General features: G+C 55.6%; 6 protein-coding genes and 1 long non-coding RNA gene across 13 annotated transcripts; 3 read left to right on the top strand and 4 right to left on the bottom strand.

Annotated features, from left to right (window-relative positions):
* Window positions 1–39747: 39747 nt before the first annotated feature.
* LOC129197435 (uncharacterized) lies at window positions 39748–41050 on the bottom strand. 2 transcript variants are annotated; one of them, XR_008574325.1, is made up of 3 exons: window positions 40931–41050; window positions 40034–40152; window positions 39748–39891 (listed from the first exon to the last, which is right to left on the bottom strand). It is a non-coding gene; the product is annotated as an uncharacterized LOC129197435 (long non-coding RNA). The 2 variants fall into 2 exon arrangements; XR_008574324.1 differs by lacking the exon at window positions 40931–41050 and adding an exon at window positions 40311–40719.
* Window positions 41051–41574: 524 nt separating this feature from the next.
* Window positions 41575–45054, bottom strand: EBI3 (Epstein-Barr virus induced 3). Its single transcript, XM_054805967.1, has 8 exons — window positions 45023–45054; window positions 44464–44630; window positions 43683–43805; window positions 42918–43142; window positions 42697–42814; window positions 42437–42609; window positions 41989–42149; window positions 41575–41872 (listed from the first exon to the last, which is right to left on the bottom strand). The coding sequence occupies exons 1-8, from the start codon at window positions 45052–45054 to the stop codon at window positions 41720–41722; spliced, it is 1152 nt and encodes a 383-aa protein (XP_054661942.1). The 3' UTR covers window positions 41575–41719.
* Window positions 44874–54774, bottom strand: ANKRD24 (ankyrin repeat domain 24). Of its 5 annotated transcripts, XM_054805179.1 has the most exons (20): window positions 54693–54774; window positions 53907–53970; window positions 51298–51428; window positions 51121–51209; window positions 50734–50798; window positions 50449–50506; window positions 50298–50368; window positions 49948–50054; window positions 49685–49872; window positions 49084–49112; window positions 48864–48956; window positions 48262–48366; window positions 48100–48144; window positions 47882–47980; window positions 47732–47804; window positions 47490–47611; window positions 46154–47413; window positions 45541–45678; window positions 45378–45443; window positions 44874–45170 (listed from the first exon to the last, which is right to left on the bottom strand). In XM_054805179.1, exons 2-20 carry the CDS (start codon window positions 53940–53942, stop codon window positions 45093–45095), a joined length of 2853 nt encoding a protein of 950 aa, XP_054661154.1. In that variant the 5' UTR covers window positions 53943–53970; window positions 54693–54774; the 3' UTR covers window positions 44874–45092. The 5 variants fall into 5 exon arrangements, with proteins under 5 accessions (XP_054661154.1, XP_054661156.1, XP_054661155.1 ...); XM_054805181.1 differs by lacking the exon at window positions 54693–54774 and having other exon boundaries at window positions 53907–54382; XM_054805180.1 differs by lacking the exons at window positions 53907–53970; window positions 54693–54774 and adding an exon at window positions 52514–52691.
* On the top strand, window positions 54727–61940 carry SIRT6 (sirtuin 6). Its single transcript, XM_054805191.1, has 8 exons — window positions 54727–54863; window positions 55877–56004; window positions 56373–56555; window positions 58660–58719; window positions 59022–59117; window positions 59958–60038; window positions 60397–60520; window positions 61239–61940. The coding sequence occupies exons 1-8, from the start codon at window positions 54798–54800 to the stop codon at window positions 61572–61574; spliced, it is 1074 nt and encodes a 357-aa protein (XP_054661166.1). The 5' UTR covers window positions 54727–54797; the 3' UTR covers window positions 61575–61940.
* A 120-nt stretch (window positions 61941–62060) lies between these two features.
* CREB3L3 (cAMP responsive element binding protein 3 like 3) lies at window positions 62061–67403 on the bottom strand. The gene is made up of 11 exons (XM_054805966.1): window positions 67386–67403; window positions 66728–66845; window positions 65280–65404; window positions 64857–65103; window positions 64235–64350; window positions 63865–63996; window positions 63682–63788; window positions 63459–63527; window positions 63260–63344; window positions 62859–62955; window positions 62061–62786 (listed from the first exon to the last, which is right to left on the bottom strand). The coding sequence occupies exons 1-11, from the start codon at window positions 67401–67403 to the stop codon at window positions 62443–62445; spliced, it is 1458 nt and encodes a 485-aa protein (XP_054661941.1). The 3' UTR covers window positions 62061–62442.
* Window positions 67404–68161: 758 nt separating this feature from the next.
* On the top strand, window positions 68162–80404 carry MAP2K2 (mitogen-activated protein kinase kinase 2). Its single transcript, XM_054805190.1, has 11 exons — window positions 68162–68320; window positions 69341–69551; window positions 71036–71182; window positions 71861–71938; window positions 72387–72438; window positions 72534–72658; window positions 74060–74273; window positions 75151–75215; window positions 76053–76114; window positions 76810–76855; window positions 78290–80404. The coding sequence occupies exons 1-11, from the start codon at window positions 68235–68237 to the stop codon at window positions 78398–78400; spliced, it is 1197 nt and encodes a 398-aa protein (XP_054661165.1). The 5' UTR covers window positions 68162–68234; the 3' UTR covers window positions 78401–80404.
* A 2267-nt stretch (window positions 80405–82671) lies between these two features.
* On the top strand, window positions 82672–104105 carry ZBTB7A (zinc finger and BTB domain containing 7A). 2 transcript variants are annotated; one of them, XM_054805186.1, is made up of 3 exons: window positions 82672–82837; window positions 97562–98766; window positions 102484–104105. In XM_054805186.1, the coding sequence occupies exons 2-3, from the start codon at window positions 97577–97579 to the stop codon at window positions 102935–102937; spliced, it is 1644 nt and encodes a 547-aa protein (XP_054661161.1). In that variant the 5' UTR covers window positions 82672–82837; window positions 97562–97576; the 3' UTR covers window positions 102938–104105. The 2 variants fall into 2 exon arrangements, with proteins under 2 accessions (XP_054661161.1, XP_054661160.1); XM_054805185.1 differs by lacking the exon at window positions 82672–82837 and adding an exon at window positions 84166–84782.
* The last annotated feature ends 2016 nt before the right edge of the window (window positions 104106–106121 follow it).

Genomic DNA, 106121 nt, shown 5'->3' with positions numbered 1-106121 from the left:
CTTGAGGGCATGCATTTTTCAGGCTCTAATATTTCAAATGCAGTGAATGAGAAAGACAGAGTGGGAAGGAAAAAGGCAGGGCTGGGAGCAGAGGCAGAGACAAAGAAACTGCCCTTCCTGAGAGCTCTGCTACTTCGCTACACGCCTGTCTGCTGAAGGCTGGGGTACGATTATCCGCAGCGAGACAAAAGGGAGAGCGTTTCCTCTGCTCCCAGAGCTCCCGAGGTAGAGCACAGATGGAAAAAGAAGTCGTAAAGAAAAGGGGAGGGAAAAAAAAAAGAAAGCATAAAGTTTTGCACTTCAGGAGATTTCCAGCCTTCGTGCAGAAATTTAAGCTGAAGAAAGTTGAGATGCATCCATTTCCTCGCGGAGAAATTAGAAGCGTGACAAATGATCGATACACAGGCACGTACTCTGAGAGCGTTCACACAAGACTTAGTAAGAGTATGGAAAAGTCATTTACACCATCAAAAGAGGGTTTGGGTTTTTTTTAAAAAAAAAAAGACTTAAAAATTATTTTCAGCTCTGAGAAATTCCATGAAACCCCACTTGTAAGAAATACACTGACAAAGCAAAGAGAGAATCAATCACTAAATCAGATTTTAAACTGATCTGCAAGTTTGGAGGGAATCAGGAAAGAAGTTTCAAAAACCATGCCTTGGAGTGTGCAAATTAAAATCAATCCCCCAAAAATGTGCAAAACACAATAAAATACAATTAGTCAGACAAACAATTAGGCAGATAAAGAGAAAGAAATCAGCTCTTAGCTATGCAGCTCTGGATTTAGTCCGAAACTGTTTAAATACCTTTACGTCCTGGAACTGGTGATGTGCCCAGAGCTCCTTTGTTTAGTGGAGATCTGGGCAGAAAAGAAGGGAATAAACCCCTCAACTCTTGAAGGAGAGAAGAAAAGGTACAGCCTCATCCAAATTGGACAGGGGGAGGGCCTTGCGGCGGAGAAAGGGGTGCAGGAGGAGTGGGAGTAGCGAGAGGACAACCCTACCGCATTCTTCAGCCAAAAGTTTTTAACTTCAAGGAGGGGCTGGGGGAGAGGTTGGGTTTAGCAGGAGACGTCTGAATGCAGACATGATTATCACCTAGCCATTCCTTCTGAACCGAGGACTCGTTTTGGTTCAGTTAATTAGGGAACGTTTTCGGTTCAGCTGGATGCGGTGAGTGCTTGTCCCAAATTTAGGCTGGAGCTGCGGGAGGCAGGAGGGCATTAGTAACAGTGACTTCACATCAAAAGAGTTGGTGAAAAATAATTCGGTTTCAATTTGGGACTTATTCTTCATTTCTTTTTTTGAAAAATGTTGGTGTGTTAACAGTAGCAAAAAAAAAAGATTTCAAGTAAAAGACACTTTTCTTGCTGATCACTTTCCTGTACTTAGTGCAACTAATGTGAAACAATTAAGGAAAGACAGACGGCTTGAAGGATAGGTGACCCAGCCCAAGACCTTCACACTCAAAAGTTACCTTGGCTCCAGAGAAGACAAAAAAAAAAACCTCTGAAGTTAAAAGCATGTTCTCAAATTAAATAATTTTTTATTTTTAAAAACAACTATGTTGGTGGTATTAAGTCTTTCTTCCAAGGAAGAACTTTGAGTGTCAGCTCTAATTCCACTCTTTTGCTCTGTACAAAAAAAATCTTCCCTCTGTCTCTTGCTTTAGGAATCATTACTGATGGCTTTTCTTTAAATATATAACATGCACGTGGCCCTCCTCCTCTCTGAGCTCCCTCTGCTCCGTGCCACTGCAAACCCACGACTTTTCCAGGAGGTGGAAGTCCCCCAGCGTGGATGGAAGGCATGCCAGAAGTCTCCCCGGAAAGCCCAAATCAAGCTGCTTGTCAGGTCAGAGAGGTTCAGAGAAGTTTCTGCACCAAACGGAACCCAAACGGCCGTGCACAACGCACCCGGTGAGGCGAACGCCTCCTCGTTATCCCACCATCTGGCTTGGAGCTCAGTTACCTCTTTACACCCAGCGGATGAGGGTTCAAATGCAGCTATCGCATCAGTTCACAGAGGTGCAGAAATTCCAGGGCAAACCCCAAGCTGACGGGGAGACTGTCATCTCTTCTCCTTCTGCCTCTTTGAAATGTCCTTGCTGCCTTCTTTGTTCTTTTCCCTCTTCCTCATCAACCCCCTACCAGCTTTATAGAAGTCAGAATGATGCTCAGCCTAATTAACAGCAAACTTGCTGAGACTAACAGGGAAAAGGCAGAGCTGGTTTTCGCAGGCAGCCAATAATGGAGCATTGCAAGGAATGCAGCTCTGTCAACACGTCTGCGGCGCTCCGTAGAGCTCCACGAGATACAAAAAGTATTTCCTGGGCCCAATCCTGCAATACCTATTGCAGTTTAAAATAAATGTGGACTTTACCTGGTTGAGAATGGCAGGACTGGGGCATTGCCCAGAGCAGAACAGCAAGGAAAACACAAGAATCTACATTTTTCTCCCTCTCAAGGGCACAGCAAGTTGGTGACAACTGCCGAGGCAAAAAAAAATAGCTTTCTAGTGTACTTTAATCCTTGCTAGCTCCTAGATTGTGATCACCATGTTGTTTACGTGGCACTGGATAGTTAAAGGTATTCTGACACCTAAAAATGCAGGCAGGGGCTTTGTTGTATTTGCAGAAGCTCCCAGAAATCTATCCGTGACTTTTGACCACCAAATATCTTAAGAAGTAGACTTTCAAGTGTCCAAAGCAGGTGATAATATATAATTTCTTTTTTTTTTTCTTTTCCAGGTGTAAAATCAACCACAGATCCTTCCTTTTGGAAAGCATTTGTAATGCCAGTTAGATTTTATTCAGTTCTACAGTCTGGGGTATCCGGGCTAGCAAAGACCGTTCTTTGTGCTTAGAAGAGATGCTGTCCCTTGCCTCACCTCTGGCATGATCTGCTCAATCCACTTCCTCTGTTAACGCACACGTAAGCGGCCTCAGAGACCGCTTTTAATTAACATTTCCTGGGTACGTTTGCTCTCCTCCGAGGGCTGCAGCGGGACACAGCCCTCCAAACAACTGGCACGCGTGGGAAATATATTCTTTTTCTCCGCATTCCACTTTGGAGGGATTAAAACGCTTCTTAACCCCTCCAACATACGCAAACCTTGACGAGCGCGATGCTTTTTGCTCCCTCCCTGATTTTCTAGAGCAGGGCTTTTCAGCCCAGCTGCGCAGGATTAGGGCACAGCAAGCCCCAGGATGCAGACATCCCAGCAAGATCTCCTTCAAAACCTCATTCAAGCCTCCAACCAGTTCTTTATTTCCCTGCCCTCAAATGCTTGTTGCTGGCCACAGGGAGTTACAAACACTCGTATACATTCGTCTAGCTCCCCATCTGTTTTCTCCCTGGGTGTTTTGGCATTGCTTTTGTGCACAAGAATATATTCACCCCGGCCATTCCTGGGTCCACCTGGTCCCAAGCAGTCCGGAGAAGGCAACTGAATACCACGCATAACCTACCTCTGCTGTTTGCATCCGATATATCTTCATGGCAAACCTCGAGTTAGGGTGGGAGAGGGAGTTGGAGGGAAAAAAAAAAAAAAATCTTCTTTCTTTTAGGCAATACCAGTGTGCACATCAGCCCCCAAAGAGCAAGAAGTGGTAGAACAGTTGCTGTTTCACACCTAGATTGTCTCATGGCCCAGAAAAGCTTGCAAGGGAAAAAACTTGGAAGGAAGAGGAGCAGGATGGCTTAAATACACTCCCAACCAGCCCACGTAAAATTACCCTAAATAAAAAGCAGCTGTGCTTCTGCAATTTAAATTTAAGAGTCAAATGGAGAGCCCCTGTTTGTAGGAATAAAGGCAGATAAGTATCAATCACGTGGCAGATCCAGCTGGAGCAGTTTGCTATGGGACAGGAACAGTGACCGCTATTTTAACGAAGGCTGCCTATCTGACCACCTCAATTTAGATAAATTTTCTTAGCTTGTAGCTTCCAAATCGTACCCAAAGAAAACTCTGAGGGCCCAGACTTTTGCATAAGTGTGTGAACTGCTGTAAAATTAATATCATAGGAAAAAAAAAAAATCAGTTGCCAGCCTCTCAAAATTAGCAAATATTTTTTCATGCTAACTGCACTGCATTTAAGATCCCTGCCTGTAAAACAGGATAACGCCTCGCCTTAGTTCACAGGGCTGTCATGAAGATAAACTACTTGTGAAGTGTTTCAGTTTTAATAGGTGGTGAAGCACAGTGGAAAAATGCTTGTCATTAATTATTATTATTAATTATGTGCTTAGAATAGAGCTGTACAAGTAATTGAATTTTTTTTGCTGCACTGGACAAACTGAAAAATAAAGGAAGAGTCATTTCGGGGTGATTTGATGAACATTTTAGCTTGACATGAACATATAATTTGACTTTAAACAGCGCACTTTTGGTTTTGGAGGAGTTTTTAATTTATTTTAAACTATTATATTTATTCAAGCTCCTAAAATGTTGTTTTGAAAAAGTACAACATACAATTATTTGCAAATAATTAATTATCTGTCAAAACTCTTTGACAAACTCAGTAGAGATTTGTAAGTTTTTTCATAGCATCGGTCCAGGAATTTTTGCCATGTCTCTTGTGCGCTTAGACGGAACTGCAGGCAAGAAATGACACATATGACAAGGTAGAGGAAAAGATCACATCTCTTCATTTTGGTGAGCTCCAGGTATCGCGTGACGTTCCTACGGAAAACCAGCAGGAGCTCCTCATTAATTAATGTCATTATAATCATGAAAATGCACAGGGGACGATGTTCAAAGTTACCCAGACAGTTGTTAATTTTGATATTTTCTTTTTAGTGCTGGACTTGGCTATCTCGTGGCTCTTTCTCTGGGCAATACATGATATCGGGATCTTAGGAACGTAAGTATAATGAGAGATGGGAATTTGGCTTTTTCTGTCTCTCGCACTAGTGTCGGTTCCAATGTTACACCTCTGTCCTATATTTCTGCACAAAAGTGTAGCCGATGTCTTCAGTCATATCAGTGACTCAAAAACGTACAACAGAGCTGAGTTAAAGTAGCTTTAACTTCTCCATTCCTGACTTCATTGAGTGTAATCTAAAAAAATGCATTCGCTAAAATTAGTACATGTTGCTTCTTGCAAGATGACACAATTGCTGTCAGGACAGCAACAGTTCGTAATCGTGATGTCATTTTTTTAAAAAAAAAAAAAATCAAGGTCAGGCTCTTGGGTTCAGATTCTCGCTGAGAACTGAGGTCAGGGCACGTGGGATTTACGCTGCCGCTCCGAGTTCCCTGCAAGGCTGTGTCCTGGCAAGCACACAGCAGCTCGCTCTGGCTTTGAAACTACGAAATCGAGAGATTTTATTTAAAGGGAATGGTGTAAAATGGTCTGAGGGGGACACGGTGAGGTGGCCGTGGCTGATAAACCTGCGCTACCCGAGAGCTTTGCGGTGCCAGGGCGTGGGATGCAGCCAGCAGGCAGAGCTGTGATCACTAGGACCAGCTACTCAGATGATGGCGATGGAGAAGGCCAGGAGAAGGATCCTAAGAAGCCAGACAGCCACAACGGTGCAAAGGAGACCATGGGCTCCACTCCTCCTTGGTAAGGAGCCAAAGTTGCTCTGTCCTGGATGGAGCTGCGGCCCCTGGACTCCTCCTGAAAGACAGGTGGATGTTCCTTGGGCCCAGAACCACCTGCAGAGCATCCCTTCCTCCTGCAGCTGCTCCAGGGTGGCAGAGAGTGACCAGAGTCCTGTCCCTCTAAGAACAGGACTTGTCCAGAGATAGGCCAGGCTCAGATGAGCTGGGTAATGGCATGGGAAGACGCATCCCCTGAATCTGCTTCACTGCAAGCTAACAGAGCTCTGGGGTTGTCTTCCAGGCTGGGTTTGCTGCAGTACGAACCGGTAACCCTGTAATTCAGGCTCTGGCATGCCAGGAGCCGTGCAGCCGTGTGTGCTGGGACCCATGTCCAAGGAAACCTGGCAAGGTAGCAGAATGTCTGATAGTCCGGGCAGATGGCCTGTGGGCAGTCTGCAAGGCAGACACACAGCAAGGGACGTCTGCTTTTCCTGTAGCAAAAGGCTTCTTGGCATACCCCAAGAGCATGAGTGCCACGTACTATTACCTGGACGATATGCTTTTGGTGCTGTTTCTGGGTGTTCTACAACATAAGTGATTTTTGTGAGATCAAGAAAGGGCCCAAGAGACAAGTTCCATCTTTCTTCAGGTCTGCTGAGGGACAACCATGACATCTCCCTGTGCTTCAGCTTCCACACCCCCAGACGGGGGCATGATGCCACCTTCCTTTGAAACGAGCGTCTGCAGTGAACAGGAGTCAAAAACAGATGCAGGGAATTTCCAGAAGCTTCTCGTCAAATTTCATAACTTATTTAAGATCAAAAGTGGAAGCCAGCAGCACCACATGAAGCATTTAAAGACAGTCAGGAATAAATTCAGACAAAGGTTTCCTCGGGGAAATTGTTCTACAACGTTAACTGTTTCACTTGCTTTCCAGTTTAGCTTACGGTCTAGCACGATCAACAGGTTTTTAACATCAAACCAGACTGTTTTATCACCTTATCTGACATTCGAAATACCGCAGCCGAGATCATTTTGCTGCCTCACCTTCTGCTGACTCCAGTGACGTTTGTTTGCCTAAACCCTATCGTAAAAAAAGGTCCTGTGCGGATATCAAGGCGCTAGGATTAATGATATGAGCTCTCTACTCAGGTAGCCAGTGGAAGGGAATGGATGAGCCCAGGGTGATTCCCATCGCAGGTTTAAAACAGCTGGACGAGCTGTGCACAGTTAATGCCAGAGCAGCGTCGCCTGGCAGGGGAAGGGTTAAGTGATGTTCCAGTACCTTGCCTTTGTCATGAAAATGTGACTCTCTCTGATCTCTGCAGCAATGAATCTACTGCCACCCCCAGAAATTATCTCCCTCATTAATCACCCTCTGATCTGGTGGACAGTTAATAGGAGGCAGCCATCTGCCTGGGTCGGAGACAGCTGATACCCCAAAAAGGGTGCAAGTTAGCCCATCTACTGACAACGGGAAATAGCAGTGGCTTTCACCTCCCAGAATACTGCATATCTCCTGCCCATTGTCTAGATGCCCTTTAAAATTCACCAAAAAACCCCCCAAACCCCAAAGCATCCCGAGGGATCACCCTATGGCTGGTACCTAAAATAACCCAAGCGCATTGCACCCTGGCATGAAACAGCATTGCAAAGTCTCCAAATGCAACCGTCGCTGCCCGGGGTGAGCCCTGGAGGAGCTGCCCTCACAAAAGCCAGTTTGGGGTATTTTTTGGGGGGAAAAAAAAAAAAAATAATGCTCTTCAATAAGGTCCTCTCCCAGTAAGGTAAGAGGGTCTATAGCAGGATTTATGGGAGGAGGGAAATCTGTTATTGCAAATGTCCCCACTGGGCATGCTTTACATTAATAATTGTAATTCTAAAAAGCCAAAGTTTGCTTGGTGTGCTGCAAGGGAAGCCCCAGGCATGAGGACGGGCGTTTGACACAGCGAGTGACACGGGAAGGGACGCGCAGCCACCTCCTGGTGCGCTGAGCAACCCAGTCACTTGGGGCATCGGCGGGGGGTGTTCGTGCAGGTGCTGGAGCAGGGGGAGAAGGTGGGGAGAGGAGTCAAAGCTGGGGAGAAAGGACGGGGCACCAGTGGGAGAGACGCAGGACTGTAATGTGTTAACAACAGCTCACAGCCATCGGCCTTGCTGTTGCTCACAGTTCCCAGACTGGGATGTGAAGAGTCCTGCTGCTGCTCGTGCAAAAAAACAAGAGCATTTTAGTAGTTTAAGTGGTCTTTTGTTTCATAGCTTTCCAAAAGCAGAAAGGCCTGATAAAAGCAGTTGCTGAAATGCCAAACATAGAGCAGTGGATGGCACTTACTTATTTTCTTTGTCCTTTGGATCACGTTGTCCAGATTTCATGCTCATCACGACGGACAGAAAAGAGTGAGGTCGGGCAGAAAAGGGCGGCTGTCTTCTGGACATCCAGACCAGGAACAATCCTCTGGTCTCCGTTCACGCCGTCAGCCCTCAGTCCCAAGCTGGCAGAGGAACCACCACGATTTCGGATGGCCCACAGAGTAGCCTTGCCCTTGCGGCACGGCTGGTCTTGCTCAGGTCCTGCCGGAGTCCTTCCAGAGCAATGAGAAGAGTCCTCATTTCCCTCTGCAACAGGACAGGATCCCACCCGGGGAGCGTGTGCTGGATGCCTGGGCAGATGACGCTTGCCAGCTACTTACCCAGGCATCCAAGCCACTGCCCGAGCACCAGCGAGATGCATTCTTGGCTCTATCAGCTTTGCCTGAGTTCAGTGTGGATTAACTTGGATGAGAGTCTGTACGCCATCCTCAGAGTCTGGGTTTCAAACAGGGGCGTTTAGACAGGATGGGGTTAGATCCAGATCCTTACGGCTTTGCCACTGCAAGTCATGGGAAGCTCTGAGTTGACCTCAGGGATGGGGGCAAGGGGCCAACGGAGGCGATCAGATCCTCATTGCTTTCTGCCTTTCCCAGGGCTGTAGAAATATCCCCTAATTTTGCACACACGTGTGAGGCATTATGTTCCCGTGGGAGCTGGGATGTGTACTGAACCCAAAAGACCCGTCTGCTTCGCTGGAGCCAACGGCAAGGATCAAACCCAAGGTACCCACTCATGATAAGCTGCTATCAGTGTCCTGCTCAAGCCAAGGCTCCTGTCTGTGTGTAAGATTTGCAGTCTTAGAGCTTGTGACCACAGTTGCAACATTCCTTTTGTTTTCTAGGAATTTGACTCCACCAAGGAGGGAAACCACAGGGAAATTGTTTCAGTGTGCGCTCTGGATTGGGAGAGAAGGGATGGGGCTGAGGCATGATGTATAACACACAACTCAACAGCCAAGATGTTTAAAAAAACACACTTTTATTCAAACCTAAGGAAAGTAACTTTTTTTTCCTCTTTAGCTTGGCAGGCAGCAGCAGCCGTGCTGAGCCCAGGCAAGTGTAGATCAAAGCCAGGCAAGTCTGCTGCGAAAAATCAAGCACTGGACATTTATTAAGATTTTATTCATAAAAAGCCATGCAGTGAGTGCAGTGGGATTTCACTGTGGAACTTTTGACATGGGAGCTGCCTTATTTAGAATGAAAATTGCCTCTTTCTCCTGCCAGGAGTAAGGCGATCCCTCCATTTCCTGTGAAATTCAAATCAGGGATACAAACACCTTTCTTGTTGCCCTCAGGTGGGCTGGAGTCTGCATCCAGCCCTTGCTCATGGGGCTGGGGAGTCCCACAGCCGTGGAGTGGTCATCTCCAGGCAGATGTGAAGTCTCCCCACCACAGCTGTCTGCTCCAGCCCCAAAGAGGCCCACGTTATTCTCTTTTCCCTCGACTGAATTCAAAAAGTCCCCCATTTTCAAACCCTTTTTTTCATTTGTAGCTCTTTTCTCCCCTTTGTGCAATCTGTAGCACAGAAGTTTAACTTGGCAACGGTGCTGGAACAGATGGAGAACACTGGACCAGCTCCCCAGATCCCAGGAACTTCTGCTCAATGCCGTATGCAGGATTTCCAGCCACTTACTGCTTGGAGCTGCCAAGGCAAAGTCTAAAAGCAATTTTCAGATAGAGAAGCTGGAATTTTCTTTAGGACATCAGCAATCCACAAGTCACCACATGAGCGTACTTCCCCAGTGGAAGGTCCAAAGTCTGCAAATTCCATGTGAACTAATTTCAAGTGAAAACAAGAGGATAATTTTAGGGAACGCTGTAATATCCCTTCCTACAACTCACTTCATAGAAGGAATGGTGTGGTGAAATCCACAGCTAGCTTATCTTCAAGACGAAGATCAGGCAGAGCTCTGTGCCTGCCTTTCAAGCACATCCACGCGCTTCTGAGCCCAGCTCCAACACAGGTTGGAGTCATTCCTCGGGGGAGAGGGCGTCCTTTTTTCTTTGACTGCAGGTAAATGAGTAAAAAAACATGTTCATGCTCATGAACAATCCAAGCCCAGAGTAGTCAATTGGCACAAGGAGACAGAGCAAAGGAATGAACCCACAGGGACTAGAGAGGTTCAGGAGGGGAGCAGAGGGCAAGAGCTCCCTCTTTTCAGTTGTAAGGTGATTACTTGGACTTTTTACTACATGCAAAAAAAGGACAGATTAGTTAAAATTACAATAAGCACAACTTTATAGTTCATAAACAGATCTGAAGTGGTGATGGGTAGACTTTTCCTGTGGAAAGCGAATTTTCTGAAAAATATATTGTTTGAAGTTCTAGAGACATATGCAAATTCTTTCAGTCAAAACAAAGGCAGACATACATATTTTGGAAAGTGAGAACTTCAAGTTTCGGTACTTATTAGACTTTTAATCTTTTTTTTTCTTTTTTTTTCTTTTTTTTTTTTTTTTAAATATACAGGGGACCAGATGGGATGCATCTGAAGGTGCTGATGGCGCTGGCCAAAGTCATTCCGAGGCTGTTCTCCATCATCTTTGAAAGACCAACTACATCCTGGGCTGTATCAGTAAGAGTGCAGCCAGCAGGTCACGGGCAGTGATTATTCCCCCTCTATTCGGCACTTGTGAGACCACATCTGGACACCGTCTCCAGTTTCTGGCTCCCCAGTACAAGGAAGACACTGATGTACTGGAGTATGTCCAGCAGAGGCCACCGAGATGGTCGGAGGGTTGGAGTACATGATGCACGAGGAGAGGCTGTGGAAAATGAGTTTGTTCAGTGAGAAGAAGAGAAAGTAGAGGGTGGAGGATCTTGTTACTGCCTACAGCTACCTAACAGAAGGGTACAGAGAAGGCAGGGACAGGTTTTCTCAGAGGTGCACAGTGAAAGGCCAAGATGCAATGGACACAAGTTGGAGCAAGAGAAATTCTGCTTAGATATCAGGAAAACCGTTTTTACAAAGACTGGTGTTGTGGTTTAACCCCAGCCGGCAGCTCAGCCCCACGCAGCCGCTCGCTCACTCACCCCACGGTGGGACGGGGGAGAGAATCGGGAGAGCGAGAAAACACGTGGGTTGAGATAAAGGCAGTTTAACAGGTAAAGCAAAAGCCGCGTGCGCAAGCAAAGCAAGACAAGGAATTCATTCCCACTTCCCATGGCAGGCAGGTGTTCAGCCATCCCCAGGAAAGCCGGGCTCCATCAGGCATAACAGTGACTTGGGAAGACAAACACCATCACTCCGAACATCCCCCGCTTCCTTCCTCGTCCCCTAGCTTTATACGCCGAGCATGACGCCATACGGTATGGGATATCCCTTTGGTCATTGGGGTCAGCTGTCCCGGCCGTGTCCCCTCCAACTCCTTTGTGCACCCCCAGCCTCCTCGCTGGTGGGGTGGGGTGAGGAGCAGAAAAGGCTTTGGCTTTGTGTAAGCACTGCTCAGCAGGAACGAAAACATCCCTGTGCTACCAACACTGTTTCCAGCACAAATCCAAAACAGCCCCGTACCGGCTACTGGGAAGAAAATTAACTCTACCCCAGCCAAAACCAGCACAACTGGTCAAACACTGTGAAGAGACACAGAGGGATGATGGAATCTCCATTCTTGGAGATAACTCCCACTCAACATGGACTGACAAGGTGCTCAAAGTGGACTTGCTTCGGGCAGGTGGTTAACTAGACATCTCTGGAGGTCCCTTCCAACCTACAAGAGCCTATGGTTTTAAGATTAAAATAACTCCACCTGAAATTTTGCCTGTCTTAGGGTTGGTAAAATATAATGTGAAACCAAATGCATTATTTCTTTTTAGGTCAAAGGGCAAATTTCAGGTTGACCTAAAGTAAAACTTACGGTCAATATAAAAGTAATAAAAAATGGACGTGCTATGAATCAAAATGAATGCATTTGTTCTATTTTGCAGAAAAACTCTCTGGTGTGGGTGGACTCTGAAGTACTGAAGGGTCTGAAAGATCACCCAGCAAAGCCTGGGTAGGAGCGTGTGATGAAGAAGTAGATAATGACCAAGAATGATCTTCTAATATTACTCATGAAGACACAAGAGAGGATACCTGGCATCTTCCCATAGCCCTCAGCTGAGAAGGGCTCAGTGATGAAGTAAAAATCAGAAAAGTAAGCAAGAATGTTGGAGAAAACCTTGTTTCTTGTGTGCAAGAGCCCTTGCTTTCAAAAGCAGGTGAGATGATGGTTTTATATCTCATTAATTCAAGCAGAAAGGTGAACATGGAAACAAGCCATACGGGACCCTCCACGTGAAAATGCTGCTGGGTTTTTAAGGAGGTGGGGTAGAATGGGAGATCAACTGGTGACCAAAGGCCGAAGAGCCACTGGTAGTTTTGGGGGAAGGATTAAATGAGAAGTCATGACCGAACTGTGTCCTGTCAAGGTTCTTGGGGTTTGGACAGAACTGCTCTGTGAGCTGGGCCCGGGTCCAGCCCGCCACTGTGCTACGGTGACCTGTGCTGTAGAGTGGTGACTCTTCTGATATCCCTGTCATGAATATCGCCTGTGTTGGAGAGGCAGGATTTTAGATATTTCAGGACCTTCGTGGTATGAGGGAGTTCTTACCAGTCTGCAGGCCTGAAGGCACCTGCTGGAGGGTCTCACAGACATCTCAGTATTGAGCAAGAGTGGGGCAGAGATAACCACAGATTCAGAAAGTCTCCTGTGCATGCCCTGAGCCAGGTGCTCCTCTCCCCACCGGCTTTCAAGGCACCATCAGTTTGTGTGACTGATGAGTGTTTTCCAAACGAGGTACCTCCTCATGCATTGCCCAATCCCACTTCCAGACTGAACTCACCTCCTCATGGATTGCAGAGAGGCAAATAACAAGTATCCCATTACATAAAGGTGAAAGCAGTTGGATTAATTAGCTATTTATTTGGAGAATAAAAGCTGTCCTGTGTATGATTTTTTTTTTCAGGCGGAAAAGACCTGTGAGGTCATCTGTTGTGTTCTCTGCCAATGCATGATGTTATATTATGTTTTGTTTTTCTTTCTCAGTAGACAAAACAATTCAAGTTGGTTGAGACCACTGAGCTCTGAAGTTTTGTTCTTCAAAACCTGTCTATGTTTGGTACTGCACCGTTCAAACAAGTGATTCTTCAGGACTCCCAAAAGCAGGAGCAGAGTATGAACTGTGCAACGTGAATGACGAGCTATGAGGGATGTTCCCGTTATCCTTTGGACTGGCAAGGGGTGTTTCAAACTCTACTCACTCTCAAGCAAAGGCAGGATGCCTTTCAATAATTTTCTTTCACATGATGCCTTCTTGAACTCCGTACAATCTCTACCCAAAGCAGAGAGTTTTAAAGAAACCATTTTTGGAGCTCTACATCTGCACAGGGATGTGGATGTCCTGTGAAGGTTTTACTCAGTGCTTCCTACATGTTCACATGTGGAGGAGTCCCCCTGTGTGCCTATGTTCCATCTTGGCTTATCTTCAGTCCTGCCCAGTTCTAACGCAGAAGATGGGGAAATCCTGTGTGTGTTTTCATTCAAGTCTTCCCATCTCCGAGCAAGCTACTTATAACAGGGATTTCAGCTCCTTGACCATGGCAAGCTAAATAAAATCATACTTGTAAACTATTATTGCACATGTAGCCACCAGGCTTCCACCGAGACTGTCAAAACGTGTGACGTGTCACTCTCCTGTACCCAGCGAGCAGTCAGTTTTCAGCAGCATAGCTAACGCTGACCAATCCTACTAAGAGTGGCCTAACCGCAGCCCAACTTCGCTACGAGCACCTGCTTTTTTCCCCAAGCGCTTCTTTCTGCATCTGCTTCTAAAACTGAAGGCAACGATCCATGCTGTCAAATAACTGCAGTCTTCTGCTTCAGAGCGGGCTGGATTTTAAGGTCAGACTAAAGTATTTTTGCGTACTGCGTGGGGCGGTGAAAAGCACTGCAGACAAGCATGAAATGTGTGAGCCTATTCATTGAACAAGCACAAGGAAAGACTCATCCTGAACGATCAAATATTTAACCCAAAAACTACATCTAACGATGTACAGATGGAATGGGGTCATCTCTGGTTTTGCTAGGTGACCTTTTGTTTTCACCAGCTGAACTACCACAGCATCTCAGCAGCTACAGCTACAGAATACAAGAGACAGGCCCTGCCATAACTTTCTTGAATAATTAGAAAATCAAGAGACACATCAAGGTGGAAGTACGGTTACCGTCCACAGGTCTGACAGGAGCAGGTTTAAACGTCTAGTGAGGAAATGTAGGAGAGCAGAAGGGCAGTGGCAGAGTTTTGCTTGTCATTTTAATGATTGAATTCAACTGCAGTGCATTTTACTTTATGTGGAGAAGGACTAGTCCAGGAGTGTCCATGTGACATTTATGTCAGTTATTTCTTGCAGCTGGAAACTCTATGTCAGTTCTCAGAGGCTACGTCCGTATTAGCAACTCAACAGACGAGGCGCTATTCTTTGGCCCCAAGGCTAAGTCGTGTGGCGTGGCTTGTTGTGTCAAGTACTCTATTTCCAAAAATTGTGTGGCTGCATCCAAAGGGCCCACTGGAAATGCTGGGGGACAAGTTAGCCCTGCGGAGAAGCACGGTATGTTCATTCAGGTGGAGCTCTGCACTGAAGTGCTTATGGGGCTTCCTATATATAGCAGAGCCTGTAGCGATAGAGCAAGGGGTCATGGTTTTAAACTAAAAGAGAGGAGATTCAGACTAGATAATAAGAAATTTTTTACACTGAGGGTGCTGAAACACAGGTTGCCCAGAGAGGTGGTAGATGCCCCATCCCTGGAAACATTCAAGATCAGGTTGGACGGGGCTCTGAGCAACCTGCTCCAGTTGGAGAAGTCCCTGCTCATGGCAGGGCTTTGGAGTAGATGAGCTGTAAAGGTCTCTTCCAACCCAAACCATTCTGTGATTCTATGATCTCCCAGTCAGCTCGTTCATCACGGACTGAGCGGCATGCATTGCTTCATGTGGCTGCATTGCGCTGGATGGATCCCCTTTAATTCTTCTCCAGTGACATGTCATCTGTAATACGGCGGTTGGTTTGCTCTGTTCAAAGGAGGTCCGCAGGTTTTGATGTGTCTGCCTGTGCAGAATCACTTGGTAAATACAAATTTCTCTCAGGCTTCATACTGCCCGGGCATTCCATTCTTTACTTCTTGTCCCAAGATTTGCCTCCACAGAAGGTGCTGCACAAATCTGCATCTGTATCGCGAACAGTGCCAGACCACACAGGCAACATTGGAGCTGGAACAGTACAGTGTGTGCTGGAACAGTCTCACCATCGCGTAACTGCAGGCCAGTGCCACAGACAACAAACCATCCCAAGCAGCAAATTCAGCCCTGTATTCTCCCTGCAGTAAACTGCAATACTTTAAATGCTTGAGCAAAACCTGATTCTGCCACCCACAAGCCATGTTATACCAAAAGAAGGCGGAAGCAGCTCCATTCAAATTAGCATAACAGGGACTGCTCTCCTGCCCTGAAAAACTATCGCATCATGGATCATGTCCAGATCCTTAAACTCTCTTCCTGCCCCAGGACAAGGCAGTGACATCTAAACTGGACCATGACCTCACTTATCCCCTGAGCAATGCATGGTAATTGGCTGGAAGAGTCTTCACTGGCTTGCTGCAAACCCGGGTATTAGCGGTTTATCAGCTTGGACTATCACAGACCAATGGCCAGCCCATGCAAGGGTCAGTCTGGTTACTGGTCTAACCCCAGTGTCCAAGAAGAATCCAAAATCTTCAAGATACATTTGAAATTAATGACTGAAAAACACAGAAAGACCAAAAGTGATGAGAAGAAATCTGAGTCCACCGATCAGCCAGTTACAGTGGCCATTTAGGAATGGCTAGCAGCACAAGGGCGCAGCATTCCTGTCGTAAACCACGAGATCAGTGCAGCCTTTAGCACCCTCATAAGAAACACGCGCAGCAGACGTCGTTGTGTCTTGGGCTGTCTGGCAGAAGATCTTTCTGTGTCTCTTGGGAGTTGCATCATTATTTTCTCCTCTTGCAAATATTATTAATATTTCAAGGTCTGGGGAAATAGATTTTCCTTTTTATTCTTTTGGCTCATTAACAGACTCTGCTTGTCAGGGTCGTGTGCGAGTCACCATCACCCTCTGTTATGAGTTAGTCTATCAGCTGATGTCATTGTTTGGCCATAGTAACCTGAATGTCTTTAGTTCGTCGCCTGCAGGGTCTCTTTTCCAGTTCAGTGTAATGAGAGAATACACCAAGAGCCAGCAGCAAATCTGTTTCCTTTTAACATATATAGATTCGAGCTAATAGTTTAGCTCTTACTTCTTTGCCTTCCCTGGGAGGTGCAAAACACCCTCTTTCTTCTCAGCTCCCTTTGCCTGGTGCCAGCTCTGAACTAACAGCAGAAGCAAATTTTCCTCAGTGCCAACACCTACATGACTTACTCACTTGAAAAAGGCGGTTTATGGCTGACGTCTGATATGGTGCAGGCGGTGGACGTTGGCCTCGGAGGGCTGGTGCAGCTGGTGGAGGGACCAGGAACTCTGCCAGGAAAGGTGCTGGTGTGCGCTGACGCCGCTCCCATGAGTCTTTATTTTTAGTCCGTGTTCAAGGCTTGCCGAGACGGGGAATTAAAAGCCTGAAGGAACAGAATGACAATCAAATTTGACTTCCTGAATAACACAGGCTTAACTGCACGGCCCGCGTTGCTCCCTATACTGTCTATCATAAAGATCTGTGCGAGTAATTTAACGACAAGTTAAAGGGTAGTGGTTCAGCTAATATCAGTCAATCTGGCTGAAGCTTGCTGGACTAGTAAGGTTTCATAAACAAGTTTGGTTCAAGGACGGTGTGGACGTAACAGGGAAAATGCTGGCGGAGCAGATACTGCATGAATGACATCAGTAGGGCGTGCACTCAACAGGTTAAGAGTTAAGACAGTTATCGATATGGATCATGAGCATGCAATAATATTTATGGCTCTCTGACCTTTCATGCTTTCATCGGAGGCACAGAAATAAGCGTCAAAGTACTGCTAGGAACATTTGCAGACCCCAAATTGGACCCATTTTCAAGAAGGATAAGGACAGGGCCATCAAAGGGAGTGAGCTGAGCTACAGTGGCTGTAAAACAGAGTTACAAAGCTGATCAAAGGCCTGAAGAAAGTCCCTGGCCACACGGCCGGGAAGGCTGATCTACTCGGTTTATCAAAACAAAAGGAAGTCTGAGGGATAATTAGTTGCCATGCATGAATATCACTGGGGGAAGGGGAGAATACGGGACAGAAGAGAATTCTTTACCATTAAGGAAAAAATCTCATAATCAGCTGGACGCCAAAGCCAGATGATTACAAATCGAAATAAGGAAAGCATTTTTAACAGTAACGGCGATTTGCCATTGCAACAAGCTGCCAAGGAAGTTGTGGATTCCCCAGTCCTTGGTGCCTCTGGAGCATGTCCGGATGTCTTGCAGGAGGAAATGCACTAGTCAGATTGAGTGATGAGGCTCAGTACCAGCACAAATGGTGAAATTCAGTAATCTCTGATACATATGAGGTCACTCTAGATGATCTAATGTCCCTTCTGGCCTCTGGCTCTGTCAAGCTGTATCACCATGCAAATGCCATCACACCTGTAGGTGTGACAACTTCCCAGTCCTTCCCCAGGCTGTTCATCCACATAAAAATGACCACTACGGCACTGACAATTTCAACTAAAAATATCTGAATACCCATTTTCCCTGGGTTTCCTCCTCTGAACCTATTTCCCTGGGCATTCCTGTCCAAATCTGTACTCCAAACTTTCTTGGTATGTCTGTATTTTTAATAAAAGACTAAGATCAACTCACCGTGTGGTATCTATGATAGCACAGCTTTGCTCAGCGAGTGTTCTGCAGCAGGCAGTGGAGCTATCAGTGCTCATGAGCATCCCTCGACAGCAGCACGGAGCAAGGAGCTAACAGGCAGATTATCAGCAAGTTACCCACAAACGCTGTTGGCCGCGTATCGTGCTAATGCCCCAATGGATTCAGATAGATTGAAGACCTCTGTTAAAGACCACAACTGCCTATTCCTCTTTGCTCGTGCTACTGGAGAGTTTACAACGAGCTCCGCTGTCTTTTCAAGGGTCAGCCTCCTCATTTAAGAAACAATATTCCATGTGCGTGCATTTCAGCACAGAGGTCTGAGATACTTCCAAAGCTGCCACCTACGTGGTCCGTCACTCCTGGCCTCAGCAAAAAGCTGAAGGCTGAAACTCCCTGATGCAGCTTTGATCCGTTCCCAGGCGTCCTGTCCCTAGATCCCAGGGACAAGAGCTCAGACCTCCCTCTCCACATCACCTCCTTGGAAAGCTGCAGTCACCCCTCAGCCTCCTTCTCTCCAAATGAGACAAACCCCGAGCGCTCAGCCGTCCCTCAGAGGACATGCCTGCCAGCCCTTCGCCAGCTTGGTTGCCCTCCTCTGGACACCTAATGGGTGATAGAGACCCCAGAGACCTGCTGACTCTCCTGCTGGTCCCACCAGAAGGCGAGGGTGATGTGCTTAAGCCATAAATATACACATCCAGTGGCCCAAGCCATCTCTGTGCCTCACTGGATGAACCCATACCAGACAGCATTGCTCCAGATTCACATGAGTCTTAGTGGACATCTCCAGGGAAGATTCTCAGTCCAGAGCTTGCATTCACACTTTCTGCAACAAGCCAGAGGACAATTTTCTCCTCTTTTTTTTTTTTTTTTACCCTGGAATTTTCTTTCCCCATTTCCTTTCACCTCAGTCTCTTGTGTTTCCTTGGCTGTTTCTGCAGGGACACAAGCAAGGCCATTCTGCAGGAAGTTTGTGTCTTTCCTGCAGCTGCATATCACCCAGTGTGTGCAGGGTTTCCTGGTCCTACTCACTGGAGACATGAGTTCATTCAGGCTCCCTCCAGCTAATCACTAACAGGCATGGAAAAAACCCCTCACACACCAGAGGAGAACATAAACATCAATGTGATGTGCACAAGCTTATGAAGACAGGACTATATGTGAAACACATGGTTCCATTTTAATAAATACTCTTACATTTCCAGTGCCTTTTTTTTTTTTTTTTTAATAACTTGTTACTGAGCTGTGAATAGCAGTGCTTGTTTTGTTGTTATTGTTGTGTTTTATGAGGACAATACCGCGTCCATAGCCGCAGACATCAGATATTTTGGTGGGGAAGATAAGCTTCCGGCAAGAGCTCTTGGCTCCTGCCCAGGTCTCTATTAACTCCTTCTGGGATTGCTCAGGGTCTGACAGCCGGGGATGGGCAACAATGGAGTGGTCAAGAAAGCCCATATGCTCTGAAATATTTTATCTAATCTTCCTTCTTAAACAATTTCAGCCCCTACAGTTGGATTCTTCAAAGTCCTTCATGCTTTCTTTGTGCTCACAAGCAATTTCCTGACAGTCTTTGGTGTGCAGGGAGGAGGCTTGTCCACCCGGCTGAGACAAAAGAAGGTGGACATGTGTAGCATAGAGGCCCCATATAACTCATAAATCTCTGTGAGCACTTGCCTCACTGAAATAGCGTTTGATCAAATGTGAGGGTGGATGGGGGAAAGTAATGGGGGAAAGATAAACTTTTCTCCTTATTCAAACATATGTAACTTCACTAACAGCCTCTGTAGCTACAGGGATGAAGTTTAGAAGGGCAAACTGACACAAGGCAGGACCAGTTGTGTGGGCAGGACTCAACCTGCACGAGCTTCAGCATGGGGTGTCTCCAGGTGTGAGAGTGGTTCTGCTTTGCTGTCCAACACAGCACTTGACACCTTCCTCCTCTACAGGTGTCCCACAGTTTATTGCAGGCACGGGCTAGGACCAGGTTCCTCCGAGTTGACTCCTGGATACCTAGAGACCATGCTGGGAAAGGGAAGATGGCAGAAACATGGGCAGAGGCCAGTTCAATGAGTTGGATGAGCAATGAGCAATCTTTTAAACTGAAGGAGGGGAGATGGAGATGAGATGTAAGGCAGAAATCCTTCCCTGTGAGGGTGCTGAGGCCCTGGCACAGGTTGCCCAGAGAAGCTGTGGCTGCCCCTGGCTCCCTGGCAGTGTTCAAGGCCAGGCTGGATGGGGCTTTGGGCAACCTGGGCTAGTGGAGGGTGTCCCTGCCCATGGCAGGGGTGGGATGGGCTGTGAGGTCCCTTCCCACCCAAACCGTTCTGTGATTCTATGATTGTATGTGCCAGAGTCCCCAGCAAGGCAGCTAGAGACAATCCTGCTTGGCTTGTCCCAGTGAACCTTGATCACAAGGCTCAGGATGGTCAAGCCTCTTATTCTCCAAAGTAGAGGAGACACACCTTGTATCGCCTCTGTTAGGGAGTCCAGGTCATCTATTTTCAGGTCACTTGCTTTATCAGGATGTGAACTCTAGATGACATAAATGTATGGACTCTTTTTTGGGGAGGAAGGGAACTCAGCACACCAAAGTTCAGGACGGCTATTTGGGTACAAAGTCATGGGACTGGCGTCTTCTCCTCCTCCCACGCATCTGGCCATTCCGTGTTTGCCAACCTCCTCCATCACAGCAGCATTGTTTCCACTTCAAAAGCCCCACCAAATACAATCCAGCCTGCATGGGCCCTGGTCTACAGCAGAGTGTAAACAGGCAGACCTCCTTCCAGGCAGGGCCAGGAAGACAATTTGTGAAGACATCCCAGGGATAAGGAATCCTGCCTGAGGGCTAAAGCATCCATGGCTGGAGGGGTGGAACCCCAGAAAAGTCACATGCCCTGAAATGCTGTATTAATTGTTGTTGCTTTTAACACTGGGGCATGAAATATTGTCTTTCTGCGTTGAGATTAGACAGGAGTTTGCAGATAAAGACCAAAAGAAGAAGGTGGTTATACTCAGTGGAGTAGGACCGTGGGACAGCCAGCCAGTAGCTTTACAAAGGTAAGAAGACAGACGCGCCACCAGCACAGCAGAAGAGGGAACACAGGGTGCAGAGAGCCTCGCATATGCCTGATTACAGATTCCTGAACATCCCTCCTTGCCATTTCTTATTTAGCAGCCAGACTCCTACCGTGCGCCCGGGATTCCAGCTGCTTGGTGAAGTGAATGAGCATGGGTGTTCAACAGAAAGGAGTTGAATTCAAACTAGATCTAATCCTACTGCTCCCGGACTGTCTGAAACAGCTCTCCCGGGGTTTTGAGAGGATCGTGGGTTAATTCTTCATAGTAAAGGCTGAATCCACTTTTCAAACTCTTTATTTATGTATATATATTTCTTGGGGAAAGGAATCAAATTAGGCAAAAAGTAAATATAACAGCACGATTTTAATCTTTCCCAGTGGGTGGATGAAACCTGGACTAACACAGAGAGAATATTCAGATGCCCAGAATATTCTTGGAGATTTCCGCACACTGCCATTCCACTGCGCGCATCTTCTGCGAGACCTTTCACCCCCACCCGCCTCTTCTTCTGCCAAACGCTTCGCACCAACCGTATAGTGTGTCTGCCCAAGTGAAAAAGGAGAGAAACCCCTCAATAAACACTCCTAAGGGTAGGAGCTAGAAAAGGACTCAGCTCTGCTGACTCCTTTGGTATTTTACTGTGCTGCATCACCTCCAGCGCTCGCTAGGCTGGGATATGCAACCCTCTCCTCCTGTGCTCCTTTTACAACGCTCTCCCCCTTCTCTCTTCCCTCCCATGTTGGACAGTAGTATGTTTATTTTGGTATTAACTAGAAAAGCCTGTTTTCTGCCGGCTGCAAGGAAAGAGGTTTGGTTGAATGAGAGGGAAGGGGATAAAGAGAGGAAAGCATACCTGTTAAATGGGGGGCACTGGGTCTCCTAGCCCTAAACATCATCCGAACACCGTGGGCTGCTGTGCCACACTGGCATTTTGAGAGACCGCAGGCAATCTCAAGGGGAAATCAGCTTTTCCAGCTTTCACCAAAATCAGTAGGATTCTGCCCACTTCCTAGAACATTCCTGGAACTGAGGATTGCAGAGGTGCAGTTCTCCAAAGCCGTCACGTTCCATGTGGACAGCTGCCACGGCGTTGAGCTCAGGGCTGCGCTCTGCTCGGAGCCCAGGACTGCTTCCAAGCTCTTGGCCACTTCCCCACTCTGCTCGTTTGGATCTGCTGGGGTTAGTCTAAGCATTTCTCCCTCAGTGCTAGGGACAAAACACAGAAGTCCTGCCTTTTTTCCAACGCGCCACCGCGACGCGGCAAACCAGCTTGCGAGGGATGCACAGCAAGTCCCTTCGCAGCTCGGTGAAGGAACAACCTGTTGTGGCTCAAGGAGCAGCAGCCACAGGTATTGCCGCCTTGCAATGACGCTACACAAACTCTGCGGTGGTGCACGCGCACAATCGAGATGGCTGTTCCTGATCCAGCATGACTTCAATTTAAAATAACCCCGTCTTTAATAATTCACACAAGGAGAAGACATCCCGTTGCATATATTGGGAATTTATGAAATACGACAGATATAAATTACAGCCTGACACTTCAAGATGTGTTCTGCATTTCTGTTACTCTGTTGCGCATACTTGTAGACACAAATAGGCAGATAGAAAATTCATTCTGTGCCAGTTTGGGGTGCAGAAGGACTTGTTGCATCTATCCAAAATGTTACAAGGTGATCAAAAATTATTTTAGGGTCAATCTCTCGCTTCCTTTGCCGCTTCCACATCTCTTGCATTACTGCATTGGATTTCAGCTTCCATCTGAGCAGGCTCTGGCAGGCAGTTTGCACTCAGCCACTGCACTGTCTCCTTTTTTTATTTTCCTTAAGTCAGATGATGGAAAAATTCCAGCATTAACTCTAGGCACCTCTACCAACCCTGCCTGTAAGGCAACAAGAACATTTAACAGCCAGCGATAACCACAGCCCTGGGCAGGAGCAGAGCATACTAGACAATCCGACAACCCTGAACAAAGCAAAGGAAGCTTTAGAAGAACATGCGGGAACAGGGGCCCACGGAAACCACCCTGACAAAGCAGCTGAATTGGCTTCATTTACAGAGTAAAAGCTTAGAAGGGACAAAATGCACTGGGAATCATCTGCCTCCACTTTATTAGAGTGTTTGATACGGTTCATAGCCTCAGAGAGAAACCAGAGAAATACCTAGCTACCGCAAGATGGATACGAAAGAAATTAAAAGTGTGAACACAGAGCAATTGTGAATGGGTTGGTGTGATGCCGGGAGAGGGAACTGGGACAATGACACTGCTGGAGGGATCAGAGGATCTCGAGAGTTTCAGGTTCACATGCGATAGAGCAACCAAAATCCAGTTGGGTTTAGCGACTGGCTTGGACATCTCCCAGGAATCTCTGGTTTCCGGCAAGCTGGAAATAAAACAAACCATTCTCATGGTATTTAGCTTCTGCACTGAGACAAAACTAAGCAGCAAGGGAGCCTGAATTTGCTATTTGCATAGCGAGCGAGCAGTAGTTTTTCACAGCCCAAGAATGCTGCATTTCTGGTCAAAGCTTATGCCAGCTTTTGGACTATTTATTCTGACGCAAATTATCTATTCCAGCTACCGTGCTGACAGACTCAGTTATTCCCTAGCAGGAAGGGCTGGGATCAAACTCAGGCTGACCCATGGAGGCGATACTGAGAGCACAAGACACAAAACCCCACTGCACGCAGCAGAGCTGAGGCATGCCAGAGAAATGGGAGAAGCTGGAATCTGGGAAAACAGGGTAAGTCATGCCCACCAACCAGGAGTGAAAATAAACCTGAAAGTAGCTACTAGCCGTGTGGCCACGACAGCCAGAAACCACCGATTTGGCCACATCTTGCCACTGCACAAAGTAGCTGTCAGACCTGGAAGAAGCGATAACATGAGCAATGCATCTCTTCTGCCTGAAGCGTTGCCTTGCTTCATCCTCAGTTCGAGGTTGCCTTCTGATTGACTGCTCACGCTGGTTTTGGCTGGGATGAAGTTAATTTTCTTCATAGCAGCTCACTTACGTTTTGGATTTGTGACTAAAACAGTGTTGATAACACACCAATGTTTTGGTTATTGCTGAACAGTGCGTACCCAGCATATCAAGGATGGACTTTTGGTTTTGTATGTGATAACCAGCCATGAGCACTGTTCAGTTCTTCACTTTCCCTGGAATTTCTAAAACACTGAGTCTGTCCAGTTGCAGTTCTAATCTCTTAACAGGACAAATTTTTAAAGTGGCATGGTTTGGGGGATGGGGATAATATCATCTCTGCAAGGCTGGATCTCACTTGTTAATCTATGACTGTGGCCTTTCTTTTATTTCTGATATCACTGCTTCTGGTATTGTTGTGGTTTAACCCCAGCCGGCAGCTCAGCCCCACGCAGCCGCTCGCTCACTCACCCCACGGTGGGACGGGGGAGAGAATCGGGAGAGCGAGAAAACACGTGGGTTGAGATAAAGGCAGTTTAACAGGTAAAGCAAAAGCCGCGTGCGCAAGCAAAGCAAGACAAGGAATTCATTCCCACTTCCCATGGCAGGCAGGTGTTCAGCCATCCCCAGGAAAGCCGGGCTCCATCAGGCATAACAGTGACTTGGGAAGACAAACGCCATCACTCCGAACGTCCCCCGCTTCCTTCCTCGTCCCCTAGCTTTATACGCCGAGCATGACGCCATACGGTATGGGATATCCCTTTGGTCATTGGGGTCAGCTGTCCCGGCCGTGTCCCCTCCAACTCCTTTGTGCACCCCCAGCCTCCTTGCTGGTGGGGTGGGGTGAGGAGCAGAAAAGGCTTTGGCTTTGTGTAAGCACTGCTCAGCAGGAACGAAAACATCCCTGTGCTACCAACACTGTTTCCAGCACAAATCCAAAACAGCCCCGTACCGGCTACTGGGAAGAAAATTAACTCTACCCCAGCCAAAACCAGCCCAGGTATCAACTGGCTCACAACGTAAAGTTAACAAGTGTTGGGTTTGCTCTCAAACTGATGTTCCTGACGTTACATTGTTCTTATGAAAAGTCACTCTTCCAAACCTCTCCTGCCTGTGATCCATGCTGTGCACACCTGCACATCCCAAAGTTATACAAGCCATTGGAGTTCTGTGTACTTGCAAATGTTGTCTGGCACTGTCAACCGCAGCATGATCCATCTGCTATTGACTTTGAGTCACTAATGGGTTTGGTGTTATACCCTTTTTCCCTTTATACTGGAGTTATCCATCACGTAAACCAGATCAGAGTGCTGCTCACTCTTTTTAACCCTTAATGTCCATCGGAGAGTTTCCTTTGCATCAATTCTAATGACTTTATTAAACGTCCTCGAGCAGTCACTGTGTCTAAGGTTCAAGCCATTGCTTAAATTTCTTTCCATCGTCCCTAGACGGCAGTTCTGGCAATGCCTCTACCCATCGCCTTTCTTGACCTAGAGCACTGCTCGAAGTTGCTTCTAATTAAACAGAGTTGTGTTTAATTCAGCAATTGCTCAGCACCTGACAGGGCTTCTCCATTCAATATCTAGGCTCCAGCTCATCTTCATCATGTTTCACGGGTCACTTCACCCCCTAACGACCTGTTCCCAGCGAGAGAGCAACCCGCCCTCCTCAACGGCCAGCTGCAGGGTGGGAGGCTGCAGGGTAACGCGTCCAGACAGTCCTACGAGATGAGGAAATGGTGCTCCCAAGAGGTTAGGATGAGACACACCTTCAGAAATATGTATGAGCAAGACTAAGGTCATGATATATTGTACACCTTAGCAAAAGGCTGATGAAGGAAATTCTTGGCTCACACTTAAGGCACTTTTTCCAAAGCGTTTGTCACTGGCACTCCCATCAACACATATTCAGGGTGGAAAATCTGTCCAGCATATAAAACAACGCTGCATCCCCTCTCTGTGTTTGTTGTTATGGCTTGGTCTAATCCTTAAATAATCTCCTCCAGTGAGAGAAGCTTTTATTCAGCTTCTTTTATATATGGAGACCTCTATTCCAAGTGGAGTCCAGATCTTTCAGGAGGGAGAACTCATATTTGACTAACTTGTTTGGAAAAAAAGTAAAAGCTGTAACAGTCTTGGAAATTCTGAAATGCAATCACCACCCACACATATACACAGACAAACACGCTCTGAACCTCCAATCTGCAGGAAAATAAAGAAATTTTGGAAATAGCACTGGCACTTCCCTTGGTGTCTTTAGTGAAAGCACAATTTTGTTTGAACCTGGTAAAAAAGAAATAAAAGAAAAAGAGAGATATGAAAAAACAAGAGTAATAGGTACACAAAAATGACCAGACTGAAATCTGCCGAGATCCTCTTACTGATGGCGAAGAGATGCCATAGAGAAAGTGCAATCAGAGGGATGATACCCAATGTCTCCTCAGTGCTTCACCCACTATAGTTCTAGAAAAAGTTAAATCCGTTCGTGGACCCTCTGAATCTGTAGGTTATGCTATTTCCTTACTAAAACCAGCCTCATCCCATGTCCCAGTTGTGTTTTCAGAGCAGTCACCTCTAAATTGACTAACAGATGCAATTAAAAACTGCTCAGATATTATTTTCCAAAGTCTCAGCTAAGGGATGGTTACTAATGGCAAAAAGAAACTCAACAGAAATTCGTTACTGGCACCGCTCTAAATTCAGCTAGGTCCTAGCTCACACATAGAAGGTTGCAGCAACTTGTAACCACAAAGAACAATTTCTGAGTTTCCTAAAATTTTACATTTTAGCTTCAGGAAGCCTGAAAGGAACATTAGAGCGGACAAAGCCCAGGTCTGAGGCCAAGCCACCCATATTTGGACCTGACTGGACTGAGCTGACATATGTAGCCACATTACAGGAGCAGAGCCAGTCCTGCAGCCACGTGCCCAAAAAGTCAAGGAAGTCTGTCAGCTTTTTGGGCTCCCTTCTTCTGCCCGTGGCCACGTGCAGCACGCCCTGGGTCGAGCAGCGTGCAGAGCTGAGTGGGGTCCTTGCCCCTTTCCACTGCTTCTCCAGGGTCATCTTGGCCTGTAAGCAACTGAGGCTGCCACTAGAAGAGGGAAAATTCAGCTCAAAGTATGTCAAGACTGAAGCTGGGTGTTGTCAACTATTTCTCTGCTGAACTCCTTTCCAGAGACGTCTGTGCAGGTGAAGTGGGTCCTAAAGAGCTGTTAGCTCTGCTTTTTCTCTTGGTGGAACATTCTGTGCTCTTCCCATCCATCTTCTCTATTTTTCTGCCTTTTAATAAGTAGATGAGCTAATTCCTGCACTAGAAGGAAAAGCCTGGGTGGAAACCTTGCGTCAGAGAGCGCTGAACAGAGCAGGAAGGGATGTGGCGTCATTCTTGCTGGTGCTGGACACCCGTGTGACTTCATGGAGCTGTCCGTGTGTTGGAGAAGACTCTGGCTGTGCACTCTAATTCCTCTTTAAATATCAAAACCAGATTAAACAAGCTGAGTCTCATGGCATCCATAAATCTAATCTTGTGAGGGCTGCAGAATTCTCCCGGTGCCCCAGGCAAGGGGCTCCAGGTCTGGTGAGCCCAGCCTTCTACCCAAAATGCACATCAGAATGAACCGAGCCCCAAGGCATTCACCCTCCATCGAGGCTGGGGCAACGTCGCCTTACATTTCCAGGTGCCGGGTTCAATTCAGAGAGGAAAGTATGCTACTAAAGCCACACAGCCCTTCTGCTCCTTTTGGGACTGAACCAAAAATGTACCTCCCCTCCCCCTGCATTTCCCCCCAACACACCTTTCCTTCCACTGGAACATAACCCCAAATAAGATGTTGGCCTGACATTAAAGTAAAATGTATAAATATTTTTAAAAAGAGAAGAATTCCTGCCTCTCTAACAGTTTGCTCCAACTAATAGGTTTCAGATGTCTCACATACTTCATTCATTCAGCCCCATTCAGTCTCCTAGGAGCCCCCGCTCTATTTATTAAACACAGCAATTGTGGAATGTTCAGCACTTACAGAATAAAACACACCATTTTTTATTTTTTTTTTTTCCAAAAAAGCGTAATTAGAAAGCTTTGTGAGTGACCTAAAACTGTCATTCTGGTTCCAATCCCAGTGCCCACTTCAGCATTCTGCAGCTGTCCCAAATGCTGTGCCACAGCTTAACCCTTTCTGGATCATGCAAGCTCTCCAAGAACACATTTAATTTTTTTCCATCCTTAGCAGGATCGTTTTGCTGCCTTCCTGGAGCACCTCCTTTTCACGGTGTTATTACTAAGCGTGTACTTTTGGACACTTGGCTCTCAAATACATCTTGTCTCTGCAGTCTCGGTAACTCTTCCCACTGCTGGATGCGAGAGTCAAGCCCTGAAGTCCTGCAGGATGCCAGTGCTAATTTCAGCAGCAAAGAGCTGGAGAACACGAGATCTTTCCTAGAGGGATTCAAATGGAAGCAGACATAATAGAAGAGCCATTTTTCATTACAATGCTGGCAGTAAGAGCAGAGGAGGATGTCTGGATGAGAAGCATTGTAGAGAAGCAATAGATGGAGTTTGTTCCAGCAGAAGTAACCTGCCAGCACTGGGTGACTGGTCAGAATGGTTTGCTGGAGTCTGGCATTGTCCCAGCCCTTCTTTGGGGAGAGACACATGAAAAGCAGATCTTTCAGGGTATATGAGGCCCTGAGTCTGGGCTGCGAAAGTCTGGTGGGAGCCAGCAGCAGAGAAATGCTCTTTGCTGAAGGCCACATCCAGTTTCTGTGACTGACGCATTTCTGTTGGGGGTCTTCATGGCACTAACAGGACTTCATGGGCCCCCCCACCAGCCTCACCTGGGCCCTCCGGACCAGGAGCTCCATTTCAGCTCAGTCCTGCCCGAGTTACGCTCAAGGTGAGCCTGTCTCCAGTTCTGTCACTGGTGGTCTGAAGTCCAGCAACCATCCCCATCTGGACCCTGGTGGGTGTGGACCCTGCCTGGACATCCGTGCTGTCCTTCTCGCCTACCAGCTCTCTGTACCTTAGGGAGCAGCCAACCCTCTCCCAAGCAATTTGGAGGTGCAGAGGAGGCAGCCTGAAGGGCAGAGCAAGAACCAGGACATGGGAAAGGAGTGAGCATGGCTGGGATGGAGCAAAGCACTCGGCTGAGACTCACTAGGCATGGGAAGGCATCAGCAGGGACAAGGGGGCTGTAGGCACCGCCCTAGGAAGGACTCATGGCTATACAGCTTCTGGCTCTTGCTGTTGTCTCCAGACCCCGTGGGACAGAGCGGGATTTTGCCACACCATCAGCAAAACCTGGGGAAGGCAATATGTACAAAAGGATTTAGGAGAGCTGCAATCTCCTCTGCCCGCAAGTTGCTGCCTATGAATGTCCTTGCAGAACTGCGGAAACTGCCTCTCTGCTGTCCTTTGTGTGGCGGGAGGAGAATTCTTCATCCCTTCCATCCCTTTTTATGAGCTCTGATCATCGCATGCTGTGCCACTGCTCTGGGCTTTTCTTCCCCGAAGTGGCAGCAGTATTGCAGTAAAGCCAGGCCCTAACCAAACACATCATGGGAAGACTGACCTCTCCCCGAAGGTGTAATGATTCATTTTTCACCCTTTTTTTTGACTGAAGAGCTCCACACCCATGCCCACATGGGAGACCCCCTAGTTCATGGGAACTGCGCTGGTGTCACTGTTTCCACATTACTGCCCACTTCAAAGCCCCCAGAATAAGTCTTGTCCCAGACGCGTTCCCAAGGGAGTCGTTGGTTTGGAGTCAGGATCCTTGATTATTAGTCCCACTGCAGGAGGTTATACAGGAATAGATGAATATTAGTGTGCTATAAAATGCACCAAATGTGCTGAGAATCACTTAATGCTTCATTACAGCATTCCCTATGGAAAGTACATCTGTCACAGCTCTCTACCTGGGTAGAAGGACAACTCCTTGCTCTGACCACTTCCAGGGGTTTCCCATCTTTGCTGTACTTTTCACCGTCAGAAGGCAAAACACCCCTGGGAGCCCTGGTTTCTGGAGTATTGCACATGCTCTGGCTTGCTCCCTGTCCATCTGTTCTGTTTTAGCACTGCCTGGTAGCATCACATCAGCAAACCCTTCATTTCCCCCTCAGCCAGTCCCCTTCACATCGTCTTGGAGTGTTCCTTTTCCGAAATTTCACGCGACTGTAAGTCAGATCTCACCTAACCACCACTTGCAGTCAACATAAAGGAATTAGCAGTCCAGATTAATTCTCTGGTGGGCTCAGAGCCTTCCAGAGGCACCCAATTCTACTTATAGAGTGTCCATGCGCACCCAGGTGCCTAGCTAAGACTGGGATATCTCAGGTAGCGCCATGTATCCTGCTCTTCCCATCAGTACTCTTATCCCCATTAGATACTGTCTCCTTTCTCCGGGGCTTTGCCTATTTGCAAGTAACTCCAGCGGGAGTTATGGTGTAACCTGAAGCAACTCGGTGCAGCTTTATGTGAGTGTAACCATTGTCCCACGCTCACAGTAAACTCAATTAGCTCATGCTCTGAAAGGTGGAAGTAATGCCACTACTAAGTGCCACAGAAACTAAGCCCTGGAAGAATAAGCTAGGGCTTAAAGAGGTTAAGAAAGCCATAGAGTGCAACATCACTCTGAGATCCCTGAGTGACAAGGATGGAAACACGCAGCTTGTGACCTGTGGCATGTTGCAGGGAAGAAGCAGCTGGAGTCATGGGTAGAGAGATGGCCTGGGGATACACATGGGGCTCAGAAGTATTTTCCTCTGGAGACTGGATGAGGCAGGAGAGCGGAGGGTTGGCTCTTTGCAGCTCAAGCCAGAGCAGGGAAGATGTTGCAGAAAGGGTCCTCTTTTAAAGACAGCTCTCCAAGGACCCTCTTATTTCAGCAGTTTCTTCTCCCATGCTGAGGTAAGAACTGTGTGCAGGGAAGAGGCTGGCATGGTTCGTAAGGCAGTTGGTTTCCAGACAGGTGAGATGCACAGACAGGACTGGGAGAGGTTCCCAGCTTCCCGCAGTCTTGCATTTTCCCTTCCCGGCTGCCCCTCAGCTCTGCCTCACTGCCACCAGGACTTGGGAGTCCCGCTCCTTCCAACAAAACGGACTGGAAAATAACAGTCTTTAAAGTCCAAGGTTCCCACACTCAGTTCTCTAGAGATCTTCTGGGGTTTCCACTGAAATTCGGGACCTTCTTAGCTTCCCAGAAGTGGGCTTGGCAGAGAGCTCCAAGAATCTGTCGCCACAGAGCACACAGGCATCTGTCAGAGCCTCCATGCCTGGGGCTCCAAAAGCTGTAGGAAACCCCTGACTAACTTAGGGATCTGAGAGTCTAGATTCAAGAATCTGGAACAGGAACCCATGGAGCAACCTAAAATTCCAGCTTCCTATTTCAAAGTTGCTCTATCTTGAATTGTTCCCTGATGCTTCATTGTCCAGTCATCTACGTGCTCATGGCATAGCTACACATCTCCTGGAGAGATGCCCAGTCCATGAGCTTGAACCAGTGCCCCTGTCCGAGCATCTGACCTTGTACTGGAAAAAAACCCTAAGGAAGATTCCTGCCCATTCCTGAAACTTGGTGCCTCTGGGACAACAATACTCCCCATCCCATTAGGGGTTTCCAGCCTGTTTTGTGAGGCTGGCTAAGCATCTGCTGGTGATTAAGGGTTTTGTCATTTGGAAAGAGTTGACAATTACCTCTAATTGTTCAAACTAGGTCAGGTTCTTCAGCACAAGTTTATGTGATGACTGTTGGCTGGGAATTAGGCTTCCAAACCCCAGTGGTGACTGGACAGCAGAATCCACCTCTCCTCTCTCGCATTCAGGAAAACATTTCCTCCCATAAATAACAGGTCCTGGTCTCACAAGACTTAACCTGTGTGTGTCCCTGACCTCCTGAGTCGAGTTACCAACCATGCTTTTGTACAAACACTTCAGGTGTTTTGGAGTTTGCCTGTAGAATTACTGGTGAGAACAGATCACAGGCAGCGGGACCCAACGGATAAATGAAGAGCACACCCTTCCTCGTCAATGGGTAAATAGATGGAGAGGTTACGCGTAGCCCGGGCAGGCAGGACGGGAGGTTTCTGCCCAATTTGCTGAATGACTACATGTATCAGGTGTGGCTGGGATGGAATTAACTTTCCCCGTAGCAGCCCTCTTAGTGCCATGCTTTGTATTTGGAGCTAGAAGGGTGTTGATAACGCACTGATGGTTTGGCCACTGCTGAGCAGTGCTCACAGCATCAAGGCTGTTTCTTCAAACCTCCCTTGAGGGCCAAGAGGCAAGAGTTTGGGAGGGCACATGGCCAGGACAGCTGACGCCATCTGACCAAAGAGATATGCCATGCCATACAACGTCGTGCTCAGCAATAAAAGCCACGAAGCTGCTAACAGATCAACGTTCACCCTCTGAGCACAGGAGAATACAGGAGAGAGTTTTTGCTGCACCCCTTCACTGGGCAGCCGTTGTTACACATCATTTATCTGCATTTATCAGGGAGTCCTGAGCCCCAGCATTTCAGACATTTGTAAGTCTGAGATGACCACAAATCCCTTTGGGGATGAGTGTGTGTGCCACGCAGATGTGACTACGAAAGCTCTGCACTGGGACACAGGACACGGACGCTCCGTTCTGAAGGTAAATCAGTTGATTGCACAAAAGAACGCTATCTGCGCAGTGTTCTGCGCATACTCACATCTTCACATGAAATTTGGTACCTGGGGCCACAGGAGAAGAATCATCCATGAAAGCAAAGTTGTCTCAAAGGATAGCACAGACTGGGAGACCTCAAGGTCGGGTATCACTTACATTAGCCTGTGTGATTGGGTTACCTAGGCCTGGAAATCCCAACGCTTTACAAGATGTCTTTGACTTTCCAGGTAGATCCACCAAAGGACTCAGCACCACGCTGACCCTCAAGGATGCTGCTACCCAAGAGAACTCCCTCCTGCAAGCCTGCACTCCTGACCTGTGTGCAGTGCATGGAGGAGCTGATGCCTCAGCATCCTGGGTAGGACAACAAGCCACAGACAGCGCCAGTAGGAAAAGGTAAGGAGCAGGGTATGTCCCAGCTCTGTACCTGCCACTGGCTGACCCTCAGGTGTCAAAATGACATCAGTGCAGCACCACTGTCTGGGTCCCTGGGTCCCACACCTGCAGTAGTGGCAGGTCCTGCAGCGCTAGTCCTACCTAGTCTCCTTTGGCTGCACTATCCTGACTTGCTGAATGGACAGATCTTCCTGGTATCAAGCACAAACCAGGGAAATCTTCGACCCCGTTGGTCCCACAGGCTGTTTTGATGCTGTGGTTGCTTTTGAGACAGCTTATCTGAGGCATTCCTGCTGTGCTTGTTGAGTTACAAGAGAAGTGGTGTCTTCAGAAGCTCCATACACTGCCCTGGGAACTGTGGAACAGGTCTAGTTCTCCAGAACTAGACAAGGGAGTGAAGGGGATTTCCAGGATGCTGGAGGAATTTCAAGGACACTTTTCTCATCAAACTTTCCACGTCAAAATTCCCAACTTGCTTGGAAATGTCCTTTGGGGCCTCAGGTGCAAGGTGAGAACATGAAAACTGCAGTTTTAACCCCATGTGGGCAAAGGATACCTCATTCCTTTTTTCAGAGGCTCCTGGTATCTATTGTCCTGGATGGGCTCTGATTTCCCCGAGCTGGGAACTTCTCTTCAGGTGAACAGCGACCATTTCACAGTTCTATTCGCTACAGGGGCCTTGTCAAGCTGCGTGCCCCCTTCTCCTGGGAAAAGAACTCCTGCACAGTAGGATAAGGGAATGGACAGCACAACATCACAGGGGAAGGGTGTTCCTTCGAAAAGCTGTGAGCTTTTAGATGCTCCCAGTGCTCATTCAGGGCTTGACATGCCTGAAAAACCTCCTCAGGACCCTTCTGCACAAGAAAAACACTGGAAGGTGGAGAGAGCTGAGAACCTGAAAGGCCGTTTGGGGCATTGCCTGTCCCAAGCTCTCTCCTCTTCTTTTTTCATTGATCAAGGAAAAGGAGTAATAACTGATAACCAGGTGCCAGCGCTGAACGCAAGGGAAACTCATTGATCCATTTCTAATTGTCATATGAGTGTGATGTTTACTATCCTGCTTGACTGAAAAGCTTTTACTCCATCTTGCTTTCAGACATGAACAAAGTTCTTCCCAGAAAGGCTATGGCCATTAATTGATCACAGTGTAGTCTATGACTGTTCCCTCAGAACTCCGGCAGCCCCAGAGAAGTGTATAAGGAGTTCCTTCTACACATACTCCCCTCAAAAGTCAAGCCGGTGATGCCATTGGGCACAACTGCAGGAACGGTCCAGCACAGGTATCTCATATCCACAGCCCAGGCAGTTTTTAGACAGGTTTTTGGCAATGCTGTCTGCAGAGAAGATTCCTTTGAAGACAGGAGCAAGTCACACAAACCCCAACACAGAGCACAACCCCAGTTAATGAGATAGTTAAAATGGTACAAACACAACTGGAAAATATGCTGCACTGAAAGGCCAGTATATTCAAATTCCTTCTCCCTAATTACATGTGATTGCTTTTTGGCAAGCGCTGAACCTGCCAGAGCAGTGAGGTTTTACAAACATTCACATAGGCATTAGATCATTGTTTGAATGAGTTATTGGCAGCCCAAATCTGAAGTAAAAACATAGTTTAAAGAAGACCATATTGAACTGGGTGAAGCCGTCTGCTTTCATGTCTCCTGATTGTCTCTGGACACCCAAGACCCCCTCTAGCTTCATGTCGCTCACATCACAACAGCATTCATGGGTATGGATGTCATGCGTTTGCGGTGTTCTCACAAAGACTTGTCACTCGCGCCAGCAACAGGCTACAGACGGATTCCTTTGCCTTACTGTAGAGTAGAAATGACAGGTTGGAAATTTATGTTGTGTTTGGGGAGGACGCTGTGTGCACCCAATACTTGAGATGGCTCAGAGCACAAACGGGGACGGGCAGCGACGACAAGCGCGTGCTGATGTACGCTGGTGATCTTCGCTATCTGCCCACACACGCTTGCATTATACCAGTGGTATGACCACATTAACACTTAAGTCTTCTCCTTATTGCTAAATATAACGATGCACATATCCTCCAACACCACTCACCACTTTGAGGAGGATGATGGTGCACTTATGGGAAGTATCACTGAAAGCAGATGTCGTTGTTGAGAAAACAGATTGCTCTGTATCAGACCTTTCCACACGCAAGCATTGCCACAGATTCCAAAAGAGGCCTTTCCCCTCTGTATTTTAATAGAGTCTTTTTGCTTTGCTCTAGTGAAACGCATCAAGTCAGTACCAATGCCTTGAGAAAGCCACCCGAGGGAAGAGGATGGAGGACCCCGAGAGGAAGGAGATTGCAGATCCAGAGGACCAGACTGAACAAGGATAAGCTGACGTTGTACCAGAGCTGGCACCAGAAGAGCTTTGCAGCACAAGGCTTGGGCTCGAGCCTTTGTGTTTGCAGTGTCTGGTCTGTTCCACTACCAGTGCCTGCTGCTGCGATCAGGGCGTCCCTGCGCCACTCAGGAAGAATTAATGCCTGTTGCAGAGGCGAGTCTGCCCTCCGCAACACTCAGGTGGTGCAGAGCTTAAGGAAAGCCGCTGGCAGCTTGGCTGGTGGATAAAAATACTCTGAGCTCTGGCAGCTGACCAGCCTGGAGTACTGCATGGTGCGGCTTCCACCCCAGAGGCCCTTGCAGGACACCCTTGCTTTACATGTGCTTCCTAAATTAGATCTCCTGAGACCGACATCGGCTTTTTAAGAGGGAGGTGAGCTTGTTAGTAACCAACGTTATCCATTAAACGGGAATCAGCAGCTTTTATTAGACTACAAAGTGCTGTAAAAGGAAAAGAGGGAGGGTACAACATCATGAACCCACTCACCTCCCCCGTGGAGCCCCTTTGCCTGGCACGGGGGGGGTGCAGTCAGGCATTCTTGCAGGTTACTGTAATTGTTAAGTTACCTAATGCTGCTAAGTTACAGCAAACCCCAGACTAAACACAGGAGTCTTGTGAAGGTGCAGGAAGACAGAGACAAGGTTTGTAAAGGGCAGCTCCCCAGTGGGCCCCTTCTCCTGAGGCCAGAGAAGGAAAAACCCCACACTGGAAAGGAACTATCTGAGGACTGCCAAGCTCTCCACCCAGGAAAGTCAGGGTATGCATGCTCCTTTCTTACCAAATCATGGTTTTAGTTACACACTCCCTGTCTGCCACCAGCTGGGTTGCTGGCATACAAAAAACCCAGCTAAATCACACGATGACATAGGAGCAAAAAAGCACACGGGACTGTCACAGTGACCCTAGTGATTCCCTTCGTGCAGGTCCCTTCCAGAACACGCTCAGGAACAATCTCCTACCAGTTAGAAAAGGATCTTATGAAACTTTGCTCCATGGTTTCATTGACTGAGAGGGTTGGTCTTGTACTCGCCTGCGTTCTCACGTTCCCAGAGAGCTGCCGTTCCAGCTATGGAGATACGATAACCGAGCACACACCAACTGCCTCAGGTCATCTTTCGTGTAGGAGCATTGGCTGGACGTTTTCAGTTTTGAAGCTGGTGGATGGTGAGAGAGACACAGGGTTCTGTTAGGACTGCCCGGTATTCCAAAAACTCAGCTTCCATAAAGAAATTAATAAAAGTGGTGTATTTTGGTTACAGAGAAAACTGCAGAAATAGAATCTGAATGTAAATGATGGAGAAACATCTGTGAAAGTTTTGAGAGCTGCCAGGCAACAATAAAAAACTGCCCTGCCAAGGACATTTTTTAATCAGAATCCAAATTCAAAGATTTCTTATTAAGAAGGTATCAAAACAAACAAAAACTACACATGATGTTCAGATGACAGGAACCATCCTGTAAAAGCTCTCATGCATTTGCCATCGCATTTTAGAAAGAATGTGGAATTTATGCTGTTTTAAACTGATTTTTAGAATGCAAACCTTGTGTTGCAAGCAATGGCTTTATTAAGATCTGAATCAACAAAAAACTTAAAGATCTTTTTGAACATTAACTAGTTCCACTCCAGCATCCTGTGAGGTATTGTTTGTTATCGTCATCCTAAAGATATGGAAATTTTGCAGCAATGCTGATGTCCTTCCTAAGGTCAGACACTGATGCAAGTGACAGAGCGAAGAAGAAAAATAATTGGTCCTGGCTTTTAAGTATTAAGCAACTCTGCCTCCCTGAAATAAGTAATGTGATTTTTTTTTTTTATTGCTCAAACAGCAGAATCCACAAAATGCAAAGAAAATCAGGAGGTGGACTTTTGTCCCCATATGTATAATCAATTTTTGCCATTGCAGGACCTTGTAAACATGCAGTCCTAATCTACACACATTACTGAACCGGTAGTTGCTCTAAACCTCACAGACTTCCCATCCCAGAGACCCAATTTCACTCCATACACTGCAGTATTAACTCAAAGGCTTTTTGACTTATACAATTGCACCAGGAAAGCCCAGGTGTTCAGCCCAGCCAGTTTGGTGTCTCTTGTAGTGCGCTTTGGATCACCGATGGACACACAAATGTCTGATTGTCAGCGTGAGGCCAAAGGGAGCTGACACTTTCCCAGAGAAAAATGCCTTTGCTGTGTGTTTGGAAGGTTACACAGCTGTAAGTCAGACACAGAAGGAGCGAAACCCTGGAGGGATTATTGCCTCAAACACACATGTGCTGTGGAAGGAAGCTCTCCCGTGGACTGACATACCATTAACTCCTGCTGGTGGGAGCCCATTCCTATGGCTGGAAATCCTTTACAGCCTCAAACCGCTGGTTGCTTGTCCTGCAGATAACTCTTGTCTCATCTCTGACCTAGTGACTTGGCCTGGCTTGTATTTATTTTCTCATTTTATAAGAAACAGGCTCTTCTCTGAACTCATTATTGGTGGGAATACTGGCGTGGTGCGAGGCTGAGACCCACACTGTATAATATCAAATACTCGAGCGGGAGAACTGGGACTTTGTCCAACATGCCGTCTATCTTCCTGGGACAAAAATCTCTGCTCTACGTGCTCCCAATCGTGCCATCAGCTGGAGCAAGATGGAACTTCACTGCATGAGATCAGCGAGCCCTTCTCCCAGATGCCCTTTAAGGACAGCCTGGGCTCAGACAAAGCCCGGTGAAGGTCCTGGGGCTCTCCGAAGGGCAGAAGAACACTGCCCAGGCCCCTCCAAAGGCTGGCGAAGGTGCCAAGGAACTCTGGAGGGCAGCAGGGCCCTGGCAAAGGGCTTGGAGAGCTCTGGAGAGATGCGGGGCTCCTTGCGGCACCTGGCAAAGCGCAGTGAAAGTCGCAGCCCGGGTCCCTGGCAAAGCCCAGAGAAAGCCCTGGGACCTTTCTGGAGGGCAGAAGAGCCCTGCCTGGGCTTCAGCTAAACATGGAAAAGGACCCAGGGAATTCTGAAGAGAAGCAGTGCTCCTCGCAGGTACCAGCAAAGCCCAGCAAAGGCCCTGAGGCTCTCTGGATGGAAGCAGGGCCATGCCTGTGCCCTGGCAAAGCCCAGTAAAAGCCCTGGGGTGCGCTGGATGTCAGCAGGGCCTCCCGAGCACCCTGGAAAAGGGCTGCGCTGGGGTGAGGGTGCTTGTGGGGCTCTGCGCCCGCTCTGCCACCTAACCCTCACCCAGCCCCTCGCCAGAGCCCCGCTCCAAAACACAGACCCATCCCACGCAGCAGTGGCCAGGCCCGAAAGCTGTTGGTGGCCCTCACCTTCCCTCACTCGGGGAAACGAGGATCTGAGCAGGGTACGGATACCATCAGCGGGCAAGCCTAGATAGCATAGGGGACAAAAACTGCTCTGGGGCACAAAAAAATACCTCAGGATGGGGTTCTGCGGGAACAAGAGAGATCCAAAAGGAGCTACAGAGGTAACAGATGGCTGTGGGTCACAAGGAAGAACTCAGCAGGCCTTGCGATGGAAGTAGGGAGGTCCTGAGGGAACAAAAGGTGGCTCAGAGAAAAAAAATGAGGGCTTCGGGAGGGAATCTGAGAGAACAAGAGGAGTCCGAAGAGGGTTAACACCAAGGACTACACGTCCTGAGGTGGTGTGCGGTGTTTTGGGGGACCCCGGTCGGGCACCGACCACCGGCACCCAAGGAGACCGGCCCGGCCCGCGGCTGCGCGGTGCTGCACTGCGCATGCGGGAGCCCGGTGGCTGCGGGCCTGGCGCCGCCGGACACAGTGCGCATGCGTCGTACGGAGCGCCTACGATGCCGGACGGTGCTCCGCCGGTAGATGCTGTGCGCATGCGCACACCGCACAGCTGTGGCTCTGGCACGCAATAGCGGGAAGGCAGCGACCGGCACGCGCGGTCGCGTTGAGCATGCGCGAACAGCGCCCCCTGACTGCGACACCGCGACACACCACGAGGCGGGGGCAGCACCGGGCCCAGCAGAGCGCCGGGGTTTAGGCCGGGCTTAGCCGGGGTCTGCAGGCTGCCCTAACACCCTAGAGAAAGCCCCGGAGCTTGAGCCAGGCTTAGCCGGGATCTGCAGGCTGCCCTAACACCCTAGAGAGAGCCCCGGGACTTGGGCCGGGCTTAGCCAGGGTATGCAGGCTGCACCACAGACAGCCCCTGGGCTAGAGCCAGGCTTAGCTGGGGTCTGCAGGCTGCCCTGAGAGCCCCGGGGCTTGGGCAAGGCTTAGCCAGCGTCTGCAGGCTGCCCTAACTCCCTGCAGACAGCACCAGGGCTCGGGCCATGCTTAGCCGGGGTCTGCAGGCTGCCCTGCAGAGAGCCCCGGGGCTTGGGCCGGGCTTAACCATGGTCTGCAAACTGTCCTGCTGCCCTCCACAGTGCTGCAGGATTTTTTGCCACGGATTGTTTCTCTCCTCCTTTTCCTCCTCCTTCTGCATTGTCTTCTCCTCTTCCCCCAAGACTTTCTTGCCAGCCGCGAGTAGCTCTGTGCTCCGCCGTCTTCTCAAGATCTAAGGAAAACGCAGGACAGCAACGTCATTGTATCGGGACATCCTGTCACCACTTCCGTAGCTCCAGTTTAATTTCCCAATTAAATTCACATCACAGGACAGACCGGCACCCATGTCCCTTCATTCTCCTCCACCTGATGCGCTGCTGCACCCTGCCCACAGATGGGCGAGACGTTTTAGTGCTAGGAACTGCTACGAAAAGGGAAAAGACACCAAAAAGCGCACGCTCAGACTCAAGTCTTTGCTGGAACACCCCTTTCCCGTCAGGTCTGGGTAGACCCATCTGAGTCTGCAGATCGTGCAGCCTCCTCGGAAAACAGGGAAAATACTTCACCTTGGAAGTGATCTCTGTCGGGCACCGCCAAAGCGGAAGATGGGAAGTCACCTCATGCTGAACAGTCTCCTTACAGGCATTCCTCCCCCTTAGAGATGTATTCGCTATGCGTCTTGCAACTGAAAAAGAAGAAAGAGAAGTCCGTAACGCATCAAAGGAAAAGAACAAAAAGACCAATAAAAGTCCAAGTGATTTTCAGGCTGAAGGTTCTGAACAACAGTTATTGTCTCTTCAAACAACCCCCAAATCACCCACAGCATCTCCTGCCCCTCCTCACCCCTTTTCTTCTGGTCTCTGTCACTTCTAACGGCTGCTGGCAGAGCTCCCCTGCAATGAACAGGGACAAACGACTCCCAAGCACACGCTTTTCTTCGAGAGCCGCTTCCTTTGCCCAGGACAGCCCCTCTCACCGCAGGCTGAAGGCAGCCATCAGCCACACCACGTAATTTGGGAGTCCTGAGTCTGTGACTCAGCAGGATCAAAGTCTGGCAGAGAGTACTTCAGCAGGGACCCGCGCGTACCCCGAGGAGCGCGAGCCGTGGCAGGGAGGCTCGCGCTTGCCTTACCGGCCGCAGGCATCAGCTCCACGCAGCAAGAGCCAGCGTGCCCCCGCTGACCAGGTACGCTCTCGGGGCCAAACACCCCGTCCGCTGCTCCCTGCCAGACGCAGGCAGCGGTGTCTGCCTGTCTCCAAGCCCTTGGCCCAAGCCCCCCCCCCCAGCCCTCCCACGATTTTAGGGCCTAACCTTCTTGCCCTGCCAGGCATCCCCCAACCCAGCTGCCTCCTGTCCCAGTCTGGGCCCCACGATCAGCCTGAGCCTCCCCACACCCCCCAGGAGCCCCTCCCGGCCTGCGGACCCCCTCTCAATCCATCAGGACCCCTCCCCCAAGGCCCACCTCAGCCTGGGGACCCCTCCACAGCCATCAGGAACCCCTCCAAACTGCGAAACGCTGAAGATCCCCTCAGCTTGGGACCCCTCCACTGCGATCGGGGACCCCCCCCCCCCAGCACCCCCGGCCTCTGCACACCCCCCCCTCAGCGACCAGGGAACCCCCCGCAGCTCACGTCCAACCCCCCCCCCGCTCTGCCATGGCCGCACACTCCCCTCAGCCCCGCTGCAACCCACCCGCCACTTCCTGCAAACAGCTCCGCCCTCCTCCACCGCTCATTGGTGAAATTGATCGCAGCCTGGCAAGTTCTCGTCTGCTACTGGCTAACTCTGCCGCCCGTCATCGAAGCTCCGCCCCGCGGCCTCTGTGCCCGCCACCAAGAGCCCGCCCGCCCGCGGTGACCCGAAAGGAGGTTCCGGGGCTCAGCGTCGGGCCCCGGGCGGTCCCGGGGGGTGGCTGGGCCCTTGGGGGCGTCCTGGAGACCGCGGAGAGGGGCCGCGGGGACCGTACGGGCCTGGAGGGGGCCAGTCTGGGCCGGTCACAGGCACCGGCTGAGGCCACAGAGGCCTCACAACCAGCAAAGGGACCGTCCCGTCGCCGGGGGCTGCCCAGCTGCTCCATGGCGGACTCAGGAAAGGGGGCGGGGGTCGGAGCCGCAGGCCGGTTTATTGCCTGATTCTGGCGGGTCCCCCCCAGTGCTGCTGGGGACGCGGGGACAGAGCGCGGCTGGGGTCCCTCGGTGGGACAAGGGAGAGGAGCAGGGCGGGGAAGGGGACGCCGGCCCTGCTCTGCCTGTCACGGCTCCATCCAGGGCGTCCCCGAGGCCGGCAGGCTCCAGGCGCTGAACTCCCCGGCGTCTGTGAAGTCCTTGGCGGCCACCTGGATGTGGTGGAGGGTCCCGGGCCGCACCCCCATCAGGGTGTAAGACGTCTGCTCGTATGGCCCGATCTGGGGGTAGAGCGGGGTTAGGGGCACCCACGGGCCGAGGGGCAGGACGCAGCCTTGCTCGGGGCGCGTCCCTCAGCCGTGCCTCAGTTTACCCCCGGTGGCAGGGTGGGCAGTACCGTTTGGGTGACAGAGCCCTCCTGGGCGTAGCGGATGCGATACTTCAGCGGGAAGTACTCCGGGAAGGGCCAGGACCCCGGCGGGCTCCACTCCAGCAGCAGCTTCTTGGTCTCCCCGGGGATGGGTGAGACCCGCAGGTCCTCGGGGGGGTCCGGCTTTACTAACGAAGCAGGGAGACAACGAAGGTGTGAGGTGCTGGCTGGGAGATCCGGCACGGGGCCACTGGGGACAGCGACGCCGTGTCCGCCAGCCCCCGTTGACTGAGCTGTGCAATCCAGGCTGCAGAGGTGGCCTGAGACCCGGCAAATCATTACACCGATGTTTCTGCATCCCAATTAGGGGAGCAAACCGGAGGAGAAAGGCCCAAAGGAAGCCCCAGGGCTGGATTAGACCCAGGCTTGGGGGGTCTGCGGGGGGAGACGCGGGTGTCGTCCCAGCAGCACTCACTGATGTTCTCCAGGAGGAAGGGCAGGAGGCTGGAGGCAGCGCCCAGGGGGTTCACGGCCGTCACGTTCACCACGTAGGGGGTGAGGGAGAACATCTGCACATCCCCAAAGGAGCAGCTCCGCGGCCCCGTGCGGATGCACTCACCCGGCTCTGTGGCCCCCCAGACGCCGTGCCTGGGGAGGGGGGGGCAGAGGGGGGAGCTGGGTGAGGGACGGGCATGGGGGGGGGGGCTTAGCTGGGGCTCGGGGCCCCCCACTGACCTGTACGTGGCCACGAAGTCGGTGTCCAGCAGCGGCTCGGGGGCCAGGACCCAGGAGCAGTTCACTGCCTGCGGGTAGCTGATGGCCCAGCACTTGACGGCAGGCAGTGCCGGGGGATCTGGGGCAGGGGACAGTCGTCACCCTGCTGCGGCCTCCCCAGGGGACCCCCAGCCAGCAGCGGGGGCCATGGGGGGGGGGGGGGGGGGGGCAGGGTCACTCACAGCCCAGCCGCAGGCAGATGGTGGCCCAGGTCTCACCGGTGCCAGGGTGGTGGCAGCTGTAGTGGCCCTCATGGGCCAGGCTGGCGTTGGGGAGGGCCAGCCCCGGTGCAGGATACGTTCCCAGGACAGTCCCCCCCCGGCGCCACTCAGCTGGCCCCCCCGCCGTGGCCGGGCACCGCAGCAGCACCTCGGTGCCCAGGGTGCCGTGCTGCAAGGTGCAGCGGCCTGGGGGGCATGGCAGTGGGCATGGGCTGCACCCCCCCCGCGCAGCCCCCCACATTGCAGGGGGGTGAAGGGGACATGCCGCAGCGGGGACAGGGAGTGGTAGGGGGTGACGCTGGCTCAGGAAGGGTCTGTGCCTCCCTGGGCTCCCCAACTCTGTTCCCTGGTGCCCCTCCCTCCCCAAAGCCCCCAGCCCCCATGTCCTTGGTCCCCTCATGTCCCCAACCTCTCCAGTGTCCCTATACCTCTACCCTTAGATGCCCTGTAATCCTGTCCTTGGTCCCCTCAGTGTCCCCAGTCCCCTCGGTGCCCCTATACCTCCATCCCTGCTCCCTCCATCTCCATGCCCAGCGCTCCCAGTCTGCCCAGTCCTGCTGTCTCCCGTCCCCCCACACCTCCATTCCAGACCCCCAGTCCCCCTGTCCCCAGCCCTCCCGTCCCCCCGGGTCCCCCCATCCCTCCATCCCAGCTATCCCAGTCCCTCCATCCCTGGTCCCACATGCCCCCATACCGCTGTCCCCATCGTCCCCGTCCCCCCCGTACCTCTGTCCCCGGTGCCGCCCGCCGTGCCGTTGTAGGGAACGGCGCAGGCGGGTGCCACAAACGCCATCACCCAAAGCCACTTCATGTCAGGGAGACTCAGCGGAACTGCCCGGTTCCAGGGACCTGTGGGGCAGGCAGGACGGTCAAACCCCAGGGCAGGGGACAGCAGGGACACCATGGACACAGGTCCCCAGGTGGTCCAGGGACATTGCCCTAAAGCCAGGGGTTCAAACCCATCTCCGGGCCACCCCACAGCACCGTGCCTCAGTTTCCCCTCTGGCCTTGCCGCACACCCTGGGGACAGGGGATGGTTTCTTGCTGCAATGGCCAGATCCTGCTGCCAGGAAGGAGGAGGGGGTGGAGGCTGGAGCGAAAGCACCCTGGTTTTCCACAGGGACCTGCAGCCGCCCCTCCGGTCCCGAATCGGGGTTTTGGGTCACTCTGGCCTTGGCCAGGGAAGGGGAATGGCCCCCACCTCCCAGGGCATCTGGGCAGGGACTGGCCCCCACAGAGACCCCCCAAAACCCAGCCTGGGGACCGAGCCGAGTTCCCCGCTGTGACCAAGCTCAGCACCGCAGGGACGGATCCTGCCCCTGTCATCGCCCATGCTGGCGGTGGGCTGGCTCGGCCCCAGGGTGGGGACGTGCCTGGCTTTCCCCGTATCATGGGCCAGCGGCTCCCCATAGTGCCCCCCAGCCAGGCGCCGTGGGGCCACCGGTAGCCCCCGATACCCCCCTGTGCCCCCAGCCCCGTGGGGAGCCCTGTCCCCCGTGGTGCTCACCGCAGCGGGGCCAGGCGTCTGGGACCAGAGGCTCTGTCACCGTCGGTGCGGGAAGCCGCAGCCCCGGCCGGACCTCAGCCCACTTCCTCGCGCAGGAAACACCGTCCCCAGCGGGGACTCGCCGCCCAGCGTGGCTCCATAGGGATTCCCATGCATGGGGCCTCTGCCTGCCCCGGACCCGCAGGAAAGCGGTTTCGGCTCCAGCCAAGAGGGTTTCAACCCTTCCCACGCCACCACCCCGCTGTTTTCATGGTCACCCGCTCCCATCTGGGGACGTGGGGGCTGGAGGAGATGATGGCACCGATCCCCTACTGTCCCCAGCCCTGCCGACCTCCCCCGCAGCCCTCCGCATGCCTGTCCCTGTGCCCACCCTTGTCTCCCCCAAAGACGAGCCGTCCCGTTGGCGTGAGTATAAATACTTTATTGCTGCTGGGCTGGGGTGCGTGGGGCAGCAGGGGGGGCTGGCACAGGCCCCCCAGGGCCGGGTGGGTGCAGGGGTGCGTGTGCCAGTGACAGGGTGCTGCCCAGAGAAGCAAAGGGGCACAGAGGGTGCTGTCACGGGCCTGGCCCCCCAGCTGTCTCACTGGCCATGCCACCGACCCCTGCGGCACTGCCGTGCTGGCAGGGGCTCATCTGCCCTGCTCCTGCAGCCGCTGCATCCGCAGGATCTGGCACAGGAGTCTCTGCACGTCCTCGTCCATGTGGCCCTGGGGTGGAGGGGACATGAGGGGGGACTGCGGAGGGGATGGCGGGGAGTCCCTGTGCGTGGCCCAAGCGCCCCTGGGTTGGCAGTCCCTGGATCCAGCCCCTCGCTGCCTCCCACGCGGCTGCGGGCACCGATGCGTGGCTGGCTGGTGCCCCGGTCCCCCATACTGATGTCCCCAATTCCCCCAACACCCGTGTCCCCATCTCACCTGCACCGCGTAGAGCAGGTGGCTCCGGTACAGCGTCACCACCTTGCTGTGCCGCATTTCTGTCTCCTGCAAGACAGCGAGCAGGTTGGTTTGAGCATGGGCCCGGGGGCTTGCAGAAGCCCAGAACCCACCAGATGACAGCCACGAGCCCCCCGGTACCCACCGCCAGCTTCTCCTCCAGCGCTCGGATCCTGGCCTGGAGCGCGGTACTGTCGGGGGGTGACTGCGGTGGCCCCCGGGACTCGGGGAGGGCATTCAGGGCTTCCTTCAGCCTGAAGACCTCCTTGGAGAGCTCAGTGATCTGCACAGCGCACAGAGGTTACAGGGACCCCGCAGCCCCACCTCCCCTGGGGTCCACCCACGGCTGTGCCCCCCCTGACCCCCCGGGTGGGGGCAGAGCCGGGGCTCCCCCCCCCCCCTTCTGCCCCCAGTTTCAGTCTCAGCTTGGGGAAGGAAAAAGGGGAACAGCAGGGAGAGCGGCAAGTCTGCACGCACGGGTGTACGTGTGTCCGTGTTTGCACTTAGGTGTGCAAGCATGCGTGTATGTGCAGGTGTGTGCAAGCACGTGCACTTGTGTGTGCACTTGCATATACCTGTATGCACATATATGCATGTACGCGTGTGCACACATCTGTGTACACAAGCATGTGCACGTTTACAAGCGCATCCCTCCTGCGACGCGGCCAGCTCAGCTCACCCGAGCAGACCCCAGGGCACCCCTTCCCTTGCCAGGAGCCCCTCACCCCCCCTTCCGACCCCTCCTCCCTGTCCCCTACCTTCCTGTCCCTGTCCCTGACCAGCCGGGCCGAGTCCTCGGCGTGGCCGTGGAGCTCCCGCAGCCGCCGCACCTCGTCCTGCGCCTCCGCCAGCTGCTTCTGCGCGGCGGCCAGACGCTCCTCGGCCGCCTGCCGCTCGCTTTTCATGAAGAGCGCCTGGCGCTGCACCCGGAACACCTCCTCGCACGTCTTCTCGTGCCGCCGCGAGAGCTCGCTCAGCCGCTGGGCCAGCGCCGCCGCCTCGGCACGCAGCCCCGCCTGCGCCGCCTCGTGCTCTCCTCGCGGCACCGCCGCCGCCAGCTCGGCCTCCAGCCGGGCGGCCTCGCGCCCCTTGGCCTCCGCCGCCGCCTCCAGCTGTGCCGCCCGCTCCCGCAGCGCCCGCGCCTTCTCCTCCAGCGCCGCCGTGGCCCGGGCGTGCTCCTCCCGCGGCACCCGGCCCTCGGCCTCCGCCTGCGCCTGCCGCAGCCGCGCCAGGGCCTCCTCGTGCTCCCGCCGCCCCACCGGCCGGGCGGCCAGCTGCTCCCGCAGGGTGCCCAGCTCGGCCTCCCTGCGACCCAGAGTCTCCCGCAGCTGCCCCAGCTGGGCCGTCACCTCCTCGTGCTGTCGCACCAGCTCCGCCACCCGTCGCTCCAACATCCCCGGTTCCGGCTCGGGGCCGCCCGCTGCCCGCCAGTCCCGCGCCTTGGCCTCCAGCTCCCGCCGCAGGGCCTCCGCCTCTGCCTCCGCCCGGCCGCAACGCTCCAGCAAGGCTTCCTTCTCCCTCGACGCCTCCTCCAAGGAGGCCCCCAGGGAGGCCGTCGTCACTTCCACGGCCTCCGCACCAGCCTCCAAACGGGCCTGCAGCTCCTTCACCCGCTGCTCCCGCTCCTCCAGCGCCGCCTGCGCCTGCCGCAGGGCTGCCCGGGCCTCCGCCAGCTCAGCGCCGGCCTCCCGCTCGGCCGTGGAAGAGGAGGTCTGCGTGCGTAGCACCCGCAGCTCGCCCAGCGCCGCCTTGCACTTGCCCCAGGTCCAGGCTGGCTCCTCGGTGAGCCGCTGCGCGGCACTGCCCTCCCCGATTCGCTCCGGGGCTCGCTCCGAGGCACCGGTCTGTCCCTCCGGCTGCCCACCGGCCTCGTCCCTCGCATCCGTGCTCCGCGGTGGCTCCAAGCGCTGCGCCCGCAACCGCTCCAGCTCGCATTGGAGAGCGTTGTAGAGGCTGGCGGGCACGAAGTCCCCGGGGATGGATGGGTTGCTCTCGTCCCGCTCGTAGTTCTCCAGCACCTGCCGAGGGGACGGTGAGGCCACCGGGGCCAGGGGACAGACACAGGGAGGGACAGACGGACAGACGGGGACTTGCCTGTATTTTCTCCCGCAGCTCCTTGTTCTGCACGGTGAGGGACTGCACCTGCCCCTGCAGCGTGGCCAGCAGCTCCTCGGCCGAGGGGCTCAGCGTCTTCTTGGAGAGCAGCAGCTCTGCCCCTGAGGGGTGCAGGGACTCCGGTGCCATGCTCACCCACGCCCCCGCACCCCGCTGCGGGGTGCCACCTCCCCGAGGGCTGCCCAGCCCCACGGGTCCTTGGGAGGCCAGCAGGGCCCTACCTGGGAACTCAAGCGGGTCTCCCTCCTCGTCCTGCAATGTCTCGATGTCGTAACTCGTGTTCTCCTTCTCGTTCTGGGGGGTGCAGAGTAGGGACCCTCAGCCCCCGCACGCCCCAGCCACTGGCACTGCCAGCTGCTACCCGCACCTACCTCCAGTGAGGACAAGCGGCTCCGCAGAGCCTCCACCTCCTTGCCCAGCCGCTCCTTCTCACCATCCTGCACCGCCAGCCGCTCCTCCAGCTCCTGGATCTGCGGGGCAGGACACGGGCATGGGGTCACCTTTGCTCCCACCACAGTCCCGACAGCATCCCCAGCACCAGGACCCCTCGGAGAGCCGAGGCCACCCATGACCTCTTCGCTGGCCTCACCTGCTTCTCCATTGAGCGCCGGGAGCCCTCGTCCAGCTCTGCCCGCTATAAGGACATGGAGAGAGAACAGGGAGGGATAAATGCTGTCCCCAGCCCTCCCAGCCCCTCCACTCCCTAAGGATGCGGTGGCATCTCCCCCGCGGCCCTGCGGCTCGCTGGTACCTCCCGTCTCTGCTTCTCCTGCTGCTCCAAGCCCCGGATCTTCTGCAAGAACTGGGCCCGCTCCTGCCGCAGCCGTACAATCTCCTCGTAGGCGTCCCGGTCCTCCTGCAGATGAGCATCCGCCAAGCCTCAGTGCCGGGCGCTGCCAGCCCCGTCCTGCCCCACAGCTGGGGGGCTGTGGCAGGCAGACCCAGCCAGGCTCAGCGTTGGCTCTTTGGGCACCACGTCCCCCCACGGGCGAGCCACGCTCGGGGGCATGCAGGGTGCTTTCTGACACCAGAGAAGGAAGGGCTCCAGCAGGGCATGGACCCCCCAGCGCCAGCACAGCCCACCCCAGGCGAGGGGTGTTTTGGGCCTGTGATGTGGAGAGAAAGGGGCTGATAGCCGACGGCAGGGGCTGCATGCACCCCGGGAGTGGGGACGAAGCCTCCGTTGCAGCTCAGGCCGGCCCCCGAGCATCGCCTCCACTGCAGGGAGGAGGGCCCCCCCCCCACAGCCCCCCCACAGCCCCCGGGGCGGGCAAAGCTGAGGAGTTTGCCTGAGCAGGCCACGGCTCCGCTGCCCTGCGCTGAACATGGAGCTAAGGGGGACCCCTCCGTCACCTGGCTGGGGGTGCCCAGGGGAGGCAGAGGGGCTTTCCTCTTCCTCGGGGTGCTGTTCTTCTCCCTGACGGACGACTGGCTGGGCGAAGACGTCTGCGGAGACACCAGGGCAGAGGAGACATCGCATCTAAAGTGGTCTCCCTCCTTCCTGGCCCATCGCCACCTTGGCGAGCCCCAGGGCCAGCCCCGATGCGAGGTTGGCAGCCAGGCGGGCCCTGACCTGGGACGTCTGCTCGGGTGACTCCTCTTCTGTGGGGCAGAGCGGGAGGAAAGAGAAATTGGGGAGGTTTAGGGGATCGTAGGGGTGGGCGCAGCAGGCAGAGCCCGCGTGGACGCAGGGGCACCTCTGAATGCGCTCACAGAGGGGCGGGCACTCGGAGTACACGCACACGTGTGCGCACAGAGGGGCACGCGTGCACACAAGGGGCACACGCAGACAAACATGGGGATATTTGTGGATGTGTAATCGCAGGGATGCACACACGTGTGCAGGCACGTGGAGACACATGCACGCAGACATGCACACGCAGACACACATACAAACACACTGCCTGATAGACACGTTTGAATGTGTGTGTGCAAGACACCGAGACAGGCAAACGAGGCTCAGCACCACCTCCCAGCCCTCAGCTGGTGACAGGATGGGCGAAGGCACTCCTGGTGCGTGGGAAAAGGGGGCACGTGCTCCCCAGCCTTGCTCAGCCTCTTCCAGCCGTGGGTTAGACAGCCCTGCCCTGCCCCAAAGCACCCTGTAGGGTCAAACACCCCCGCGGGTCCATCCCCTATGGACAAGGAGCACCGGGGCGGCGCGGCTTCCTTACCGCTGGCCCAGGACCGGCGCTGAGCAGCCTCTTGCAGGAAGTGCTGGATGAGAGCGTTGCCCGTGGCCAGGCTGTAGTGCGTGGCATCGTGACCTGTGGAGTCCACCACGGCCACCCGGGCACCGGCGTTGACGAGCACCTCCACCGTCTCCACGCTGCCGTTCTCGCAGGCCAACATCAAGGCCGTCCTGAGCAGAATGGTGAGAGAAGAGGTGAGGGGGTCCATTCCCTTCCGCCCCCAGTCCCCGCCAGCGCAGGCTCACCTCCCCTGCAGGTCCCGGCTGTTGACAGCCGCCCCGCGGTGCAGCAGGTACCGGCACAGCTCTGAGTGGCTCATCTTAGCAGCAAGGATCAGCGGCGTGAAGCCATCCTGGGCAAGGTCAGGTTGGGTGAGGCTGCGCAGACGAGGCTTGGATCTCCCCATGAGACAACCCGCTCCCGTTATCTCCCGGATTTCCACATCCCACTCCACGGTGCGTTTTCACCCCAGGAACCCCAGGTATCGCGAGCTGCCGCCTTCCGCCCCAGAAGCTGCTGCGTTTCAGTGGCAGCCCCAGCCCGGCCCCTCGCTGCTCCGCACAGCGTTGCGGGGCGAGGAGCAGAGCGATCTCACCTTGTCCTTGACGTTCAAGGGAGCCTTGAAATCACAGAGGATCTCGGAGCACGAGATGCAGCCACTGACCGCTGCGAAGAAGGACAGAGGCTGAGCACTCCGCCTCCCGCAGGGACACGAGCAGGACGGAGCTGGCGCCGTCTCCACTCACCTGCGTGGTGCAGCGCTGTTCGGCCGCTGCCGTCGGCCACGTCCACGGGGCAGGAGGCCTGAGGGAGAGAGCCTGGGTTACAGGGGGACAGGGGACAGACAGACAGACTGCTTGAGTGGACGGGGCTCCTTGACATGGTAGAGGGCCGAGCAGGTGCCGGGCAGAGCTGGGAACCACTGAGCCAGCCAGCACCACTGGTGAGGGAAGGGAGATCAAGGACGGAGAGGACACCTCGCTGGCACAGCGCCCTCCCTCCTCACAGCACCGTGCTCCCAGCCCTGGTACCTGCAAGAGCTTGCTGACGCACTGCGGGTGGCCGTGCTTGGACGCCAGGTGCAGGGCAGTGTAACCTGGGGAGAGGGACACACGGACGGGTCAGAGAACAAACAATGGGGCTGTGACAGAGGGGACTGGCTGGGTGACAGACGGATGGAGGGGCACACAGGAGGATCTGCTGGGCTGGGGTGGATTGGGAATGGGACATCCCCGGGAGCACCAGCGGTCAGTGCTTGAGTCCCCGTAGGAAGTTGGGACAATTTACAGCGCCCACAGGTGTGGCCGTCACCTCTGTCCCCTCAACGCCTGCCAGCAGGGTGGGAACAACCAGGGAGCGCCGGTGGCCCTGGCTGGTCCATGGCATTAGCCGGGGGCGCGTGGCAGCCATGCCCTCACCCGAGCTATCCTTGGTCATGGCATCCACGCCGTGAGCCAGCATGGCTTCGAGGCAGTCCACGTTCCCCCGCATGGCGGCCAGGTGGAACCTGCAGCGAGACCAGGGGCTGTCAGACTCACGTCCCTGGCCCCCAGCCCTGTGTCCCTGGTGTCCCGGGGACGTGGGTCAGCACTTACGCAGATTTGCCCTCCGAGTCCAGCTTGGTGGGGACCAGGCCTTTGCGGACGAGAAGAGATGTCACCCTCCCGGCATCGTTGTAGTCCACAGCTTGCAGGAGCTTCTCATCATTCTTGGTCCAGTCCTGGCTCTGCAGTGATGCCCAGAGGAGGCTGTGATGGGTGTGCCATCCCCAGGGACAGGCAGGGTGCCTGTCCTCATCCCCGTCCTTGCTATCTTCCACCTTGGGGTGGCCATCTCCAGGCCAACCCCCTTCCCGGGTGCTATGGTGTCTGGCCCCCAGGTATGGAGGGTTTACTGGGACAGCTGACTGGGATGAGGATCCCCTTCAGCCCCCCATCCCCAATCTGCAGCTCAGAGACCAGGAGATGTACAGAGCTGCCCCAGTATAGCTGTGACCGGCCAGGATTTGGGAGCGAGCTGACACTGCCTGCTTGCCCCTGCCCCAGGATTTGCCCCTGCCACCCCAATGACCCTGATGATAAACACAGCCAGCACCCCTGAGGTGCCCCCTGAGCCCCATCCCTGCCCAGGTCTCCCCACTGAGCCCCTTTCCAGCCCTGCTTTGCTCCCCGCCGAGGAAGAAACCAAGCCAGGGCGAGCAGAGTTGGCAGCAGGAGCAGGTCCCCCGGGATGGCTCCAGCCTCCCTGGGATCTATGGGGCACATCGCTGTCCCCACGCCCATGCAGGATTGGGGCTGGATGGGGGGCTTGCTGACCCAGCAGTCTCACACGTCCCCATCCTGAGAGAGCGACCCGCAGCGGGACAGGACCAGCACGGGAAGCCCTGGGCTCACCCCGCAGCCCGTGACGACAAACCCGAGCTCGCTGCGGCCGCGGCAGCAGGAAATGGATGTCACCTTTCGGGAGCTGCCTGCATCCTGCCCCTCGCCAGCCTGGTGCCCAGTGCCAGGCATGGGGCCCCTGCCGCTGTGCCCGCCTGGTGCCCCTGCAAGCCCCTCCAGCCCTGCAGGGCCGGGGGATCCCGTCTGGGGAATAAACCAGTCTCCCAGGGTTACAGGGCAAACTGGGAGGGTGGTGCCCACTCCCCCCCCCTCCCCTCCTTGTCATGCAAGGACAAAGCAGGTTGGAGAGGACGCAACCGAGCCCCGGGATGGGAATGGGGATGGAGGGGGTCCAGGTGGGGTGGGGGTGACACGGCTTACCCCAGAGGACGGGACCAAAGGGGACCGGAGATGGAGGACAGGGACGTACCGCGAAGGAGGCAGCGGCACAGAGGCAGATCTGCTTCATGGTGTTGAGGAGGAGGTGGCGGGCAGCCATGCATCCCTTGCCCCCCGCCTGGGCGAGGGCAGGCTGGGGCTCCAGGCCGTGGACCCCAGACCCCAGCTCGGTCCAGCATCGCTGCCCGGGTGGAGGCCGGGTCCTGCCGCAGTGGGAGCCGGGATCCGCCTCCCTCCATCCCTCCGTCCCTCCTTCTTTCCCTCCTTCCCTCCCTCCTCAGCATCCAGAGCTCCAGGCATCCCCGCATCCCTGCCACCACCGAGCAGGGACCAAGGTCCCAGTTTGGGACCAGCACCCAGGCTGCTCCCAGTTAAACTGGGAGGGGTTGGGGGGGGGGGCAGCTTTCCCACCCCATGCTCACGGTGAGGCAGCAATGCACCCCCAAACCAAGGGGACGACCATCCTCCTGCCACCCAGATCCTGCTCCCCGAGGAGGGGGACGTGGGACCCCTGCCCTGCCCTGGGGGGCACAGATTTACCTCCCTCCCCAGCCCAAGGGCCAAGGGAGGGGCAGGACCCCTTGCCCGCATCTCAGGGGCTCGGGAGTTTCCCCTCAAGGAGGGAACCCCAAAATGCAAAGGGTCCCTGGGCAGCTGTGCTGGAAGAGCCCCGGGAGTGGCAGGACAGCAGGAGCTTCTCACCCCTCATCTCTCACAGAAGTGTCCAGGACAGCGTGGGGAAACTGAGGCACGGAGCACCCTGAGCAGGGCAGACCCGCGGAGTCCATGTGGGGGGCTTCAACTGTGTCCATGTGTCCCCAACCATGTGTTCCCAGTGCACAAGTCCACCCGGTGCTGCCATGGGCACTGGGGACAGCACTGTCACCCTCTGCCCAGTGCGGAGGATGGTGAGAGCCTGCGGCACTGTGCCAGGCTGGCGCTGAATAATTGAGCAGCGTCGGCATGCTGGCTCCTCCGGCTGTGGCAGCTGGCAAGCTGGCAGCCGTCCCCAGGGAGGGGACAGAGGGGGGACCTCGGACCCACTTCCCTCTCCCTGGCACTGCCTTTTTTCCCCTTTGTTCTGCCCCCTCCCAATAATGGTCCTGGGAGCACCCTTGGGTGCACAGGAGCTCGATCCCACCGGCCAGGGTGGCGGTGCTGACCTCCATGGGGCCACTGTCCCCATGGTGAGCAGCCACCCCATGTCCCAGGGCAGGTCCCCATGTCCCTGTGACACTGGGGACATCCTGGGGAAGATCCCCACGTCCTCACGTCCCTGTGAAACTTGGGTCATCCCAAAGCAGGTCCCTGTGCCCCCGTGGACATCCCGTGTCCCCACGGACATCCCGGGGCAGGTCCCTGTGTCCCCATGGACATCCTGGGGCAGGTCCCTGTGTCCCCACGTCCCTGGGGATGGCACTCACGTCCGCCTTCTTGAACTTGGCCTTCAGGCTCTTCATGGTGGCTCCAGCCTCAGCCCCGTGGCACCTGGACGGGGGACGGCCGCGTTCGAGGGTCTCTCCCCCACCGAGATCAGCTCGGCCACCCCCAGACCTGCCGCTCCCGGAGCCCCGTCCTCGCCTGCCGCATCTCGGCACCAGCCGCGGCGCCCGGAGCGGGGGACACCAGACACGAGGGAGTTGGGTTACGGCCTGGCTGCGGTTACAGCTGGCAGCGCTGGGCAGCTGGGGGGGGCTCCAGCGGGACCAGCCCCGTTTGGGGAGGGGGTCTGCTTGCACCCCTGAAATACCCAGGGAGAGGGAGGCAAGGGGCCGGGCCCGGAGGGGGGCTGGGGGCAGCAGACCCTGGCCCTGTCGGGTGTCTGGGGGGGGGCTGGCAGGCAGTGTGGGGTAAGTGACGTGGGGCACGGCTGGGCCCTGACCTTGTGTGGCACCCCCCGCCCTTGCCAGCACCCCTGCCCTGGCCTTGCCGGCACCTCCTGGCCTTCCTGGCCCCCCCACCGTGCTTCCCCCCCACTGCCCTTGCCTGGCCCCCCATGCCATGCCCTGCCCTGGCACCCCCTGTCCTTGCTGACACCCCCTCTCCTTGCAGACACCCCCTGTCCTTGCTGCCCTCCCCTGCCCTGGCCCCCCCCTTATCCCAGCCCTGGGCGGGGGGGGCAGTCGAGGCCTGGGCAAGGTGAGGGCAACCGCCCCTCCACCCTCCCCTCCTCGCCCGGTACAAAGATGGCGGCGGCGGCGGCACTCTACCCGGGGCGTATCCGTCCGCGTGTCCCGCCCGCCGCGGCTTCTTTGCGCGTTTCCGCCCGTCCGCGGGGCTGGCAACAATGCGCGCTCCGGCGGCCGGGGCGGGCCATGGCGGTGAATTACGCGGCCGGGCTCTCGCCGTACTCGGACAAGGGCAAGTGCGGCCTCCCCGAGGTGAGCGCGGCGCGTCGGGGTCCCGACCCCACCCGGGACTTGCTCCGGCCTGGCGGGTTTCCATGGCAACCGGGGCCTCGGCCCCGTGGGTGTCTCCCGTGGGGAGCCCAGCACCAGGGACCCCTTTGTGTGTCCCCAGGCCCACGCACGGCTCCTCCCGTGGCTTCCCCAGCCCCATAGCTCCCTCCGTGCGTGTCCCCAGCCCACCCCACGGCTCCCTCCTTGTCGTTGTCCTCCAGGCCCGGCACTCTCCCCCTGTTTCGTGCCCCCCCCCCGAAGGGGCTCCCAGCCGTATGGGGACCCTTTGTATTCCCCAGCGGGGGGGTCCCCGGGGTGGGTGCGAGGGGCCTGTCCCGGGTACCGCGGGGGTGATCCCAGCCCCACGCCCCCAGCAGTACTCGGGAAGCTTAAAACAGGTTTTTGGGGTGAGGGGACAGGGACATGCAGGGGCCTGTGCTCAGTCCCTGTCCCCAGGAGACCAGGCTGGAAAAACACCTCACAGAACCGAAATCCTGTGCCCATGCCAGAAAGCCGGGTGGGCGCACGGTCCCGTCCAGCCGCAGCGTCCCCGTGTCCCCCACCTCCGTGGCTTCCCACGCAGCTCACCGTCCCTCGGCCCTGTCCCGTCCGCAGAGCCGGTGGCTGTGCTGGTGACAGCTGGAGTCGAGCGCACGTGGGGTGACAGCGGGTTCGCTCCTGGCGTCCCGCTGCCCGGCGGTGCCCTGGAGCCCGGCCGCTTCTTGGGTATCAGCTGCCTGTCAGTGAGAGCAATAAATACCCTCATCTGCATTAGGTGTTTTAAGCCCTTACCCTGCACAGAGATGGTTTATACGATGCTGTTTCTCTCTGGTTAAATGCTATTATCATTAAGAAATGTGAAATTTTCTTTCCTGCTCGCAGTTTTCATCATGGATAGGAAAGAGTTGTGGTTTCCTGGGTCTTTGTGCCAGGAGGGGTGTAGGATCTATCCCGGCATCTCTCCATTCCCATGATGGTTTGTCTCTTCTGCTCAGATTTTTGACCCGCCAGAGGAACTGGAGAGGAAGGTGCGGGAGCTGGCAGACTTGATCAGGAGTTCCTCCAACGTGGTGTTTCACACGGGGGCTGGAATCAGCACCGCCTCAGGGATTCCCGACTTCAGGTAAGGAGGGTGGGCAGCAGGCGAGGGGTTGGGAGGACGGCACCTCCTCCGAGTCCATCTCACATCTTGTAAAGCTCTGGACTGTGCTCCCTGCAACCCCAGCCAGACCTACTTCATCCCTCCTGTCTGATCCCGGATCCAGCTGAAAATACCCTTTCCCTCTTGCACGCCTGTGTGATGTTAAGCTGCACCCATAGAAGCCCGACATGCGCTCTTCTGGCATCAACAACAGAAATCGCTGGTGATCCAGGACCTTCATTTAGCAGTGCCTTACTCACCCTCCATTGATAGGGCTTGTGGTGCATTTTCACCTGTCTGCTGAGATCCTGAGCTCTCAGTTCGCACTCTTTCTGTCCCCATTGCTGCAGGGGGCCCAATGGTGTCTGGACTATGGAAGAGAAGGGGCTCTCCCCAAAATTCGACACCACTTTTGAGAATGCCAGACCCTCCAAGACTCACATGGCGCTGCTGGGGCTGCAGAGAGTCGGTATCCTGAAATTCCTGGTCAGCCAGAATGTGGACGGCCTTCACGTGCGTTCAGGATTCCCACGGTACTGCCTCTCCGCCCTGTCTCTGGGTCCCTCGTGCCTTTCCCCGTGGCTGCTCTTGCTGCCCGATTAGCATGGCCTCGCGTGCAAACCTTTGATGCTGGGGCTTGATTTCCCAGGCTGGCTTGGAAGCTGTCTGCCCGCTGATATTGGGAGTGGAAACTGGGATGTGCTGGCGTGGGAAGGGGTACATCAACCAGCTTGAGTTTAGAGCAGAGAGGTTATGGCAATAATTCAGTGGGTGATGAAATTCAGTCAGCCTCAGTTGATGCTCTCTAGATGTACACCGAGAAGTCAGAGAGGTGAACGGACAGGAGAGAGGATGAGAACATCTGAAACCGCTCCTGCAGAGACGCGTGTTGCCCTGTTTTACCAGTGTTGCTGGAGCTACCTTGGAGCACTGTGCTGTTTTACAGTTTGCTTAAATTGAATTTCTTGAGAGAAATTAAAGGCGGAGCTTCCCCGGTGATGAAACCATGTCTGAGCCCAAGATAGCCTTGAAAAGTATTTTGCCCCTTGATAAATTTGCAAAACTGCAAGGGCAGCAAGACAGAGAGAAAGTCCCGCAGTTGGAACTGGTCTGACTTACTGGCTGTGGCCTCTGATTTCCTCGCCCGCTGCGATGAGGTCAGGGATCCTGCGTAGCCGTGTTCCCTCCGCGGCGTGCTGCAACGTATGGGAGCTGAGGGTACAAGATCCCCGCTCCCTGCGTGGGTGGGGACCGAAGTGCATTTAGCAGCTCAGTGGCCGTTTGGAAGATGTCCTCAAAGGAACCATTTCCAGCATTTAAAGACCAGCAAGTGATTGTCTTGTGAGCCAAACTGCTTGGAGCTGTCTGGAAAGGAAAAGGAGAGCAGCCGAATTCAAGTAGGAAAATAAAATGAAGGGAGTTGGGATGAGAATGAGGAGCGTGAATGGGACTTTGGAGAAGATGCGTCTCACAAATGTCTTCAGCCATCACGGGCTGAGCAGAGAGCTGCCTCCAGGGGGTATTGCCTATTAGTAAAAGCCCCGAGTCCTGGTTCTTGCTCCTAGCACTACGTTTGCCTTTTTAAACTAAACAACCATGTGAAAAAGAATAGGAAATAATGACCAGAACTCAGCTGTGCTCCCTGCAGCCTGGTGCCACTGGCTCCCGCTCTGGTTTAGCACAGGTCTTCTGCCCAAGCGAAGCACGTGCTTAAGTAAACGTCGCTGAACTGGGGCCAAAATGGGTGAAATCAAGTCAGTCCTGTCTCCATCTGCCCTGGAGGAGGTTCCCAGTCACCGTGGGGCTCGTAGGAACATAAGAGTGTGGTCTTGTTTTCTTCTAGCTCCTGTGCTTTGAGGTTGGTGCTGAGCTCGAGGGGAGTTTTAGTCAAAACAAGTGGCAAAGGGCTGGGATCATGCAAGGACAGAGAGAAACCCTGAGTGCTGAGAAGAGCAAAGATCCAGGTTACAGGCACGGAGATTTCAGGCGGGGTCAGAGCAGGGGTTAGAGTTGGTGCATTTAAAATTAAAAAGCCAGGACATGCTGTCCCTCGCCTTAGTCCCAGTTGTGGTGGCCACAGCATGGTGTTTTCATGATGGAGATAAAACCATGGTGCTGAGGGCCTCTCGCCGGGACCTGAACATGTCCTCTGGGTCTCCCCTGCCCCCGCGAGAGGGACGGCTCTGCCCAAACTCCCTTCGAACAGTATTTTTGCGTTAAACGCCCAAAGCGGTGCTCAGTGTGCCGTAGTTTTGTCAGCGCCCGCTTGCCCTGCGTGCGATGACCACGCTTGGCACGGGGAAGCCCCCACACTCGATGGACAGACTGACGATCTTGTTTGTGGGACCAGCTGCCTCCCTGCAGCAAGGCCAGGTCGTTCTGGGGCACCCGGTGCCCCCAGAGCCTGCCTGACACTGGTGCTTTGCTCTGACGCAGCCGTATTTCTCTATACCTAATATAATTCCCCTCAATGCCGCCCCTGTGTTGGGGCACTGTCCCCAGGCCATGGCAGAGGGTCCCTGCCACCCCACGTCAGCCGGCAGAGCGGGGAGGGGGGTTTGGGCAGCTGTCCCTGTTGCCCCAGGGCTCTCCACCCTTTCCCAGCTCAATTCTGCCGTTTTTTTTTTTTCCCCGCAGGGACAAGTTGGCTGAGCTCCATGGGAACATGTTTGTAGAAGAGTGCGTGAAATGTGGCAAGTACGTGAGCCCTGAGCTTGGGGAGGGGGGCAGCGGGGTGGGGGCTTTGTTGCTGTCCCTGGGGAACGATGGAGACCCCGTGTGTGCCGTGGGCTGGCTGGCTGGTAGGTTGCTAGTGCCGTGGGGTCACATACAGGTCTCTCCATCTGGATCCTAAACCCTGTCAAGTGGTGGAAAATGAACATTCTGGGAATTCTCTGTTGCCTGGGAGGACTTTAGCAAATCCCGTGCCCTGTCGGGGGGGGCATTTCACAATGGGTGCCACTTCCCCCCGTGTTTGAACGGCACCGTTTCTCTCACAGGCAGTACGTGCGGGACGCAGTCGTGGGCAGCATGGGGCTGAAGCCAACGGGCAGGCTGTGCAGCGTCACCAAAGCCCGAGGGCTGCGAGCCTGCAGGTACGTCTGCTGGGACACTGGATGGGGGCTCCCCAGGGGACATGGGGTGACAGGGACCCGTTCACCCCAACGACCAGCTCTGGTGTGTGGGCTTGGCTTTGCCGGGCTGGGCTGACAGTCCCTCTGGTTCAGGTGAAGCAGAGGGTGTAGGGGAGATCTCCGGAGGCCCAGGTGGGCGGCCAGCGCCCATGTCTCCAAGGAGTCCCAGCCTCCTCGGGGTGGGGCAGTCTCCCCACGCGATAATCAGAGCATGTCCTGGTACTGGAGAGTGCCCTGCTGTGGGACAGCCGCTCTGGAGACCCCCGTCCCCTCCAGCAGGACCCGGCCGCTGCCCTGCCGGGGTGCTCCTTGCCTTTGGTAAGGAAGCGTAGACAGTGTTTCCAGCTCTGCAGCTGGAGGTCCCCTGAGGTGATCTGGCATCCCTACACGTTCCACGTGCCCCTCGTGCTTCCTCACCGGGCCCAGCCCAGCTGCTTTTCTCATCCAAGCTGGCTGCAGAGCCAGCAGCGCAGAGCCGGGGGCTCCGGGCAGTGGGGCAGAGCTCTGCTGGCTCAGCGCTGACACTGGGGAGTGAAAGGCGCGTCCCAGCTCTGAGCTGGGACAGCAAAACATTTGCTGCATTGCAGCACCAGCCACAAAATCCCTCATGCAGGTGAATTCTGTGCCTTCCCTCGCCTGCCGGTGAGTCCCCCTGGCTTGTCTGGGCTCTCTCCGTCCCTTCGCAGTGCTGGGCCAGGGAGGGTGGGACAGGATCTGGGTCACTGTCCCCCCTCCCAGGGCAGCTCTGCTGCCTGTTCCTGCCTGGCAGGGGAAACCATGGTCCCTGTGTGTGTTTTCTAGAGGGAAGTTAAGAGACACCATTCTGGACTGGGAAGATTCCCTGCCCGACCGTGACCTGACGCTGGCGGACGAAGCCTGCAGGTACTGTGCTTGGGCTCTTCGCGCCGTGGCGGCTGCTGGCGCCTGTGGCTCGCAGTGCCCTGGGAGGCTGCCCGGGCTCCCCGTCCCCTGCCCGCACCACCGCGGCCCTCGGGCTGACCCTGCCCGGCTTTGTTTGTCGTGTTTTGCGCCCTGCAGCCCTGAGGCTGTACCCACAGCGCAGCAACGCCCAGCCCTCTCCCCAGAAAAGCGGCCAAGAGAAACCACTGTAAATTCTGGCCGCAGCTTTGCTTCCCGGCTGGGAAACCTGTAGAGTCCACGCTGGAGCAGAGTAGGAGAAGCAGCCTGCAAACAGCCACGGCTTTTTCTCTGCCCTGGATGTTTTGTCTCCTCCTTGCAGGAAAGCTGATCTCTCCATCACTCTGGGGACCTCTCTGCAGATCAAACCCAGTGGCAACCTCCCGCTGATCACGAAGAAGAGAGGAGGGAAGCTGGTCATAGTCAACCTACAAGCAACCAAACACGTGAGTGAGAGCGTCCTCGCCGCTCCGCGCTGCTCCTCTCCCCTTGCGTCACTTGTTTCAGCCCCATCGCAGGTTAGTCCCCGCACACCGTCCCCTCCCAGGTGGCCAGATAGGCGACTGGCCTGGCTTAGCAAGCAAACAGGCTGGGCTTCCCTCGGTGGAGGGCTTAAACCTGCAGCTCCCAATAAACACCTAGAAATGGAAGGTAACTCTTAAGAGCAGAATAAAACCTCAGCCCAAAGCCTGACAAATTATAGTCCGATGAAATAACTGCGCACACGTAACCCATACCACGGGGCTCACGTTCAGCCCTGGTTTTGGTGCCCTAATTGTCCAAAGTCTTTTGAACAACCAGAGCTGGGCGGTTTCTGGGATGTCGTTAGAGCTCCCTTGTCCCTGTCCCACTCTGACCTGGGCTCGCTAACCTGGCTCTGCACCCATTTCCCCGTCCCTGGGCTGTGTTTCAAGGTGCGACTGCCTGCGCACCCCCTGATCGAGCCCTGTCAGCCTGCGGTGTAGCCGGGGAGCGGTGCCAGACGGGGTCAGGGGCTCAGTTCGTGTTCCGCCAGGGATGATGTCTCAGGGACGGGAGCCCTGGAGCCCACGTGCAGCTGAGCCATCACCCTGTCCCTGTCCCCACGTGCTCCCTGGGAGGGGACGTTTGTCCCCGCACACGGTGTTTGTCCCCTAACGCTGTGCTTGCCCTCGCTTGCCCTAGGACAGACAGGCCGACCTACGCATCCACGCCTATGTCGATGATGTCATGATGAAGCTGATGAAGCACTTGGGGCTGGAGGTACCAGAGTGGACGGGGCCGGTGGTGGTGGAAAGCGCTGAGCTCACCAAGCCCGAACAGCTCTTCAAATTTGACCCTGGGGCTCGCGGGCTGCTGAAGGAGGAGCCCCTCTCCCAGCACAACGGCACGGGGGGGCTCTGCCCTGACCTTGGGACCACGCTGGTGGAGCACCGTGACAGTCTGAAGCAGGAGTGTCCCAGCTCGGACACAGGGCCAACGACAGTGAAGAAGATGAAGGTGGAGCCTCTCCTCACCTGACTCAGACTGTTCCCTGTCTGTCTAGACACTCGTCTGTGCCGCTTTTCCTATCGACTTTTTTTTATATCCCTTAAACATTGTCCCTTTTTTTATGTAAGTATTAAATACACTTGAGTCGCCTGTGTCGGGGGCAGCTGTACCCACCGGCCCTGGAGGGGTGTTGTCCGTTTGAAACGGACCGAGCATCTCCTTCCTTCTCTGCGGGGAGATGGTCGTGGGGTCCAGCGGACCACGGAGGGACGAGGGTGCTCAGTGCTGGGACGGTGACGCAGGGGGATCGTTGGGGCAGCGGAAGGGAAGGGGACTGGCCTAGTGCAGGGCTGGGAGCTGTGGGATGGTGCCCCCGTCCCCTCTGCCGTCCCCTCTGCCATGTGTCCCAGCTCTGCTGGACCCTGGTTGCCTTATGGCAGCTGGGCTTGAGCTATCCCTGGCCCAAGGGTCTTTAAAACCTTGTGGATCACCCCATATTAAACTAAAACAAGTGGATTTTTTTTCCAAAATACCTTTTATTTAGAGATGAAAATAAAGCTTAAAAAAAAAAAAAAAAAGAACAAAACCAACCAGTTGCACCATCACTAGCCAACCAGCCCAGGGCCCCTACAGTTCCCTCTCCCCCATCCTGAGCGACCCCGTGTCCCTTCCACAACTCCTGCTGCACCCAGGGGGCAGGAGCAGCCCCTTCCTTCCCAGTAAGGCCAACGGGAACTGGTCTCATCTTCCCAGTTCACAGATATAAGCAAAGCCAAGTGGGTCCAGCATCTGCCTGTGCCTGGAGGCAGATCCTGGGGGGGCCACCCTGAAGGCTTGTCCTGTAGGGGATGAGGTGCTGAGCCACCCCATCGCGTCCCCCGTGGTCCCTGGGTGCTGCTCAAAGCTCCTCAGCTGGCTCCAGCACCGTGGGCCTGCTGCGGTCAGCCTTGCTCCAAGCCAGCGACGCCAGGCCGTGGTGCGGTGCGGCGCTGTCCCCAGACACGATGTCGGCTCCGTCCCCGTGGCTCAGCCCTTCCGAGGCAAGCGGCTGCGTGCTGTTACGGGGGGAGACTTTGTCCGGGCGTGGGGTGAACGTGCGGCCACTGAAGGCTTCGTGCAGGGTCTCGGGGGCTTCAGCCAGGTGCTCCGGCCACAGCGGCTCTGGGGGCTTCTCGTCCCTGGCTTGGGGCTGTGTGTAAGCCACGCGGGAGGCGGCCGCGTTGTGCAGGGACCTGGAGAAAACTGAGCGCGAAGGAGGGTGAGGGCCCCACTCGGTGCCCTGAGCTCCCGGCACAGCCCCGGCGTGGCCCTCACCTCGCACGGGTCCGAAGTCGCCGTCTGCCTTGGCCTTGCTGGGGGCGAAGGGGCTGATGGAGGGGAAGACGATGAGTGTGAAAGAGAGCAGCAGGACCTGGGGGCAGAGGGGGGGACGTCACCGTGCGCACTGTGGGGGGGACGAGGTTCTGGGACACAGCTCCCGGAGAGGGGGCTGGTGGCAGAGCCGGGGCTGCATCCCTCCGTCCCTCCCGGTGCGCGTGCCCCTGCCAGCGTGCGTCCATCCATCCACCCCTTCATCCATCCATCCTTGGAGCGTTATCCCTCTGCCTTAGCACATGTCCATCCTTCCATCCACCCCTGCCAGCGCGTCTCTGTGGGTCTGAGCCTCCCTCCCTGGAAGCAAGGAGGCCGTGGGGGGGTTTGGGGGCTCCACGCACCGCAATGCAGGTTCCTGTCTGCGCTGCCTTGTTGCTTGACTGTACTACCAGGGCCTGGAGCTTCTTCAGCTGCTCCAGGAGGGACCTGGGGACAGGGAGAGCCAGTGAGCACCCCCAAGCTCCTCCTGCCCTGAGGGTGGGGGGACCTCCAGCCCCATCCTGCCCCCCCTTGTCCCCATTCTGCCCAGGGAACACCTACGAGTTCTGCTTCTCCAGGTGCAGGACTTTCCTCTGCAGCTCCTGGTTCTGGGCCGTGCACGCCGACATCCTGCGGGACAGGGAGAGGGAGACGAGGTCGGGGGGATGGCTGGGGGGGCTGGCAAGGAGCCGCGCACCCGCCGCTGCCAGCCGGGTGCCCCCAGGGTGCCTGGGGCGAGGGTCGGTGTGCGGCTGTGCCCAGAGCAGGGGCTCGGGGGCTGTACCGGCTCTCCAGCCCGTCGATATACTCCTTCTTCTTCTTGCGGCTCTCCTGAGCTGACTGCTTGTTCCTGATCTTCCGACGGATCTTCTTCAGCACCCGCTCCTCGTACTGGGGGAGACGGGAGAGGGGGTCAGAACCGCCGGGGCTGGGACCCTCCACCCTCCCCAGGCGTGGTGGGACCCACCTTGGTGAGGGGCAGCTGCGTGGGCAGGGACACCCCCTCCTTTGCCAGCAGCTTCTTCTCGTCCTCCGTCAGCACCAGCTCCTGGCCCTGGCCCTGGCTCTGCCTCAGCAGGGAGCTGGGCACCTGCGGCTGCTGTGGGACCATGGGTGGGTGACGGCCCTGGGCAGCGGGGTCACCCCACGCCTGACCCCAGGGACCACGGTGCGGGGATGAGGATGGGATCGTGGTCCAGGAGGGGACAGGGATGGGACTGCGGTATGGGAAAAGGGACAAGGGTGGGGACGGGGACGGGAATGGGGAGGGGATCGTTGTCCAGGAAGGGACGAGGCTGGGGACAAGGAGGGATGGGGACACCAGGGTGGGGACTCACGGCATCGGAGCTGCCCGAGAGCAGCAGGTCCTTGACGGTGAGGGTGCAGGATGCGGGCGGGGAGACCACGGGCAGGTCCTGGCTCTCCTCCAGGAAGAAGCCGGGGTGCCACATGTCTGGGTGAGGGGAGAGCGGAGGCTGTCAGCGGTCTGCGTCCCCTCTGTCCCTAGTGTCCCTGACCCTGCCATGGCCCCAGGGCTACGGTGACTTGCTGCCACCTACCAGTTCAGTGGCCCCAGACTCTGTCCCCCCAAACTGTCCCTCTGGTCCTGCCCCAGCCCCCCTCCAAACACCCTGCACCACTCAGCCCACCTCGGCACCCCCAGTCCCCCCAAACCTCTCTCCTCTTCCAGTCTCCCCCACCAACACCAGTCTGCCCCGTTCACCCCAGTTCCCAGGCTTTCCCCACTTCCCCACCAGCTTCCCCCCAGGTCCTCCAGACCTCCCAGTTCTCCCCAGTCTGCCCAGTTCCCTCCAGTCCCCCCAGCTCCCCTAATTTCCTCGCTATCCCAAACGGACCCCAGCCCCCCTGTCCCCCTCAGCTCCCCAGTGTCCCCAGTCTCCCCCAGTCCCTCCAGTGTCCCCAGCCTGGTCCTTCGCCCGGTCTCTCCCTGTGGCTCACCCAGGTCGATGGAGACCTCGGGGTGCAGGACCCCGGCTCCCCCCGGGAGGGGCAGAGCCCGGCAGGGGTTGCCGTAAGGGTACAGGACCTCGCTGGGACCCCTGTCACAGCACCTGGGGGGGCTGTCGGAGGGGGGGTCCTCGGAGACCCCGCTGTCACTGGTGGCCGGGGACCAGCCAGGAGAGTCCGACGCCGAGTCCCTGGAGCCCAGGATGGAGCTGAGGAAGTCCTCACTGTCCTGGGCACGCTGCGGGGACACGGGTGATCGTCACCATGGGGTGCCCATCACCCCGGGGTGCCCAACGGAGCATGCCTGTCACCCCAGGGTGCCCACGGGGGGTGCCCGTGCGGCGGGGCGGTCCCAGCTGCCAGGCAAGGCGTGGGGATGGGGCTGTCCTGCCAGACCCAGGGATGAGGTCTCACCCCGTCCTCGTGCCAGGCGCCCGGCGGCGTCCCCAGCTCCACACCATGGAGGATCCCATCCTGGCGGTCGAAGAGGAGGTCCAGCAGGTCGAGGCTGTCGAGGCTGCCCACGCCAGAGGTCATGGCTGCGAGGTGGCAGGGTCAGGTCCCGAACCCGGTCCCCGTGATTGCCTACCAACCTACCCCCCCCGCAAGGGGCACCCCGAATCGTGGGGCGGGCATGGGGCTGCTGAGAGGGAGCGGGGAGCAGGTTTGGGCACGGGCACACGTGTGCGGGACCGTAGGGAGGTGTACCTACACGCGTGTGCACGTGTGTGACCGTGTGGATGCGCGCACGGCTGGATGCGCGCGTGGCCACGCTGACACACGCGCGTGCAAAGCTGTGCGTCTATGCAGCCACGTGACTGTGCAACGTGCGCGTGTGTGCCCACGCAGACGTGGGTGTGTGAACACGGACACACGCACGTGCCGGCACCTGTATGTGAGCACATGTGGGCACATCTGGCAAAGCCCTACGTGCACGCGTGCGGGAGGGAGAGCACGGGCATGCAGGGTCTCAGGGGCACGGCAGTGGTGCCCCCCTCCACCTCCTTCCAGCAGCTGAAACTCCCAAATCCTCTATTTTTTCACCCAAGAGAACTGCGCACCCACGGGCTCCCTGCAGGCACCCAGCCCCACCGTGCCCCCCAAGTGCAGGAGCGGAATGAGCACCCAGAGCCGAGGGCTGGGTCAGCTCCTCCGTCCAGCCCTGTCCCATGTGCGTGACCGTTCCAGCAGATCAGGTTAATCATTTTGGGTGGCAAGCGAAGGGGGAGGAGACTGCTGCCACCGGCCGGCCCCGAGGAGGGGGACTCAGCCCCGCTCTGCCACTGCCACCCCAGGCGCTGCTCAAGACCGCGGACTCAGAGAAAACCAACGGGCCAACTGACCAGTTGCCCAACCGGCCGATCAGCTGCCTGACAACCCAACTAACTGACCCGCTGACCAACCAGTTGACCAACTGACCAACTGGTTGACCAGCCAAATCAATGAACCGATCAAGAAACAGACCAAATGGTCAACCAGTTGGCCAACTGACCAACAGATTGACTGACCAGATGCCCAACCCACTGACCAACTGACTGACCAGTCTACTCTCTGTTTAATTGATCAACCAACCCACCACCCGACTACCCAACCCACCACTCAACCCACCACCCAACTACCCAACCCACTCCACCCAACCAATCACTCAACTGCCCTTCCCAACCCATTAAGCGTTGATTCAAGTGTCCCTTAAGCCAGGTTTAGGGATGGTTGTCGTTACCATGATGTTTTGGCTGGCCAACCCAGGCAAGGGGCTTTATTGCACCCCGTCCTTCATCCTCAGTCCTTCCAGTGAGCCCTGATGGCCCCGTGAGACCATCGGGTAGAGGGACCCCACTGAGCACCAGCAGCCGAGGACATACCTGTGTGAGATCTCACTTCCACGGACCCGTCCTGTCTTCTGAATCTCCTCAGTGCGCAGGGAGTAAGATGAACACCAAGCTCGGCCACCTCCTCCTCCTCCTCCTCCTTCGTGATGCCCTGACCCAAGTGGCAAAGTTTAAACTCCAACTACACAGAAATAACGTCCTGGATTGCAAAATCTCCCGTCCCTGATTGGGGATGGTGGTGAGCGACAGCAGGGCCGCCCCGGGGATGGACCCGCTCCGCTCCGTCACTCATTAGCCAAATGTTTTTGTCCTCCTCCGCCGAGCCGGGCAGGAGGGGCCCAGGGCTGGTGAGCGAAGTCCGGGTGCTGCTGCTGGCCGTGAACTTTCACCTATTTTTCGGGATGATTTCCCTTTTTTTTTTCAGACAAGCGTATTGTCGTTAATCACATTTTATAGGTGTTGAGAACAACATCTGGTGCAGACATTGACTTGGACTCTACCAGTTACGGCTTCCTCCACTGCAACCCTTGTTCCCCCTGCAGGGGCTGGCCTGGACACCATGGTTCTGCCGCCCGCCCGGCCGCCACCCGCACCCCTCCGCACCTCCGTTTCCCCCACGGCTGCCTGGGGGGGCCGAACACGCTACGGTTTGCCGGGGGCTCACCCCCCACCACCACCACCACAACCCCACCGTCAGGGCATCACCCATGTCGCCCTCCGGATGAGCCCGACGCCTCACGATCCCCCGCGTGCCCGTGGGGCGGTGTGGGGCGGTGTGGGGCCGGGACGGGTGAGTCAGGCGGCGCGTGGCCGAGGCGTGGCGGGGGGACAAGGCCGTGTCCCGCTCCCTGACGCTCGACGCCCTCCGGCCGCGCGGCAGCCCTGTGAGGGCACCTCGCCGCTCCCCGGTTTATGGCTCGGCGGTGGAGACGGGAGCCCCTGGAACCGAGCAAAGGGCACCCGCCCGCCCGGCGCCGTGGAGGCTGCTAATTGCCCGGCTTCGTTAAGGCCCTCGAGCGTGCCCCGGGCCTGCTGCCTGGGGTTCAGGCAGGAGGGTGGCTCGGGCAGGCGGTGGGCTGGGCAGGGGCTGGGCAGGACAGGCAGGGGCTGGGCAGGACAGGCAGGAGCTGGGGGGCTCCTGCTCGTGGGGTCGCTAATTACTGACACGGCAATTAGCGCTCGCTCCCTCAGCGCGGGGGAGGGGGGGAGGGGCTGCCCGCTGCCTCCCCCTCACCCAGGCCACGCCCCCTCTCCCAGGCCCCGCCCCCTCTCCCAGGGCCGCCCGCCCCGGCCCCGCCCTCCCCTCAGCCAGCTCTCGCGAGATTCCTCGTCCCCGCCCCTTCGCCCGCGACTCTCAGACCCCGCCCCTTCTTCCCCCACCCGCTCCAAAAACCCCGCCCCTCGCGCGCGTCCCCGCACCATGCGGCCGCGCCCCCGATAGGCCCCGCGCGGCCACGCCCCCTCTAGCCACGCCCCCGCGCGCCCCCGCGCCGCGCGGCCGCGCCCCCGCTAGGCCCCGCAGGCGCGGCCCGGCCCGGCCATGCCGGCCAAGAGGAAGCCGGTGCTGCCGGCCCTCAACATCGCCCCCAGCGCTGCCGAGGGGCCGAGCCCCGACGGCTCCGCCGAGTGAGTGAGTGGCGGCGGGGCCCGCCCAGCCTGCGCCGTGGCCGGGGCTCGGGGGACAGCGGGCCTGGAGGGGGGGCCCAAGGCAGGGCTGGGAGGGGGCCCAGCCCGGGGGTGTCGGGGGGAGTGGGGTGCTGGGGGCGGGGGGGGGGGGGGGTGGCAGGGACGACGGAGGAGCCTGGGGGAAGGTCTGGGCGCAGCTGAGGCCTGGGGTGCGTGGGGACCGGGCCTGGGTGCGCAGGCCGGGGCTGGGCTGGGGCCCTGGGCCTGGGGCGAGGGGGCAGCGCTCGGTGGGCGGGATGTGCGGGGCCAAGGCTGGTGGAGAGGGAGGGGGGCACGGGCCGAGCGTGGCATGGGGGTGCTGAGGGGTGAGCCCATCCCAACGCATCGCCCTGGGTGGGAGCGGGCGGTCCGGGGTGGGCAGCAACTGGGGGAGAGCAGCTGGAGCCTGCGCGGGCGGTGGGAGCTCAGCAGCAGGTGCTGGGGGAGCACAGGCACCCCTTTGTGCTCCACGGGTTTGGGGGGTGGCGGGGGGGGGGGGGGGGTGACAGAGCAAGGGGCTGCTGGACACCTCGCAAAGCCCTTCTCGTGTTTCGCAGTGAAACCCAAGCTTGGCTTCCCGTGTCGGGAGCGGGAGAGGTTGGTGGTGCTGCCGTTCTCTCCAGGCTGAGCCGTGCTGCCTCTTTAAGGGTTGCAGGATTTTCCCTACTCCTTGGCTTTCCCAAAACAGCTGACTGCACTAAAGCTCCTCTCCAGAGGAGATGTGCGTGTTGGGCAGATATTGCACCATGGGTCTCGCTGTCGGTGTGACCCTGTCAGCACCGGAGCTGAGCCCTGCCTCTCTCCAGAGCTTTGCTTTAGTCTTGTTGCTATATCAGGGGCTGAGTGAGTGTCAGATGATGATTTTCAGTTATTTCCCTCCACTTCCCTAAAAAAACCCCAAAAGCCAAACCATCCCTCTTTCTCTGGCGCTGCCCTTGCAGTCTCCTGACGGCCCCTCCTGTCTCCTCCTCCCCTCTCCAGGGCAAACCTGGTGGACCTTCAGAAGAAGCTCGAGGAACTGGAGCTGGACGAGCAGCAGAAGAAGCGCCTGGAAGCTTTCCTCACGCAGAAAGCCAAAGTGGGCGAGCTGAAGGACGATGACTTCGAGAGGATCTCCGAATTGGGGGCTGGCAATGGCGGCGTGGTCACCAAAGTGCAGCACAAACCCTCAGGGCTCGTTATGGCACGGAAGGTAATGGGGGAGCAGGAGGAGCGGGCTGTGGTGTCATGCTGGAGAGCGTCTGGCGCTCGCTCCGACTCTAGGAGAGCCGGTTTCGGTTGGGATCTCTCTGCAGTGGCCCATCTGCACCCTAACCGCCTCGGCTGGGTCAGGAACGTGGCCCCAGCTGCTCCCAGCTAGGTTTTAGGTGGAACCTCTCCTGCTTCGGCTCTGTGAGCGACCTGGCCGCTCTGCCTGTCTCCGGGTCCCCTGGGAGAGGCCACGCTCTCTGCGACACGTCCCTGGGGTTTGGAGCACCTTGTGTGAAAACATAAGTTTGTTCTTTTTTCCAGTGAAGCTGTTTTTTAATGAACTCAGCTAAACTGGATGGAAGCGGATCTCTTGAGGATCCTAGGTCATGGCTATTGAGGACTGGAAATGGCGGGTGGAGGGACAGGTGGCTGTTCCTCCATAAACAGGAGTTGGATGCACATGTTCCTCGCCTCTCACCGCCCACTTAACAGATCTCCAAGGTAGTTCCAAGCAGCGGTGACATCAATTCATCTCAAATGTGGGCTTATAGGCGACGTCTTTTACTCTGGTGCCCTATAATAGAAAACCCTCATCTGCCTATTAGGAAAGGCAGCGCTCGGCGAGGACAGCGCAACCACTTGTCTGTAGGACGTCTTCCTTGGACGTCTCTGGTCTGACCTGCTGTTGGGATGGTTTAGTGGGTCTCCATGAGCAAATCCCCTTCTCTAGGTGGCTTCACTCAGAGCTGAGTTCTCGGAGTCTTCCAGGGCATTTGATTTGGGAGCGCTGGGTGTCACTGGGTGGTTTTGAGATTGATGGGAGCTCCCTGTTCAGTAACTGAAGCGAAGGCGAGCTGCAGCGCTGCTGTCCTTCCTGCAGAGACCGGCCTTTGCAGGTCTGCGGGAAGGACAGATGTCCCTGGGGTTGGGTGTCCTAGAGCTTACAGTAACAGTGGCTCTTTTTTCTGACCTGCCATTGTATTTTCTAGCCTCTGACTCCCCTACCCACAGCTGTGTTAACTGACCGCGAGGAGCCCAAGGAATAAAGCAACTGCTCTTTCACATGCAGAATCTTCATGAATTTATTTTTATTTATTTATTTATTTTACTTTCTCTGGTTTCCTTGATATCGGAGCACCTCTTCTTACAACACCTACAGAACTTGTGAAAATGTTCCTGTCTGCTGAGTCAGATCTGCATCAAACCTCTGACTTGTCTTTCCGCTCTGTATCCCTGCGATCTCCGCCTGTTACGTGGCCGGCAGTTGCTTCAGTCGCTAACAGGCTGCACAGGGCTCTGCCTCTCCTTTATCCTTAATGTTAGTCTGCAAATGGTAAAAAGTCTTCAAGGGAAACTCTGCTTTGATGTAAACTCTGTTTCTTTCCAACACTCAGGACTTGCTCACATGGTTCCTGTAAGTTGCTTTTTCTTTTCCAGGCGTTACACTTTGAATATATATTTTTTTTTTTTTTTCTTTCTTGGCAGCTGATTCATTTAGAAATCAAACCGGCCATCAGAAATCAGATTATTCGAGAGCTGCAGGTGCTGCATGAGTGTAATTCCCCATATATCGTGGGGTTCTACGGAGCTTTCTACAGCGATGGAGAGATTTCCATCTGCATGGAGCACATGGTGAGTCCCTGCTCCTCCTCTGCAAACTGCTGCTCGCAGGACTGTTCTAAATCGCGTCTCCCTGGGCCTCGAAACTGCGGATGAAACAGGGTGCTGGCAGCTGCGATGGCTCCTTGCTCTGGCTGCAGCAAGGCCACTGTGCTCCCGGGAGGAGCTGCAGGCAGGAGCTGCCTGCTTAGGCATCGAAATGACAGAGAGATCGACTTTTTGGAAAGCGGAAGCAGAGGTCTGGGGGTTGGCCGAACGGAAATGTTGTAAACCTGCTGCTCTACAGAGCTCGCTGTGAAGCACGATGTGCGTTCTCTGTTGTCTCTGGCAGAGAATAGTGTTGTCGCTCCTCCGGATCAGTGCTGACAGCATCATCTTTGCGTTTCCCGCTGGGGGGAAAGGAAGCTGAGAACTAATAGCAAGAAGTAGAGCTGATAGAAGATAGCATTAAAGTAGTTTTCAGTGAGAAGCTTGAGCTCTAATCACCAGATATCTTTTTTTTTTTTTTTTTTTACCCCTGCTGTAAAAGGAGTGTGCTTGATGCCCAGTTGGTGCAGACAGCTGAGCTGGGATGTTGTGTACTGCGCATATACCGCTCGCCCTCCCTGGGCATGCTTGTCTGTACAGCCAGCTGCTCTGTTTTCCTGCTGAGGACTGGTGTGTTGATCACTTCGATGTTCTTTATTTTAGGATGGCGGCTCTCTGGATCAAGTGTTGAAAGAAGCCAAAAGAATTCCCGAGGAAATCTTGGGGAAAGTCAGTATAGCGGTGAGTTACAGTCGCTCTTCGGGCTTCTGGGAAGGATTTTCTGGGCACAGTTTGGGAATAATGCTTGTGTTGCCTGAGGAAGCTTTCTTTGTTTCCCCATATGCACTTTCCTGTCCTGACCTGGGGCAAGAGGAGGTGGTGTGTGTGAGAGGGGAGGGGGGAAGCGTATTCCCAACCACTTTCCATAGCTCCGACCCCTTGCGCTGCGCTGGCCGGTGTTGCCTTCTCCTGGAGAAGATTTGGGAGAAGCTTTCTCGGGCGGTAAACTCAAGATCTGTGATTGACGTGGTGATAAATTGCAAACCCTGAAACACGTGGATGCTATGGGGCAGCTTTCCTCCCCAAGCTGCAGCGTGGCGGCACCCGGAGTTTATGCAACGTGTCCTGCCAAAGGGAGAGCACTTCCCTTCCCAGCTCTGATCTCGTCCTGCCTTTGGTTTCCTTCTAGGTTCTGAGAGGCTTGGCGTATCTGAGAGAGAAGCACCAAATCATGCACAGAGGTGAGAGGAGGAACCTAAAAATAACTGCCCGCGGTACAGGGGCCCTGTGTTTTACCTAGAGTCGTGTTTACGCTCTTCTCTCTTCCTGTTGTCAGATGTGAAGCCTTCTAACATCCTGGTTAATTCTCGAGGAGAAATTAAGCTGTGTGATTTCGGGGTCAGCGGCCAACTCATTGACTCCATGGCAAACTCTTTTGTGGGAACTCGGTCCTACATGTCTGTAAGTTCCTTTCAACTTTCCCTCTGGGTTTTTTTCTTTTTTTCCAATGTAGGTTCAACTCAGCTCTTACAGAATCAATGTGTAGAGTCCATTTCACTCACGGTTTTGCTCTGTGTTTCCATCCTCACCCGGACTGCCCTGTCCCTTGTTTGCGTCGGGGGCGAGCCCCGTGCGTCAAGGCACCGTGCTGTGCGGAGAAGCAGACGCCTCCGCATCCTCTTGAGGAGTTGGGGTCCTGTTGGCTCCAACCTGTGCCCGGATAGCAGTGGAAGTGCAGAGACTTGCAAAGACATTTCAGATCTTACAAATACTTCCATATTTTTATTTTGGCGAGTATTTGTGGGTTGAAAAAAAAATCTTTCTGTGTACGAAGCTCCGTCCATGAAACGGAGTGCAGAGGGGACGCAGATGCTGGTACGCTCGCCTCCTCCCGCTCTGACTGCGTGCGCTCGCTGGCAGAATGGGGGTAAAACCAGTCAGGGGCAGGAGGGGTTTGGTGGAGGCTAATGGGGAATTAAAGCCAGAGTGAACTGCAGGAAGAGCTGGCTGTGCCTCTCCTTTAAATGAGAAGAATCATCATTGTTGGCTCATCTGCAGATAGTATGGTGTCCACGACAACAAAATTCCCTCCTGGCTGGCTCCAAGTCCCCAGGACCTGCTGGCTGAAAGGCAGAGCCGGGGGGAGGGTCTTCTCCCCGCACCGTGTGTGGTCGTGGCTGGGGACGAGCGGTGGGTTAGTAGGGAAGCTGTCAGGCTACGCTTCTGTGCTTAGGTCTGAGCTGCTCTCATATTTTGGGAATGGTTATTCCAGTACAGTTATAGTTAGACAGGGGCTATTTAAAAGTAATATCTCCTTTGCACTCAGCCACTGGGTCTGCACAGCTGACTCAAACCTGCCAGTATGGATGACTTGCATTTGATTTAAATATTTTTTATATGTATTATGTACATATATTTCTTTAAATTTTTCTTTCAATGGTAAGAGCCCAGAGTAGATTTTCTGCTCCTCAGATTCTTCTTGGGTATTAACAGGAACGAGTGGGGTGGGGGGGGACACACCAAACAAGGTTAATAAATCGAGTTTATTAGATCTTGGTGTACAGAGCACTAGATTCCTACTGTGTACTCTGAACTCCTAAGTATAAGCAGCTGTAAATGCTGCTCAACTGTAGCTGTTGATCAGATGTATACAAGTGCTTTACGTTTGCACGTGATCTTTCTTTTGCATCCCCTTTGCGCATGACCCCTTTGGGACAGACCTTTCCCTGGAGAGGTGAAGAGCTGAGATGGAAAGGCCGTCAGGATATCGAGTCTCATCTATTTAATTTCAGTGCACGGTATTTATGACTTCACATCGATTCAGAATACCAATACATATGTTTCTGGGATCTTTCCTTCCAGCCCGAGCGGTTGCAGGGCACCCACTACTCGGTCCAGTCCGACATCTGGAGCATGGGTCTGTCGTTAGTGGAGCTGTCTATCGGAAGGTACCCAATCCCCCCGCCAGACTCCAAGGAACTGGAAGCAATATTTGGCCGTCCTGTGGTAGACGGGGCAGAGGGAGAATCTCACAGCATCTCGCCGCGGGCCAGGCCCCCAGGACGCCCCGTCAGTGGTAGGGGCTGTCGTATACATTGGAAACAACGTGCAGACGTGGGGGAGAAGGGGTCGGGTTTTGTTCGGTCCGGCTGGGTTAGCCAAAGGTCGTTTTGGATGAGGTTGTGGAGGGGAGTTGAGTGCTTGTAGGGAGGCCCCTCTCTGCAGAGCAGCCGGAACAATGTCAGTGCTCCGGCAGAATCCACTCTACCGTGGAGGTTTAATTCCTAATGAGCACCGGCGGGAGGCTGGTCTTGCACGGGGAGGTGAGGAGATGGCTCTTGGGATGCCAGCCAGGGTCTGTCAAGGTTTTTAAGAGCTCTGCCTTTAGACCCTCCTGTGTCCCATGAGAAGGTTCAAGCCACGCAGCAAAGCACCCCGTGCTGGGGACGTCGTAGGCTGTTGGCACGTGGACCCCTTGGAGGAGATCCTTTGAGGGACACCGTCACAGCCCACGTGGCTCCTCAGGCTCTGCCCATGCTCCCAACAGGTTCCTTGCAAGCTGGGGACAGCTTTTTGGGAACAGTTTTGCTGGGAGCTCTCGTAGAAGCACCAAACTGGCACGGGTGTTTGAAGGAGGCTCCGCTTGAGCCATTTGCTTGGAAGCAGAAGGCTCTAGAAGTGCTGCCAGCCTGCCACAGCAGATGGTCTGGTACTCTCCAAATGCTCCAAGCTAGGAAATAAATCTGGACTATAGGCACGATGAAAGAAATCTGAAATTTCGGAATGTGTTTTGGTTATTTTTTTTATTTTTTTTTTAACCGCGAGTCAGTTCCCAAGTGGGTTGCCTCTGCCTCTCCCAGCAGAAGTCCCACACGTGCTTTTCACACGAAATGAAGCCCTTCGCTGTCCCTGAACAGCCTCTCACCGCTGTTTTTGTCATCTTAACCATGCAGGCCATGGGATGGACAGCCGGCCTGCGATGGCCATCTTTGAACTGCTGGATTATATAGTTAATGAGGTGGGTGTTTCTTTACTGTTGGCTCTGCTGGGCTTCTCTGAGGTACCACAGTGTCGTGTCTGCTGCTGAGTCAGGGTGGGCTCCAGAACTTTTGCTTTAACGGGCTTTTTGATAGCCCCTCTGAGCTGCACTGATGTCCTTTCCTTCTTCCTCCATTCCCTCTTCCCATCTCTTTGTATTGCAAAAGCATCTCTGGTTTTGAAGTAAGCCTCTGCGGGGGGAAGTTCTTAATATCCTTGAAAGAGGAGAGCAGTGAGGGGAGCTCTTGAGCTCTGTAATGACCAGCTCCTCTGCGCAGATGCTGAGGTCACGCACGTTTTCTCTGATGAAGCCCTTTGGACGAGGGTGACCATTACTAAATTCCCAGGCTGAAATGTCCTACCAGACTTGCAAGGTTGGGTCCATCCCACCAGCAAGTGGAAAGAGCGGTTTCTCCTTCCAAGGCGATGGGAGCTGATCCCCAGTTATCATTTCTGGATTGGCTTTGTCCGCCGTGGGCGTTGCCAGGGCTGGGATTTGCGAGGTTGGATCCAGAACTGTCACGCTGCAGTTTTGGTCTGCGGAGTTTTGGGAGTGATTCAGCCTGGGGTCCCCCCAGCCGCACGCGGTGCTGGGGCAGCAGTTTGCTGCCAGCCCGGCGATGTGCTGAGAAACGGCAGGGAGCAGTTCCCTGGTTGCAAAGGACAGCGAGGAGGAGGAGGAGGAGGATGGCTGTAGGGCACAGCTTTTCTGCAGCTCATCAAAGACTGGAGGTGCCACGGATTGGGTGTTTTTTGGGGTTTTTTTTGACCCATTAACACACAGTGATGCAGAAAACCCTTCTCTTTTTCTCTGCAGCCACCTCCCAAGCTGCCGAATGGAGTTTTCACGCAAGATTTCCAGGAGTTTGTAAATAAATGGTAAGGATTTCTGCTTACGGCTGAAGGTGGAGGCCTGTACCGTGCTCCCTGAGAGCTCTGCAAGGCTGCCTGCCGCTCCACCCAAAACGTTCAGCGTAACGCAATATTCTCCGTGCTCTGTAGGTGATCTCTCCCTGGCTGCAGTGTCATCCTGCATTGTGCTGGGAACTCCTGCCTTGGAAAGGGATGGAATAAAAGCGGTTTATTTGTGGTGATGCTCAGCGGTATCGCAGCACCTTCTAAATATGAGCCTGGCAGGGGGATGGTGGAGCAGATTGCCGGGGCTGTGAGTCACGCCACAGCCTCGCAGGCACCAGGCGTGCACCATCGACTTCCAGACCTTCCCATGCAGTGGGGGGGACACCTGAAGATGCTGCCGCAGCTCCCGTTAAATCACAGAGATTGGGCATTACAAAAATCGCTAACGCCTGCCAAACGTTGGGTCCTCCTTCTCCATTTGCAGGGCGCAGTTCGTCCACACGGTCTAGAAGAGACGGATCCTGCAGCTCTCGCTAGGAGCTGGGCTGTTGGAGATGATGTTTCTGAGCCGTTTCCGTGCTGCCAGGCTCCTGGGGAAAGCAGCCGGGAGGCCAAGTGGCTTTCGGTGAAGCTGGAGACCTCTCCGGCTAGATAACCAGTTTCCCACAAGAAAATGTCTCAGCGTTGGTTTTGCTCTCTTGTTCTTCTCATTTCAGCTTAATTAAAAATCCAGCAGAACGGGCAGATCTGAAGATGCTGATGGTAAGTGCGGAGAGTAATTTTCTTTCTGCAGTGGGGTTGCGCCGGATCTGCAAACTGCTGCCCCGTCACTCTGTGCTTCTCTTGCTCAAAAGGCTGGAAACTCCCAGGCTGAGCTTAAGATGAGCTAAATAGAGCCCGGGAGTGACTCACCTTTGATTCAAAGGCAGCGATCGTATCTAACCCATGCGGAGCCTGGGATGGGAACCACCCGGCTGTCCTAGGTCTGCGGAGGTGCCTGGGACAAACATTTGCCTCCTGAGTTGGGCAGATGAACGTATGGGCTGAATGTGAGCTGGCGATGTGTGCTCGCAGCCCAGAAAGCCAACCGTGTCCTGGGCCGCACCCAAAGCAGCGTGGCCAGCAGGTCGAGGGAGGGGATTCTCCTCCTCTACTTTGGTGAGACTACCTGGAGTACTGCGTCCAGCTCTGGGGTTCCCAGCATAAGACATGTGGACCTGCTCAAGCCACGAAGATGATCCCAGGGCTGGAGCGCCTCTGCTGCGGAGACAGGCTGGGAGAGTTGGGGTGGTTCAGCCTGGAGAAGAGAAGGCTCCAGGGAGACCTTAGAGCCCATCCCAGTCCCTGAAGGGGCTCCAGAAAAGCTGGAGAGGGGCTGGTGACAAGGGCAGGGAGTGACAGGACAAGGGGGATGGCCTGAAGCTGCAGGAGGGGAGATGGAGATGGGATGTGAGGCAGAAATCCTTCCCTGTGAGGGTGCTGAGGCCCTGGCACAGGGTGCCCAGAGAAGCTGTGGCTGCCCCTGGCTCCCTGGCAGTGTTCAAGGCCAGGTTGGATGGGGCTTTGGGCAACCTGGGCTAGTGGAGGGTGTCCCTGCCCATGGCAGGGGTGGCACTGGGTGGGCTGTGAGGTCCCTTCCAACCCAAACCAGTCTGTGAGCCCAGTTTAACCATGCTGACCTCAGCTTTCCCCCTTGCATCGTGCCGAGCCCCTGAGCTATGTCCGGGTGCTCCCGCGCAGCCCTTGCGAAGGAGGTGACCTGTGTCCTTGTGGCTCCCTGCCCCTGTGCGAAGCTTGTCCTGTCCTGTCCTGCCTGTGCTTCTCCGTTACCTTCTGCCCCTGGGGGAGCAGGGTTTGCTGTCCAGGGGCAAGCGAGGACCACGGGGAGCTGCAGCACCTTCCTCTGCCTGCCCGTACGGAGCAGCGTTTTGGTCTGGGGGCCACGCAGGCTCTGCTCTTCTTTAAACCTTCCTTACTCCCCTGCCTGTGTCGACTACGTGGCTTAAAAACCCAGCCACGGGGCTACAAGAACCAAATACTATCTCAAAATCTGCTTTCGCCGCCTGAGAGCAGCCTGAGCCGTCGCACCAGGATCTTGTCGCTTCTCCGGGGTCTAGCCCAACGGCACGGGGCCGGGTTTTGGGAGCCGGGGAGCAGCCGGCGATGCTCCTAATCCTTTTTTCCCTTCGTTTTCAGAGTCACACCTTCATCAAACGCTCCGAAGTGGAGGAGGTGGATTTCGCCGGCTGGCTGTGCAAAACGCTGCGGTTGAACCAGCCCAGCACGCCCACCCGCGCTGCCATGTGAGGGCCGAGCCGACCGCCTGGTGTCAGTACATCTGCCTCTGTCACCATTTCCTCCCCTTCAGTAAATGACAGAACTGCCCTCCTTCCTTCTCCCCGGCCCCTTCTCGCCTCGCGTCCCAGCGGCAAAGCACCGTCCCCTCAGAAGCGTCTCTTATCGGCCGACCCCCAGCCAAAGCAGGGTTGGTTTCTTTTGATGTGGGGGTGTTCCAGGCCTCTGCTCCAGCTCTGGAGCTCCTGACACTTGGGAAATGTGGTGCTGCTTATGTTAATTTTTTTTTTTTGGGGTTTTTTTTTTTTTTGAAACGTGTTCACTTGGGTTTAAAAAAAAAAAAGAACATAACGGTGTGTGCGTGTGCACGCTTGCATGTGTGTGTGTGAGACGGTGGACCTGCACGGCAGATGTTTTGCCTCCTCCCTGGTTTTCACGTGGGCTCCGGGGCGGAGAAATCGGTGGGGCCAGGAATGGAGAAACCCTATCTAGGGTGGCCCGAAACGGTGTCACCGTCCTGCCCGGGGTGGCCAGGGACGAGGTGGGCACCCTGCCGATGTGGGCAGGAGCTCTGCGGGGTGATTTATGGCTGAGCCGGAGAAGAGCGTAGCGGTGAGCTCCCTCCCAGCCCCTCTGCGGGTGGAGGAGAGGAGAGATTTGTGTTTTTCTTTTGTTTTCTTTTGAAACGGTTGGTTTTTTAAAGCCTCTTCTTGTTGCGCACTGGATATTTAGTGAAGGGTCTTGATGGGTTGAGCGCAGGCCGAGCTCTCGGCTGGCGGCACTGCGGCGTTCCCGGGACTGCGGCCCCTCCACCTCTGGGTGCCAGGGGGAGAGCACGGATTTCCCTTCCCCGGCTCCTGCCCGAGCAGAGAGGTGGGAGCTGGAGCCCGGTTGCCCACCGTGGCCAGGGCAGAGCCCGGGAGTGGGGTCCCTCTCCTGACCCCCACCATCTCCTGGGGACGGGTGAAACCCCTCCAGGCTGCCGGTTTTCCCTCTCCAGCTCCTCTCGCCCATCCCAGGAGCGACCTCGGCCATCGTGGCTTTAGCAAAGCCCCAGGGCTCCCTGTCGGAGCCCCCCGCTCCCCTCCCCGCGCCGGGAGGAGCGGGGTGCCTAGGCTGGGCGTCGCAGGGAGGGGATGAACCCACCCAGCGAGACCGGCGTTGTGCTGAGGCCCACGCATTTTCCAATGGCCACCTCGGCCTGACCGTCCCTCCCTGCCCCACACCTCCCCGTCGCGTCCCCTCCTGCCCGGGAAGGACCTCGCAAAGGTGCTGGGGGGGCTGAGCCCCGGTGGAGTGGCCGGATCCGTCCCCGCCGGCACCGGCTGCGCAGTGGGGGTGGCAGCTCCCCGCTGTCACCTCCCTTTCCGCCACATTTGTGGATTTTCAGGTGATTCGCTCCCCTGTTCCCCCCCACATGGGAGTCTGTGGTCCCCAAGCCCCCCCTACAAGGAGATGATTTTTGGAAGCTTGGTAGGATTTTTTTTTTTTTGTGTTTTCCATCTTTTCGGGCTGGGTGTTTTTGCCCCGTTGGGCTGGCGGCTGACATCCCCTCTGCCTGTGCTCGGGTCCCGCTGTGACAGCCCCCCAGAAATAAGCTCCCTGATTTGGTAACCCCAAACCCCTCGTACCCTTTTCTTTCCCCTTCCCTGGCTTGGGGCAAGCGCCGGGGGCAGCTGCGTGTCCCCCCCAAGGCAAACCCCGGGCGGGAGACCCCAAATTTGGGGGGGGGGGGGAGGTGTCTGTGCTTGCTGGCTCAGCTCATGCGTGGGCAAAGCACCCTGGAGCCGCGGGGGTGCTTGTCGTTACGGTTTTGCCTCTTAATTGAAATGGGAGATGGGGAACGGGGACAGTTCATAAAGCTTTAGGATATTTTCAGTTGGTTTTGGTGCTGGGTTTTGGAGGAGGAGGAGAAAGCGTATCGAGCGTTTTGTTGGTGCAATTTTTATTTTTTTTTTTTTTAAACTCGGTATTTTCATCATGGAAAAAAAAAAAAATAAAATAAATGGCACTTTACATTTACAGGCCTTTTCTCTTCTTGGTTGTGCCCCGAGTGGCTTTAACCTCTGCAGAGATGGAACCCTGATGTCACTGACCGCGCTTGGGGACACGGCCGTGCCGGGACGTGCCGGTGGCTCTCGCCACGCTGCCCATCGGCTGCCTCCAGAGGAAGCAGGCGATAATGGAATTATCTTGGCACAAGGCAGCCCCAGCCGGAAAGGATGCGAGGTCTGAGCACGGTGCGATGCCCGAAATCCCGCCCCAGGGGAGTCGGGATCGGCTCTGAAATACTTGGGGGGGAAATATTTGCAGCTTTTAAATATTTGGGGTGAAAAGAAGCAGGGAGAGGTGAAGCTGGGCTCTGCCAGCCCGAGGCAGCCTTAGCCAAATCTGTATCCTGCCCAGAATTGAAAAATAACTTTATTTTGCGGAGTTCTTGTGCCGTTAGCCGTGCCAGGGCTCTGTGGAGGCGACGCTGAGCGCCCATCTTGCTGCTGGGTTGTCCCTGCCATGGGGTCCCTGATGTGGTGGCACTTTGGGGGGGGTCCTGGCTTTGCTTCTCATGGTGCTGTGGGGTCCCCCGGGGGTCTGGGTGGTCCTGCAGAGACCAGGATAAACTCACTGCACCCATGGGAGCCACGGCAGGTTTCGGTGATGGTGGCTGGGCATCTCGGTGGGGGTCCCCCGGGGTCCCTGGGCCCGGCACGAGCACGGCCCCTGCGGCAGGGCGGGGTTTTGGGGTGCAGGGAGGAAGGAAGGGGCCCAGGCAGGGCTGGAGGAAGGGGTACCCCCAGCCCTGCGGCTTTTGGTGGGACGGGATTGGGGGGGGGGGGGTTGGGGGTCTTGCGCCCCCCCCCCGGACATATGTAGGTGCTCTCTGTGTCTGTGTTGTAGGTGGTTTGGGTGACCCCGGGGTGGGGAGGACCTTTGGGGGGGGCCGGGGGGCCATGCTGGGGCTTCATCTCTAGGCGGGGGGGCTCTGGGTGTGCCCCTGGCTGCGGCGGGGGAAAACGAAAGCAGCCGACGACCGGGCGGCTGCCGGCGCGTGGCAGGGCCCAGCCCTGGGGTGCAGCCTGGGCCCCCCCCTCCCCCCAGCACCCACCCCGTCCCCCTGCGCCCCCCCTCCACCCCCCCGCGTGTGTGGTGTTCCCCCCTCAGGCCCCCCTGACAGCCGGGTTTCCCCGTCCTGCCTCAGTTTCCCCACCTGCAGAACAGGGTAATGAGACCAACCCCTGCCCCCCCCAAAAACCCTCTGGGCCCCCCCCTGGGGCTCCCACTGGCTGGGGGGGGGGGGAGGTGGGGGTGAGGGGCCTCTGTGAGGGGCTGAGCTGGGTTATTTAAGGGAAAAAAAGGGGAGAAATGGGGAAATCCCAGGGGTGCTGGGCTGCCGGGCCGGAGCAGAGGCCCCTGGGAGCCCCGGGGGGGGTCTGTTGATCAAAGGCGTTTCTTTTCTTTCTGTCTCTTCCTTTAATTGTTTTGGTTTTTTTTTTAAATATTATTAATTCAAAATCTTCCCTAAAATCTTGCCGGGCTGGGTGCCCCACGGCAGCCGGTGTTCCGTGCGGATGAACCTGGCAACCTGCAGGGAACCGCTCTGAAGGGGCTGTTCACTCTGGAGCGTAATGGTGGGTGTTTAGAAGTGTTCCGCCGCTCCGGTCGTGGGTGGGGGCCGCCCTTATCGTCCCCCCCCTCACCGGAGGGGGGGGTGGGGGGTGGCTCTGGCGGGTTTGTCCTGTCCCCTGTCCCTGCCCCGCTGGCTCCCAGCCCACTGCTGACCTTGGGACCGTCCCCTTCCCGGCGTGGGGGGGGGGGGGTGTCAGGGGACAGTGGGGGGATCCTGAGGGACATGGCGTGGGGGAGGAGGGGTGACGTGATGGGGGGGAGAGGCGGGTGACACGGGTGGGTTTGGGGTCGTGGGGAGGTGCCCTACGGGGCGACACGGCGGGGAGATAGCTTCTGGGGTGACACGGGTGGGTGCGGGGGCGCGGGGAGGGGGGGGGGGGTGACGCGGCGAGACCCGGGGAGGAGCCCCGTGGGGTGACAGGCGAGGGGGCCGGGGCGGTGACACGGGTGACGGGGCCGCGGGGAGCGGCCCACGCCGCGCGGGGCAGGGACCGAGGGGGTCCCGGGGGGCTCTTAAAGGGCCCTCGCGCCCTCCGCCCTCCCCACGCGCGGAGCCGCGCGCTGCGGGGGGCGCCCCCCCCCGGCTGGGAGGCTGCGCCCCGAGGCGGCGGGTGCGGGGGGGGCGGCGGGCGGGCGGGGGGGGGGCGGCGCGCGGCCCCTTTAAGAGCGGGGCGGCCCCGGCCGGAGCAGGAAGGAGCCGCATACGGGCCTCGGCGAGCAGCTCCCGCGGGGCGGCCAGAGCCTGCTCCGCCCGCCCGCACGGCTCGGCCCGGCTCGGCACGGCGCGGCCCGCTCCGCTCGCTCGGACCGCTCGGCCCCCGCCCGGTACGGAACGGGGGGGAACGGGAGGGGGGGGGGGGGCGGGCGGGGGTCGGGTCCGAGCGGGGCGGGGGGGGAAATGGAGGCCCGACCCTTCCCCCCCCCCCCCACTAGTGCTGTCCGCGGGGGGGGGGGGGGGGGGGTGAGAGGAGGGGGGTCGGGGGGGTCTTCGGGCCGGGGGGGGCCGGGCCGTGCCGGGGCAGCTGCCCCCCCCTTCCCCCCCCCCCCCCCCCGCCTGCATACGTTGTACTTGGCCGGGCCGTGCGGGGGGGGTCGCGGCGGGGGGGAAGGGCCCGGCGGGGAGGGGGGGGGCGCGGCGCGGTGGCTCCTGGGAGTTGTAGTCCGGCGTCCGGGCCGCGCCGCAGGTGCGAGAGGGGGCGCGGACTACGTTTCCCGGCTTGCCCCTCGCGCGCGGCGAGTGGGAGGCGTGTTGATGGGCAGCGGGCGGGGCCAATCGGGGCGCGCCCTCCGCCCCGCGTGCCCGCCCGCCGCCGCCCGGCCCAATGGCGGGCGGGGTGCGGGGTGGCCGAGGACAGGCGCGGCGGGGCCTGCGCCGCTTTCCCCGGGCGGGCCCGCGCCCCCCGCCCCGGCCTCGGCCCCGGGAGCGGCCCGGCCCGGCTCGGCCTGCCCCGCACTGCCCTGCCCGGGGGGGGGGCCGGGCGGCGGCCGCGGGGCCCGGACCTCGCCCGGGCGCCCCCCGCCCCCTCCCCCGCCCGGCCTCCATTGGCGCGGCCCGCCCGGGGGAAGGGGTGGGGTCGTGGCGCCCGGCCAAGGCTCCCTGTGGGCCCCGCCGCCAGCGGGCTGCGGGGGGGCGGCACGGCCCGGCCCGACCCGGCGAGGGGGAGGGGGCCCGGCTGCTGGGTGGGGTCCCCCGGGGCGTGTGTCCTGCCAGCCCGGCCGCGGCTGGGCCGACCCGTGCGGGGGCGCCGGACCGGGCCGCTCCCTCCGTCCCTTCCCCGCCGGGGCTTCCCCCTCCCGTCCCCGAGCACCCCAAGGTCGTCACCGCGGGGAACCGGCCTGGGGGAGGCCGGCCCGGCCTGCCGGCTGTCCCTGGCTCCGTTCTCTGGGGTGTTTGTTGTCGGGGTGGGTTTTTTTGGGGTTTGTTTCCCCCCCCCAACCCTCACCCCTTCCTTATCTCCCCCCGGCCGGCTCCGCACCCACCCCCGTGCGCAGAGGGGGGAGAGGGAGGTCGGGCAGCCGGCGGCCGTTCGCAGCGATAATCCCCCCCCCCTCGGTGGCTGGGGCCCTGACAGCCGCCGGCTGGGCCCTGCGCAGAGCGCTGCCCTGGGAGAGCCGGGCAGGATAAGCCTCTGTCCCCGCCGCTGGAGCTGCGCAGCAGCGAAGGCCGGCAAGCTGCCGCGGAGGTTGGCGTGAGGGGCAGCATCCCTTGCTGACGGCGAAGGGGAGGCCTCTCTGCTTGGCCAAGGTTGCGACGCTTCCTTGGCTTTACTGTCCCCCACCCCCCGTCTCAAGGCTCTTGAGTTTGAGGCGTTGGTTCGGAATTGAGCCTTCAGGTACCCGAAGCTCCTGTGCCGAGCTCCTGAGGTAGAGCTGAAGGTTACCACCGGCTTCCCCGGGATCGCTGCGGTTGCGAGGCCGATGGCAGGGGACAGAGTCCCGGGCAGATTGCTGCGGTGACCATGGTCTGAAACCGGAGGCGAGCTGGTTGCTGCCTGGGGAAAGGGCTTTGTTGCTTGCGCTGTTTCAGTAGCGCAGGGAAAAGCCCTCGGAGTAGGACTCCCGGCACCTGGGGCTTCCTCTTAGCAGAACTTTTAAATCCCGACGTTCTTACGTTGAAAACAACAGTTCCTGTCGTGCGCCGGCCACCGATGTGACTGCTCGTACCTCATGTGGCTCTCCCGTGTTCTCAGCCGGCCTCCTGGAGACCCTCTTACTCACAGGGCAGCAGGAGGCTGGGCACCAAAAGTTTCTGTCGGCTCAAGGACTCTTGGTAAGAGTTTGCTGCTGGTCTCTGTTCGAGATTAGCCGTGTTCCTTGTGCTGTTAATTGTCCTGGCTATCGAAACCATAACTTATTATATAAGTACTTTATAGGCATGGGTAGAGAAGGTCTCTGCCTGGAAGAATTTACAACCTAATGAGGGTTGAAGTGTGCAAGCGTAGCAGCGGAGCTAAAAGGTCATCCCGTCATTTTAAAAAGTGTTGGTTTGTTGGGGTTTTGTTTTGTTTTGTTTTTTTAAGGAAACATTTTATTTCTGAATGTTTCTGCTGGTCCTGGTTGGAAATTGTAGCATGTGGGCACTTCTGGAGGCTGATCAGGAAGAGACGGGCTAGCTTAATTCCGATGGTTTGCTGGAGATGTTGTATTTAAACAACTTTAAAAAAAAAAAAAGAGAGAGAGACGGAGCGAAACTGAGCAGTTTATTAGAGAGGAGCCATTCTTGTTTAATATTCATTCTGGCCCCTGTTTAGGCTTGTTCTGGTGAAAGAGGGAGTGAAGAGGCGCAACCCAAACATGGGCGAGATGGTGGGATTTTTCCACCGAGCCTTAATTGCGTTAGTAACTCAGGGGAGGGTTTTGTAAGGCATGAGCTCTTAATAAATTTGGTGGTGAATGAAAGTAGTTCTTCATTTTCTGCTGACCTGCAGCTCTTCTTAGGTCTTTAATTTTTTTTTAATTTATTTTTTTGCTCATACGTGCATCTCGTCGCATTGTGGTAGCGGGTCCGACGATGATCTTTAGTTGTGTCGTGGGCTTGGTAAGGAGCTCTGCTCTCTAGAGGTGCTGCGCCAGCCACGGCTGGGTGGAATTAATTTGGCACGGTGAACGTGGTGGGTTCGCTTTGCGTTTTGTGAATTTTAAAGCAGAATTGAAAACTACAGTTGTTTTTTCCCGGTGTGAGAATCGGGATGTCGGCACGGGACGCAAATCGGGGAAGAAATTTTGCTTGTGTCGAGGTGCTGAGATGGTTTGGTTTACTCGGGACCTTGTCTGGGGGATAAAGTGCTGCCCGAGTGCTGGGTTTTAACTCCGCAGAATCGAGTCCCCCGCAGGCGGCCAACCTAAAAATTGGGGGGGGAGCCTGTGAAATTCCTGGTCTGCGTTTGAGACGGAGCCTAAATACTTGAGAACTGTGGTTTAACCTTGATTAAAACTGGCACTTGAGGGGTTTTTCCCAGTCTCAGGATGCTGCATTTATTGAAAGAGAAGACTTCTGTGGCAAACAATTAGAGTCCTCCTCGTTATCTTGGATAGTCAAAGCAATAAACAGTTGCTCTCAACCAGCCTTAACCTCAAATTTGAAGAGACTGGTTTCAATCTGTAATTAAAAGTCTTTTGACGAGCAAATCTCGGGGAAAGGGGGAAAGACAGTTGGTCTCTAGGAGAAGCGTTTGTACCCAATCCCGTGACCCTTTGATCCAGACTGGTGCGTGTTTGTGTTCGGCGCTGCCGCCTGATTCGCGCGAGCTGCTTAGCCGCGTGTCCGTCCCGATACCTGTGCCTGGAGCATCCCGCCGGTCCCGGAGGAGCTCCGGTAGGACTTCAGAGCGGGAGTAAACGAGGTCAGACAAGCATCGGGATCCTCTGCGAGTATCCAGGGACAATTGTTTCTCGCCCAGCTCCCCGGCCGTATCGTCTTCCCTCTGCGCACAGTTTCAGTTTCCCTGCCTCCCCGGTGTCATTGCTGGGCTCCTGTAGCAGAGTCCGGACGTGACTTCCACGGTGCAAACGGAGCAAAAGTTGTTCTGTGCCTCGAATCGTGGTGAGGCTCCCTCCCCCTCGGAGACCCAGCCATCTAAGGGACTTGTAAATCGTCCTGCGAGATCTCGGGCAGCAGCCCCGGGCTGCAGGTGGAAGGAAAATACAGGGATCAGCGTCCTCTCCTAATGTGACAAGGTGCGAGAAACTGGAAACTGGTGCGAGCTGCCCCGTGGCTGCAGGTGGGAGCCAAGGCCACATCGGTGAGATGAGCCGCAGATCCCCTGGCAATCAGCGGCTTTCCGACGCCGTTGCTTCGCAGATCCCTTAAAAAATGCGTACGGCTGGACTGTCGGGAGCGCGATCTCCCTGACGACAGCCTTGCTGTCTCAAATACTTTTCACCGATCTCCTCGAAGCCGAGCACAGATCCGTGCACCCTCCCGGGCTGTGGGAGCCCAGGCAGAAGCACACGACGCAGGCGCTTGCTGGGTGGTTTCTTTGCCTGTGAAGGGTTAGCACCTCCGGGACTGTTTTCCTCCCGCTTTCCACCCCTGCGGTTCTGTAATGCCCGTCTGAAACTGTGCGAGATCCTCTCCCTGCTGCGGGAAGGACTGCTGCCTTGCTTTTTTTCACAGCAGAGGATGCTCCTAGGCATCCCAGCGCTGCGTTTTAACTCCCTCTTGCCTGCTGTTAAACTGCAGCTGTGCGCCCTATTTCCTTCCTGGTTCGTGTACCTACTTATTTCCCACCGGCAAACTGGAAACCAGTAAGTAGATTTCTTTTTTTTTTGTTGTTGTTTTGGGTTTGGTTGTTTTTTTGTTGTTGTTGTTGTTGTTGTTTGTTTGCTTGAGTGCCTACCCAACACAGAGCTGGGCAAGCATCGAAGGAAGGCTTGTAGCTACAGGTTGCTGCTCTCTAGTTACTCGGAGCCTCTTGCCCCAACAGGCAGAGTACATGCGGTACCGGTTCAGCGTTCCTTCCCTTCATCCCTGTGCTGCGCCGAGGAGGGAAGGAAAAGAGCTTCATGGCAGGACAGCATTGCCAGGGATGAAGCGTGTGGCACGCTCGCTCTCGGGATTCGCTTTTGTACGTCGCGTGGAGTCGAGAATGGCGAGACGAGCTCTCTGTTTATCCACAAAATAGGAATTACATAAGGGACTGCCCTGCCCGGTACGCTCTGCTTTGTCAGTAAACTCCAATCTTATTCTTTTTTTTTTTTTTTTTAATTTTTTTCCCCTCCCCTTCCTGCTGTGGAAAAGACAACCGGTCTTTGAGGTGCCATTTGAGGCGATTAGATTAACGCGAGACCTCCGACATCGAACGCTGAAGGCAGGGGGAGCGGGCAGGAAACGTCAGGCTCGTCGGAGGGGGAGGACGCGGAGGCTGCGAAGGGGAACGAACCTGTGACATGGCTGCGGGGTGGGAGAGGGGCAGGTTGGTTTTTGGGGCTCGGGGGTAGCTGGGCTGGAGAGCCGGGCGTGCAGGGAGCAGGTCAGGAAACGGATGGGTGCTGGGGATCTGCGGGAATGGGGGGATTTGAGCGGTTCTTAGGGTTCTCTTGGTTTAGGAGCCGGAGGGAAGCTGTGATGGAGCAGAGGGAACGTGGCGTGAAGGGGGCAGGTGCTGTCCGCCTTTCTTGGGGAATACGCCCGTGGTGACGTGGGGGGATTTTGGCCAGAGCGGGGAGCGCAGGGTTTGGCCTCTTGCTGGTCTGTGGTCATGCCTGGTCTCTGAAGGGGGGGAAGGTGTAAAAATACAGCCCGCAGAAGCTCTTGTCTTCATCCAGCCGTGAGCGGCTGGGACGTGCCAGTGGTCCCGCAGCCCCCGCTCGGCGCTCGTGTTTTGCCAAGCAGTGGGTTAAAGCTGGCGGCGGCTTCGTTTCTTCGTGACGAGTCTTCAGTCGGTCCCTTTGGCGAAGGGGCTGAACGTTGCCTTTTTGGCAGCTTATTTCTGCGTGGATCTCAGTGCCTCCAGGCTTACGGAGCTTTCAAGTTGAAAAAGAAACCTTCCCCTTCCGTACATGCTCTCCTCCTAGGCCGGGGCCGGTCATTTAGTCAGGATTGAAACAGAGTTTTGTGTTTTGTAGGGTTTTTTCCCCTTTGCGTGTAACTTCTGAGGCTTTCTGACGTATTTAGGAGAACTAGGGGTTGGACGTGCAAGGGCTTGGTCTTCTGCAGGATCTCCCGAAAACCCCGCCGTGGTTTTTGCAGGGAGCTGCTCTGTTGGTGTACGGCAACAGCGGAGCTACGTGGGAGAAAACCCGTCGGAGGGCTGCGGCAACAGGCGTGTGGGCACACTCGGGCTTGGCTTTTGAAGAGTTCGTTTCAGCAGCAAAACAAGCAGCTTCCATTAACGCAAGGGTGACCGGCCTTCCCGGCGCCGTAAACCGTGCTTGGATGTTTTCAGCAAGCTGAGGGCTGCGTGCATAGGCTGCCGGGCTCAGCTGAGGAGAGGAGGGAGACCTGGGAGCAACTTGCACGCAGCCTTGCTGGAGCGAAGGTGGGTTCGCAGCGGGGCGGCTCTCGGCCTCCTCGGTGGATGGTGGCGGAGAAATTCCTGTTACCTGGTGGCTGTCGGTGCTGCTCAGTGACAGTCCCGGAACGCAGACCTCGTGTGATGGATCCGGGACCGTCACATTGGGAAACCCCAAGGCAGAGCAACGGTGCCGGTGATGGAGGGGGCTTCTGGCGCAAAAGTAAAGCCCTGCACGCGCCGAAGTTCAAGGGATGCGCGCTGGCTTTGGGTCTGTGACTACACGGGCTTGAACCACGGCACATTCCTGCTGGATTAAATACGGTCTCTGATGACAAAGGAGAAAATTGGCAAGGAGGTCTGGGTGGAGTAACCAGTTCGAGCTAACCTTGCAACATAAGAGAAGTTTTAGTACGTCCTGGTTGTTGCTGTCAGCGGTGAAAAGGGCCACGTCTTCATCGGCGCGGGATGGTTTTGGGGGGGCGGCAGGTTGGGGAGGCTCTGCGCCGTGCCGTGGCCGCCTCTTTCGGATGTGCCATAACAGGTCCGGCGGAGGCTGGGCCGCGGTGCTTCGCCACGTGATGCGGCGGGCGGGAGCCTTCTGTCGGGGTCTAAGTCGACTTCTGGTTTTTGCCAGTAGCTGATGCTGCAGCGGAAACCGAACTTCCCCTTGCGCTGTGCGAGGCCGTGCTGTGCCCTGGAAGGAAATCCCTTCCCGGTTACTGACATCGGTCGGGATCTGCGGTGTCGCAGAGTGTGACGTTTGGTCATCCCTCGGCTGTTTTCTTAATTGGGGAAGTTAGCTACCAGCATCTTTAGAGATAGAGCCTCGCTGTGTCTCTTCTCTGGGTGATGAATGCCATTAGGTTTACGTGAAAGCCATAGACCTGGGAGATGCAGAGCGCTTCCCCGCCTTCCCACGCACTCGGCACGGGTCGGGAGTGGGCCCTGCGCGCTGCCGCAGGTGACTTTCCCTTTGCTGGGTTTGGTTTAATTCTCCTGGTCAGCTTTGTAACCTTCTCTGTGTTGCGGTTGTGCTTAGAGGTCAGAGTTTGGATCGAAATACGGAGCCTGAACGGGGGAGGCAAGGAGGGAAGCGGGGATGGGATTGCCGGAGGGTCAGTCAATTGGCCAGACCCTGGATTTGGTGCTCAAGCTGGTAGTTGTGAGCCCTGTCCTCAGTTGCGCTTGTCCTTTCGCTGCCCACGCAACTAGAAAAAAGCTGCATCTGGCATGTGCTTTCTCTTCTGGACCAACGTGCGAAAAGCGCTTAAATTCAAGCAGTTTTGGAAAACGAAGAGCAACGAGCCCTTTTCTTCCTGGTGCGCTCCGGAGCAGTGTCCCTAATGACTTCCTCTAGCGTGGTGAGGAATCCCGGACCTCTAGCATCTCGTTAACAGGATCACGGAGACCAGCTCCACCTGGGCAGCCATTATCTCCCTGCTCCGTCGTGGTCCCACCGCCTCTTCTGCCGCTTGCTTTGCAACCTGCCGCTGGGATTCGGGAGCCCCAGTTCCAGTTGCTCTTGCTCTGGTTCTGGCTCGGCACGAGCGGTCGCTGTTACGCCGCCGAGGTGTCTCGGTGAAGTACGCCTTCGCTTCTTCCCGTTGCTGACACAGTGGTAAGGGTCGGGAGGGGAGGAGGGGCACTTTTGAATACTGGAAAGATTATAAATGGGTTGAGGTGTAAAATTCTCTTGGGGATACCTTCAGTCAGCTGCCATGGCTTGCCTGAGGAAGCAGGGAGATTGCTGAATTAGCCCCAAAATCTGTCTGTCCAGGAGCTGCTAGGCCATGTCTCACCTTGATGAGAGGTTTGGTGGTCGTCCCTTCGTAGCCCAGTTTGATATGCGAGCTGAAACACTGGCGTAACGTGGGCTTGGGACTTCTTCATCCGAATTCTTCAATGCAGCTCTTCCAGCCCGATTTAGATGCTCTGCCAAATATATCAGACCTACGCAGGCTCTTCTGAATGAGCACAGGATGCAGCCGTTCCTGAGCGAGGAAATGGCTGGCGTCTGGGGGAGGGTTGTCCTTGCTCCACCGGCTCGGCAGATCTGCCCCTTTTGGCCAGCCCGAGGAGAGGAGAGCACCACGACAAAGCCAACTCCTGGCACCGCTCCTACCTCTGAGGTGCTCTGCTGTGGGAGGGGGTTATTAGTATTATTAGTTTTTTCATACGAGGGAAAAATCAAGGTTCTTTATTACTTGTGGTCGTTAAAGTTCCCATGATGCTCGTTGAGGGTCCGAGGGGCGTTCAATTCCATCCGCGCTTCGATGGGAGCAATTACCAGATATTCTTCCTACCAGAGTTCCCTTGGCAGCGGTTGCAGGATGTGGGATTCTCCTTTCCTGTCTGAACTTCTCTGCTGCTAAATCGTTGTGCGTCCTGCCCCAGAGACTGTTGTTTCTGCGGTGCGTTGGGTGTTTCTTCCCTGTCGATAGGCGGCTCGTAAAGTCCTTTGGCTCTTCTGAGATGAGGGATGCGGTGTTGATCCGTGCTGAAGGATGGGCGGTTGATGTATCCGCAGGTTTTGGGGTAGATTTCCTTTTACGTTGGGCAACTGCTTGGTATGAAACAGTCCTAGAACGAGGGCTGACTCTGTGCTGGAGCTTCCTATGCTGCCCAGGCATATGTTTCTAGACAGTAGGGAGAGGCAAACCTCCCTGGCAGGTCAGACCTGGCAGTGGCAAGGAAAGCCCCAGCTGTTTTGCTTACCTGATAGTGGTGCGAGTTCATCGAGTTGGACTGAAACGAAGGCTGGTTGCCGTAACTGAGGAGCTCGGGCTACCTTGTTGGATGTCGTCGCTTCATCTCGCTTATTTTTCCACTTCACGTTAAATTTGAGACGTCGAAGCGGGATGCTCGGAAAGCTCTGATGTTGGGAAGGATCAGAACAAAAGAACCGCCCCGCTTTGAGGAACCAGTGGTAGTTTTGATCTGGTTGTGTGATCAGGAGCCCAGTGCCTGTTTGGGAGCCGACCGATTCCTCATGATGTGATCCGTCTTGTTCCTCAGATGAGCCTTCGTGTCGTGAATGCAGCGATTGGAGCTGCGGTAACAGAGACCCTGCACTGAGAGCTGGGGAATAAGATGCTTCCCAGAGTCGGTGCCTTCAGACAGGGGTTTGTAGGGGGCTGGAGGGGATGTCCGTTTGCGGAAAACAGAGCCACATTGTCCACCAAGAGGCCACAGATATTTGCAGGGTGCTTGTTCCGCTCTGATCTCTTCACTGCAATAGCTGCGTGATCTTGGTCATGCCATATGTGTCCTCTGGTGTTTTACCCCAGATGCGATGTCCAGTCAAGATACAAGAAAGCTTGAATTCACTCTTTTTGCCATCGAGGGCTGAAATTACCTGCTAAGCACAAAAGACTTCTCCCCGTTTCATTGTCGAAAATTTAGCTTTATTAAAAGCACGCTGACTTTTTTTTTTTATCTTAATTTTTTTCATACAACACAGTTTGCTTCTGTTGATGTGCAGGGTCTTCCTCTCAAGAACATGCATCTGTTTTGCAGGTCCACATAATTCGGATAGTTTGGCACTAAACTGCCGACAGCGCATTCCTTTTAGAGAGCGGTTGAATTTTAACAGCACCGTAGAGTGGTTGAAATAGTGATTTCTCCCAAGCAGGCAAAGCACCCTCCTTCATTTCCTCCTGCCTACCATCTTCCCACCTTTTTGGCTTTATGCTGCTGCGTGCTAGGTGTGTTTCCCGAGGCCTCTGCATAGTTTAGGGTGGATCCTGGGCAGAAGGAGACTTGCTTGGGCTTGTCCTTGGGGTGTTGCAGAGCTTGGTGTCAGCAGAGATGATGGCTCACGCTCCAAATGGCCGGAGAGCTGCGTTTTTATCTCGAGGGATCCAAGCTTGCAGATGGGTCCGTGCAGCTGGAAGAAGGAAGAGGGGAACTGGGATGATCGTTCCCTAAATATAAAGCGAAGAGACAAGGACTTGTATTGTGTGACCTATAATTGGGGTGAGCTATTCATAGGGAAAAAATGCCCACTTCTCCAGTCGGTGGTGAGCGAGGGCTAGGATAATGTTTGGGCCTTGGGCAGCAAACCACTGACTTTGGTTTTGACTTTTTTTTTTTTTTTTATATAGCAACATTATTTTAATAATTCTTCTCCAGCACGCAGCAGGGCTGCTGTAAAATCTGCCCTGACGCTGTCATACGCGCCTTTCCTCTAAGAAACCGGGCGTAGCAACTTGTGATCTCCATTCCTTGGGTGCTTTGAGCTGCAAGAAACCAAACAACCACGTGCCGTAGCCCAAAACGCAGTTATTCCCAGGAAACCTTACATTGTGGATTGTAGCAGTGCCCTAAAGCCATTTCGCCTGGTGCTGGGTGGAAATAATGATAATTTTCCCTTTCTGCCCAGAGCGGGTGCGTAGTATTGCTCAAGCTTCTCATCTGTGCTGCTGGAGTGGGTGGCACCTCTGTGGGAGAGGAGAGCCCTGCCTTTGTAAAGCGATTTGGGATCTTTTCCGGATGAAGAGCACGTTGAAAACATTCGCTGTTACCAGCTAACCAGATGTGACTTAGCTCTTACACCCGATACCCGCATATTTCAGAGCCCTTCTAAGCTGCTCAGGTTCCTCTGTTCGCCCAGCTAAATTCTAAAGAAACGCAAAGAAGCAAAAGAAAAAGGGGGGGGGGGGGGAAAAAACCCAAACCCAACACAACCCACTGAGGTTACGTGGAAAACTAGTAATTAAGCAGTGTTTTGTCAGCACTTTTGGTTGTGATCCCATCTTAATGTGGTCGTCTCATTTGAATGTAAATGTCAAATTCCAGGACTCCTGTAGGAAAGCGATTGGGTGACAATCCCGCCGGACTCGAGGTGAAAAAAAGTGCAAGCTCAGGGGTTTCGGTTAACGCTCTGTTCTGCTTTTTTGCAGTTTGTCGGGTAGGTCTGAAAGGAGTGAGTTGATAACTTGAGCTTAAGAAAAATAACCTTTTAGCGTTGAGGAGCGGCATCAAACTACAGTCGGCCTCGGTGCGAAACCAGTCGGATGTGGAACAGCCGAGAGCGCCACGAGCAGCGTTTCGGGGAGGCGGAGGGCTTCCCTCGCTCGCACGTGTGTTCAGCAGCGCTTCTCGCACACAAAAAATGACATTTTTTTTCCTGCTGTGTTTGCGTCGGACTGACCTGGGGAGCCGAGGATAGCCGAAGCTAGCTTGCGTTGGTGTTTTGGAAATGCAGAGCGGGCTCAGCACCGATGAAAGCGGAGATAGCCGAGTAGTTAGGGATGCGCGTTTTTGTTACGCCAGGCTTATAAATAAGGTCTGTAAATAAATTTGAGAGCTCTGGTGGTGTTGTAAACCCTCTCTTTCAAATGGGACGTATTTTAAGTTGACGGTGCCCCCTCAGCTGCTACGAGTTATACGGGAGGGCGATTTCCTAACTTCTCAAACGCAGGCGCTTTGGGGTGAAATGTGGCATCTTTGCAAGCCCGCAGAGACGCGCAGTCTGGGACAAGAAGCGTATAATGCCTTTTCGGCGGTCGGAGGGTGTAGAGAGAGAAAAGAGCTGCCTGGGAAATTTAGGTCAGTAGTTGAAGCTCCCCCTTGGTGGCCCATTCAGGCCTTACTCTTGCCAAGAAAGGGACTAGCTGGCGGTCGTGTCGGCGGCTTTCGTCGCTTGTCACCTGGCCGTCAGGACCTTTCCCAGGGGATTTCACCCATCCCACCGCCGCGGTGTCGCGCCCTGTGCCTGTACCGCGGGACGGTGGTGGGGGTTTGCGTAGAGGTGGAAGACTGTCTCTTGTTACTAAGCCTCAGGCGTTCGTACTCTGGCTGTTCAGGCCCCTGAAAAGGGAGCAGGGCTTGATTTTAATTTTTTTTTTTTTTTTTTTTTTTTTTTAAGGGCTGAGTCTCTGGTCATGGCTCAAGTGTCAGGGTGCTGAAGCCGTTCCTGGGGGGCTCGGGGCAGCCCGTTTGCCCCTCGATATTCTCGGCCACCGCAGATGGAGGGACACAAAGGGCGTGTTGTGCAAGGAGAATGAGTTGCAAAGTTGTACAACTTTCCATGCCAGCCCTCGGCAGTCTCATGACCCTGCAGCCGTTCCCACACTGTCCGGCTGATTGTCCCGGCCCCCTGGCCGGGGTGTGTGGGGGGGGTAACCTCGCCTGCACGGCCTGACTCGCTCCCCCAGGTCCCCTTGCTCCCCGGAGCCGGGCGCTGCAGCCGACAAAGCCCGGTTGCGTGGGTGATGAAGGTTGGCTGCCCAGAAGACTATTGCCTGAAGCTTCAAAATGCTTCATGCAGCTCAACTTCTCTTTGGGAGAGGGGAGAAGCTTCCTAAAGCCTCTAATCTATGGCAGGGGGAAAGGCTCTAGTGTCATTTGCAGGGCCAGGAGGTGTGGGGGGCGGGCAGGGTATCAGATCCGCTTTTCTAGGGAGCGGTGTGCCGTGGTGGCTCGGATCGGGGGGGTTTGGGGAGCTCTGGGGGTACCCTGGTGGGAACGGGGCAAGCGATGCTGAGGCAGCGGAGGCCTCCCCTGTCATAGTCCAGCCGCTCGGGAGGCTGGGGGGGGGTCCCTCGGACCCCCTGCGGATGCCGAGATGTGGTGACCTTGCCCAAGGTCACACCTGGAGCCTGTGCCTGAGTTCGGAGCGGTGCAGGTTTTCCCGCTCCCCAAGCTATGCTCAGCCATCACACAGCCTTTTCCTCCCTAGCAAGGACCTTTTATTTAAAAAAACCCAAGCAAACTGTGAAATCAACTTCAAGTTCAAATCCTGCGGCTGCAGGAGCCCAGGAGGCGGCTCTGGAGTCGGGTGTCTCGGGAAGCAGCCTTGCTTCCGTGCCTGTCCTCGCACCGGCTGCCCTGTGCATCCAGCCCGGATCTTCTGGGATCTTTTCTCTGTATAAGACAAGAAGGTGCAGGAATTCCTTTCCCCCCCACCCTTGGATTAATGAAGTTTTTTTAAAAATAAGAAAATATGAAGAACTACTGAGAAATCTACTAGCCAGCCCAGAACAGGGCTGGGGGCGGTGTGTGTGTGTGTGTGCCGGGAAGCGAGCGTTGTTTTGCAACCTGGTCGCTAGATCCCCGCGCTATAACGCGGTGCTGGGAGTTGCTTCCTGTATAATTATTTCTGTTCTGGATGTGCTCCTGACTCATCCGTCCCCCCCCCATTGCATGGGGCAAGCCACTTCCCGTCGTGCCTCAGTTTCCCCATCTGTAAACTGAGGCCTTTGATACTTGCGCTTGTTCCAAGGTGTTTTGTGAACGAAATTATTTGTGTGGGGGTATGCTGCGCGTTGTGTTAGGCCCTAAGGATCCGGCATTTGGGGCGGCAGGAGGAATATATTGATTTACGGACAGACAACATCTCTGCAGCAAGGAGTACAGGGGTTTGCCGCTTGAGAGAGGAGAGAAATGTTATTCCCAATTTTGGGGATCAGAAGGCTGGGCCTGGGAGAATTAAGGGGCTCGTTCAGGGCAGGCAGCGTGCTGAAGCCAGGCAGGTTTTGCTCTTGCCTGCGTTTGGCCCCGGTGCACCTCTCCCGGCGAAGGGAGATCCCTCCCAAACGGAGGTGAGCCAGCGCCGGGCTGCTCAATGCGCTCTGGCTTTTTCAGCCTTTGACGAGAGGATGCCTTTCATGTCAAGGGGATCTGTTTCTGTTGTGCTAGCGCATCGGGAGTGACTTATTTATCTTTTCCCGCACAAACCCGTGGCGTTGGAAAGATCTGCTGCTTTGCTGAAGCCTTTCTGAGATGCGAGGGGCTGGTGCCGGGTCTGCAGCCGGCACTTTGTGAGCCCGGTCTCCTCTCCGGCCGCTGCCGAGGCTCCTGTTCCTGGGGAAGGTGCCTCGGGTTTAAGTGTTTGAGCTCGGCTCTTTGTAAAACGCCCTTAGCAGCAGGCTGGGGTGGTCAGTGTTCCCGCACGCCGGAGCCCTCGAGCGCTGAGCTTGCTGCTGTGCCCTTTCTAGAGGCCGCTCGCTGCCAGCGCCCTGTCCGCATCTTTCTGAGAGCGTCTGCAGACCCTGGGACCCCAGGGACGAGCGATGGGCACCGTTTCCCCAGCGATTACGTGATGGTATCAGGAGCTTGGCTGGGCAGAGCGAGGCTGAATGAGCAGGAGACTTTTCCAGTGGAAGCGGTGGGACTGGGATACACTCCCAGAGGTGGACTGGAGTCCACTGGTGAGGCTCACACTGCTGTAGCTCAACGCCAGGCACGCCTGCCCGCGCGGTCCAGATGCTGCCTGGGTGTATTAACCCTGGTCCTTGCCAAGGCTTGCTAGCTCTGGCCCAGATCCGTGCTAATTCAGCTGTTCTTCCAGACTCTAGCTTGAGAGCACCTGGGCTGCGTTTCTCCTCCTCCTTCCCAGAGTAAAGGTAAGCACGGGTCCGTCCTCGCCTGCTGACGGAGGCATGTCTTGGATGCCGGGCAGGACGGCGGACTCGACGGTGACGTGGAGAGGCGCAGAGGACGCGCGAGCCGATAGCTAGCGCTTGCTGCAGAGCACGCTGGCGTCGGTGGACGGGTACCTGCCGCGCGTTGGGAGTTTGCCCGCGCGATGTGATGCCTCCGAGCAGCCAAGGCCCCTGTGACTCATTGCGCTTTCCTTCTTCTCTCGTAGCCTTTTGCATCGAAGATGGCGGGTGGCGTGGACGGCCCCATAGGGATCCCGTTCCCCGATCACAGCACCGACATCCTCAGCAGTCTGAATGAGCAGAGAAACAACGGGCTGTTGTGCGACGTGGTCATCTTGGTGGAAGGCCAGGAGTTCCCCACCCACCGCTCCGTCCTGGCGGCGTGCAGCCAGTACTTCAAGAAGCTCTTCACCTCAGGGTTAGTGGTGGACCAGCAAAACGTGTATGAGATAGACTTTGTGAGTGCGGACGCCTTGTCGGCTCTGCTGGAGTTCGCTTACACCGCGACCCTTACTGTCAGCACTTCAAATGTCAGTGACATCCTCAATGCCGCCACACTGCTGGAGATCCCGGCGGTAAGGGATGTTTGCACGGATCTCCTGGACAGGAAGATTCTGGCCAAAAATGACCAGATGGATACAGTAGATCAAATTGATCAAAGGAACCATCTCAGAGCAAAAGAGTACCTGGAGTTCTTCCAGAGCAACCCCGTCAATGGCCACCAAGGCAGCTTTCCGTGGACCAACCCAGAGTTGAGAGACCTTCAGAGACTGAACTTCCGAGGCCAAGAGGAGGAGGAGGAGCCGGACTGCAATGGCCTAGACTTCTACTCGCAAGCCCCCCTAAACGAAAGACCAAAGGCGAATGACTGTGATCCTGACAGCAACCCGGCCATGTGGCTGGACAGAGAGGAGGAGGAGGCGACTCCTGGCTCCTTGTTTTCACCTTCTCAGAACGGACATTACAGCGGCCGTGGCCTGCCCACACCGGGAGAAGAGGAGGGGACCCCGGGGGGGAGTCTGGACCAGCAGGAAGCCGGCGACTCCCCCAGCTTCGTTCCTGCTGGAGCGGAGACGGAGGATGATGCGAGGGAGGTGGATAACTTGGCTGCTAGCACCCTGCTGCAGCAAATGATGAATTCTGTGGGGAGACAGCAGCTCGGGGAGGACGACCGAAAGGATGACGATGGGGTCGTGGATTATTACTTGAAATATTTCAGCAGTTCGAACGAGGGCGACGTCTATCCGTCCTGGTCCCAGAAGGTGGAGAAGAAGATCAGGGCAAAAGCATTCCAAAAGTGCCCCATCTGCGAGAAGGTGATCCAGGGGGCTGGCAAGCTGCCGCGCCACATCCGCACCCACACCGGGGAGAAGCCCTACGAGTGCAACATCTGCAAAGTCCGGTTCACCAGGTAAGGAGCGGGCGGACGCTGAAGGAGAGGGGGCTGTCACACAAAACCGGCTCTTGGCTTTCCCCGGGGGTCGGCGCGGGGCTGGTCTCGTGCAATTTTATCTACCCTGCTTGATTAATTTCCATCTTAACAGGCGAGTTGGAGACAAAGGCCAGAGTTTTCCAGAGAGACGAGCAATTTCGGGGTCTGACTCTTGAGATGTCTCAAGGGGGCCTGTCTTGATATCCCGTGCCACACCATCCCGGTGTCCTGAATTGCTGAGCTCTGCTGGAAACCTGGCTGGACCCGGGCTTCTGCGGAGGCCAGTTAGCGCGGTTGATGAAACGAAGCTGCAGCCTTTGGCATTTCCATCACGGCCGAGGAGCCCGGGATCGAGGCGAGAGTTGGGGAGTCGTTTAGAAATGGCTCTGTGGGATGACCAAAGTGCCGGTGGCTGGTAGTTGGATTGGGAGGAGGTTGGACCCCGCGCTGCTCGTGTCCTCTTTTGGCAAACCGTGATGGGCCGAGTGATGGCCGCCCCCACCAGCAACACGAACCCCGGTGCCTTGGTTCAGCTCCCCGGGGGCGTTCGCCTCTGCGCTGTTTCTAATCAGGGTTCCTCCGCTCCTTCTCTCCGCCGCGGGAACGCTGAAGAAAGGGGATATTGTTTGGATTCCTCTGGTTCACTCGAGTCCACGCGTCGCAGCGCCGCCTCCTCTCGCTGGTCTCTGCGGCTGTGATGGCCGAGCTGGGGCGGGGGTCTCACCCCGGTCCCCCCCGGCCCTGCCGAGGGACTGCGTGGGCTGCCTGGCAGAGGAGCCGGGCTGCCCGCCCTGCCTGCTCTCTGCCTGCTGAAATATTCCCGGCTTGGCAAATGCCGACTGCTTCGCTTCCCGGCAGCCTCTTCCTTGGCGGGGGGGCGGGGGGGGTCCATGGGGCTGTTCCCCGCCCTGGGCAGCCCGTGGACGTGGCAAATGGCTCTGGCGTGAAGCCGATGGGGCAGGGACGTGGGCAGGAGGCCGTATCCTGCCCCACGGCGCTACCAGCCCCCTCCCCATGGCCGGGGCCGCACCCAGCACCACGTTGGATAACTGAGGAATGCGGGAGGATGCCAGCCCTCTGCCGCTCCCCCCGCACCCGGCCCTGCGCGGCTGGGCTCTGCGACGCGGCACCTCCCTGCCCCATGCCGGATCTGCCCCGCGTGTGCCGGGGGCCCCTGGGCGCTGCGCACACACCCCTGTGCAGAATCAGGCCACCGCACCTGAGCGGTCCAAGGTCCTCGCGTGGCTGGGCGCTGGAGGATGCGTCAGCCGCCATCTCACAGAAACGCGGCGGCGCTGGGGGTGGCGGTGAGGGGGAGAGAGGTGAGGGGAGGTGTGGGGCTTTTTCGGAGAGGAGGAGGTCAGTGGGGTGGTGCCCCCCATCACTTTTCGATATCGTGCTCCTCCCGTGGGTTTCGATGGGGACCTGCTCCTGGGAGGACCCAACGTTGCAGGGAACGGGGTGAAAACTCTCTCCCAGCCCCTATAAACAAGTCCCTTCACAACAGACCTGGGCAGTGCTATTTTCCAGCCAAATTACATCCTCCTGCTTCTTCCCACTGCCAGAATTTGGGCACAGAGAACGGGGATGGGGACAGGGAGCCGCGCTCGGCCTCGCCGTGCCCCGTCGTGTGTCTCACCGCATGGCAGCTGCCCGACTCGACTCGGGCATTCGCACCCGCTGCGGAGAATCTCCCTTGAAGCTGCTGCTCACGATCGCAGCCCCTTTCCAGCTGCCTCCCGGGGTGCCCCCGCCTTGTCCCCCCGCCACGGCCTTGCCCTGGGCTACGGCAGGGGCAAAATAAACTCCAGCTCCTGGCCCAGGTCTCGTCTGCTCTGGGTTGTTTCGGCTGCTTCTGCCCAAGCACCTGAGCTGTGCTCAAAGCCTTATCTCAGAGGCTCCCGATGTAAAAAACTGGATGCAAACCTGACCAAGCACTCCATCATCCTTATTTTCCCCCCCTGATTTTATTATTCTTTTGCATTCCTTCACCGTGCTCTCCTTCCCCATCCTGTCAAGTGACAGCGTGTTTCTTGAAAACAAATCTCCCCGTGTCATTAAAAATTCCCTGTATCGCAGTCGGCTGGGGAAGCCTGGGCGCAGGGAGCCTGCTTAGGGAAGCAGTCCCCGCTCTTGAAGGAAATTGGGGGGTAAAGGCAGGAGGAGGAGCTGGGGCTGTTTTGCAGGGGGGGGTTTCCCTGCCACCCCCTCGCTGGGAAGGGCCCGGAGCCCGTTGGTTTACACCGATTTTTGCTCACTTGCGCTTCCTGGTTCCTCTGCGTTCTCAGGGGGAGGAGTGGCGACGTCGCTCTAATAATCTTCTGAAAGAAAGGCTGAGCGATTTGATAAAAATTATCAATACTTGTAAAATTTTATAAATTACAAAACATTATTTTTAAAAAGCTGTTTCGATGCGCTGCTGCGTGCCACGGTGTTTAAAGCAAGGCCCGCCTTCCCGGCCCCTTCGGGAGCTGCGTTAAAACCGGAGGTGGACGAGTCCTTGGTGGTTTGATCCTTCCTTTAAGGTTTAGGACTTGTTGGGGCCTCGCGGTGCCAGAATTTCCCCCCGTGGGTGCCGGTAGCGGTGACTGTGCCGTGACGGCACGTGCGGGGCTGGGGTCTGCCTTTGCCGCGCAGGAGAGCGGAGAGGGATGGGGTCGGATCCGCTTGGCGAGGGGCGAGCGGTTCCCTTGCCCTCCGCCCGGGCAGGGACGGTGCTCCTCGCCGCCTGCGCCGCCCCGCCACGCGCTTCGTGCCTGATTTTTTTTTTTTCCTCCAGGAAGAAGCGAGACGCCGCGGCTCACGTGGCCTTGTTGGCCCCTGGCCCGGCTGCCGCAACTGCCTTCCCCTGGTTCCGGCAAGCTGCGGCTGCGCGGGCCCTGCCAGGAGCCAGCCGGCCCCGTACCGGGCGATGCTCGGCCCCGTGGCGATGCTCAGCCCCGTACTGGGCGATGCTCGGCCCCGTACTGGGTGATGCCCGGCCCCATGGCGATGCTCAGCCCCGTACTGGATGATACTCAGCCCTGTGCTGATGCTCAGCCCTGTACGGGGTGATGCTTGGCCGCATGCTGATGCTCAACCCTGTACCAGTGCTCCACCCTGTGCTGGGCAGTGCTCAGCTCTGTACTGGTGCTCAGCCTCGTACTGGGCGATGCTCAGCCCCGTACCGATGCTTGGCCCTGTACCGGGCGATGCTCGACCCTGCACCGGTGCTCAGCCCCGTAGCGGGCGTTGCTCGACCCCGTACCAGTGCTCAGCCTCGTACCAGGCGATGCTCGACCTTGTACCAGTGCTCAGCCCCGTAGCGGGCGTTGCTCAACCCCGTACCGGTGCTCAGCCTCGTACCAGGCGATGCTCGGCCCCGTACCGATGCTCAGCCCCGTAGCGGGTGTTGCTCAACCCCGTACCGGTGCTCAGCCTCGTACCAGGCGATGCTCGGCCCCGTACCGATGCTCAGCCCCGTAGTGGGTGATGCTCGACCCCGTACCGATGCTCAGCCCCGTAGTGGGTGATGCTCGACCCCGTACCGGTGCTCAGCCTCGTACCAGGCGATGCTCGACCCCGTACCGATGCTCAGCCCCGTAGTGGGTGATGCTCGACCCCGTACCGATGCTCAGCCCCGTACCGGGCAGACGGGACGGAGGGAGACCCCCCCGGCTGACCTGCCCCCCTCGCTGTGCTTTCTCTCCCGCGCAGGCAGGACAAGCTGAAGGTTCACATGAGGAAGCACACCGGGGAGAAGCCGTACTTGTGCCAGCAATGCGGCGCCGCTTTCGCTCACAACTACGACTTGAAGAACCACATGCGCGTCCACACCGGCCTGCGGCCCTACCAGTGCGACAGCTGCTTCAAGACTTTCGTCCGCTCCGACCACTTGCACAGGCACCTTAAAAAAGATGGATGCAACGGTATTCCATCCAGGAGGGGCCGTAAACCCCGGGTGAGAGATGCCGGGGGTTTGCCTACCACCCCTACGGGGAACCCCGAAGATGGAAGTTTTCAAGCCGGTGGGGAGAGCCAAGAATCAGAGGACACCCTGCAGAGGAACGGCCAGGAGCAGCAGCACTTTGAGGATAATTCAAATAATGAAGCGTCAGGATTGAATGTAGCAGGAGGGTCGTCTGAGGGTAACACGCAAGGACTCTCCTAAACCAAAAAACAAAACAAAACAAAACAAAACAACAAAGTGTCACAAAATCTAGTTAGTACTTTTCCTCCGATTTTTCTCTTTAAAGATGTTTCTCTCCCTTTTTTTAAAAAAAAAAACCAGAAAAAAATATATATATATATTATGTTTCCAATCTTCCCATCGTAAGCAGGGCTCCCCCGAGGATCCCTCGGTAGCCAAGGACCTTTTCTTGGAAAGGCGGACGCTAGGAAGCACGGGGTGGGGATGGAAAGTGGCTCTGTCACATGGAAAAGAGCTTCCATGTAAATCCAAAGCTTTATTTTGTGTCCAAACACACGTTAAAAAAAACAAACAAAAACAAAAAAAACCTATTTCAGAGAGAGATCTATTTAAGAAAAAAAAAAAAAACAAAAATAGAAAAAAAAAAAAAAGTGGTAGGAGCAGAAGGGCTCTTTCAGGGCGGGCGGTACATGGTGCCTCGGAGGGCCGGGGGGAGCGGGGCCAGCCTCCCCCCCGCCGTTTTTTGGGAAGTTAAAGCTCCAGCGGCGCGAGATGCTCGCTCCCTGCTGCGGCCCAGAGCTGCCACAGCTCTTGCCAGGGAGCGCGGGGTCGGCTTTTCGGGGCGAGGGGGCTGGCTCCTTCCCACCAGCCTCGGCGCGAAGCCGAATTTGCCAGAGAGGGGAGTCGAGGGCAGCGGCTCGGTGTAGAAAATTGGTGAAAAATTGCCTAGAATTGCCTAAAATTGCCTAATCATGTGAGCGGACAACCAGGATTTCGCAGGGTTGCTGTCGGCAGCGGGTGTCAGACACCCTGGGGTGGGGGGGACACCCTGGGTGGGGAGGGGGGCACACCCCGGCTCAGCCGATGCCGCCGCCAGCGGATAACGCTGTCCCCGTGTCCGTCCCCGCGTCCGTCCCCGCGCCCATCCCCATCCCGGGGTGCCCGTCCCGTCCCAGGAAGGGGCTGAAGCGCAGCCCCCCCCCCCCCCAAACCTCCCCCCCCCCCAGTATATTTTCGGCACTGGGTTGGCACAGCAGTGGTCCCGCACGCCCCGAAAAAGGCCTAAAAATGGCAAATTCCTTTTAAAAAAGGTTCTTTGAGGTCTCCCTTAAAGGGGAAGGAGGCCTTTGGGCGAGGGGGAGAGGCGAGCTGCGGCGGCCCCCAGCTCCCCCCCGCCCTGTTCCCAAAATATATATATATATATATATATATATGTGTAGAGATGCTCTATGGCTCTAGAGGCGGGTATATAACCCTCGGGGTTAGCAGAGGACGATAAGAAAAGGCACCTTTCAGCTGGTCACCTATTTTCTAAATGCACATTTTTAAATGAAAAAGAGATTTTAAGCCCTTTTATTTTGAAAGCACTTTTTAGATTCTCTTCCTTTTTTTTTTTCTTTTTTTTTTTTCCTTTTTTTTTTCCTTTTGGTGGTTTTTTTTTTTTTTTTTTTTTTTACTTTCAAAGCAAGAGCAGGTTTGGCCGAATGTACTTTGGAGAGGGAGTGAGAGGGGAGTGTGTGCTGGGGGGGGAGGGCTGAGTGGTGGGGGTGGGGGAGAGATGGATGTTTATTTAATGCAGAAAAAGCAATAAAAAATAAAAAAAAAGATGATAAAAAAATAAAAAAAAAACAAACAAAGAAGTCTTAGCACTTTGCGATGGAACGGGTACTTTGAGATCACTTTATCTTAATTTAAAAAGCAAAAGCAAAACATGTTTACAAGTCAAAACCAACTTCTACGGAAAAAAAATATTATTAAAAAAAAAAAATCCTAAATTTATTTTTGTAAGAAAAAAATGTGTATATATATATATATATTTAAAAAAAACAAAAAAAAAAACCAACAAAAAAAAAAAACCAAACCATAGGCAGAATCCAAGTTATATTTCACGGAGTAATAAAAGCCGCAAGGTGTCCGATGGGAGGAAGGATGCTAATTAGGTTCTGTGACATGCCCCGACACCAGCCCCGCCGAAGTCCTTGCACTTCGCCAATGAAAAGAAAAAAAAAAAAACAAACCACAAAAAAAAAAAAACCCCGACGACAACAACAACAACAAAAAAAAACAACCACGGAAGCTTGAATTTCAGGCAGGAATCATGGGGTTTTGTTTTGGGATTGTGTATTGTTCATTTCTCCCCGCACCCCTTTATTTTTATTTTTTTTTTTTTTAATTTTTTTTTCCCCCTCTCAATGTTTTCCAGCCAGTGCTAGTCCAGACGTCTCCCCCCCATCTCCCCACTCCCTCCGTGGGCTTTGCATCCCTCCCGCTCCGCTCGCCCTGGGCAGGAAAATTGGGATCCAGGCATCGACTCCTCCCGGGAAAGATGCTGGAGGGACCCGAATCCCGTCCGGCAGCGGGGGCTGCGGCAGATAAACCCCCCCACCACCACCCCCCCAAAACCGATGCCCCCGCCGGGCTGAACCTCTGCGTAGCACTGGCTAATTCTGGCATATGCAAAAAAAAAAAAAAAAACCAAAAAAACAAAAAAAAACAAGCGTGGATTTGTAAATAGACACTTACTTGAGGTTCTTTATTGTAATCGGAGTTGTGGTATCTCTTTTCTAGTTTGTGTTAATTTTTTTTCCCTTTTTTTTGGGGGTTTTTTTCCTGCCCCCCCCAGTTCCTCGCTGCTGCTTTTCTTCTCCTCCCCCCCCCCCCCCCCCAGCCCTTGGGAAGTTTTGGGGGGGGGGGGGTCTGGGGGAAATGACAAAAAAAAAAAAAAAAGATAAAAGGAAAAAAAAGGAAAAAAAAGAGGAAAATGGCACAAAAAGGAAGAGGAGAGAGAATTAGTCTCAGGATTCCCCATGGCAAGAGCAGCCTCACGCCTGCGACGGCCCCACCGGACCCCCCCGGCCGCCTCCCCGACCCCCCCGGCCCGTCCTGGCAACACTTTAGCACAGTTTGAGTTTGCACTATTAAAAAACAAGAAAAAAAAAAAAACCCACAGAAAAAAAAAATAAAGTAAAAAACCCCCCAGGTTTGTCCCCGTCCCACAGCCGTCGCCTGCCTTAACCCCCAGCTCCCACCCCCGTACCGTAGCTCAGCATCGAGGTGGTTTTTTTCTTTTTTTTTTTGGGTTGGTTTGGGGTTTTTTTGTGTTTGTTATCATTATTTTTCGTGATTTTTATTTTATTTTATTTTTTTTTTTCTTTTTAATTCAGGTTGTGATAAAGTGTTGCCAAAGATACTGCTGAGTTATGCT

The sequence above is a fragment of the Grus americana genome, chromosome 28, assembly GCF_028858705.1.
Source record: "Grus americana isolate bGruAme1 chromosome 28, bGruAme1.mat, whole genome shotgun sequence".
Classification (NCBI taxonomy): Eukaryota; Metazoa; Chordata; class Aves; order Gruiformes; family Gruidae; genus Grus; species Grus americana.
Note: the sequence above shows the minus strand (reverse complement) of the source record. Positions and strands in the feature narration are given on the sequence as shown.

Bases quoted from the DNA above. Each gene is read 5' to 3' on its own strand.
- EBI3 (XM_054805967.1), bottom strand. From the start codon at position 45,054: ATGGCCAGTGAGACAGCTGGGGGGCCAGGCCC. The intron at 43,806-44,463 runs GTGAGCACCACG...CCTGCCCCACAG, and splicing joins AGACGCCTGGCCCCGCTGCG to GTCCCTGGAACCGGGCAGTT. The intron at 42,815-42,917 runs GTGAGTGACCCT...CCCCTGCCCCAG, and splicing joins CATCTGCCTGCGGCTGGGCT to ATCCCCCGGCACTGCCTGCC.
- ANKRD24 (XM_054805180.1), bottom strand. From the start codon at position 52,582: ATGGCTGCCCGCCACCTCCTCCTCAACACCATGAAGCAGATCTGCCTC. The intron at 49,873-49,947 runs GTGAGCCTGCGC...CATTCTGCTCAG, and splicing joins AGCCGGGACCTGCAGGGGAG to GACGGCCTTGATGTTGGCCT. The intron at 48,145-48,261 runs GTACCAGCGAGC...ATGTCCTTATAG, and splicing joins AGGAGAAGCAGAGACGGGAG to CGGGCAGAGCTGGACGAGGG.
- SIRT6 (XM_054805191.1), top strand. From the start codon at position 54,798: ATGGCGGTGAATTACGCGGCCGGGCTCTCGCCGTACTCGGACAAGGGC. The intron at 54,864-55,876 runs GTGAGCGCGGCG...TCTTCTGCTCAG, and splicing joins GCAAGTGCGGCCTCCCCGAG to ATTTTTGACCCGCCAGAGGA. The intron at 60,521-61,238 runs GTGAGTGAGAGC...CGCTTGCCCTAG, and splicing joins ACCTACAAGCAACCAAACAC to GACAGACAGGCCGACCTACG.
- CREB3L3 (XM_054805966.1), bottom strand. The intron at 65,405-66,727 runs GTATGTCCTCGG...GCCACCTCGCAG, and splicing joins GGAAGTGAGATCTCACACAG to CCATGACCTCTGGCGTGGGC. The intron at 65,104-65,279 runs GTGAGACCTCAT...GTGTCCCCGCAG, and splicing joins GCGCCTGGCACGAGGACGGG to CGTGCCCAGGACAGTGAGGA.
- MAP2K2 (XM_054805190.1), top strand. From the start codon at position 68,235: ATGCCGGCCAAGAGGAAGCCGGTGCTGCCGGCCCTCAACATCGCCCCC. The intron at 68,321-69,340 runs GTGAGTGAGTGG...TCCCCTCTCCAG, and splicing joins AGCCCCGACGGCTCCGCCGA to GGCAAACCTGGTGGACCTTC. The intron at 71,183-71,860 runs GTGAGTCCCTGC...TCTTTATTTTAG, and splicing joins CCATCTGCATGGAGCACATG to GATGGCGGCTCTCTGGATCA.
- ZBTB7A (XM_054805186.1), top strand. From the start codon at position 97,577: ATGGCGGGTGGCGTGGACGGCCCCATAGGGATCCCGTTCCCCGATCAC. The intron at 98,767-102,483 runs GTAAGGAGCGGG...TCTCCCGCGCAG, and splicing joins TGCAAAGTCCGGTTCACCAG to GCAGGACAAGCTGAAGGTTC.